The 144,179-nt window shown below is 39.9% G+C and overlaps 3 protein-coding genes across 8 annotated transcripts; 2 read left to right on the top strand and 1 right to left on the bottom strand.

The window, feature by feature from the left end:
* Positions 1-17,951: 17,951 nt before the first annotated feature.
* COL1A2 (collagen type I alpha 2 chain) lies at positions 17,952-56,942 on the top strand. Its single transcript, XM_061997153.1, has 52 exons — positions 17,952-18,142; positions 20,318-20,328; positions 20,950-20,967; positions 21,642-21,677; positions 23,285-23,368; positions 24,728-24,784; positions 26,997-27,041; positions 27,142-27,195; positions 27,485-27,538; positions 27,932-27,985; positions 28,460-28,513; positions 28,761-28,814; positions 29,689-29,733; positions 29,958-30,011; positions 30,112-30,156; positions 32,550-32,603; positions 33,792-33,890; positions 33,977-34,021; positions 34,127-34,225; positions 34,763-34,816; positions 34,918-35,025; positions 35,892-35,945; positions 36,026-36,124; positions 36,956-37,009; positions 37,373-37,471; positions 38,282-38,335; positions 39,224-39,277; positions 39,404-39,457; positions 39,555-39,608; positions 40,407-40,451; positions 42,526-42,624; positions 43,335-43,442; positions 43,819-43,872; positions 44,551-44,604; positions 45,170-45,223; positions 45,332-45,385; positions 45,484-45,591; positions 46,426-46,479; positions 46,573-46,626; positions 47,541-47,702; positions 48,824-48,931; positions 49,356-49,463; positions 50,919-50,972; positions 51,073-51,180; positions 51,929-51,982; positions 52,290-52,397; positions 53,072-53,125; positions 53,259-53,366; positions 53,761-54,007; positions 54,421-54,611; positions 55,702-55,944; positions 56,527-56,942. Exons 1-52 carry the CDS (start codon positions 18,073-18,075, stop codon positions 56,671-56,673), a joined length of 4,092 nt encoding a protein of 1,363 aa, XP_061853137.1. The 5' UTR covers positions 17,952-18,072; the 3' UTR covers positions 56,674-56,942.
* Positions 56,943-69,708: 12,766 nt separating this feature from the next.
* On the top strand, positions 69,709-103,569 carry CASD1 (CAS1 domain containing 1). 4 transcript variants are annotated; one of them, XM_061997080.1, is made up of 18 exons: positions 69,709-70,012; positions 78,323-78,419; positions 79,689-79,809; positions 81,310-81,354; positions 83,611-83,673; positions 84,993-85,037; positions 87,641-87,764; positions 90,386-90,600; positions 91,593-92,018; positions 92,550-92,639; positions 93,200-93,319; positions 94,510-94,666; positions 96,184-96,263; positions 97,117-97,218; positions 98,460-98,600; positions 99,142-99,219; positions 100,165-100,257; positions 101,284-103,569. In XM_061997080.1, exons 1-18 carry the CDS (start codon positions 69,880-69,882, stop codon positions 101,548-101,550), a joined length of 2,397 nt encoding a protein of 798 aa, XP_061853064.1. In that variant the 5' UTR covers positions 69,709-69,879; the 3' UTR covers positions 101,551-103,569. The 4 variants fall into 4 exon arrangements, with proteins under 4 accessions (XP_061853064.1, XP_061853063.1, XP_061853065.1 ...); XM_061997079.1 differs by having other exon boundaries at positions 92,550-92,666; XM_061997081.1 differs by lacking the exon at positions 92,550-92,639.
* A 718-nt stretch (positions 103,570-104,287) lies between these two features.
* Positions 104,288-142,467, bottom strand: SGCE (sarcoglycan epsilon). 3 transcript variants are annotated; one of them, XM_061996885.1, is made up of 12 exons: positions 142,306-142,467; positions 133,364-133,468; positions 129,022-129,144; positions 126,396-126,553; positions 122,961-123,033; positions 121,971-122,169; positions 119,129-119,291; positions 114,996-115,207; positions 114,228-114,254; positions 113,326-113,514; positions 109,441-109,484; positions 104,288-106,907 (listed from the first exon to the last, which is right to left on the bottom strand). In XM_061996885.1, the coding sequence occupies exons 1-12, from the start codon at positions 142,418-142,420 to the stop codon at positions 106,891-106,893; spliced, it is 1,425 nt and encodes a 474-aa protein (XP_061852869.1). In that variant the 5' UTR covers positions 142,421-142,467; the 3' UTR covers positions 104,288-106,890. The 3 variants fall into 3 exon arrangements, with proteins under 3 accessions (XP_061852869.1, XP_061852870.1, XP_061852871.1); XM_061996886.1 differs by lacking the exon at positions 129,022-129,144; XM_061996887.1 differs by lacking the exons at positions 129,022-129,144; positions 133,364-133,468.
* Between the last annotated feature and the right edge of the window lie 1,712 nt (positions 142,468-144,179).

Raw genomic sequence — 144,179 nt, 5'->3', positions numbered from 1 at the left:
GCATCTCATGCTACAGCATGAATAGTGGAAAAAACAATCTCTTAGTTTGCTTTAGCATTTTATCTCACAAGACTGAAATAGTTTTTGTAGATTTTCCTTGTGGTTTAGTGGTGTATTGCCCCCATGTCACATCCTTTTATTCACAGTTAAACTACACTTTTTTTTTTTAATTTTAAAAAAAATTGTTGAGGGACCTAGGACTTTCTGTGAGAAGGATATTTCAAACAGTGAGAATGTATGGAAAGATGGCCAACACAAGTATTCTATTATAGCCTAAATATATAGTCTCAATTTTGCACATTTATTTCCATGTTTTGAGTGGACAGTGAGCTGGATCGAGAGCTGACTGAATGACAGAGCCCAGAGGATGGTGATCAATGGCACAGAATCGAGTTGGAGGCCTGTGGCCAGTGGAGTTCCACAGGGATCGGTTCTGGGGCCAGTCTTGTTCAACATCTTCATCAACAACCTGGATGAGGGGACAGAGTGTACCCTCAGCAAGTTGGCTGATGACACCAAACTGGGAGGACTGTCTGATTCCCCAGAAGGCTGTGCTGCCATTCAGTGGGATCTGGACTGATTTGAGAGTTGGGCAGAGAGGAACCTCCTGAGGTTCAACAAGGACAAGTGCAGAGTCCTGCATCTGGGAAGGAACAACCCCACGTACCTGTACAGGTTGGGGGGCAAACTGCTGAAGAGCAGCTCTGCAGAGAGAGACCTGGGAGTCCTGACTGATAACAAGCTAAATATGAGCCAGCAATGTGCCCTGGTGGCCAAGAAGGCCAATGGCATCAAGAAGAATGTGGCCAGCAGGTTGAGGAGGTTCTGCTCCCTCTCTACTCTTCGCTGGTGAAGCCTCATCTGGAGTGCTGTGTCCAGGTCTGGGCTCCTCAGCTCAAGAGGGACAGAGAAGTGCTGGAGAGAGTCCAGCGCAGGGCCATCAAGATGATCAGGGGACTGGAACATCTTTCACACGAGGACAGGCTGTGGGAACTGGGGCTGGTTGGTCTGGAGAAGAGGAGATTGCGGGGTGATCTTATTAACATTTATAAATATCTAAAGGCTGGGTGTCAGGAGGTTGGGACATCCCTTTTTTCTGTAGTAGCTAGCAGCAGGACAAGGGGTAATGGGATGAAGCTGGAACACAAAAAGTTCCATTTAAACATAAGAAAAAACTATTTTACTGTGAGGGTGAGGGAGCCCTGGCACAGGCAGCCCAGAGGGGTTGTGGAAGCACCTTCCTTGGAGGTCTTCAAGACCCGCCTGGACATGTTCCTATGCGACCTGATCTAGGTGAACCTGCTTCTGCAGGGGGTTGGACTAGATGATCTCTAAAGGATCCTTCCAACCCCGACCATTCTATGATTCTATGATTTTACACAGCCTGAAATATTGTGAAACATAGCCTTCTACCTACGTTCCATAAAGTAATATCAAGTCACAAAACCAATTTTTCTAGGTCCCACAAGGCTTCACAACGATTATATTGAATTTATTATCACAGTATTGACCTGTTGATGTCTGCAAGGAATCCTTGAGGAGCTGAGGCACAGAGAAATTAAGTGGGAGAATCACCAACACTCTTCAAATTCAAACTAAGCACATATATCCTAGAGACACAGCAAAAACTCGCCTAGGTGAATAGTCACATGGACATCCTTTATGTTGCTATGTTTTCTCCAAAGAAAAGTAACTTAGGAGCCAGAGGTACAGCTATTGGACCTCTTGCACATTCAGTTAATGTAGAAGACTCAGTACCCACATTCTTGTAGGGTTTCACATGCATGCATACCTGTGCCCAACTGCCAGGTGGGACCAAATTAAAGAGGTTACATTAAGACCACTTTGTCTGCACAACCTGAACCAGTACTAGCTCAGTTCAAGGTACAGCACTCACTTCACTTAAACATACAAGAACTCACTCTGTGATAGGAGATCCTCAGCCATATCCTTGGTTCTGGTATATGCTTCAGAAAATGCTGATATATTTTGCATGCAAGAATGATTAAATGACACAAAAGATGACTAAAATGCTGCCATATAGAGAGCAGTTTTGACCTGGAAATCCTAGTTTCACATAGGCTCTTAATTAAATTGGAATGGAATGTGCTTACCTTTATAACAGAAGCAAGATTTGGGTCATATTTATACATCTTTTGTTTCCTAATAGTTCTCTGTAGTAACAGATACAAAGAGCAAGGTCTACTGTCTAGGTGTGGGAAAGAAGTACAACAGAGTTCATACCCATATGGCTAAGCTCTCTATACCTAAACCAAAATTAAGCCCTTCTGTTATTATTTGAGACAGACAATATGAGGTGAAGTGAAAGCACACTGCAACTGAGGCCAGTGGCAGCTGGCTCTTGCATAGAAGAGCTGCAGCTTCTGGGAGATGCTCTGGCCAGCAATATAAATGAAAGAGGTGTAGGTCACAGGAGCTCAGATATTTGTGGCTATACACCTAGTCAAGAAGACTGTACCAATGCAGGAATATGGCCAGCATCTCACTGGTTACCTAACTATAGCAAAATCCTTCCTTCTTCTTATATGTATTACCTAAATGACTAATCAAAGCAGACTGGAGGCTACTTAGAAAAACATAACATGGATTGTTTCTGATGGAATTCTGATAGCTTTTGCAGCTAGTTTAGACAAATATGTGAAAGGAACATTTTCTTAACCTAAATAGGGTGGGATTTATCTGAATAAATGAAGACCTCATGTAGCTGAGCTTACCACTCCCACAGTGACCCTCCTACCCTGTTCCCTTTACATTCCAGAACAAAAATGTATACTTTCATACTTTTCATTTTATCCAAAACTAAGAATCTGAAGTAGGTCAGATGATTTACACCTTTAGATCACCTGTTTTCTCAGTCTGAAGAGAGCTTGTAGGACTACTTTTAATATAGATATTTATACTGCAGATTTTTAAAGCTGGGCAATGTGAAGCTCAGACTTAGTTCTTGCCTTGTATCCTCAGCAGCATAAGTACCTGCAACTGTACAAAGTAGAATACTAGTAGAATATGTGTTCTATAATGATGCAATTCACATAGATAGTTATTTCCATAAGTTCGGGGAAGTTTTCAAACAAAAGTTGAGCTATGCTGTAGATGCACAATTCTATTTCATCAGCATAGTCTGAAGCCTTTATAGATTAATTTGTCAGCATCCCTGCTTAATCTAGTATCACATATATCTCATAGTACAATTATCAAATAATAATAGACCAAAGAGTAGGATAGATGTACTATAGAGAAAACAATACATGAGGATTCTTGTCTGCAATACAATCATAATTCTCTGTTTCAGCAATGGTTATTTTGCTATTTGGCAGTCATGTCATTTTCCAGCAAATAATGTATGAGCTATCTGCAGCAAACAAGCTCAGGGACTGCCTAGTCCCTGAACAACAGGAACACAGAAAAAAAAAAAAGAAAAAAAAATTTAAAAAAATCATTTACTTCTGTGCTTCCATTTTTACAGACCAGTACCTACCTGGTTAGGGAACTTTCATTTTAAATCCAACACAAGATAATGTATTTCATTGGCTGATCTGGGATCTTCTCTTTGTTTTTTGTTTCTTTGCTTGCAAGTTGCTTTCTATTTGTCTAGGAAGAAGGCAAAAGAAGGACTGAAAATCAGTGAGCACTGAGCAAGAGAAATTTTCAGATTACTTAGAATGGGGGAGAGATACTGTATTTGGAAAGAATGGAAAGGAAATATTCTCAATAACATATTTTTTCTTAATATATAGGACTTTTAATATACAGTATCTTAGGATAAGTTCAGTCCATCTGATGCAACTGTATCACAAGTAGGAACAACACTGGGTCCTTCAAAGTTTGTCTTTAAAATCCACTAAGCCTACCATACTTCACAGTGTAAATACACAGATGCAGATACCACATGAAAAGGGGCAGGATCACATGAAGAGAAGAATATGTAGGTACTACATAAACAGTAAGGCACTTTGTTTCTAGCCCAAGATTGACATTTGTTTCAACTGTTTCATTCATCCTCAGAAAAACTCTGTAAAGACTAGCTCACTAGAAGCAGTAAAGCTCATACATACGACTTACCCACATAGCTTACACAGGCACATTTCACCTACAGGTGAAAGCAGTAACATATTGTGTCAATTATTCCTGATGTCATCTGTAAATGAAATGACATTTGAAGAAAAAAATACTAAAAATCCTTTAAAGAAAGTTTAAGAACTTTAGATTTTAGTTGGTTTCATAACTTAAGATTTTTAATTTTGTCATGTGTAAAAGGTTTCTGCCATTTTTGCATTTTCTCAGAATCTTATAGTTGTGTGGATGCAGCTAAGTACAAAGAAACACATAACCATCAGTCATTAATTAACCAAATCAACCATTAATTAACCATTCACTAGAATGAGAGGAATGATATACTGGTTTTTTTAACCCAACCCTGCTAGACAAAATGATTTGTAGAGAAAAAAAAATTCTCTTCCTCTCTTTTGAAAAAATCTTAGGATGAGATTACTGCTGTACAAGGATCTCACCATTGTATGAACAATCAGCTCCTGCATACTTATGATACAGCTAGTTCAGTATGTATTAATTTAAAGGGTTTTACCCATCCTTAGCATAGAGAGAAATAACACATTTTGCACAGATATTTTTGTCTGTGTTTAGCTCATCTTTTATATACACAGATTAAAACACAGCCTTGCCTGTATATGTACATGACATGACAAAACATAGACTGGCTTTTCTCTGGCATCACCACTGCCCCACTACTCAGTTCCAAGGAGACAGCCATGGGAAGTTAAGTCCAAGATGTGATTTCAGTCCATGAATCCTACTACCACATGGAAGATGAAAAGAAAAAAAAGAAAGAAAATCAGGCAAGCTTTTGTCCAGCTTTTCCCCTATTAGCCAGAGCAGGAAACCCCTATTCATCATATGAACTGCCAATCTTCCCCAGAACCCAGCTATCCCCAGGCCCTGAGGGAAGGAAGTTCCCTCCCCAGGTCAAACACAGCCTCAGAGCTGGTTCTGTGCCTTCTAGGTATTGCATACACAGTATCATGACACTTACAGCTCAATATGCGGAGCAGTAGAGACTGCTTTCTGCTTAACACAACAGTCTCCCACTTGCTCAATGGGAACTGAGTGACTACTGCAAATATTTTGTGTTCAGACTAGAAGAGGAGAGGCAGAAGGAAGTTTTCCCCTTTTTTTCTTAAGACCTCATAATTTTAAGTCTAGATTCTGAGAGCTGCCCTTGGAGCCCAAAAGAAGAAACGTAATGATGAAGGAATCCTATTGCAGCAACAGCAGCACCGCCACCCAGCTAACTAGCTGGAACAAATCACCCTATCACTCTCCAGCTCTCTCCTTAAAACACAAGCAAACGTGGCTCAGCAGTAAGTTCTCTAACCAGGGCTCTGATTCTCAGATTGAGGAATTTCATGGAACTTTCAAGTCCTTTTAGGACTGGTAGGATTTCTTCTGAAAGTATTTCCTCATCTTCTTTTCTCCCCCATTTCTATGCTTCTAAATCTCTTTTCAGAGGGACTGTCTGCCAAAGCATGCTGAGATCATGCTGAAAGGAATCAGAACAATCTTTTTCAAAGCTTATTTTGCAGTATCTCTACCACCAGGTCCATGGGTCACAGATGGATGTTTCCAACTATGTTCTTCTTCAGAAGTTAGAAGTACTCTCACTATTTTTTCAGTCTGTTTGGTGGTAGTTACAAACTAATTGTATTTACTTCAGACTGATCAGAAGTGAAAAGGAAACCACATTATCTACTATGCAATGGAATAAAAAGAGGAGGCTGATTTAAGCACCTTTCCCAAGCAATTTCCAGCAATCGACATCTCAGCAACACACCTTCAGCTGTATTAAAAGCTAGTCTTCATGAAATAAAGCTAAGTCCAGCCTTATCAAAGTGCTGAACACAATTTTTCGGAGAATTAAGCATTTCTGATATTTCACTACATAAAATGTGTGGCATTTGTGTTTTTCTTCATATGCACAAGATGACTGAGGTGGTCAAAAATGTGATATATGCTTTTTTTAAAAAGAGTTTGTATCAACCAAAGTCATTTGGGCTATGCTCAACTGGTATACATCTTTCCAAGAAGCAGAAATGCTTGAAAGTTAAAAGAGTTGAAAAAAAAAAAGTCTTGAAACAATCTAGGAGTGACATGAGCCCAAGCTATAGGAACCAATTAGTATAAACTGCCAGTGAGTTCCAGTCAGCCTGATTGCTGCCAGTCAGCATGCACCGAGGCACTCTACCATGGCAGAATTTAATCCTGATTTAAAAACAAAAAAAGTTCCTTTAGTTGCAGGTCCTGGAATTAGGTGGAGTTAGGTGATTAAATGTCCAAGTGTTATTTACTCTAATTAAATTACCACTGAACGTTAAAATTAAAGTCTCACCACAGTGTATTTAAATAAGAGAACACTGGTAGATGCCACAGCTACATAGAGGCTATGGTTGAACCAGTCCTTCCCAGCTGCCTTTCAATATATCTCAGAGTAGCAGATATATTTAGTTCTTGAATATGTCTGGTTAAAAAACTGTGAATCATGTGGATTTTGCTGAAAGGTAAATGGTTATTATGCTGACCAAAGGGTGTGTCCCTTTCTGAGCTTTCAGCTTTGGGGTCCACGTTTATATGTTGTTAGCTAACTGCCTGTGAAATACTGCAGAGCACTGATGGGAATTAGAGGAGCAGGGAACAGAAAGGTTTTATTGTCAAAAGTAAATTCTAACAAAGCAGGTAACTCGCCTCTGTCCTATTTTAAACCTCCATTTCAGCTTAGCCAAAGCATCCTGCTAACAATTTCTGCTTAGACTTCCTCTGAGATTAACACTCATTCTCTGCTTCTGAAGGGATGCACGGAAACAAACAAAAAATAGTGGTTTAAATACAATTATTTGCAGTCAGCCTATCTCTCACTTTTTCATAACATCAGGAGGTTCATAGTGGCTTCTCTGCTCCTCCTCTCTTACTACACTTCAGAATAAAGAGAATACTCAGAATGATCTTTGTCTGAATACTGAAATCAAGGAGTTGCATGCAGTTTTAGTAAGAGGAAGGAGGGGGAAGTGGCTGCAGCTATAAAGAGTATTCAGAGCACTGGAGAGATACTGTACTTCCCAACAGCTGCACTGCATCAAGGCAAACCACAAAATAGTTTTGCAGCAGTTCCCTAGAGCACAGTGGAAACAAAAGCCAGACAAGGCTGCTTTGGGTAGTTCTTTCTTGGGTGTTTTTTTTAAATGGTGGAGGATAGGAGGAAGAAGGGGACAGAAAGACCAAAAAAAAAAGCCCCTGTGACAATGTACCACTGTGTATACACTGCTGTAAATGTTTAGGTAACTGGCAGTACTGCACCTCATCAGACATTACCCGTTTGCTGAGATATATGTGTTTAGTTTTTAGGGTAGAATTCATGGAGTAGTCAACTACAGTATTAATCTACTAATATAGACAGCAGCAATTTTTAAAGAATATATAAAGATACAGATTCGTTTTATTATCAAAGTAGTGGCACTCTGAAGATATTTAATTTTCTAGTTGCAACAGATTAAAACTAGTATAAATGAGAGAAGCTTTTCTGTCTTCTTCAGAAACCTGATGTCAGTTCTTGTCTTTGTTCTCCTCTGCTGACTCTCCACAAAAATAGAGACCTTGTTGTTGTTGTAAGAAAACAGCACATTGATTGCCTGCAGCACCACCTGTAGCTGTTCAAATACTTAACTGTAATGAGAGAGTTAAGACAAGTAACTCCTCCCCAGGATCTGAAAAACTTCAGCTGAAATTGTAAGAATGTCTGAACCGAAGTGCTGACTCCCTCCCCACCCCCATTCCTCAGGCTGCACTTTATTCGAATAAACAATTGGAGCTGGAAAACATTCCTTAGGTCTATTCTGACTCACGATTTCTCTGCCGCCTTAGAATCTTTAAAACACCAGGCAACTTGTCAAAAGTTTCACTCTGCCTAATCTGCTGCGGGGAAAAAAAAGAAGCTCCTCAGTTCCTTGAGCACAGAGAGCTCAGTCCAAAGTCACCATTTTGGGTGATGGCTGTTGCATGACACATGAGGAGGGAACATGGGCTCTTTCCTAAATTTCCTAATTACATTCTCAGAGGGACATGGACTGATGCAGCAGTGGCTATGAAGAACTCCTACTTTTGCATTCCATCTTTTTTTTGTACCTTCTTTAAAAACAGATTTTGGGATAAATTCATCTAAAAGTAGCCTTCAGCCAGTTCAGAAAAAAAAGGCTGACCACTCTATATAAACACCAACAGAAAACTTAAGGTGTAAGAGTAAGAGTTTTCCTGGTATTGATACCACAGCAAAATCATAATTTCTTTAAGATCATTGTGTGTTTACATACCAAACAGTTCCATGAAGTACAGATTTAGGTCTTCCCTCTTATAAAGTGCACAACAAACGGGTATAGACCCATACACACAGTCAAATTTGTGCAAATAATAGAATTTATCTTATCCTTGAAGGGAACTGAGATAAAGTAATCTCAATTTCTCATGTTTGTCACAGATTTCTTCATTTTAGCTCAGAGACACTAATTACAGCTCAGTTAGTGACAGATCATTTGCTCAACCACCTGTATGCAGTCATTCACAACTTTGTGCTTACATTGTATACAAAGACTTATGAAGACTGATAAGGCTTGTTTCTTTTGCCAGTTAGTGTGACTACATAGTATTTTATTCCAAGGAATGGTGTATGCTTCATCTGCCATCAAAGGGCACATGGTATGGTAAAGAAACTATTCTAATAACTTATAGCAGTAAAAAACAATAGCTTCTAGAAAAGAAAGTGAAGAATCTTCTCTACAGCCTGGAGTAACTCAATCCATTTAATGTCCAGCATCTGCAGCTGTTATTTGCTGTTTAGATCCAGTCATGTTACATAGCCCACAGAGAACCCAGAAATCAAGCAGAAAGTGATGCTCATTTCACTACAATGCTTGCACCCATTCCCTGCAAAGCCAGCTCTGCTACTATAGCCTCTCATCCTTGACATAGTCTTTCCCACACAGCATACACTGCTCCTACTTCTCTCACAGCTGGCACACAGCTGCAGCTCCCAGCCCATCAACAGAGAGGCAGATGCTCAGTGCTGGATGAACAGCCGCCCTTTCACAAAGCTCCTCACCTTCCCCTCATCTCTTTTCTATGCTAACCTGAGAGCTACCTGAATGAAGCTAGTTGCTTTCCCCACCACACAGCTCCCAGCTTATTTTACACTCACCGGTAGTGCAGAAACTATACAAGATCCCAGGTCAGCTCACTATGGGACAAGTCCTGGAACATTTATTAATTACGGGGCAAGTCTGGGAACCATAGACACTAATTTTAAAGTGCTGCTTTTCTTAAAAGTTGATAAAATGAGTAAGACTAAACCTTAAGGACAGATTATATCATTTATACATACATACAGGTATACTTGGAAGACACAGAGGTTACTTTAAGCCATCTCCTGTCTTTGGCCACGACCTCTCCATGACCCTCACTGCATCTTTTCCCTGTGCTTTATCTTCTCGGCCTGCCCTGAAATGCAAGATGTGTTTACATTCTCCCTACCGAAAAGACTTATGCAAATCTGGTCAGCATGATCATATAGCAAAATAGTTGCTAGCTGGCTCCCTGTAAACACACATATTGTTCAAATTAGGGCTTGAAAACAAGTGCTTCCTGTTTGCTCTGGTTCTTTTACAGCCTACTTGTTGGGTAAACTCTCTGAAGGGACATTATAATCCATTTCTGGCAAGCTCATTAAGAAATATATATAAGAAATTAAAAGAACAGCTAGAGCACAGCCACCTTGCTGTGTTTCAAAGCTGGTGACTCAGGCCCTCATAACCAGAATCAGTCACAAATTCCCTCCAAAATTTCTTTAACTAACATACTGGTCGTCATGACTAACATACTTCTGGTCACCAAGACAGCGGCTTCCAAGTGGCACTTTAAGGGCCAATCAGCCTCTCTAAACACCCTCCTAGTGACATTCTGACGTTCTGCTTGGTAGAAGTCTAAAAACTCGAGGATCCCATGCAATAGTAGTAAGCAGTCTAACGGAAGTGTATAGGTGATGACCGAAATACAGCTCTTGAAGTACTGATAGTATGTTGAAGTTACTTGGAGAGATGTAATACACAGGTATAGCTAGAGCTGACTGAATAGATGCAACGCTAAAGGTTCAGACCAGCAGTAGAGCTCAGCCACAGAGACTGCTTGTGCCAAAACATTAACATTACTCTGTCAGTTCAAATTAAGGCAGGGCTGACTAAAAAAAGAATATTTAGCACCACCATTGAACCTCATATCTTCAAAGACTTGTGCCAGCATGAAACTATTATCATGCATTACGCTCTGTAAGTCATGTAAATGAATGCTCTTAAATGCTTTATGCACAGGGAGAAACAAGGACCCAGAAGGTAAATTGACAGGGGTTAACTGGTAAATCATGGCTTTGGGTGATGATAAATGTTTGACTATTGGTCTTATGGCAAATATCATCATGCTGATTTTTTATATAACTTGCACGCAAATGCTCCATTTATTGCAGGAAATGAAGAAATTATCTGGAAGCTTAGTGGCCCCTTGAAATTACAAGATTCTAAACTCTTAAATTCACAAATAGGGGCTCTAACTAACCTGTTTGAGGTTGTTGGCAATATTAATGACCTGAAAACTGAATGTTGGTGTAGGCAACATGTTTATCATTAGTTAAATTTCTAAATGAAATTTTATTTAATTCGTAAACTGGGGCATGGGAAGAAAAACAGTAGAAGTTGAAAACTTTGAAACTTATACTGCAGGGAGTGAATGTAAAGGTACTCTTCATTTTTCTCAGAATAATTTTAGCAAGGATATTCAGAATGAGAGCCAAAGTGCTGTCATTTCTAGTAGTGTGATTCTTGCACCACTGAAGTTTTCTGATGTGCTGCCATAGATTCACCCCAGTGTCAATTATCACTATTTTGTTCTGCATCTTTAATAAGTGAGCCCATGCTCCTGCTCTGACCTTAGCGTAGTAATTAGTACTTTGATGGAGTAAGAACTGGGAAGCTGAAATCAATATAAAAACTGCTACAGTTTTCTTTTTAAATATTAATTTTGCAACTATCAAATGCAGTTCTGTATACAAACAAATAACCTAGAAGCTAGAGATTTGGGGTTTTTTTTTTAATTAGAGAAAACAGAACTGAGAAAATAAGATTAGTAGAAAGAAAAATGTAAGTGTAGGAAAAGAGGATAATTACAGGGGAACAATAAAAATATTAGGAGTAAACTTTATTGAACAAGAACAAAACAATATCGGTCTGGAGAAGGAAATTAGACTAGGATGTAGTTGGAGATTCTCATATATTCTTTTTTTTACCACAGATACTTGATAAGTCATTTTAGTGTCCTGATAGTTTTCATAGGTGAGCTAATGCCTGTCTGGCATCTTCAGTGTCAGTCCTGGAAGAAACGGTTTCCCACCTCATCATCTTTGAGATATTCCCATCAGTCAGACCAGGAACAAAGGCCAGCAATTACAAGACAGAATTGTACCCACTGAATGTGGGATATGCCTTGAAAGATGCTCTATTTTTTTACAACCTTTCAGTGATAAGAAGTTTGCTTTGAAGTTTTTGACACAGAACTCATCAGAACCTATGGTATTTGAGGCTAAAGTATACTTCACCCTTATTCTTGAGACACTATCTTGATAAAAATCTTAGTTGAAAGACAGAGAGCAAACTTAAATTTTCAGGACTGAAGTGTAACAGTGTAGGATTGAATTTACAACAGGTTTTCTTCTTTACCAAATGAAACCCTAAAATCTTCATACATCTCAGGCATTCTCCTGTATTTTGGGTTAGAATGAGAAATTCTTGCTGTGCAAATGACAGCTCTTCCATGGTAGTTACCAAGCAAGGTTTCCTTGTAAAAGCCTGAAGCATTACTCTCAAACTCCTCTATTTCCTTCAGTCCTCATTTCCCTAGTGGTTGTTGGAAGAAGCCAATCCAATGCACAAAGCTGCAGACAGATGCTCACAAGGGAAGGAAGACCCAAATTTATCTTTTGTAGCCCTGATTCCCATGAATGCACCAGCAGATTAGATACCTGATATGTAACTGATTTGTTACCTATATGTTACATAAAATCTTTCTATAATTCAGTATATTTTCTATGAGAAATGGTGTTGCTCTACATAGATCCACAAACACTAATCCAAAAATACCTCCTAGGATAAAATAATTATCTTTCTTTTAGTTAAATAAATTGGAGGGTTTTTTTCCTAATTGTGAGTTGTCTTCTATTGCTGTGGAACTCTCTGTATTTCCTCAAATGAGGATCAAAGGAAACTCTACACTATTCTTTAGGTTATCAGATTTTTAAGTCAGATTTTTGAGAACTTCTCATGCACCAAATTAACCCATAAGTAAACAGATCCTTGTTCCTCACGCAGAATGCCTCAATTTCCACACTGTTTTCCTATTGAATAAAAATAGAAGCAGGCCCACTCCTTCCCTATTGCTCTTTCAGGAAATCCTAAAATACTATGAGTTATATGACAAAACTCACTGTCCAAACACAGTCTTCCCAGTCAATGCTGCATAAACACCAAGAAACCTTTTAATACTGTTATTTGATCTCCACTTCAGCAATATGCTGATTAACAGTTGTACAAGCCTGGTATATACTTGAACTCACAGCCACATCAGACACCAACTTATTTAGAGTCTGCCTACATATATCCATTAATATTTTTGTCCACATAGACAAAGTTTTCTCCCCAGAATTAACTTGCTTTTACTAGAATTTACTGAGACTCCTGATCATTTTAGAAGGACCGCCTGCCATAATTTTAGCTTGCCTTCTGTTTTTGTTGAGAATCTTGCATGCCCCAAGTAAAAATTCTAACACTGGCAAAGTGTTAGACTCAAAAAACTAAAAATAATTTTAAAAAAACAAACAAAAAAAAAAGCCTAAAACCAGAAACTAAAGAAAGCAGCTACCATAGCTGTTTACATAAAACCTGGATTTTTTTCTCAGTAAAAATCAACTTGTTGGACTACTTCTCAAGAGCCACTTGAAATGATTCTACAAAATCTGGCTTAAAATGTCAAAGAAGTATTAGAAGTCAATATACATGAGCTGTTTACACAAATAACAATGTTCCTGCTTTGACACCATTTACTGTCACTCTATAAACTCCCTCTATGCAATGATCCATAGATCAGCCAAGTTTAACTCTCTTAACATACTGGGATCATGCTCTTAGATCACTGTATACCTTTAGTCCTATGTGGAAAGAGTGTCCTAACCACAGGAGTTTAGCATACCTGGCCTCTCAACACAGGCTGCAGAGGACTGGTGGGATTTCCTTGCACTGTCTCATCTTTCAGGATTTTCTTGTAACAATATAGCACAACTTTTTTGTTAGTTTTGTTAGTTTTTTTGACTAAACAGTCAGGAAAACCCCTAACATGAAACAACGGTGAGTGGGATGTACTGTTTCTGTATTTTCTCCACTGACAAAGTACTAGTCTCCTTGTTAATCAGAGCAGGATTCTGACTATAACCAAGCTAAGATGTGAAGTTCAGAATCATGAACAGTTTTACTAAAGCTAGCTTTAATCAAGCTGATATGTCTACACAACAGACATCAAGTAAAATCTATCCAGGGATCAGCTTAGTGTTGTATTAAATTCTATAGACCTTCATATACCTATGTATCCCACAAAAGAAAGACTAAAGCCAGATCTTGGTACTTAACCAGTCCCAATACTCACAGAGTGTCACAAGGAAACTACTTCCTTCGTACAGCTTTGTTGCCCATCCTTTACTGATATATAGTTGGGCATACATGCATTATCTGAACAAATGTGTGAAGCTTTGTGATGGAACAGATGTAAAGACATCAGTAACTGTTTGCAGCAGCCACAAATAGCTTGTCTCTCCCAGTCATATCAGTCTGAAAACTAGGATGTGAGAGCACACCAAACCTACATCCTAAAAAGACGCTAATCTTTCTCCAGACTCTGGCATTGCACTGTGTAATATGGTACTGGCCAGACAGTGTTAAATTCTGTGGCTGGATAATGGCTCAATGGCTGGCTGATAAGTTTTGAAAGAATACGCAGGGCAAATGTTTCCCAGTGTAGATATTAAAATAGCTACAGTTTTCTTAATTTTACATCTGCATTCTAATTAATTGTTCAAAATAACAAGAAATAAATCTGCTTTGACATCACCTGGAAACTCATGTCTTTCAAAGCTTAAACTAACAGCAAATTTTCAAGAGGTTATCAGTTTCAGTTTAAATTGTGCTATAGGCATTATTGGCTTCAGTGTGAAATAGTTCCTTTAAATAGACATGATCCAAAAGGAAAAATACTTTTTAGATATGTCCTTGTTAAGCTGGCTGATCAAATCACTGCTGGTATGCTAATAGCTCCAAAAGCCGTTATGTTACTTCTGTTAATCTAGAAGCCCCTGTACTAGTACAGATATTTGCATAAAAGCAACTATCTGCAATAACTGTATTTTAAGGAAAAAATATTTTCCAAGTTAACACTATAGAAACAAATTCACTAATTGCTCCCTTTTTTATAAAAGATTTTTAATTTTCTCCAAGTTTCTAAGACTACTTTTGCATACTTTGATAGACTAGATGAGCTATGTAGCTTACTTCACAACAGTGCTTTTATAATAAACATACTTTACAGGAAGATCAATTTAATAGGTCTTTATCATTTACTTAAAATCATTTGGTGTTTCTTGAATTAGTGCTGATGTTAGAGAGAAAAGAGATTCCTCTTTCTTTCCTTATCTTTCTTCAAAACATGGAGACTATGGATGAGTGTCAGTGAAGAAAACAGCAAGGGCTCCACAGGTTCCAAAGCCCAGGTACACATTTGAAACTGTTATGTCAAAGCTGCCAGTCCCTCAGCATGGTGGTTTGTTGAAAAGAGGCCCATAGACATGGTAGAGGACCCATACCAATGAATTATTATTCCGTATCTCTTTCTCTTTTTTTTTTTTTTAAACATCAATATGCACCAGTCCTCAAATAGCTGGAGTGTACCAAGAATGTACCTCTTTTGAAGCCTAGGAGTTCTAGCTTCCTAACAACAGCTTTTGTGTGAGCTTCTGACTACAGGTCTCCCTCAGCCATTTGCTTTAAGGTAGACATGGTAGCCAAAAATCTACATCTTTGAGAGAGGAGTTCCCTTCTTTGGAGTGGGGACTTGGTTTCTCTGTGTGAAACTTCATGTGTATGATGGAGGGGAAAGGGGGTTCAGTTTGGCTTGGTCTGGTGAGGAAACATGTGACCACATTCTTGCACTATCAGAGTATTCCATTAGTAGAAAAGGGCCATCATTTCTCAAAAACATGCACAAAGGTAGGCAAGCAATGGTTGTCTGGTACTATATACATGCAATTAGAACAGATTGTATCTCAAAAGATATAATCAGTCAAGAAATGTTCTGCTGATGCAGCAGAGTCAAAATTCATTTGATAAATTAAGAAGTCCGGCTATGGAGTCAGGTGATTGATTTCACGGGACAAGTTTGTTTTTAAAAAATCACTATTCGCTGGAAGTGGAGGTTTTCAGAAAATACTCAGACTTGAGCCTCTGTGCTTTGGGGGCTGAAATTAAGTGACCTTTAAGGTCCCTTCCAACCAAAACTATTCTATGATGATATGATTCTAATTATTATTTTAACATGTTTGAAGCTCACTGAGCTATTTTAGGTTTATGCTGGTATAAACTTTGAAGTAAACTTTGTTGTCCAGATTGATTTTAAATCCTACTTGATTTAAACTGATACCATTCACATGGAAGATAATAAGAAAGACTACTTCTGTACTGTTCATGCCATATACTTTTTTTACAATGTTTCAATCTGCCACCATCTGTTGGTTTCCTCTTTCGTGGTCAGATGTTTCTGGACCACCTTTTCCTAATGCTGGGTTTTCTTATCCAAACTGCAGGCTTAATTCCACCTGCAGTTTAATCCATGTGGTGTTGATCATGCACTTTATCTATCCAGTACATCAGCACTCTTGATAGTGAGGGAACATCCTGTACACGAAGGTGGCTTCAGGCAGGCTGCTCAGCTGGGTACGGATGGCTCTCCATGACACATGTGTAGCCCTGGCACAGGCCTGCTGCTTCCAGAGGTGCCCGATGCTGGCAGTACCCTTGGGTCACAACTCCCGCGGGAGTCCTCCCTCAGATGGACACCCATGTCCCATGCTTTCTCTACACGCCTGCCGGGAGGCAGCTCTCCCCAGAGGCAGCTCTTAGGCAAGCGCCGGAAACTCTCCCAGCATCGCCCCGAAGTTCGACTGCTGGACAGACGGCCGCCTGGGCTCAGGCCTGGGCAGAAGGCGGTGCGGCCCCTGCGGCGGCGCTGCTAGGAGCCCTCCCACCGCGCCGCCGAGGCTGCTGGAGGCCGGCGGTGACCCGCCGCTGTCACCGCAGGATCCGCCTGCTCTGCGACCCACACCCAGGGCTGGGGCGGGACGAGGACCTAGCGCTGCGTGCCACCCCGTCCTCCTCGTCCATCCCGCCACAGAGAGGCGGGGCTTCTGTTCGCCTTCGCCATTAGCTCGTGCCCGGGGCCCCCTTCAACGAGCAGTGAGCCCGGGAAGGGGCCGGCTTCCTGCCTTGGAAGAGCTCCCTGGGCGGGGAGGCCGTCTGGCCGCGGCTTGGCCCCACCACTGGGACCACGTCAGCTGTCCTCAGCCACCGCGGTCAGAGGCCAGCAGGGCCGAGGTGGGCGACCCCAAGTGACTGCAGCCCCCGACTCCAGTCTCTGAGGAAGCCCGGGGAGGAAGGGGAGTCATTGTCACCCCCTTCGGCCCGCCGGAGCGCCCTGGGGCGGTCAGCGGCCCCCCTTCCCCCCCGAGAGGGGAGCAGGCAGCTGCCGGACAGACGTGGCAAAGCAAACCCGTCAGCTTTCCCCTCAGCTGGGTGGGGGGTGGCCGTCCTTCCTGCACCGGAGAGCCGTCGTGGGGCTCTGTTTAACGGGCCGGGAGGCAGGGAGTGATCCGGACGGTCGGGACACCCCGGGCTCCTCCTGAACACATGCATTCTGCCCGAGCAGCCGCGAAGCCGGGACATGGAATTGGCGGCTCCCTGCCGGCGCCCTGGCCGGAGAGCTCCCCTTGGGTAGAGCAAACCACCGGGATGCGAAAGGTCTGCGGCGGCCGGCGGCGAGCGGGCCGACAGAGCTGTCGCTGTCCCCCTGCTCGCCGCGGGGAGCTGGGTACCCACGCCGGCTGGCCGCGAGGAAATGCGAGGGAGCGGGGTGACAGGCTGCCCGTACCCCGTGCTGGAAGGGCCGGGCGCCGAGGGGAAGCGAGGGGCAGCGTCGCCTTCTGCCTTCGGTTGCGCTGGGATCGGCGGGTCGAGCACAGGATTCAGCCTCCACCCGACTGCCCTGGCGCCTCCCCGCCGCGACCCGGGCGGGGCCGGAGGCTCCGCAGGCCCTGGACAGCTCCTGCTTTGAAAGCCCTCGGAGCGCCCCGCGGGCCCCTGCCAGGCTCCCGGCCGCACGGCCCAGAAACGCAGCGCGAGGGGCGGGGGACGTCTGAAAGGAAAAAAAAGAAAACCTCAGACGAGTCAGATTTTCCTTCCGAAAGCCTCAAAGTGTCCACGTCCTCAAAGCATGGAACCAATTTAACGACGCCGCCTCCCCGCTCCCCCCCCGCCCCCTCCCCCGCGACCCCGCGCAGCGCTGCCAAGGCTGCCGCGCCGGGCCGGAGACACGGGCACGTGACGGCCTGGGAGCCGCGCGGGCCCCGCGGCCGCCGCGCGCCCATTGGCTGCGCCGCCGCCGGTGACTCGCAGCCCCGGGGACCCTCCTGCGGTATAAATAGGGCGGAGTGGGGCTTGATTAATTTAGCATCCCGGGCGGCAGGTTTCTGCTAAGGTTGGAGTTACTCCGCAAGACTGTATGCCTGCGTCCCGTAGGTAATAGCTAACCACCGACCAGGGACTCTGCACCACAAGGAGTCTGCATGTCTTGCAACTAGACATGCTCAGCTTTGTGGATACGCGGATTTTGTTGCTGCTTGCAGTAACTTCATACCTAGCAACAGGCCAACGTAAGTGCTTTTAGCTTGTTTGTGGCATGGGTGGTGTCAGGGGGTGGCTGTCCTACTCTACGCTCTATCCAGACGTCTTCCCCACGGATGGAAATCTGCGGGGAGCTGCAGCTTCCCAAGCTATAGAGTTATCTCATAAAAGGGCCACCTCCGTCCAAGATCAGACTCTGGCTTCTTTTTTTTCCCTCAGAAATAGAAAAGGATGGCAAAAGGCCAACGACATTCCCCCCCCCCCCCACACACACACTCCGAAAAACAAAACAAAACAAAAGCTAGGGTCGTATGCAAAGGAGAATGCAAAAACCTGATTAGAACGCAGATGCCTAAGGGCTACGAAGAGAGTGTTGGCGGCGAGTGGAGGAACCCAGGCTGCACCCAGACCGCATTTTCGGGAGGCTTCGGGCTGGCGCTTCGCAGCTGGGGAGCCGGGAGGAGTGGGAGAGCGGGGGGCCCGTGCTTCCCGCGCGGGACGGGCCCTTGCTGCGGGACCCCATGCGCCGCCGTGCACGGCGGTGCCCCCTGGAGGCGAAGCGAGGCTGCTGTGGCGCGCCGTGCTGCGGGGCGTCTCGGGAGACATTCCAGCCGGGGAAAGGTAGCGGCGGCCCCCAGGGGTCTCTGGAGAGGGAAAGACCGTAGGAGGCAGGAGGGAGGCAGGGAAGGAATACTGCTTAGCTCTAGTGCGAACATGGAGCGGGATTCCCCGCGGGTGCAAAGCGGCTCCCCGCCACTCGGTGGGAAGAGGAGTTAGTCCCTCCTTCGCTGTAGGAGAAGCGCAGCTCCCCACACGCACACGCTGCGGTGGGAGAGAAACACGCCCCTCGCAGCTGGCAGGGGAGAGCGGAGCTTCTGCACCGTCCTGTGCGGTCTCCCCTGAGCCCCTCGCCGCCTTTGCTTTGCAGTGCTGGATTGGACCTGGGCTTTGCCGCCTTCCTAGACGGAGGAGGGAGGGAGCAACCGTGCGCTGCCCGCCCCTGGTGCTCGTAGCCCCCGGGAAGGTCTCTGTTGCGCCCCGCCCGCTGCCGGCCGCGCCCCGCCTCGCCTCTGCTAGCGGCCGGGGGCCGGCACGGGGGCTGTGGCCCGGCGGAGGCCGGAGGGCCCGCGGCGGGGCCCTTGTGGCGGGGCGGCATTCCCCTCCGGTGACGGGCAGCGGTAGCAGCGCCTTAGGGAAGGCTGAGGAGCGGCGCGGTTCGTGTGGGGATCCCGCCGTACCGGACGTCCCCGCCTTCCCCGAAATAAGATAGTGCAGTCGACAGCCAGTACCACCATCACCTGGGAGCAGTCATTGTTTAGTTTTACGTTGAGTTAGTATCGCCCATCGACGTTCTCCCGCGGTGTTTCAGTGCCTTGTAGTGTTCAGCACCTCAGTATTCTCAGCGTGTTGCTGGATTGTGAATCATCTGAGTTTAGTGCGGTCATACATTGCCGGAGTGACACTTTGTAGAAAAACACCCAACAACCTGTCAGTTCGTAATAATGTCAAATTAAAGCGTGACGCGAGGTCTTTTTATTCTGGTAATTTTCAGCCAGAATAGATCTAAAATTGCTTCAGATTCAGAAAACAGATTTTTGAAAGTTAGTATCTCCAACTAATTAACAAGTGTGTACTTGGTAGTAAGTAGCACGCCGAGATAAAATTATTTGCTGTTTGATGTTTAATAGCTTAAAAATGTTCCATGTTACAGACTATAACATTTTACAGGAAATTGTGGGAATAGATATGTTTGGGTAGAACCATTACCCATAAAAAGTGTTGATGGGGACATTTATACTAAAATTTAAGATTACTCCTACAATTTAATATCTTCACTTTTGTCAACTTGTCTAAGTTTATTAATCTGTTGGATGGACACATGAAAATATGTGCTTTTCTTTTCCTCTGGAGATATGTTTAAGTATATTTAGAACAGGATTATAGAAGATATCTGCCTTTTTATTTGATCAACCATATTGTTTTAATTTCATTAGCAAGTCTGTTTTGAGTTTGAAATGTATTTCAGTCTCACCTGTGAGTGAATCACCTTAAAAGTAAGAAATTGCAGTAAGAAAATGTTTTTTTTGCGTTCAGAAAATTAACTAAATGGTATTTTTATTTTAAAAGCATTGAAGTATAAAACTTTTGAAATAACTAAATCCATTCTAATTATATCAATTTTTTTATTTCCCTTCTTTTTCCAGATGTAAGACAGGTCAGTATGATTGTTTTTTTATCTAATCTATAACACTGAACGTGAATTAACAGTCTAGACTTCTTTTTCATGGCAGCATTATTTACTAACATTACTTCCCAAGATGGTCATGGAAATATACCAATTAAACCTCGAAGGGACTGCCTGGAAAGGTACCCACCCCAATTTCTCAAGTGGGACGGCCCTTTTAAGAGACTGCCTTCATAGGTGTAAAGACCATGGGGAGAAAGTAACGGAGCAGTGGTGTTTGGACATTATACCTGGCAGTTTGGATTGGCGATGACTCTACTTTAAAGCCAGTCCTACAGTCTAAATTTCCTTGCACAGAAGGATTATGAAAGAATTAAGATGGGACTTCTTTTATGGCATTTTTTAGACTGTAAAAGGTATAAATTTGTAAGTCTTCAACAGAATGTTCTAACATAGTTAGGTATGTCTTTGCTACATAACAAACTCCTAGTCTTCATAGTAATTTAAAACCATAGGTCATACTTAAATATACTGCACTGAGAAAAATTACAGTTATGTACGAAGATGAGTCTAAGTTTGTATGTTGTTTTAGTTTAAAATATTGGGGAAATTGTGTATTTTTTTTCTAATTCTCTTCTTTGTCTTTTCCAGACACAAGCAGGGCGGAAGGTAAGCTTTTTTTGGGGGGGGATATGTGTGTAAATAGAGATGATTTTGAATATTCTTATATTAATATTTTGTTGAATATTGGATGGAAGGAAAACTGACTATGTTTATTATTTCCAGTTTTCCCTGAGAATAGCAGTAGCACTGAAATGAGTAGGAAGTAAAAAGGAGGGAAGAATGAGTGCAACATCTTAACACCAGGTTAAATTCCAATATTTTATTTTAGCTGCTTTACCCAAGAGCAGAACCAAGAACTATACTGCATCAAAGTAGCATTCCCGTTCAATCAGAGTTTCTTTGGAAATACTCACGTGAATTGAGCAGTACGGCATTGTCCATATGGGTCTAAAAGACTAAATAGATTTTATTTTAGTTCTTAAAGTCACTACTGCTAAATTAGAGCCAGTTATTCAGTAGGGACTAAACCCAACTTTACAAGTAGTTCTGTAGACTCTGCAGTGATACTTTTAAGTGATATAGTAATGACAGTGACTAATCTATTTCCAGTAGCTTATTGTGGAAAAAGAATATGTTGTCTGTGGAAAATAGCTATCAGACCTGAATATGCAGTCTTCTTTCCCCTTTTCACATGCACCACGCATTTTTAATGTCAGTTTCCTTGTATCATCCTCAAAAATTTCCATGGTAACTCATTACATTTTATTTTCTCCTAACAGGGCCCTAGAGGAGACAAAGGGCCACAGGGAGAAAGGGTAAGGAGTTAGTCTGATATTAGTTTGTTTGTGATCTTTGAACAACAGTTGTTTCAGTAGGAAAAAAACCTTAAATTTAGGCATTGATGTGAGATTAAATGAATGTACCTGTAGAAGCCTGCATGTACAATTTCATCAAAAAGAAATCAAGTTACCAAATTCTGCCCAAGCAATACCTCATCAACCTAATTATGATCATTGAGCCTGAGTTCAGATGGCAGCTTAGCACTCCCAAGTGATGGTTTGAAAAATTTTTTTCCAGCTGTTCACAGTGGAAATAGTACGAGAAAATGCAGAAGGGAAAGATGTAGTCTTTGAACAATACAATATATGGATAAGCTCTCTACATCAAACCTGAATACACAAAGCTAACTTTAAGGATCATTTTGTATCTGTGCTTCCAAAGGTGGCTTGAAAAAGCTCTCTTCTTGGCATCCAGGCATTTATCATCTACCTTTTATTAATCAAAGCGAATATTGTACTGTTAGAGGTGACTGTAAAAGTAACCATAAATAAGGACAGTTGAAAAATTTAATGTTCATTCATATTGATAACTGTTTTTCTGATTTACTTCTGCATCACTGCTACTTTTTATGAAGTGGTATTCTGAAACTCATGTCCTTATCTGGGCAGTATGTAGTCATCATGTCTGCCTTGTATCTTCTGAATATGAAAATGCCATAGTATTGATAAGTAGCTCTTGAAGATTTCTTAGATCATAATATGCTGACAAACATAATGAGATCTATTGGGAAGAGTGTATCTGTATAGTCAACTGGATATTTGCTTTAGGCTCCCACTAACTAAATTTGTTTAATGAAATGAGGTATTTGCTTTGTCCCAAAGGAAGCAAGCCTAATCCTGCTCCTTTAGAAATCTGGAAGACTTTTCTTATGGATTTCATCTAGCACTGGACTGGGCACAAAATACAGAGACCAAGTGAAATATCTCACCTCCATTGCCACAATGGCAAAACCTGGTTAGCTTTGTGCATTGAGGATGAAAGAACAAGGGCAAATGTTCCTGCGCTGAATACATGTAATTTCAAGCTGTAGTAGGAGTTCCGACAGAGTGGCAATATCAAAACTCTGTAGAAAAGCACTGGTTCATTGTCACTGAATTTGCAATTATACCAGCAAATAGTGTAGACTGATTAAAAACTGGCCTTTGACTAAGTCTGGACCTATGTTAGTTTGTGCCAGTAGGACTGACCTCAGACAGTCCTCAGTTGGTCAAATTTTAGGCTCTCACTAACAGAATCTGACAGGCTGTGTGGGTCCACATGGGTCACTTGGTATTCATGGGTCCAAAATTTGGTTGTTTAAAATAAAACTTCCCAATTTGGAGATTTCACTTTTTTAGCATAGTTATAATGTTGCCCCCATAAAACTTCTTAAATGTGAGACTACAATAAATATCTGATTCGAGATGTGGCAAGGTGATATAAGTTTGGGCTGTGCTTGTTTTCTAAAGTTAGCCATTTATTGGAAGTGCATATATAGCACTGCTGTAGTGTATGCTGGGCCTGGTTGATAATGAATTTATCACTTCAGAGATTTCTTTAGCCACTTCTACTCTTCACTTTATAATACTCTTTTTCACTCTAGGGTCCACCAGGTGCACCAGGCAGAGATGGTGAAGATGGTCTACCAGGTCCTCCAGGTCCCCCTGGTCCTCCAGGTCTTGGCGGAGTAAGGCATCTGAACTTTCTGTTACTGAAACTAATAATCCGTGTTTCGTGCCTAAGACTAAGAGCAAATCTGCTGGAAAACACTGATGTTACATTGGAGAGTAGAGGAAACCTGCTCTTGTGATCTGCAAGAAACTGATGGTCCCAGTTCCAGTGAAACTCTCCTTGGAATCTGTGTTTTCCTTGGAAAATTTGGATTCTGTTTTCAACAAAGACTTATGCATAGGAGCAAATGAACCCTGTTAATTGCACTAAATTTATACAGCCATAACGTGAATGGATTAGAAACCAACTGAATGAAACCTGTGCTGTTAACCAGATAGGGAAAATAAACAGCACTTTGCAGTTAGGTTCAAGAAACAGCAACTGTATTGGAATAAGCTGAAGAAGACTGCTTTTAAGCTGAAAGTCTGTTCTTAAAAGTCCTTTAGAATGTCAGGATATTTTCCTTTAGAATTTTTACTTTCTATCTGTACTTGTGCTGCAGAATATGAGTGTGATGCACACGCACTTTCTGCAGAAGTGTTCATCATGTATTCTCTGTAGAATGTAGGCTTTAACTCTTTGCTTGACATTAGCTTGCACGGGGAGCAAGAAGACATTGACAGTGTCATGTTGATCAAGTTTAGTTAACCTTTCTGCATGGAAGAATACTCTTTTGTCTTGAGTATGAATAGCAATAATTTATTTTCCTATTAGCAAATCTCAAACTGCTTTAATTATTTTCTATTATTTTCACATGCTAATAAAACAAGCAAGAAATGGGTTTTCAATTGTGGTATGTAGAGCTTTTTTCCATTTTAGAGAAGAGGGAAAATGTAATCTACAAAAACATTTGCCTACAAAAATTATATTGATATAAGATGAAAAATCCAATGCAGCATTTCTGAGGCTGCATGCTCCTCATATCTTTTTGAAGCTAAAGGGCCCACCTCATCAGATAGTCAGGGCTGGTACATGGATTTTACTTAAGTTGTGGAAAAAATATGTGTAGCTTCCCTTATTGGAAATTAGGCAGAACGATTTTAAAGTTTCAAGAAAGTTTTAAATGTTACATAAGCACTGAGTTTACATTCTTAATTTTCAGTTCACACTGTTGCAATGTCTTTCTGTCACTACTGTGTAGATATTTGGGGCCATTGTGTGAAAAGGCCTTCATAGTAGAAGCAACTGGAAATAAGTGACTAGAAATGTATTTATAATAGGGCCTTGTTTACTGGGTTTTTTGTATGCTGCTTTAAAATACCGTACAGCAAGTATAGCAAGTCAGATGACAGTTAGATGTCAGAAGAATAATTATCACTACATTTTAAATCAGAATTTTTAGTAGTTTAATTTTGATTTTTTTTATCACCTACAGAACTTCGCTGCTCAATATGATCCATCTAAAGCAGCTGATTTTGGCCCAGGACCTATGGTAAATATGTGATTTAGCACTTGATAACTTGCATGAATAAAATGTTTACTATTTTCCTTTTAGTCTAATCTAGCTGTTTTAATGCAAAGCATGGTGTTAAAATTAGTGTTTTTATTATATATTGAGTCAGACTGTAGACTGGTCCTTTGGTGTTGGTCAAGTGAAGTGTTTGAAATACAGTCTTAGGACTTGAAATTAGTCTCGGGACTGTATATTTAACTTGAATATAGTACTGCTGGGTCCCATGCTTTAGTTCTGTCTGTTCGTCATGCTTTTACAAATCAATGAATCTCATAATCTGATGTCAGATGATGCATGTACTTTGATGTAGTATTACTTTACCCATATTGAGACAGAAGATTGTGTTTTAGGAATGAGATAGTTTGCTCTCTAAAGCAGACATAAGTCTAGAAAGTAGCTCAGTTTCTCAGCTCCAGTTGATGAACGTTTTTCTGCTGTGGCTGTGCAACCCTTTAGCTATCCTGGAATTGCACAGGTTTGGTAGGAGGTTGGCCACCATGTTTGGTTCTCAACGACTGAATGTTAGTACTTGCTACTACAAGGCTATTCTGAGGAGGAGTCTTTATTGGTTACTGTATACTGTGTCGAAATGGACGTTTAAGGAGCCTATTGCCCGTCTACATGAATTTCTAACCTTTCCTGATGGTAGCAGATATTTTCAGTGTACACAGATGGCAAAATGTGGTTTAAATTCACCACATATGCTGACATCCCAGACAATGCATCTGAGAAGCAAGCAACAGGATGAAGGCTGCCTAGGATTGTTCTGGATCAAGTGCTTATTTCCTTTCCTGAAAATAATGTAATATTAAATGCTTTTTTGAAAATATTCTGCCATCCATTTATATACTAAACATAGGAAAACAGGAATATCTTGAATTAAATTCTGCACTCAGTTTCTGACAATAAATCAGAAAATGTAGGTAGGAATTTATTTCGGGTGTCACAGTTTCTAAGTTCCAGTCGCTGAGTCAAAGTTTCTGACAGCAACAGCAGTAGAATCTACGTTCTGTGAGGATTTTTTAAGTTTCTTAAAGAATATGTGAGAGAGATAGAAAAAGGAGGATATAACAATTATGAAATATAATTTGTAAAAAGATTCACAGGGCTTATGCAGCACATGTGATTCAGACTGTCCAGAAAGAGTTTTTCTTCCTAGAATTAATGCATATTTTTATACCTGCAAGATTACTTTAGTTTCCATAGGTAAATGCCTGTATTTAATATGGATTTATTCCCCTTACTAAAAAGTATCCAGTCTTACAAGAAAGCAACATAAGCCTTTGAAAAGCTGGCCCGTTATTTTGATCTTGTGAAGAGAAAACCTAAAAGAGTTCCCAAGAAAGTTTTAAAATCAATTAAAACCATAAGGATTTCTGTTGAAAAATTGCATAAAACATTCATTTAAACAATAGAAACCTAAATTAAATTTCAGCTTAAAATTGTTTGATTGTAAAGACAACTGATAAGAAAGTGCAGCTATCTATGGAAGTTTCCTTTTAAAAAGTTCTTTTTTTTACCTTTTTTTTCAAGATATATGCAAATTCTAAATTCAGTTAAGAAGAGTATAATACTAGTAACTTATTTTTGAAGTGAAATGAAGAGAATTTAGTCAAAACCAGGAAACAATGAAATATTTAAGTAGAAGTTAATCCTTATTTGAAAGAGATCTATACACAAAACATATAAGAGTTGTTTGATTTCTTTCAAAAAATTATTTGTGAACCTCCCACTTCATGGTAATGCTGCCATTTATATACCTTTATTTTTCCTTTTTCCTCTTTACCATTGCAGTGATCTTTTCTTCCAGCATCATTCTTGAACATCATAAAATTGACAGGCAGACCCAAAAACACAGTCTTTCTTAATGTGTTGCTGTAAGCCTCATCTTTAAAATCTGTAAGTTCATGTACAAGAGGGGAGAGACTGCATTTGCTGACAAGCCGGAATAGGTGAAGAAGCTTAATCACAAGGTTCCCAGCCACAATGGTACATTCTTAATGATTTCACTGGATTCTGTCCTGGTTCATTGCCATTAGAAGACCTGTTTGCACTCAAGTCCATGCAAATTCAAGCACACTGAAAACTGTAATGCCTGCCCATGTTTTAGGTATAACAGGAACTGATGTTATATAGATGAGTTTATATAATGGTGATATTTTGAAAAATATTTGTAATTTTTGTCCTCTAGGGTTTAATGGGACCTAGGGGCCCACCTGGAGCATCTGGACCCCCTGTAAGTACAGTCTTATCTCTCCTACTGACTAACATTGACATACCTGTAAAATCACTAAATAGCTTGTTCAAACATTAATAAAATGTCCCTCCTCTTCTAGGGTCCTCCTGGTTTTCAAGGCGTTCCTGGTGAGCCTGGTGAACCTGGTCAAACAGTAAGTACAGGTTTCACATGCAGACGCTGTGAGCATTGGAAAGAGGACACCAAAATAGACCTGTCATGGTTAGGCCCATTTCTTCCATCTAAATGCATGTTCTTGAATGTTTGAATTGGATATTCCTGCTCGATGATCTTGAAGAAACAGAGCTGAACATTCAGATTCAGACTCCTTCAGATTGCAAAGTCAATTAGGCTCCAGCAATGCCCCAACTCAAGTCAGAAACCAGTGAAAAGACTTACCTGAAGAGTGATAGTTTGAGTAACCCTCACTCTATCTTTAACAGGGTCCCCAGGGTCCTCGCGGTCCCCCTGGTCCTCCAGGAAAGGCTGGTGAAGATGTAAGTGGTTATTAAACGTTTCTTATTTCTTTTGAGGTTGTGGTTCAAGTCTAACATAAGGTTATTGTTAAGCTAAGCATTCTATTGGATTGGCTATAATTTTTACATTGTTCTATAATACTGATTTGAAAAAAATAAACCCTTGAAATAATTATTTTACAGTAGAAGAGATGCTGTATGTTGGAAATGTACAGAAAAATTGATAACTTGATAACCTCTCCAAATAAATGTTTAGCATCCTGAAAACAGGGAGAAGGAAACTTGAAGGCTAAAAAACTCTTCAGTATTTAATGAGAGAAACTTTGCTAATGCCTTTTCTTTTCTTAATAGTTTATGTTGTGATTTGATAAAATGTGCTTGCTTTCTTAGTGCATTTCTACTGTGTTTTTTTAGGGTCACCCTGGCAAACCTGGAAGACCCGGTGAGAGAGGTGTTGCTGGCCCTCAGGTGTGTAGCTATCTACAGTATAGAATACAAAACAATTCTCTTACCAATGCAGCCTAACAACATTTCTGAATTATATTACATTATCAGTCTAGCAATATTCCCTGTATGGGTTAATCCTATTTCAGTCCTTACCTTCAGAGATACCATGTAGTTATGGGCATGTTTTGCGTTCTCCCCAGTGATTAGTAAAAGAAGGGATATAGTGATGAGTTACACAGGAGCAAATGATTAGACACGTTGGCACAGAAAGATAAAACAACTGTCACATCACATTAACGCATGAAATTTCTGACATCAAGAACTAGAAAATCAGATTGATTACTGTTAGCCTTAGAACAAGTCTGGTCCTGGGAAGTTAGGGAAAGGACTGTGTTCCTCACTTGGATGGCCCTGGTCCAAATCCATTCATTACTTTTATTGAAAAACTTTTTCTTTCTTGCTGTATATAACCATTCATGCACTGTGTGTCTTTAGGGTGCTCGTGGTTTCCCTGGAACTCCTGGTCTGCCTGGCTTTAAGGGAATTAGAGTGAGTATACACATATTTTTTTTCCTGAAAAGTTAACACCTGGAAATCTCCTCAAAGTTAAGAACACATGAACATCTTTGAAGCTTTGAATATCTCCTGGTATGAAAGATGGATTTAAAAAAAATCATAAGATTTTAGTGGGAAATTATTTTGTTTGGAAAGAAGGATTTACCTTACAAGGCTAAGAGTTTGTGTATAGCCATTTGTGGTAAAATATATACTAATTTTTTTTTTCTGCTGATTATAGGGACACAATGGTCTGGATGGTCAAAAGGGACAACCTGGTACTCCTGGCACCAAGGTAAAGATGAAATCTACAAATGTTGGATGCATTCATAAGTCTTTCTAGTGAAAGACATATAAAGGCCTCTCCAATTACTCTTCCATGTTGTCACTCAACATTACCCAGCTGCAATAATCTAGAAGTCAGTGGATCCACATAAGACAAATATGTACTCATTAACATGAGAATTCGTTCTTGGGGCTTTATTCTTGAGCCCTCAGTCAAGTTAGTGCTTTTAATGAGTAAGAGCTGCAGAACTGGGCTCCTGATGATTGACTATCCAGCAACACTTAAGACTGATTTTGCTATCTCTGCTTTTCCATGGGTTGTATTTTGCATTACAGTGGGTTATTTTAAAGCACACTAACATGAAAACGTCTTGGTTTTCTACAAAATTATACTGTGTAAGACACATGCTTTAATGTAAGGCTTTCCGATAAAAAAAAATAGATGCAGTGCTCTTCTGAGTTAAGACTATTTGATCTTCACAGTCTTTTTGCTTTTTACTCTCTTCAGTTTCATGCTCATTTGAACACTATCCTCAAAAAAAAAGTATATAAAATATTGTCTGGAAACATCCATAGCAAACTCTTCCCCTCTTAGTTTCTTCTCTCATTCCACTTCAGCCCCTAATAGCAGTGTTCTTGAAATAAACATATTGTATCACAAGAAATATTAATGCTACTGACTTATTCACATGTGGTAAGTATTCAAGAACTTTTAATATAACAATGAAAAGCTTGAATACTAATTCTCCTTCTTGCTTGTTTATAAGAGCTTAACACTACTTCCTTAAAGAGTTGTGAATTGAAACACAACATTCTCAAATATCACTACCAGTTGTCAATCTTCAGAAAAAGTAATTCAAGCCTGCAAACTTTCTTTTTCATAGGGAGAACCTGGTGCCCCTGGTGAAAATGGTACCCCAGGACAACCTGTAAGTATTTCTTGCTTCTGTGGAAAATGATAATATGATAGATGTTGTTTAGCCAACATTTTGATCAATTTTTGCCATCATTGACACTCCAGCTAGATAGCTACTCTAATGTAATTTAGGATAGAATTGCCTGGCTGCATCACACCTCATATAGAGACTTAACAGAAAAAAAAAATCTATAAATGGTCAGTGAGTAGATAAAAATGAGTCAATTTTTCTTTCAGGGTGCTCGTGGTCTCCCTGGTGAGAGAGGAAGAGTAGGTGCCCCTGGACCAGCTGTAAGTGGCTTCCCATTTGTCATCGTGACCAGCTTCTTAATGTGCCTTTCTCTGATCTTTGATTATCTTTTCAAACTATTACCATGTCCTGTCCTCACAGGGTGCTCGTGGAAGTGATGGCAGCACTGGCCCCACTGGACCTGCTGTAAGTTTTGGTCTTGACCTTTTGACAATCTGCTTCCAGTAGGCCTTGAGTCCCTTTTTCTGCTTATAGAGGGTTTCTGGGGCTTCTGAAAAGTTGATGTGTGAATGTTTTTAACACAGTTTTTTGTTGCTTATCAGATCATCACAAAAAGAACTAATAAAATATAAACCCATTGCAGACAATATCCTCAGAGCCTCAGGATTTATATTAAACACATCTATATCAAAGGAGTCAAATATTCTCTCTTTTGCACTGATGAGTTCATAGGGAAACACCCAATGAACAGAATTCTCATTTCCAACAACCTAACAGATTCTCATCCCCAAACTAAAGAGACTTTATACCTTTTAAGAGATACATACTGTACACATGTTGCAGATGACTGTAATTATATACATTCTGAAACTATTACATGCACTCCAGGATATAGCTTTGCACCTGCAACATTATCTTGTCTGACTAACAGGAGCTAAACTTTTTCATTCACCACAAATACCTGAGTTATGTGAGCTAGTGTGATAGACCAGTAAGATACAATTTTTCCTGATCTGACCAGTAAACAATAACTACTCTAGTAAGTGCTGATCTACTGCAGATTTATCCCTTTAAAAGAAGTTAGTGTTGCCGTAGCATACCACTAATTTTGGTAAGCCTCATTTGTTTCTGTGAAATAGGTGTGTATAGAAGGGTATGGTTTTGAAGCTGTAAAAATTTCAGGTATAGCCCAAAATTGGTTTTCCTTCCTGTCTTCAAAATTTGAGTCAGTGTTGATGATGTTCTTGTTCTGTTAATATTACTGAAGTTGATTTTAATACTCCTTGTCACTTGAAACATCTGTCTTTAACAGAGTAGAATGTTTGCATAGATTTCAGTTTCATTTCAATTTTCCTGTACGAGGTATTTAAAAAATATATGTGATTGGGCATTTCAATTGCAGGTAAATAGAGACCTTATACCTAAGATCTGATGGTATACTTCATGGTAGAACCAAAATATTTCAGCCATTTTGAAGGCAATTGGGTTACTGTAGGAAAAATAGTCCGGAGCTGCTGATGGCAGAGATGTTACCCTGAATGGACAGCAACAGAGTTGCATTGGATCCCAGTGTCTATGCCAAGCTAAAGTAATTTTACACATAATTAGGTTACAATGCTGTAAACATTCTGCATAGCACTTGTTAAGACTTAAAAACCTCAAGAATCACTGCAATGGAAATTCTTAGTGTATATGTTTTCATACATCTCTTAAAGGCCTTGATTTTTAATTTGTTATGCAAAACCAGGAATTCCTGGTTTATAATGAATACAGTAGGTGATAGAATCTTGGAAGCCAATTACTGTTTGCTCTACCAGCTGAGCCATCTTTATTCCTTGGATTTGTGAGGCAGTTTTATATTAAGTATTTATAATTGAAAGATGTTACCTGACAAAAAAAGTAGGTATCAGTCCCCAATAACTATCAATGAGTTTGAGATTTCATTCTTTTGTATTTATATTAAAGAATAACAAAGGCTATGAATTCATCTTGTGTTGTCTGGGTACTGTACATTAGGAAGCTTTTCCCATCGTACTTACAGATCTCACAGCAATAGCTAGATATAGTAGGATCAACAGAATGGCTGACATGCCATTGCCTTTGACATGAAGAAAGCCAGTTTAGTGACAGGGCAACGGGGCTGCACATGTTCATTTTTTCAAAATGTATACTTCAGATATGGATCAAGAGATTTTTTATCTATGCACATACTAGAATAAACTCCTGCCCTCAGCTGTTGTTAAGCCTGACCCAATTTCTAGGACATTCTTACTCACCCTGATTAAGTTCTGCCAAGCACTGGCATGTAAAGTGGTGCAGAGATCTTAGTAACCTTCTTCCCACATGTGGCGAAGCACAAATGCTGTCATCAACACAGGGCTCTTGAATGTGACCAGTAGTTTGGAAGAGCTGCTGATGTGAAAACATACACAAGTTAGCCCTGCACAGTAAATGTGTTGGGAGCAGCTATCTGAGGCTTGCATTTTTAGGATGTAGTGCTCCTCTCCATTCATTGTGGGACTGTACAGCAAGACATCTTGCCTTGCAGAGACTGTCTCTGCCCGTCCTCTGTTTATTCTTTCTCAGGTGTTTGGCCTCAAAACAAGATTTTACCAATCATGGCTTAATTCACCCTTCTTTAGCTACTCTTAGAATGCTTTCCAGCATTGATCTTGATGTTAACTGTAGTGAACCAAATCTGTCAGTTTGGAGTTGCAAAAGGCAGCTGATATTCTGGGATAGAAATGTGCAGAAGTGCGTAAGTAAATGTGCATTTTTAAAATCTGTTTACATCAGCAAGCAAATGTTTCTGTCACTACTGAATACCTTTACACAACTATTCCCCTTTTGTTTCCTAGGGCCCTATTGGTGCTGCAGGTCCTCCAGGCTTCCCAGGTGGTCCTGGTGCTAAGGTATGAATATCTGCTCCTGTTGGTACATCTGATAGTGAAAATTAAAAAGAGTAACTAGTATTGCTAGGCAATAAAAAACCACCCTCTCTGTAATGGGAGTGCTTTCTTATCAGTTACAGATCAGGATGAGGATGAATCCCTGCAGTGTTTGGGAAACATTACATATGAATGCTAATTTAAAGTATGGTAGTTATTTCACAGCTAAAGATTGATGCCAAGCAGATCCAGGAGGACCCATGACCTTTTTTTCTTTTTTTACTGCTTCCTATGTGATGCAGTTGTGTATACCTTTGAAGGGTGACATAGATGGTGATAAGTAAGCAAAGGAGCCGTTAACGTCATTTTACAGAAGTAGTGGAAGACCGAGAAGATGCAGTTAAGTATCAAGCTCCTTCCAACTTTGAAATTCTTGAAATTACAGTTGAGAAATTGCATTTAAACTTTCCAGGTTTAGGGCAGTACTTTTTTGCTCCTACAGACTATAACTTAAAAGATTCAATTTATTGCTCAGATCTTAGTATTTTTAGCTGGGCACGAGTCTCATTACTTTTAATTTTACTTTGTTCAAGGAAGGACATAAAATTTTGGGCAAAAGTGTTCTATATACTGCACTTAAAAATTTCACAGACCGTTTGCCAATTAGCTCAGAGTTGCATACACTTACATATAGTGCAATACAGTTTTTTACCCTTAACACAGTACAGAAACTCCATTTCACAACAGACAGAGCTTTTGATCCAATTTTAGAAGAAAAGAGACTATTGTTTGCCAGACCTCTAAATAATTTAGCTGCAGGGAAGTTAAGGAGAAATGGAGATTCTGGTTATTCCTGTCAAAAGGTAAGACTTTTGGAAACCATGAAGTCTTGTCTGACTAGAATCATAATTCTGATTTTCTAGATCAACTTTCTGTGTAATCCTTGGTGATAATGTAGCTTCTCAGATATGCTGAGCATCTGTTGTTCCCATGTTAGCCATCAGCTTTGATGGAGCCTGGCTAGACATTGCAGCTTCAGTCCTTTTAAAATCCAATAAAAGCTCTCAGCTCTTTTGATTTTCTGGCTTCTGAAGTGGAAATATGTAGATATAGATATGATTGCCTTCTTAATGTCAGGTTAATAGAGAATTGCTCCACTATCGCACTAACACTGGGTACACTGATAGAGGGCTCTGTTCTTCTCTCAAACAGGGTGAAATCGGGCCTGCTGGTAATGTTGGTCCTACTGGTCCTGCTGGTCCAAGAGGAGAAATTGGACTTCCTGGTTCTAGTGGTCCTGTTGGCCCTCCAGTGAGTAAGGTTCCCAGACTTTATTGTTGGATATTGTGCGCTTGAGACTCAGTGAACCAATATTGTATTTTTATCTTTCTTAATAGGGCAACCCTGGCGCTAATGGTCTTCCAGGGGCTAAGGGTGCAGCTGTAAGTACAGGCATACTCATATTTTGCCCTAAAAACCCCAATTCAGTTAGTGGAATAGAAAAGATAATGGGTTCATAATATCTTTTTTCCCCCTCTGTTGGACAGGGTCTTCCTGGTGTTGCTGGCGCTCCTGGTCTGCCTGGTCCCCGCGGTATTCCTGGTCCTCCTGGCCCTGCTGGTGCTAGTGGTGCCAGAGGACTTGTTGTAAGTGACCTTGTATACCGCATGACTTCATTTGAAAGTTGAACACAATGTCCACAGATGTAAAAGATTTCCTCTGGATATATTTTTGTATTTAAAGCAGACATTTTTTCTTGCTCCACTAAAATTAAACATTGTAGTTTCTGTATCTCACTGCTTGCTTCACATGCTGAGACTTAAGAGGTTCACTTTGCACTCCTTTTGAGTGCAAAGACAGTTAAGCTCTGGCCGTGTTGATAGTATCAAGAGAGATACGGCAGCAACCTCACAGTCAGGCCCTCGATGTGTATCTTTGGTAGAGGAGCCAGTCCTGAATGCATTGTAGTTCAGTTACTGCCATTTCTAAGCGTCTTTCACGTGTTTGATTTTGAACCTGTTAAGCCAAAAATGCAGTTATGTTCGCTGACCATTTATCACAATAGTCAGACATGGCATTGGATGATTAAAGAGTTTTTGGATTAATGAAAAAGCTGTCCAGGCAGAAGACAGATTTTCGGAATTATGCTTAATTCTATAAACTCTTTTTGTTTTGGACTCCAGGGTGAACCAGGCCCTGCTGGTGCCAAGGGAGAAAGTGGTAACAAGGGTGAACCTGTAAGTATGGAAGTATCTCAAAGGTTTTTTCACTGAAAAAGCCTGATAGTACCTGCAACACAGCATCTTATTTCTTGTTTTTCTCTGTTTGCCTGAAACAGGGTGCTGCTGGACCCCCTGGCCCTCCTGGTCCTAGTGGTGAGGAAGGCAAGAGAGGCAGCAATGGTGAACCCGGTTCTGCTGGTCCCCCAGGCCCTGCTGGTTTAAGAGTAGGTTTTCTCTTCATGTTCTGGGATTGGAAGCAAAAAGGAAAGAGGAAATAAACCTAGTTATAAAGGCAAATTAAGTAGTCATGAGTTATTAAATTTACATCAATGCTGCTAAACAAAGATCATTTGCAATTCTCAGCCTTTTGATTAGTTGGGACCAACACTATTTTTGCTTTGTATTAATGCTCTTTACTATCATATCTCTAATGTAATTACAGCTTTATGATTTATCCATTGTGTTAATGAATTATCTTTGATTACTTTTAAAGCTTTATGATAGAATTTAACTGCTTAAACCAGATAATTGTCTCACTCAGAATGTGAGGCAAAACATTTCAATTGAATGTCTTCAAGTGTGACTAATATGCTTTTCACTGGGTGAGGAAACCACTCAGTGAACTTCAGCAGGCATGTGGCTGCTACAGGAAAGAAATTGAAGGAAAATAATAGGAAAAAATGGCAGTGTTCCCTCTAGATTTTTTTTTAGAGCAATCAAGATTCAGTATTGCACCTTAGGTAAAGTGTATAGGGTCATAGAGAAGCCAGTAACATGCTACAGAGAAATGAAGGTGAAACTCTGTGTCAGGTTGTGGGATCTCAACTGCTGGCTAGAGCCGATATTAGATTACAATGCAAGGAACACTGAAAATGTTCTGATACAAGCAGATTAGAACTTAAAGAAATCTCAAAGAAGTGAGGGAGATTTTAACTATATACGTTTACACTGAGGTGTGTGTGCTTAGACCTGCACTTATCTCAAATTCAGCAACACTGCTTGGAAGGCTGAGATTTTTCAAGTACTATACACCTTACAGGAACAGATTTCTTTCTTTTCCTTTCTTGATTTGATTTGTGTTCACTTGCAGGGTGTTCCTGGATCTCGTGGTCTCCCTGGAGCTGATGGCAGAGCTGGAGTCATGGTAAGATTTTCTCATTTTCTCATATATACAGATGCATGATGCTTTTTGCTACCTCAGCCTGATTATATTTGTTTTGGTAGGGACCTGCTGGTAACCGTGGTCCTAGTGGTCCTGTTGGTGCTAAGGGTCCTAATGGTGATGGTGGCCGTCCTGGTGAGCCTGGTCTTATGGGTCCAAGAGTAAGTTTGAACTCTGTGGTGTAAGTTTGAACTGTGCAAAAAGAAAACGACTTTAGGGACAAAATTCTTCAGAAAACCAACTGCAGCAATGCAGCCTGTGCTAAACAAAATTAGGGCATTTCCACCATTCTATTGAAAAAACATTCATGAGGAAAGGATTAAGAAGCATCAAAACATTTATTGAAAATAGTTTCTTTTGTATATGGTAGCATTTGATTACCTTGTGGAGCAGTGCCCCCTTGTCCTGGATACTGCTTTGACTTCTGAGAGGAAGTTCCACTTGTGATTATTTACAGAATGTGATCATTAAGATAAAAGCTGAAGACTGTGTGTCTTCTTTCACTAACTAAAAGAAAAGCAAACCCTACTAAAATAATGTGAGATGATTGATCTCAATTATTTCAATTTATTTTGCAAATGATTTGACTGAACAAAGCAATCTACTTTTAGTGGTGCTGACTGCAGCCAGATTATGTCCATGTCATTGTCTTTTATCCTCTTTAAAGTATGCTCTTTTTCTTCCTACATCACCCCATAAAATGAAAGAGACATCTGCACACACTTAAGCAAATTGTCTTCTGAGATAGGGCCTAAATAAGTTTTATCTGACACAGGTACTTACCTATACTGATTTTCAACTGGCATGCGAGCACACACCAGCAAACTAAACTTCACTGTGTTTTAGATGAAAACTTAATAGGACATACAGTCCTGTTCTCATAGCATATACTGATAACTTGGCATCTCTGCATGTGTATGTAGAAAAAAAAAATGGTTAACTGTTGGGTGAGTTTATTTCCTTCTAAAACCATGAAATTTTTCCTTTCTCAGGGTCTCCCAGGTCAGCCTGGAAGCCCAGGTCCTGCTGGCAAGGAAGGCCCTGTTGTAAGTACCTTACTTTTCATTCTATTTCCCCATTGCCTTTGAAACATATACAGAAACAGAGAGTTTTAAAAAACAGAAATCTCAGCACAAGAGTTCTAACACAACTCTGGGTAAAACCAGCAATACTATAAGAAGATCAGTGAGAAAGTTTCCTTTCATTTCTGTGGGTCTCAGATCAGGCCTGTGTCTTGGAAAGGGGAGAAGAAATGTACCGTCCTACAAAAAGGAGAATAGAGCAACATGCAATGTATAAACAGTGTTTAAAAGTTAAATGCATTTGCTTCCTGTCAGTGCACATTTCATTGAAAACTGAACTTTAATTGAATTACCCCAGCCTTTCAATAGTATGATTTCTTCTTCTAGGGTTTCCCTGGAGCAGATGGTAGGGTTGGGCCAATCGGTCCAGCTGGTAATAGAGGTGAGCCTGGCAACATTGGATTCCCTGGACCAAAAGGTCCCACTGTAAGTACAGTACAGAGATTTTCTATTACTATGAAGGTATTTTCAGGCTAGTCTATAGGTCCCCCAACTCTAACAATCAAACACATCTCTCTGTGCCTTTCCGTTGGATGGCATCCACTTCCATTCAAGAGTTCTGTTTGAAATTATTTTCCAGTTATCTAAAATACAATTAAAGAAATGAAAAACAATTTCATGAGTTTAGGAATATTTGGACATCAAAGTGATCAGAATAATATATGTCTGTAAGTTCTGCATGTCCATTTTATCATTTCTGTATATACACTTCACTAAAGGTTCTGTAAAGGTTAGCCCCCAAGATTAAGTTGCAGTTCCAAGAGTATTGTATTTATGGAGCACAATCCAAAACTCTCAATTTAGAAGAAAAAGCTACCAGTGATTTCAGTGGGGTTCTTGACATGTCACACAGAGGCCACAGATAACAATAACCATCTCCTGGATTTGTGGTGTTGCTATACACACACACATGCAGACATATGTATGTAAATATATATATATATATATATATATACACACACACACAGAGTATTGCATAGGATAATATGCAGACTGTGGTGAAATGTGATCTCATAAAATAAAGGAATGGAATTTTGAAAAGTAAAGACATTCATTTTTAGCTATTCTTTCTAGGTGATTCAACAAGGCAGATGGAGGTTTAAAGGTGTTTTAATTAGGGTTAGAGAAAAGTAAGAATAAATCTGGCAAGGAGAATATCCATCTCTGTTTAGTAATTTAAACTGAATCTAATATGAAGTCTTGGTAAACTTCTTTGTCTTTTTCTTTCAACTCCAGGGTGAACCTGGCAAACCTGGTGAAAGAGGCAATGTTGGTCTTGCTGGCCCTCGGGTATGTGGATATGTGTTCTTTATCAATCTACAGAGAGAAAAATGTAGATTTTTAAAACCTCTATAACAAGATAGCATTGTCTTGTGCAAGAATGAATAGAGGATGAAATAGAAAAAACAACTTGGAAGTGCATACTGCCAAGAGAGCACTCCCTCAAGAGAGCCCCTCAAGGGAGCCTCAAGTCAGTGGGGACTGTTAGCTAAGGGATAAATGAAAACTACTCTTCTTGGGTATTAATTGGGTAATTATGGGGTATTAGATTCCTAAGAAGAGGAAAAAAACAGCACTTTCTGTGCAAGTTTTTGAGGACCGTGTATTATACTGTAAATTTATTAATTTATGCTGTAAATTTTCAACTTCTTCCTGATAGTTGAAACTTACTAATTCTTCTGTTTAAGGAATCAAATAATTTGTCTATTCTGGGAAAAATGCAATCAGCAATTAATCTGTAATTCCAAATGAAGTGAATATGCTGAAATAACTACAAATCTCCAGAATTTTAACATGTAAGCATCTTTAGTACACTTTGACAGTGAAACTCTTACAAGTAAATGATTAGGTTCAAAATATTTGGCCAGAGACCTTTGTTTTTGGCACAGAATCAATTTAGAGAGATCTTACTCATAACGAATCAAAAATTTGATAACAGCTTTCTACTTGGAGGTTCCAATGAAATACAAGGAAGAATTTCTTCACTGTAAGGGTGGTGGGGCACTGGAACAGGCTGCCTAGATGGATTGTTGAGTCTCCTCTGAGGACACTCAAAACCCACCTGGATGAGTTCTTGTGTGACCTACTCGAGGTGGTCCTGCTCTGGCAGGGGGGTTGGACTTGATAATCTCTCAAGGTCCCTTCCAACCCTTAAGACTCTGTGATTCTGTGATTTAGGGTGCTCCTGGTCCAGAGGGAAACAACGGTGCTCAGGGTCCTCCTGGAGTCACTGTAAGTAACAGCATCCACACAGATCCAAATTGTGGTTTACTCTTTATTAATGAGACTTCTCATTTTAAAATCCATTTTGCTGTATTTCTCCTTCCAAGTTAATCACTTGGTTTTCATTCCATCCAGGGCAACCAAGGTGGAAAAGGTGAACAAGGTCCCGCTGGCCCTCCTGGCTTCCAGGTAAGTAGCTGTGTGCCGCTCAATCTTATATTTGGTTTATAAACCATGAAGTGCTTATGCCGTAACTTAATTTGTATTCTTGTTTCTTTACACTTAGGGTCTGCCAGGTCCCTCGGGTCCAGCAGGTGAAGCTGGTAAACCAGGTGAAAGGGTGAGTGACAGATACGGTACTCCACAAATAGGGGCAGGCATTGCATAAGTGTTACGTTTACAATTGCACATGTGGTGAAGGATTCATTTGCCAAAACAAAACCTTCCATGCTATATGCAAAGTTTCATAGTCCCCTTTGTTAAAGCTAGCCACAAATTAATAAGGTCTGATAGGATTTCCAATATACTTATTTTTTTCAAGTTGTGATGTGAAACTGAGCAAAGCTTTACAAGCCTTAAGCAGCAGTAAAATATGCCCCCTTCCTCAAAAGAGAAGACGGTACATAACAAGTATTTTACTTCAAATCTCTTTTGAAATCTTCACTGTTCAATCTAACCTGCATTACTCCAGTTCTATGCTTTTGTATCTTAATTGATTTCTGTGAATTCACAGTGGCATACAACTGAGGTAGCTCAGTGGTGATTCAGACTCTAGGTTCCTGCTCAGTTAAAGTGTGTGACATAATCTGTATCCAATGTGTCATAAGCACATCTCTTGATGTCCGTGTAAAGGAGTTTACATTGCATGTACCTGAAAAATGAACTTGTACTTTAATAGCCAAATCTTTCTTTAGATGAGGAATTATTATCTCATGTGTGCTTTGAGATATTATTCAGCAATATGGAAAAGGTTGAAATCTGTATCTAAAAGACTGGGTGAAGATCTTAGTGTGAAGATCTTCAATACGCTGCTGCAGTTTGAGAAGCATTTCTGTATACTGCTTAGAAATAAAGCACAATTTAAGCTAAGAAGTTTACTTTAGAGGTAAACTTTACCAGCTCTTTTACTCTCTTCTAGGGTCTTCATGGTGAATTTGGTGTCCCTGGTCCTGCTGGCCCAAGAGTGAGTAACTCATTTGAAATCTAGTATAGACCATCTTAATTATGTATTTAATAATAGTTCCTATACATATCCAAGTTTTCTCAAGACAACAGCTATTTTCAGTTACAGAATACAGCTTATTGCAGGAGACTCCCAGAGTCAGGGAGAATTTTCTTTGCATGTGTCAGAGTACATGATTATATATCTCAATAGTTGCCAATGTTAGTAAACTTCTAGATAAGCAATATGAATATTACCCAAGTAACAATATCCCATATTACTGAACCTCACAACAAGAATGTGACTGACAAAAAGCTGATCCTATACCCTTACACTGAGGCCTGGTGCATGAGAATTTTCATCTCCACTGCCTGTGTGCAGACTTTTGTAGCCTGACCATTTCAGACGTACTGTCTCTTACTAGCCAACTCTAACCTCCCATGTGATGTCTTTGTGAGCAAATGGTGGACTGAATCCAGAGCCTGGAATAGTCATTAGAAGATAATGCCCTGCACTTCCCTTTATTTCTGCACCGTGAATAAACACTTGTAAAGAGCTTTGTGCAGAGGCCTTGCTGCATGGCAGAAAGGTCCCATTTATGAAGAGCAAGGAGTAGTTTATAAAATGCTTGATGAAGTATTTGCTTTCCAGATCCATCTTTAAAGAGGCTGATATTTAAACTACTTCTGTTGCTTCTTGTCACTTCTAGACTAAATGTATTCAGGACAGATATTCCCATTCACTCTTTATCAGTCATGTTAATCAGTTTAAACAGCACTTTTCCTCCCTATATTGAGTGCCCCAAGGCTGTATTAGTAGCCTTGACCTCTTTAAACTTTCATTTTACCGTTCTATCTAAGCTAAGTTCCCTTTATCATTGCCTATATATCTTGCACCTGGCCAGAGTGTATTTCATTTAATATTCCAAATTGCCTCTTGCAGATGCTTTGTTCAGCAAAAGTAACACTTCCTAAAAAATACCTCACTGCTTGTACCAGATCACATTTGCCTTTTTCATGTTCACATCGTATTGTTTGCTATTAGCTATCACCAGGCTAAACCCTCATTTACAGCACAACTTCTAATTTCTGGTGCTAAGTAAATGGCCAGCCATTCCTGAATTTTGTCTCACTTCTACTTTGACAGCCGTTTGGCAGGTTTTTTATTCCCTTCTTCATGTGTGTTATGCCAACACTTCTTCCTGTTGACAAGAGCTTCACCTTTGTGATATCTGCATATTTCATGAATATTTTTCTTCCTTCTCTGCCTCTCTGTCATTAACAAAATGTACAAAGAGATAATGAAAATATATATTAATTGGGGAATGTCACTACAATGTAAGTTAGCCTTCTGCATCGTTGGTGGTTTTTAGCAGTGTGCTGTCTCTCTTTGGGTCAGTCCTTTGACCACATTATACTTTTCATACAAACTCCCAGATTTTCCGGCATAACTAAAAATCTCCATTATGCTTTATCACATTATTCACTGATGTCCAGCTTGAGCACACTTGGATAATTTGAGCTATCTTTAGGAAAACTGCTATTCCTATCTTTCATAGATCTATTGTGCATTGAAGCCCTGTTTTACTCCTGGCTACTTCCAGTTCTCCAGGTGACCTCTGTTTCAGAATTTACCCTTACACATGTTATAATGTACAGCTCACATTAGTAGGCTGTAGATGTCACCTTTATTTTCTAATATTCACCAGGCATTTGAAACTGTAAAAATAATTGTTTCCCAAGTACTATGGCTCTGTTTTCACTAGAATCTGTTATCTGCCCTCAAATTGTTATCAGAAGCTTCATTTGATAATAGAATGCAAGACGCCATTACCAGAATGAGCACAATACAATCCATATTCAAGAAGTACTTGTATTTTGTCATCTGTTATCATTATGTAAGGTGTTCCCACTTCACTTTGCTATACTTGTGTCAAAAGCTAGAGCCAGTTCTGAACAGTTTAGTTCCAATACCATTCTTAATGGTTTGTTCATATAACAATGAATCATGTTGTCATTGTGACCAGTCAGTGCTTTTAAACCTTCATGTCACAGAGCAATTCAAGGCAACACTGAAAGCAGACTGTCTCATGCAGGGTGAACGTGGTCCTCCTGGTGAAAGCGGTGCTGTTGGTCCCGCCGGTCCCATTGGCAGCCGTGGTCCCGCTGGCCCACCAGGCCCTGATGGTAACAAGGTATGCCTTTTTCAGATCCCAGGGCCTTACTGTTGAGTTCCTGACCACAGCAATTCAAAACCCTCTTTCCTGAGAGCATAAGTGATTACTGGCAATAGGTGGTTACCTATATACCATGGGTCGTTTTTTAGAGTGGTGAAGCTTCATCCCAGCTAGTCGACACTAATAAAAAAGGGTTTATGTTTAGTACTATAGATGATGGGAGAGGAACTCCAGTTTGGAATACAGCTTGTCAACTGGTATACTATTAATTCTGTTTTGATATAGTGTCTGAGATTTTGGCCAAAATTCATTCTGGCTTGTATTTATTCTCTACTTAAACATGGGAAGTTCTTGTGTCTAATCAACATTTCCCCCAAAATGTTAGCACAGTAGTCAGTGGTCACCTACCAAAATAACATTGGCTTGATGCTAACTGAATATGGGTGTTAGTTTTCAAGATTTTTTTTGGGTAACCTTTCTACAGAAGTTTATCTTGGGGTATGGGACAGCCAAAAACCTTAGGAGCCCACAGAATCTGAGAGTGTCACTATCTGATGTCTTTACTAGCTGAAAAAGTAAAATAAGTACAATAGGTTAAGACAAAATACTACTACTCACACTGTTTACAAACAAGCAGATAGCAATTGGCAAGGCATTAATGCTAGAATTTTGTTCCAAATTATGTGAATGGTTTGAACCTGTGTTACATTGTATGCTGTTGCTGCTAGGGTGAGCCTGGCAATGTTGGTGCTGCTGGTGGTCCTGGTCCTGCTGGCCCTGGTGGAATCCCAGGAGAGAGAGGTGCTGCTGGTGTTCCAGGAGGCAAGGGTGAAAAGGTAAGGTGGACAGGTTTGGCAGATACTTGAACTTCATTAACTTAAAAAAACCTGAAGGTTACCCCAATGCAGCTTTTATTTACAGTGAAACCGTGTTACTTAGTAGTCAATAAGAAGAGGTTTTATTGGTCTAACAGACCAACAATCTTTTCTAAGGATTTTATTTTGATCTTTACTGAGCATTTGGAATTGGTTTAAGTAGCAGTTAGTTCTTCACAGGACTAGTTAACAATGAGCTTATCTCACCATGCATGATAAGCACCTAAGATGACATGCAAGTAATACATGGATACTCAGCAAACAGTTCAAGACAGTTCATACAAATGGTGGGGTTCATTATCAGTATAATGCTTTTTGTTTCCTCTGTCAATTCTAGGGTGCCCCAGGTCTGAGAGGTGATACTGGTTCAACAGGAAGAGATGGTGCTCGTGTAAGTATCTGTCAGTTCTGCTTGAGTTTCCCCTGCTACACCTCAGAACTTAAGTGACTAAATAGGATGTTCAGGACTTACATTTCCCACTGTATTGCCCTTCTGCTTATATCTGTGCATTTTTGATACAAACCAATCTGATTTTGTTGTCCCTTCTCTGAGGATATTTGAGTTTGAGAGGGTGAAAAGTGATCACTTCTCATGTTGGAAGGGACCTTTAGAGATCATCTAGTCCAACTCCCCTGCAGAAGCAGGTTCACCTAGATCAGGTCACACAGGAACGTGTCCAAGCAGGTCTTGAAGACCTCCAAGGAAGGAGACTCTACAACCCCTCTGGGCAGAGGGGTCATGTGCACAAGCAGAGAAATTACGTCAGCAGAGAAACTTATGTTGTGTGACATTATCCTCTTTAAACTCATGGGCCCAGCCCAGACAGCTAATTCTAAAGGCAGCCTGCACATCTCCACAAAATTATTATTAATTCAAGATTTCAGCTGACTGTCTTAGAGTTCATACTTTGGAAAGAAACCAACAGAATAGATTTTGTTTTATAAGACTGTGTGTCCTTTATATTGAAAAGCCACACACCTGTCTTCAGGAGGAAGGAGAAAAAGCAGTAAAAGTAGTTACTTCTGCTTACATTTTGTTAGAAATGATGTCCTGTATCTTGACTTACAGGGTCTCCCTGGTGCTATTGGTGCTCCTGGCCCTGCTGGTGGTGCTGGTGATCGAGTAAGTCTGCTCTTTGAATGAAAAGGGGTCTTGTTTCTATATACAATTTTTCCACACATGGATATATAAGATGAGAAGTTCGTAAGAACCAATTTAATCTGTCCAGTGTGCACAAGTTCTGAAAGTTTTTCAGATTTGGGAGGAAAGGGTAATTTGGGTTGTAGAACTATTCAATGAAGCTTGCCACCCTAAACGTTTTTCTAAAAGGGCAGGGAAAGGATGCACATCTATATGGCAGTGGTTTATATGGCTAGAAGATTCTGATTTAGGCTTTGTCTGAATTCTTCCTAGTTGAGGCTAATCTCCCCAATGTTCCTCACACTGTGAGAAGAGGTTTTGATACAGTGATGAACAATGACATAGTAGCTCAGAACAATTCTTTATTTTGTCTGAGTATCACTAGAAATTATTAGTACAGGATGAGTCAAAACAGAAGCATTTTCAGTAACACCCTCTGCATTGGAGACATAGGGAAACTTGCTATGTGCATCTATACCACAAGACTACCTGACTGCAGTGAGGCCTATTCCCACAGTGACACAGTGTTTTCTGTCATCTGTTTTAGGGTGAAGGAGGTCCTGCTGGTCCTGCTGGTCCTACTGGTGCCCGTGGTATCCCTGTAAGTAGCCCCTCCCATAACTATTCCCGTGTCCAAGATATGATGTTCAGGAAAAAGTCCTTTTAAAGCTCATTCCAACCAGTCATTTCTTCTTTGCCCTCTCTTTAGGGTGAGCGTGGTGAGCCTGGTCCCGTTGGTCCTAATGGATTTGCTGGACCTCCTGTGAGTATTGGTTTTTCCTCTTATTGATGCTACATCATTCCTCTGTTTCTTTTGCATGCATTTCCAACCCCTTTTTCTGTGTGGTTTTCTGCCCATAGGGTGCAGCTGGTCAGCCTGGTGCTAAAGGCGAGCGTGGGCCTAAAGGACCTAAGGGTGAAACTGGACCAACAGGTGCTATTGGCCCCGTTGGTGCTTCTGGAGCACCAGTAAGTGAACCGTGTCTTTGTAACATGCATAGTTCCTAAAATGTACTAGGCAAGCAATCCCCTAGCCCAAAGGCCTTGAATTTTGAACAGGTAGTTAAAAAAAGGAAAAAAACTTCACATTAGGCTGTGAGGAAAGTGGCCATACTAATTTTCACACATTATGTAACCCTTGTTAGTCTATCTGTGTGGGATCAGATCGTGAGTCTGGAAACAAAATTAAGACAAGAAAACCAAAGAATTTTCAACTTGCCCTGAAGATCCACAGAATCAGTCTATCTGACTATCTGGGTGATTGTGGGTAAGTTCTGAGCTGAGGGCATTGAGAGGACGACATCAAATATGGATTTACTGTCATGGTCTAAGTTTTTAGACTCAGTCATCCAGAAGCATATGTGCAAATTCATCCATGCACCCACTGGCACACAGGCTTTTCATGTGCCAACACTTTTATATCCCAGAGATATATACTGCTTCACACACATGCAGCCCGTTAGTGGGGAACTGGTTGAAATTATACAGCAAGTCAGGGCCTGATATTTAAAATACTGTAAAATGCTGCAGGATAACATTGCTTGGGCTTTTTACTGTATGCTTCTTGTAGAGCAAAACCAGGCCCTTGCACTAGGCAGCTGTGTTAGTCATATAGTGCAAATGGAGGAATTTACTACCCTAGTATCAGGACAGAAATTGTGGGTTTGGGCCCTGTCCTCTTCGTGCTAAAATAAAAAGCAAAATTGCTCTCAACTTTCCTGATAGTGAGGCTGAGCCATTAGCCTAAATGAGGAACATTAACAGTCTTTGCTTGATTCGTCTTTTTCAATCCTTCACACATAGGGTCCCGCTGGTGCTGCTGGTCCTGCTGGCCCTCGTGGTGATGCTGGTCCTCCTGTAAGTCTTCAGGCTGTTGGCACTGACATGATTCCTTTTTGTGAAGTCATTGTTTCCTTTAAACTAAGTCTTCCTTTTTACTTCTATTTTTAGGGTATGACTGGTTTCCCTGGTGCTGCTGGAAGAGTTGGTCCTCCTGGCCCTGCTGTGAGTAACTAATAAAGAAGCTATAGGGGCAGATAAGTCAGAAGTTGCATTCATTAGGGGTAATTCTCATTTTTGTTACATTAACACAAATTCTAATTGCACTAGAATCACCTCAGATCGTTGTAGGACTTACAGGAGTTAAGAAAAGATCTCTTGATTATTTAAACTCCCAGAGTGGGAGTTACACATTAAATTTGTGGGCTTTTTTTACAATCTCTGAAGAATCCCTCTGCATCTTGAGGTGCTTAATCATTTGTAAAACTCGGTGCATGTTTTGCTTTTTTGTTTTACTGTGAGTAATTGCATAGCCTTTGATTTTGAGTGGAATAAGTAGGTCATGTCCTATTTGAAAAAGAATGTTAAGGTTATCTTGTGTCCACACTTTCTAAAGTATCTACAGTTCCAGCCACTGTCACAAGCAGGACAACCTCTCATTGTGTTTAAGAATGTGAATTCCTGCTTCTTTATCTAATTTCAAATTTACTTTTGTAGTTTTTCTTTTCAAAAGTGTTTCCAACCTTTACCAAAAGGCACTTCTTTTACTAGATACTTTACATTTAAAGATATTGTAAATTCTAGTATCCAAAGCAAATAATCCGTTGAATTTGAAGAGATTTTTTCTTATAGATTTTATAGTTGCAGTGAATGTCTCCAGACCTAAATTGATATTTTCCCACAAAATTTTGCCACTTTCATCTGCACTGAGTTAAAGTAAATCTCTCAGATAAAAAATTCTACTGATTCCAGCTATCCACTGCTAACAAAAGCAATAGAAGTTGCTACTTCAGAGCAGTTGATAACCTGTTTATTGCAAAGTACAGTTTTTGTACGTGGACATGAAATGAAATTTATCTCTCATATTCCCAGTTAATAGGTGTATATTGTAATAGCATCATATTCATACTCAATCCTAGGGCATCAGTGGTCCCCCAGGTCCTCCTGGCCCAGCTGGCAAAGATGGTCCTAGAGGTCTACGTGGTGATGTTGGTCCAGTTGGCCGTACTGGTGAACAAGGTATTGCTGGCCCACCTGGTTTTGCTGGTGAGAAAGGTCCATCTGGAGAGGCTGGTGCTGCTGTAAGTTACTGAATATCACATCTCATTTAAAATGTTTCTCTTCATGTAAATGTTATAGCTTCTAAGATACTTTTGATATTTGTGAAGGCCATTTCTCTAGAAGCTCTGCTGAGACTCCAGAAATTGTTTATAGAAATGTTTGAAGACATACCATAAAAAAGGAAACTTCATCCCTGGGTCAGGTTTTTCTCTTTTTTTCTCTTGACGCAAGTTGCATCTTTCTGTGTAAGTAGACCAAATGAAAGTGACATTCTGCATCAAAACCCCTAATTTGTGGGTGTCACAAGATTAAAGTTGTCTAGCCCAGGTTTTCTTAGATTTATGCAAATAAATAAATTAATTTTGGATGGTTTTAGGCATGCACATCCAGAACTTCTGGCTTTGAAGAAGTCAGAAACATTTCTGTGTTAGGGAAGTGTGCACTTGTAGGTGACAATTGAAAATTTACCCTTTAATGTCCAGTATAAAGGAATATATTTTCTAATCTTTGTGTTCTAATATAATTTCAGTTATGAAAAACAATTGAACTAGTAGGCCTGACTATAAATTAGGATAATTTAAGGTAATATATCAGGTTGATTACTTACGCAGATTTTAGCACCACATATGCTCAAATTTCAAGGGAATGGAAAAGTCACTTAATTGAACAAACTTCACCTTTCAGATGGTCAGTAGAGAGCTTTAAGGGTTGTTTAGAGATGGCAGATATCAGCTAGATGGCTTCTAAGCCTGTCATGTTCAGTGTCAGATGATCAGTCTCTTTGGTATGGAATCCCCTCACATAGCCATCTTCTCCTACTGAATACTCCAGTTTTCATGCATCACTAACTGTTATTTAATGGGAAGGGAAAAAGTATATTTACAGTGCTGTTCAGAAACAGCATTTTCACTGGAAAACAGTTGTGAGGGGACTATAACCAACATCATATTCTTACAGACCTTTAGGTTTGAAGTTTAAAGTCTTACGGCTTGGTTGCAACTTCTTCCATGCAGAAACCAGCAGTGGCACACACTGAGACAGCAGTTGGTGCTGTTTTAGAGCAAAACAAATGAGAAATGTGGAAGGTCATAAAGAATTATTTTTCTCTATTAACATAAACAATATTCTTTTCATGCCATAGGGTCCTCCTGGTACCCCAGGTCCTCAGGGTATTCTTGGTGCTCCTGGTATCCTTGGTCTGCCTGGCTCTCGGGGAGAACGTGGTCTTCCAGGCATTTCTGGAGCAACAGTGAGTATTTGACTAGTTAACTGCCTTAAACAGATACATCTAAAGAATGAAGCTGAGGTGTCCTCATATGGGAAGCCAAGGAAAACAAGATGTAGATTCTGCTGTTCCCATTGCTGCTGCAGACAGAAGATATGGACCTAACTGACTTAGAGCAGTGGAAAAAATCACTGATTGCTGAAGACAAGGAAGACTTCTATCTGCAGATATTTTTGAATGACATCAGAGGTTTCTGATAGAAGAGGTAGAAAATTTAGAATCAAGATAATATTTTGTATAGTTAGATATGTTTCTGGTGTCCTAGTACTTTTTCACTTGCAGAATCGATTGCAAAGTAAGGTTTCACTTAGATATAGCCCAAAAGTTCTGTAAGACTGGTTCATGTTGTATTATAATGTCACATTTTTTACCACTGTTCCTGTATTAGGGTGAGCCTGGTCCCTTGGGTGTTTCTGGTCCTCCTGGTGCCCGTGGTCCTTCTGGTCCTGTGGGTTCCCCTGGTCCCAATGGTGCTCCTGGTGAAGCTGGTCGTGATGTAAGCTATATCTTATTTCCTCTTCAGGATTGCTTTTCTTTTATTCCGAGCCAAAGACAAATACACACATACACACACAAAAAAAGATGCAACTGGAGGCTGTTCTCTAGCAAAGTTGTACTTTCTGGTGCCTTTAGGGAAAATGATAGCAGGATTCTAATAGATATGGGTTCCCTTCCCCATCCCCAAATAGGTGACAAATTCTTCGAGACACGACTTCTGTCTGAAATACATCCTGGAGTCACGGTCAGAATCCTTTGACTTTTTAATTAATTTCTAAGGAAAAGATTACTTCATCGTTGGAGATGGGAAAAATAGTACATACCAGAGGGAAAAGGTTTTGGCTATAGAGAAGAATATATTAGGAAAGCTTGTTTTCAGCAAATTTTCTTGGTCATCACCTTAGACGCAATATCTTTCAGGAAAGTATAAAAATTACAGTCACTTTTACTTGAGAGATCTAGTGATTGTGGTATTAAACACAAAGTGTTTTTTAATGGAAGGTCCTTTCAGAAGGCATATGAAGCACATTGCACAAAATATGGGAATTCAATTAGTGGACTATGTGCAACACTCATCACTGTTTTGGAGTCCTAACAAAGCAGGTAGACTTTAACGTCATGGCTGAACTACACAGTGTTTCCCAATGTGCATTCCCTTACCACAAAATGTGAAGCTCCAGCATGTTTGTCAGGTACTGCTGAGCTGCAGAGATCAAGGTGGGTTAGGACACAATGGAGGGCCTGAGACCTATGTAGAAAGGGGAATGTGGGAACACCAGAGTGGAACAAATTACTCCCTTTAATGCCTTGCCTCATGGATGATTGCTTGAAGGACAGTGTCCCACTCCCAGCTCTTTCAGAGGGCAGCAAAATAAATGTATCCATCCGATTTAACCATCCAGCTTAGTAGTTCACCTCGAAGAAGAGTATTCATATAGTGGCTATACATGACTGAAACTAAGAGTGAAGGTAAAATATTAACACGTTGCCTTGTTGTTAGGGTAACTATATAAAGCTTTCTCTAAGTCTTATCAGGGAAGCTAATTTGATAACCGGAGTCATTGTTAATACGGAACTCCTGCAAGTCCTGAGACTGACAGGATGTCAAAGATTTGAGAGAGTAGTAATTAAAAATAAATAAATGTTCTGTTCCATGGGAATTTCTGTAGGAAAATGTTTGCCAGTGCACACAGTGAAACAGTTGAAGCAAAATTAACTTTCACAAAGAAAGTCCAAAACATCTAATTTTTCTGAGAATCACAGAATTGCAAAACATTAATATATTGAATGGATTTGAAAGTGGCATCTATAAGGAAAAGTTCGTTATTGTCAAGATGTATGCTGTCCCACCTCAATGTCTTCTTATTCTCATTGGGAGCAATTAGACTGACACACAGTTCTGTGTGAGATGAAGGTTGATGGAATTTAATATTTTTTTGTGATCTTTTAACAGGGCAATCCTGGAAATGATGGTCCTCCAGGCCGTGATGGTGCTCCTGGTTTCAAGGTAACTTTTTCTTTTCTTTCATAATCATGGAAGAAACATTCCAATATATATAAGTCAGTAGTAACACACCGTGTATCCTCCTGCGTTCCTTTGTTCCCAGGGTGAGCGTGGTGCTCCTGGTAGCCCTGGTCCCAGTGGTGCTCTGGGTGCTCCTGGTCCTCATGGCCAAGTTGGTCCCTCTGGAAAGCCTGGAAACCGTGGTGATCCTGTAAGTTGATGAGACCTTAATTTTTTTGATTAACTGTGGTAGTTTGAGCCTGGCTGGATGCCAGGTGCTCACCACACCTCTATCCCCACCTCCTCAGCAAGCCAGGGAAGGGGAGAAAATAAGATGGGAGTCTCGTGGGTTGAGATAAAAGCAGTTTAATAAAGAAGCAGCAAAGCCACGTGCACGGGAAGCAAAGCAAAAGCAGATAAAGCTGTTACTCTCTACCTCCCATCAGCAGCGATGTCCGGCCACCTCCCGAGAAGCAGGGCTGCAGTATGTGTAGCGGTTGCTTTGGGAAGGCCAGAAATGAATCTCGCCTCCCCTTCCTGCTCCTCTCCCCCAGTTTATATTCCTGGGCTGACGTCATATGGTATGGAATATCTCCTTGGTCAGCCTGGGTCAACTGTCCTGGCCATAGTCCCTCCCAAGATCATGCCCACCCACAGCTGTTGGTGAAGGTGGGGGAAGGAATGCTGGAGGGACAGCCCTGATGCTGTGCGAGCGGTAGTCATAATATTGATATCAACAGTAAGCACAGCACTGCAGGAGCTGCTGTGGAAAATCACTACCGTCCCAGACCCACTACATTGACACAGTACTAACATTTTCCCATTGTATATATATACATTCAACATCACATCTCTACAATATGTGAATAATGACTTTACTCTCCACAGAGATGTGTTGAGCATGGAATCTTCATTAGGTATAATATCCAGCAGTGACGTGTTTTCTGTTCCTGTTTCAGGGTCCTGCTGGCGCTGTCGGTCCTGCTGGTGCTTTTGGTCCAAGAGGTCTTGCTGTAAGTCTGGTTTCTAAATACATTACCTACCATACTGATGCAAGAAGAGAAAACATGTATCATTAGTAGGAGTAATGATTGTGCTCAAGAGGTGAGCTGAAAAAGTAATGCTTGAAAAACTGTAAATATTTATAGACCTAGAATCTTGATCAACATTCTCTTTGGGACCAATCCTGAAACTTTTGGGGTTGACACTCTTCCTAGATGTGTTAACCTATGGCATAATGTAGGCTTAGTTCTGGCTTTGACAGTAGTATATATTTGAAGCCCTCTCTTTTATTCCTCTGACACCTATATCCTTTTCTAGGGCCCACAAGGACCACGTGGTGAGAAAGGTGAACCTGGTGATAAGGGGCCGAGAGGTCTGCCTGGCCTGAAGGGACACAATGGATTGCAGGGTCTTCCTGGTCTTGCTGTGAGTAAATGGTTTTTCTGGGTTTTGAATATAAGGACCAAAAAATGGAAATCGGCTCACCCTAGTGTGGAATTACACATGCATAACCCAGCAGGTTGATCCCACTTACTCCACTCTGCATCATCTTTCAAAGGCCATAGGATTGTGTTTAACATGCAAGATTTGTCACATAAAATGGCAAATTTTGATATTGCCATTGAAAATTGGCTTTAGAGCTGTGAGTACCATTAGCTGTCCTGAAAATCAACTGCATTTGGCTAGCACAGCATTCAGAAAGCTTTGCCTTTGTCATAATATTATTTCTTATTTTGGCCATAAATCGTAAAGCCTTAGTATCACTGAGAAGCAAAAGTAATTTGCAGATTTTCTTCTCTTTAAATCCTGGTATCCTCTTTTAGGAATTCTGACTTTTAAGGCTTTCACTGAAAATCCGAAGTAACAATGAAGAGACTTTTATAGTTTATCCCCTTAAATACCTCTTTACACTTTCTCTCCTTCTTCCCCGAAACATGCATTTTATACCCCAACTCCACTAATAAATGGCATTGGTCCTAGTTTCCCATACTCTTAAGCCCAAATACACATGTTGATCATAGCTCCCTCCCAAATCATACAAATACAAATGTGTGCCACTGGATTTTTTTGAATGACTGTCCATGTCTCTTTCCCAACAGGGCCAACATGGTGATCAAGGTCCTCCTGGCAACAATGGCCCTGCTGGCCCAAGGGTATGTGAATTTAAGAGCATGTTCTAATAATCTTCCCATTCCTTTTGTGCGAGATATATATACACTTTCATTTGTATCATTCTCTATTTGTATTGTTTTCTACTGTCGTTAAACTGTTTGAATTTCCTTTTAGGGCCCACCTGGTCCTTCTGGTCCTCCTGGTAAAGATGGTCGCAATGGTCTCCCTGGACCTATTGGACCTGCTGGTGTGCGTGGCTCTCATGGTAGCCAAGGCCCTGCTGTGAGTATAACTTACTTTTTGTTGATTTAACCCATTTATGTCACAGTTACAAGAAAAAGCCTATCAGTTTAGGAAACTATGTGGGCTTATTTATTAAAAAAAAAAAAATCCAAATGTCTGTTGTTACTTAACAATGAACATTTCCCTAGTAGGCCTACACCTGAAGCCCTTGTTCATTTCTTATGGCAAGACAGCAAATATACAAAGAAAATATGGTAGTCCTAGACTGTACATCTTCTGCTTGAGCCTATAAGGCAAGTCCATATGTGCTACCTCAGATTAGAGTTAAGGGTGATAGGAGTTGACTAGCAGTGTGCATGTGTGGAAGCACTGAACTGACAGAATCATATATGTAATAGAACACTTCTTGTCTTTTGCTTCTGGAAAACTTCAGGGTCCTCCTGGTCCTCCTGGTCCCCCTGGTCCCCCTGGTCCCAATGGTGGTGGATATGAAGTTGGCTATGACGCAGAATACTTCCGGGCTGATCAGCCTTCTCTCAGGCCCAAGGATTATGAAGTTGACGCCACTCTGAAAACATTGAACAACCAAATTGAGACCCTGCTGACGCCAGAAGGCTCCAGAAAGAACCCAGCTCGCACTTGCCGTGACCTGAGACTTAGTCATCCAAAATGGAACAGCGGTATGTTAGTGCCAGGTGTTTGCCCTTTGTGGCTCAGGGAGTGCTTCCAGCTAATTAGCTTGCTTTTATGAATAGTATTCTTGGCCATCCAGTGAAAATTTTGAAGGACCAATGAAGACATTCCCTCAGCCTCTGCTGAAAATAGTACGAGGATATTCTAAAAAGCTCTTGATAGCTAATGTTGCTCAATTATTGCAATATTTTTTCAAAATAATACAAAAATATTTAACTCTAATGTTCAAATACAGTATATTATACATTAGCAGTCTAAAATATGTATTTATCCCAGTTATGACCTTACTATCATAAGCAGTTGTGATATTTGTGACCTGTTTCTGAATTGCTATATCAAACAAGTGAACGTAAGCTGGATGTGAGTGAAATACTGTTTGCATTTCTTTCCTCGCCGACAGGCTTCTACTGGATTGATCCTAACCAAGGGTGCTCTGCAGATGCCATTAGAGCATACTGTGATTTTGCCACTGGTGAGACTTGCATCTATGCCAACCCTGATAATATTCCCGCCAAGAACTGGTACATCAGCAAGAATCCCAAGGACAAGAAGCACGTGTGGTTCGGAGAAACTATCAATGGTGGCACCCAGGTAAGTGATGTATGGGAGGGTCATTATTTCCTACAGCGCTGTCTGAAGAATTCCCAATTCACTGACTCTCAGCAAGCAAACACATAAATTAAACTTTCTTAGGGGAGAAGTATCTCAAGGGAACAGTTCTGTCTCTGGTTTGGATCACAATTTACTGAAGGGATTTCTCAGTATTGGTCTAATTTTTCTTGCTATCTGCAAATGATATACTGAGCATGACTAATGGCTATTGCTAAGGAAGGCCTGGACTGGAATATGGTACATCAGTATAAAGACAATCCAGATACTGTCTGAAAAAGTAAGAAAAACAGCTTTGTCTATTCTTTCAATTGAAATTTATTACATAAGATACTATTCCTGGAAAGATATTTATATTGTACGTAACAGATCCTGAGTATATGCCACCATCACATTTGAAATTACCAGTGAAAACAAAAAGTAGGTCTACTTGCACGTTAGACACTGTACCGGGCAATTGCAAAGAAATCACTTTTATACAGCTAGGGAGGTCTAATTACATAATTTTTCAATGAAATTGAATTGATCTTGTGATGAAATTGCAATGTCCAAGATGTTCAAGAATGTAAGATTGATCATACTGGGTCAGAACAGTTTAGAGCCCTGCTTCTTGCCACGTCTCAAAGTAGAATATAAGAATGAGCTAAACATTTATAATATCCATAGATGCTATTCTATGAGCCAAAAATAATTTCAGGCTTCTTTTGAGACAGGCATTGTTTCTGTATATCTGTGGAAACAATAGATTTCTCTTCCTTGAACTGACCTGATCTTGTCTTTGAATCCACATCTTGAACTGACCTGATCTTGTCTTTAAATCCACATAAACTGTTAACAGCCTATCTTGGAAGAGAGTTCAATAGTTTTACTACATCCAGTTATGTCTGGTTTTCAACCCACCTCCTACTAGTTTTATTTGATTCTCTTCAGCTCTGGAGTTGCAATAGACAAGTGATTGCAGATTTATGTGATTATTTTTTTAATATTCTTAGAGGAAATACAGCATACTTCTGTTACAAACATCCACTTTTCTCCAGCACTAGAGTTGACTGGGTTCCTTTCTGGTTTTCAGTTTGAATACAACAGCGAAGGAGTGTCCTCAAAGGATATGGCCACCCAACTTGCCTTCATGCGCCTGCTGGCCAACCATGCCTCCCAGAACATCACCTACCACTGCAAGAACAGCATTGCCTACATGGATGAGGAAACAGGCAACCTTAAAAAGGCTGTCATACTGCAGGGATCCAACGACGTTGAGCTACGGGCAGAAGGCAACAGCAGATTCACTTTCAGCGTTCTTGAGGATGGCTGCTCTGTAAGTAGACATAGATACCGTGGGCACCATGATTGCCTGTGCTTAAGCACGTGATTAGGGACAGAGTTTTGCTTTGATTCAGAATTAGATTATTGGTCAGACCAATAATCTAAATTTTTCCCTGTGAAGATAAATGGCCTACAAAACCAACTATGCCAGATCTTTAACAAGTGCAAAGCACTAGAGTACAAACAAATCCTCCCTTGCACTGTGCAGCGTGGCAAAATTGAAGAAGCTTTTCAGAGGGATAAGACCCAAAGTCTGTGTAACCAGAAGACTGATGAGAAAACGATCCATAAGCTGTAAGAAGGGCAGGATCTTTTGAGTCCTGAAAATCTCAGGCAAGGATCTCTGAAGATTTAACATCTGTGAAAAATATGATAGTTTCTGTAGTGCATCACACATTCAACTTCAGTCAATACTTTCTATGTCTTAGAGATCTAACTAGTTGGATATGGGTATCTGATTTGGAAACAACAGCAGAAAAAATAATAAATTCTTTCAGAAGTGATCTGGTCGGGTGAAACAACTCTCAGTACTATGAACAATGCAATAACAATTATAATGAATCTTCTCTTGCAGAGAAAGAGCAATGAATGGAGCAAAACGATCATTGAATACAGAACAAATAAGCCATCTCGCTTGCCCATCCTTGACATTGCACCTTTGGATATTGGCGGCGCTAACCAAGAATTCGGTTTGGACATTGGCCCAGTCTGTTTCAAATGAATGAACTAAAATTAACTTAAAGCCTCTCCCAAATTATTCTCTTGTCATTTCTTTTTGTAATGAAAGCTGACTCCTTCCATTTCTTCTGTTCATCTACTTGCTTAAACTCCGGGCAAAAGAGAAGGAGAAGAATTGATTGGAGCATTGTGCAATGAAATTTAATACAGCCCCAAAAGGACTTGGAAGTCTTTCAAGATTTAACACCTTGTCTTGGGAAATGTCAGCCTTTGTAAAGAAAAAACCAAAATAAAAAATCATGAAAGTTTGCACCACTTGTGGCCTTTGAATATCTTCCACAGAGGAAGTTTAAAACCATGACTTCCAAAGGTTTAAACTACCTCATACACTACATCGAGTGTGATCCACATCTCTTGCTGGTGCTTCTCCATATGATCAGAGATACTATCAGTTCCACTCAAAATGCAGCGGTGCTAATTGCATTATTACAGAGCATCTTTCCAATACTTGAACTTTGATGGTGCTAACAGCAATTAAAATATCACTTCTCTGTTTCTTGGAAGTCTGTCTCAAAACTTAGAATATCCTGTCTCACCCACAGCTTAAGCATGTGGATCATTTTCCCTCATCTTTGTCCTCTTCCTCCAAAATGAGATGCTCCTGCTTTCAAATCTCATTTCCATCTTCTACCATGGGTAAAAAAAAAATCAAAAGTCATCATTTCTCAAAAAAAAGAAAATGTATTTTGTATATGTGAGATGTTTAAATAAATTGTGAAAAAAAATTAAATAAAGCATGTCCAATGTTCCAAAAGAAACTATTTAATGAGTTAAGTTACTTGCTTAGATGCATTGGCAGAACTTCCAATACATTTGCATTACTGCAACTGTCTTGGCCTGTTGCTGTAAAATATTTCCTTGGAGCAGACTGCCTACAACTGTCTTAAGGGTGTGATTGTCTACTTGACTCTTTGTTTCAAATCAGCTTTTGAAAAGTCCACAAAAAATTCAGTAAATCTGAATATGAGAAGTTCAGAAGCAGTAATAATTCCTTTTTTTTTCCAGATGCTAAATAGGATTAATGGCTGAAAGAACAATTATCTTCTCACTTAAAGGCAGAAGGAAAGTTAACCTTCTGTCTTACACTTGAAGACAGAAATCTCCTTAGTGTTGAGATGTGCTGGCTGACACCATGCTGTAAATCAGCAGAACTCTGCACCTGTGGTTTTCAAATGGTGTGTGGAAGTCTGTGCAAGGAATCTCTAAATCTAGTAGCCTTGTCAGAAAGGTCAGGGTGTGTTAGGCCCTTACAATTCATTGTGTTTTGCACGAGACACAGGACTATCTGCTGTTGCTAACATTAATATACTGTCACAAAAAGAAACACCCAGAGAAGCAAAGACTATTCTTATCTGAGGCCTTTCAAGAGACTGCTGTCACACAGCTTTTCTGAAAACCCTAAATGAACTACAATTCCAACAGCCGTGGATTTGGAATTGGAAAGGCACTTGGCAGAACGTACAAAGGATCATGAAGACCACTGCAAAAGCAGGTAAGGGAAGAGATGAGACAGGCTTAGACAGTGGGAGTCCCCAAAGAGCAGCATGAAGAAAATAGCCAGAAGCTGGTCCGTGTAACTTGAAGAAAGCACCATTCGAAAGGTAAGCAGCTGAGAGGCTGAAGGTGCAAGGACAAATAAGCACTAAAATGTGTTCCTAAAGAAAGTTCTTCATTGTCACTTGCAAATAACTAAGGAAAAAAGGTCAAATATCAAAACATGGGCATAAGTGCAGCTGCTATGAGCCCACAACTGTGTGCTGAATTAGTAAAAGGAGACTTTGCCATGATAAAATACAGCCCATTTTTTTTCTTGAGTGAAACATTGCAGGTAAATACTTGCATTTGTTCATTAGACTATGAGGATTCTTACTATTTCAAAATAGAATTGTTGTTGTTGTAAAAAATAATGAAATGCTTTAAATTGGTGAGAAATTCTTATGTAGGTATCTAGGATAGATAAAACTAAATCCCTGGGTACAGCAACAAGGAGCCACTGACATGCTGTGCTCACTTGGGATAGAACCATGTCAATGAAAATACTGCAGCATTCAGACCATCTTCCTCCTTGGAATCTGTGGGACTGATCACCCACTTGTGGGATCAAAAGGTGTATCTTGTCCAACAGTTCCCTACACCATCTCCTAGAGAAATGAACAGAGATTAAAACTCCTGTCAAGTGGTGCTTTGAATTGCATCTCAGCTGAAGCCTGAAGTCTCCAGTGTAAGTGTTCCTTATTGTAGCCATAAATCTCCCTAAAAAGTCTTCAGAAGTGTTTAAAGCACTCCTGCATGTTTGAACTGTGTTTGCCACGTAGTTCTCTTGATGCCTGAATTTTACTAGTTGTGATGGGCAACAGCTCTTGAGGCTGGTTTGTACTTTACATTCATTTATTTGCATGAGCACAACTCCCTGCAGGTCAGCCTGTGACCCCAACATGCAAGGGAATCATTCAGATAAACAAGATTCTTGTTTATCATTCAGATAAACAAGAATTCAGATAAACAAGAGGTGATGAGGATACAGTAAATTCAAGCAAGGCAGAGCAAAAAGAAACTTCTAGCTTGGAAAGCTGTTGTAGAAGGGACAGCTGCAACTGAGCAGGCTGCTTTACCGGGAAGAGAATCATGAGCCATTGACAACTTACAAATCTCTGTTCAGCAGTTTCAAACCTTAATACTGTGCCAAAGACTATGAACAGACACATTTCATTTAATACCTTAAGGGACAAAACCAGATTAACAGATCTACACATGCACCACAAAATTTGCATCTTTTGATATGACTTCTGTTTAGTTTTGTGATAGTGCTTAGTGGTTTCAGACAAGGATCTCCTAGAAGCTGTTTTTCTATCACCCACTTGATGCAGTGTTTTACAGTTTAAGAATAATGTATACCAATTTCAAACAAGGAGACAATAGCAAGTTCAAATTAAGAAATTCTTATATATGCTACCAGAAGTAATATGTAATTCATCTATGTTTACTTTGGCTTCATTCCAAGCTCATTAAAATACTACTTATTTTCTGTATTACTCCTCCATAAATCTCAGATACAAAATGAATGCAATCTATTGTGCATGAAGGCCTTCCACAAAAAAAGGACTGTATTTCCATAATCTTATTCTGGAGCATATTTGTCTTTTCCTGAGAAAGCTGGTGGTAGAATACAGGTGTTATATAAGCAAAATTTCCTAATCATGATTCCATGCTTTAGCATACCTTCCAACTACTCATGCAATGGTGTTTCTCACTAAGCCAAGCATAAGTATAAAAAAAACCCCCATCTTTTAATGCCACTTTCAACATAAGCATTTGAATATATAATGAATTCCAATAATTATTGCCAACATCATCTTAAAAACACATACATATTGTATTTTCTCCTACAGCTTTCAAGCTACGGAAATCACTTATTTGGGTGAAATAAGTTTTCCCAGATGCCAGTTCTTTAGACCCTTAGTGAAACACCAAGAGCAGTTCCCCACCATTTCCACATGCATATTGCACCACCTATTGATTTAGACACTGAAGAATATTTCTTTAGGGGTTTTTTTTTTTTTTTCCTGAATTCACTGTCATGGTTATTATCCAAATCTTCTGAGCTGCCTGTGGCCAAGAATATCTCAAAGGCTATTTCTGCAAAATATCAGCATCACAGCTCATCCTAAAAACAGATTACCTTTTCCAAAGAATGGTATCCAAACCAGGAAAGCTCCTGGCAGCAAAATGCAGCCTCACATGGGGTAAAGAAGACTCAAAACAATAATAGCTTAATCTCTTAGTTGTCAGATTCCATGAATCTGAGACAGCAGATGCAAATTCATCTGGTTAACAGCTTCCCAATGAAGCAAATGGTGGTTAATATGCTTAATAGACTGATAGGCCCATAACTTGCCTATCAGTCTCCTGCAACCATCTGTGCAAAGATACTGCTGTTAAGTGGACTCCTGTCATTTTACATATGTACTACACTTGGTGGTGAACTGGAACAGATCAGAGCAAAAAGCATTTCATTTGCAGAGGAACTGCAGAACTGGGTTCCTTTGGTTCCACAATACTGCTGTGAGGTTTATAAGGATACAGGTGGCAGAAAGGAAATTCAAGATGGCATATCATAGACATTTCTTTCTTTTTCTCCCTAACACTCTGCTAGATGCTTACTCAGCTCTTACAATCACAGCCTGTGTTTCTCTGGCACCGTATACAATGATATTACCATCTCTGCAGCCTTTAGTTTTCTGTATATCAGGATCTCATAGATAGTTTCTTTGTAATAAGACTTGGATATCCATTTCAGGTATGACCACTGTTATTAAGATTATGGACCAAGGACTGACCTTTGGATTAATTGAGTCTCTCATCTGCTTTCCAGGTCCTTATCAATGTTCTTGTCTTCTTCTTATTCTCTGTTCTAGAGGCTTAGTCTATAAACCTGTTTTCTCTGCTAATTCTGCATAAGTACAGAGGGAAGTTCATAGTGTCATAGAATGATTTGAGTTGGAAAGTACCTTAAAGATCATCTTGTTCCAAGCCCCTGCCATAGGCAGGGACACTTTCCACAGGCTGCTCAAAGCCCCATTCAACCTGGCCTTGAACCCTTCCAGTGATGGGGGCATCCAGAGTCTCTCAGCCAGCTGTTCTAGTTTCTTAGCATGGTCACAAAGTTTAAAACATGCTTCAGTTAAACCGATAGCCTTTTACTATCTGAAGCTCTGAAGTTTGTGATAGCATAATCTTCTGAAAAAAAAAAAAATTAAATTGGTTATCTGATATGATCTGGATCTAAGGTGTTGAAAAACTGGGGTTTCTTTTCCTTTTTCAAGTTGGTTTGCACTCTTCTGCCACCTTGAGGGCATAGACACATCTGAAAACCAGAAGGTGTTTTTAAGTCTGGTGTCTTATTTGTAGAGTAGAAGTACTCTGTCAAAGCCAACAGACAAGACCGAAAACAACTTCGGGTTTTATTAGCTGCTCTTTTGCATCCAGATCAAGGCCAGTATTTTTTTCATGGCTATTATCTCACCTCTTTACCAGCTAATTGTCTGATTGCTAATTGCTCTGAGTTGATAGTATGGTACAGCTTTTCCCCTCAGGTTTGAAACCAGACCTCTTTTCCTAGTATTTAGATCCTTATGCTCCAGCACTATAGAAAGGAAAACATCTCAAAAATATTGAATTCTTGCATATATCATGAAAACAGCCAGATGGGCAGCAGAGGGAGAGCCCTATCAGTTTCCCTGTGAGTGTAAGGCTGACATAAAATGGTAACAAAAGAGAGCTGCTCAACTGTATGCGCTTCAATGCTTTTACTGCACATGGGTTTGTTCTGGTTTTAGAAAAAATTAGTTAGTTAAGCCCTAGCAAGAGTGTTTTTAAAGCCTAAGCAAATGCACCACATCAAAGAATTAGATCCATATGCTTGTCATTAGAGCAATTATTAATGTGTGCCAAGCATAGACTAGAGAAGCAAACTCTAACAGCTGACCTGGCGATTTGAACTCACCATGCTTTTACACAAAATTTCTGTAAGTGGCACAGCTTCTTAGCTATCTGTTAAGTCCTAGATGACAAATCTTTGCTAAGCCTGAGGTGCACAGAAGCCTCTGTTGATATTTTGTGTGTATATACCTGTTTACATTTCAACATCAAAAAAATTATAGACCCATTGGAGCTCACAGTGACACAACAGAGCATCACGTGGGCAAACAGATACAATAGAACAATGTGAACCTGAACACTCTGTAGTATTATGCTTAAATTAAACTATTTCTATGCCATTTCATCTTTAAATAACAACCCATGGAAATATTTTAATCTGTTAATCTACTGGTAATACTTCAGCAAACTAGTGTTTCAAGGAGCCTGAGGCTAACAGAGAATTTGTTTTCCAAAACCATAGAATGGTTTGGGTAGGAAGGAGCCTTAAAGGTCATCTAGTTGCAACCCCTCTGCCATGGAGGAAAGGTGGAATCTGTCCTTGGGTGGGCTTGAACCACCAACATTTCAGTTAAGAGTCAAACACACTAACCAGCTGTGCCACAGAGGCTCCTGAGCTACAGTTATCTTTGTAATAAAAAAAATATTTTTTACCTAAAATAAAATTACCTTCCTAAAAAGTTTGACTCCAAGTAGCAGCAAAACGCACTAAACCTTACTGCATGCTAGGATCTTCAAAGCTGAAAAAAGCCTTTACCATTGTGTTGCATTGCAGTCAATTATTTCACACAAGATCTAAGTAATTCAGGGTTTAAATGCAAAACCTTCTCAAGACCACACTGCAAATCCCGGTAAGTGGTTACAACGGAAAAGAAATAATATTGTTCTTATTGGAGAAAATATATTAGGTGGCAGGTTCTCCCTATTGGTAGTGAGGAAAGAGCCCTCCTCCAAAGGTTTGATGTTTCACTACTAAAATCAGCAGATAGGGACATTTTCCTACCTGATTTCAGTCAAGCATGCCCAGTTCCCCTAAATTTCAAGCTCATTTAAAAAAACTGGGGAAATTAGCATAACTTGAAAGGTCCAGAATAGTGTCAAGCTCAGTAAGAAATTACCTTCTGGACACGTCTTTATAAAAACTGGTTTATTCCACTTCTAATACAGCTTGTTTTTCACTCCTAAAAAAATGTTACAGAAGCAAGTGTATAAATATCAGCTGCTTGGAAAAATCAGAGCTGACAAGACATTTAATAATTATTTTAAGTGTATTTTTGCACTAGCATCCATAATATTCAATTACAGTTTTCATTCACAAATAAAGTTTCTCATACTTTGACCTTTCCATTTTACCTTTTGTCCCCTAAACTAGTGGCACCCTCCTATTTTTATATTTGCTTTTAAGTTATAAATTCCATAGCTTGTTCATAGCTGGTTCTGCAGTGAAATACATGCCACTTTAAAAATTGACCAGTTTCACTGCCTGAAATATTGCTGGATAAGCAACAGCAGGTGAGAACAGGAAGAGAAAGTTGCTGAATGAGGACGGCTTAGCTCTATATTGATTGCTGACCTCATTACAGACTCCAGGCGCTGAAAACGGAACAGTATCAACAGGCACAAGTCCTGAGAAGCTCTAAGAGTAGATGCTGTGCAAGTATGGGGTAAAAAGATTCCTCCTACAGTAGAAACAACAGTGAGAGTAGAAAAAACAGTAAGGCCTACCAAAGCAGTACTAGTGGTCAAGTAGCCATGTGAAAAGTCTTTTAAAGTGCTTTTGATAGGACTTCTAACATCTTATGAAATATATTTAAGAGACTACATCTTTAGGCTTAAGTTATATAGAAATGGTATAACTGAAAACTGAAACAAAGCAGAAGGGAATTTGCGTGCACACACACATACACACATTAAAAACAAGAAAAGAACAGATTTGTTTCAGTAGCCCAAAGGATGAAAATTAAGCTAAAAGACAGATCTAGTTGGTCCAGAGGCATGATGAAAAGTCAGATTTGTGATTTGTGGTAATGCAGGTTTATACTAGAGATTAGATATTAACCCCTAGAATAGATGTGCACTCAGGCATCGCTCTTCTGGGATGAATCCCATGTTCATTCAGATGTTTGCACATTGAGATGCACTGGATTTTTAATCTTCAACATCTGAATCTTGATTGGGCAAGACCTAGGCTTAACAGTTGGACCACCTACTAGTATTTTTTTAACATTTCTTTAGCTAAAACACCAAAGCACCAAACTAGGAGGACTGGCTGATTCCCCAGAAGGCTGTGCTGCCATTCAGCGGGATCCCAACCAGCTTGAGAGTTGGGCAGAGAGGAACCTCATGAGGTTCAGCAAGGACAAGTGCAGAGTCCTGCAACTGGGAAGGAACAACCCCATGTACCAGTACAGGCTGGGGGTTGAACTGCTGAAGAGCAGCTCTGCAGAGAGAGACCTGGGAGTCCTGATTGATAATAAACTCAACATGAGCCAGCAATGTGCCCTTGTGGCCAAGTAGGCCAATGGCATCCTGGGATGCATCAAGAAAAGTGTGGCCAGCAGGTCAAGGGAGGTTCTTCTCCCTCTCTACTCTGCCCTGGTGAGGCCTCATCTGGAGTCCCGTGTCCAGTTCTGAGCTCCTCAGCTCAAGAGGGACAGGGAAGTGCTGGAAAGAGGCCAGCATAGGGCCACCAATATGATCAGGGGACTGGAGCCATCTTCCTTATGAGGAAAGGTTGTGGAAACTGGGGCTGTTTAGTCTAGAGAAGAGGAGACTGAGGGGAGATCTTATTAACATTTACAAATATCTACATAGTAGGTGTCAGGAGGTTGGGACAGCCCTTTCTTCTATAGTAGCTAGGAATAGGACAAGGGATAATGGGATGAAGCTGGAATACAAAAAGTTCCACTTAAACATAAGAAAAAACTATTTCACTGTGAGGGTGATGGAGCAGTGGCACAGGCTGCCCAGAGGGGTTGTGGAGTCTCCTTCCTTGGAGGTCTTCAAGACCCACCTGGACATGTTCCTATGTGACCTGATCTAGGTGAACCTGCTTCTGCAGGGATGTTGGACTAGATGATCTCTAAAGGTCCCTTCCAACCCCTACCATTCTATGATTCTATAATTCTAATGTTCTTTAACATTTTTAAATGCAGAAATAATCAATACTAAGTTTTTTACCTTCTGTTAGCTGTATTAAAACTATTCTGCCTATTTATTGCTTCCATGCAACCTTTTATTACATTGCTTTAGTTCATTTGCTATATTCCCTAATCAATACCTTTTGTAAAGTTCTTCCTGGAACTTTCTTGCCTCTCAGCTTCATGTCAGGGTAATCAATAAATGAAAACCAATTCTCACTCACACAGGCATCTGGCCTTTTTATCAGAGTACACCTACCCAACAGCTGTGACAAAGGCGACTGTTGAAGCAGGATATGTTTTAGCTGCACACTAAGCATAAGCTGCCTGAGACTTTGATGTAGAACTTTTCGAGCTCAAGGCTAAGTATTTTTTTAATGGACACAGAGTACTAATGTATTGCACAGAATGTTAATGATGATTAGCGTTAATGATTTTTACTAGATAACACACTGATAGAAGTGGAAATTATGTTCTCTCTCTATGTGGTTAAAGAGAACATAGTAATTACAGGATGGTGTCTGTATTGCTGGCAGCCAGAAGAAAAGGCTTCTAATGCTCCACAAATGCCTGTGTAGGCTTCCAAGCACTGCACCATAAATATAAAGAATCTTTCAATTTAAAGAGCAAAAGGCAAAGAAGGAAGATAAACATGAACAATGTGAAAATGAAATGCTGATGAAAAATGAATAACTTAGTTTGACAAGTAGCTAACAGTGACTGTCATTTTCCCTCCACCAGGAGTCGAGAAAAGACAAGGGGAAAACAGAAAAGAAAGAACAGTACCTGCACACCATCTAAACAGAAAATTCTTAACCCATTACATTGATAAATATGGAGCTTTAAGGATAAGAATCCAAGCAGCTGAAAGAAAAACATATTTGCATTAATGAGCCATGCAAAGCCCAGATCAGACTGAAGACTGCACAGCTGCAGTGACAGCCACAACTTGCCACACAGTAAGGTGCAGCCTCTTGATTGCCCTTCATGAAAGGGGATGGATGGCTTGAACATTTGCAATCTGCCTATTTTCCTTCCCCGTCTCCACTCCACCTTTACTTCAGATTTATATTTCTGAATATGAAAACACTATTAAGCCTCATGTTATAAAACCACAGATTTATCTCTTAGTGATAAAGCTAAATAGAGCCTTTGTACATGTGATTTCAAAACTATTTCACTTAATATCAGCTTGATTTTAGTACAGACAAATGAGGAACCATTTTTATAACTTTTACAAAAATTGAAATCTGTAAAAGCCCTAATTTGTGACAGAATTTCCAAGATCTTACAGGTTTGGTAGCATATTTATTCTGTATTTGGCTGAGACAGTATTTAGGGTATGGTGCTTGACTGCACAAGTCCACTGAGAAAAAAACCTTCTTACTCTCTGTACTTCCTTTTCATTAACATGATCAAATATTTGCAATAGATGGCTACCATCCATGCCCACGCCATGTGGAAGCTTGATGCTTACAGAAAGATTGATTGCTTTTATGAGGCTGAAAACTCAGCAAGTAAAAGGTCTGATGCTGTCATTTGGCAAGTACACAAAAGCTGCTGAAGCAAAAACTACACTACTGAAAATATTATGCTGCCCAGGAATCTGTTGGAGGTATGTCGGAGAGTATTGGGCTGCAGGCAGCTTTAACCTTGAGACATAGCTCTTCCCTTGAAGCACTGAGATAAGCAGCTCTGAGAAAGAAGTGGTAAGACAGAAGAACTGAAGCATAAAACCAGGATGCGAGCATGCCAAAGAAGCAGCAAGAGCAGTGCGTGAACAATATAGAGTGACCAATCATTATGTTAGCATAGGTGTGTGCTTTGACACTGTTACCCAATTAATACAGAATAAACTGTGTGTTATCAGGGGATAAGGGTATATTAGGGGGAAGCTTTGGCAATAAAGTGTCTGCTTCACCATGAATTGAACTTGTCTCAACGAGTGATTATTGGAGAGATACAACTTTATTTCCAGAATTATTATATGACCAGAGCACTCTGACAATGCTGCACATATTACGATATGGTGATACGGTTTGGGGTATGGCAGATCCTACTGATTCGTTATTCAACACTTAACCTGTAAGACAATGTAGGGAATATTCCAGTTAGTGTATAACAAGCAGTATGCTCCCTGTGAGCACACAAACGTTTGAATATGCTCCTTATGAGCATATAAGCATTTCCATATGAAACTTACAGGTTAGAGGTAAGTCGTAATTTTTCTTCCGGCTCTGGTGCCTTTATTTCTTTCTATATATGCTTGTGAAAAGTTAACTCCACTCTTTTAAGCATATAAAAACTCTAAAGCAAAAACTTCATGTGGGAGTGCCCCAGTATTCCTCTGACTGAGAATGTTTAAATATCAGCTCTCTGTAATAGCTGGCTTTATACTATAGTAGCCACTTTATTCTCCCATGCTTAAAAAGGCACTGGATTGCCCAGTGCCTTTGACTCAAGACAGCAGATCTAACCCCTGAAACTACATGTGTCTGTAACACTGAAAGCAGGAAAATCAAGAGAAAGAGATCTACTGTGAACTAAGCTTTTCAGCAAACTCATATGAACAGGCCAGATTTGAACCATGGCACAAAAGTTGTCCTTCCACTTGCGCTAAGCCTGCCAAACAAAGTCAGGAAGCATTAAAGGAAGAATTCTCTCACCAAAATTACACCTGTGTAAAATGACACCTGACTAATTTAAACTTATTATCTAAATTCAACAAAGAGCTGTCTTTCTCGATGCTAAGTCTTATTCTAACTTACAAGTAAATTACCAGCACCTTACTTGCACCAGTTCTAGAGAGAGAGGTCGATGATTAGTTTAAAAGACTGTAACTGAGTGGAGCTAGGTAAGGTGAACCCCATCTTTCCTGGTTGCTTCATTATATTGACACACAGAGTGCAGCTGAAAATCACATTAATATCTTAAGCTTCTGTCATTAGGCACCATACATAACACTGCAGTCTCTTACAAAAATAATGAATGCAGTTAAACCAAGGCTACATCCATAGAAATATGAAACCTCTCCTGTGGCTTTTCACTCCTAACATTCATAGGTGTTACCATATACACAATGTAGTGTCACATCTCCTCTGCTTCTCTAAGGAACCACTTCACTGTCTGATGGGTGAACCTCTCTGCTCACTTCTCTGCAGCTGCTCTAGGTGTTTTGCTCCCACTGATGGTCTTTGGTGCTTTCAGCAGAGCAGGCAGAAAGCCAAAGCAAAGCTTTAGCATTTGCAATCCAAAAGCTGAGGTCGGACTAAATAGAAGAGCTAGCAGACCTCTAGTTTGTTTCCAGCACACCAAGTTTATCAGCAATCAGGCAAATTAAGCAGGTACACAAAAATTTACAAACCTACTTCTAGCTAATAATAGTTCCCATCTGGAGTTGGTATCATATGGTACTTAGCAATCCCTAATCAGCATTTTATATCAGGTCTTTCATATGTAGTGGTTTTGTGTGAATTACATAGATATATGTAATGATGCCAAATTCAATTATCTTGCGAAAAACAAGGAGGTACCTCTAAGAAGCAAGATCCATGCATGCAAACCACCTCCTAACTTGTGGCATTTCAGTCAAAAGTTTCTGACAGAAGATCTCTCTTGTCAAGCACCTAACCAATGTCCCCAAGGTAGCAATTACTCACATCCACTTAAGATATTTGATATACACAGGTGGATTGTCTTAATATATTCAACCTGAAATAGTATCAGTACAATCTTAAAATTACAGGGCTGTAATCTACCCACAGGGTTTTCAGGCATGAAAACCAGGGATTTTCAGTGCCCAGGGATTTCCAGCAGCAGGCAGCAGATCTCGGAGCCCTCAAAAGGCAGTGGGACAGAGCTGCTATTTCTGGGTGCGGTCATTTTCAATATGTCAGTAAACAAAACTATGGTTGCTTTAATAATTTCCACAGTTCTTTTGTAGGAAGAAGGTGATTTCACTGAAGAGCCCTGAAATTATCCAAATTCTCTTGCAGTAGGGAGAGAACGTTGAGAGAAGAAGTTAAATTTCCCTGCTCAAGCACTGCAGCCACCCTACCTGAGAGGCTGAGTCAGCACTCCGGCGGCTTCGGTTGAACTCCGTGCTTTCTGTATCTACATTCCTATAGTAACAGCGTTAATGAGGGTGCTGTTGAGGAACTACACTCACGGTCATAAATTTACCTTGCAGACTTGCAACACAGACAGTAAACAACACAGTTACATTGCAGAATGAAGTACATATGTTTTGGTTGGAAGGTCCCCGACTCGCCGCCACGCCCTCAGCCGCTGGCCGCGGAACGAGCTCGGGGAAGTGCGCACTGCACCGCCAAGCCCGCCGCGAAGTCCCGTCACGCCGCGCCGCGCCGGGGGGCCACGGGGCGGGGACACGCGGACTGGGCCGCCGGCTGGCGGCTGAGGGGGAGCGGTGGCGCCAGGGGGAGGGGCCGCGGCTCCGCCCCGGCAGCGGCGGGCCAGCGCCTCTCCGCCGCGCCGGTGGAGACGGTGGAGGCTGGCAGCGGCGGCGGGGTCTTTCTTCGCCGCCAGCGGGAACCCAGTGCTGCCCCGCTGCGCCCGCCCGCTCCATCGCACGCTGTTGTCATGGAGGAGCCAAGATGGCGGTCTTGGCCTACACCGGGAGCAAGCGGGAGATCAACTATTACTTCAGCGTGAGGAGCGCCAAGGCGCTGGCGCTGGGCGCTGTCCTGCTCCTCACAGCCTGCCACGCCGCCTCCCGCCGCTACCGAGGTGAGGGGGCGGCCGCGGGCGTTCCGCGGGGGGCCGCGGCTGGCGGGCAGCGAGAGGCGAAGCCCCGGGACCACGGCCGCACAAGGAGGGCGCCAGGCCGCCAGGTCGGGGCTGCCGCGGCGGGGGCGACTCGCGTAGCGCTGCCCCGGCGGGCTGGGGCGGTGAGGGTAGCGCAGCGCGGCGCGGCAGGTCGCTGGTTGCTGCGGCAGGAGAGCCTGAGGGCGGCGGCGGGAGCAGCGAGGCGTCTCCACCGCGGAGCCCGGCCTCGGGGTCGCCCCAGGGTTCCGGGCGAGGCCCTGCGGCTCGGGCGGCCGTGACAGCGGGGTCTGTGAACGCTGTCCAACTCTTGAGGGCCTTGCCTGACCTGTGTGTAGAACCCGAACGGCTGCCGGTGAAGTTGCAGGGGTAGAGGGGTGACATCTTCCCTGTCACTTGTTCCCCTGCAGGATTTTTAACCACCTTTACCTGGCAATAGGTGGTTATAGATTAAAATCTTAATTGGTCTAAGACTTAGTATACGTTCTTTTACTGTTTGAACTATTGCCTCAAGTATAACAAAATCCAGCCGTTTTGGTTGATGAAGCAACATAAGGAATTGTTTGATTTTAAATGTTGCTGGTTGCTGCAGACAGGCTGGTAACCAAGACCTAAGGTCCGAAGGGCTGCACAGGGGTGCACGTTGGTTACAGGTGTGCTGGGGCCTTTGTTGATGCCTCTGCTTTCAAGTTGTTTTGGCGCTGGAGCTGTGAATCTTGGCATAGTCCTAAAATGCTAATGAAAAGGCTAGAGGAAATATTTTCTTGTTTCTGATTCACGCTGAAAATGTAGTATGTTTTTGTGAGTAAGTAAAAAAGTTGATCCAAAGAGATATCACCGCGGTTGTTTGTTGTGTGACAACTGGTGCTGTATTCTAGCCCTTCTTGTCAGCGTTTGCAGAAGACAAGGCTGAGGCATTTTATTGTGGAAATGGGAAAGGGGGGTAGGGATCTTTAGGGATACAGTTCCCTAAATTCACCTTCTGTCTGACATGTCAGTAAGTGTGATAAGTTGCAAGATGCTGAAGCATTTACTAAATTGTAGAGGAGTGCAAGCATGAAGTAACTGAACTTGCCTGGTGTGCTGTGTTCCTTAGGAGACAAATCAGTAACAAAACTAGACAGAATGAGGGTGGCAAATGTGATTTTTTTTTAAAGAGGGATTGTAATACTGATCTACGAAAATGGAGACTGATATACCAAGCAGATTATAAGGAAATTGGAATATGCATAAATACAATGTATTATGGGAGTGTTAATGAGAGGAGGAAGTTACAGATTGCAAAATGGTGACAATCTGAAGGCCATCATGTAAGTCGATATTGCCTGTATTGATCTTCACAAGGCTTTCAAGAAGTTCCTTTGTCTGAGCCTTTTAGTTTCTTAAAGCTATGATGGGCTAAGAGAGAGGTTTTCCGGTATCTGTTTAAAAGATAGGGTGTAGAGTGAGAGTGAATACAAAGTTACCAGATGGGGCTCCTTTGAACAAATAGCATTCAGAAGGTACAAATGGTTTAGAAAAGGAGGGTGGAGCATTTATAGCAGACAAAAATTTTCAGGATAGGTAAAAGCAGAGGTGCTCGACAGATCAGTCTGCAGCCAGTCATTGATCCCAAACGTCTTAAATTCAGAAAACGTCAGGATGATTTTGGCAATTAAAGAAGAAAACCAGAAGATTTCGCTCTGATGCTGCAGAACTAAAGCTAACTGGCACCTTGTGTATTGTCAGTCATGTCAGTCACCTCCTCTTAGTAATGGTATAGTAGAGCTTGGAAAATGTGTATAAAAGAGGAATGCAAATGACAGAGAAATAAAACAGCTTCTGTACAATAAAGAATGGAATAGACTAAGATTCTGTAGCCTGGATAGAAAATTAGTAACTTGATCATGGTCTCAAGTGATGACATCATGGTTGTGGTGTCAAATATTATGGATTACTGGGGGAAGGTAAATTCTTTGTGATTGTGTCATAACACAAAAAAAACCAACTGAAAAATTAAATTAGCAAATTTGTATTTGGTCTTTGAGTATCTGTCCTTAGCAGCTCTTGGGAAGAGGAGAGCAGACAAACTCTTTCATGTGAACAAATGTTTTGCTACAGTGGGCCAAACGGGAAATTTAATGATGAATTAACCACCCATGTGAATGTCTCTCTTTCTTAGAGGTCCAGAATTATAGGAGAATAGAAAGAGAGCTGCATACAGACAAATAGTAGCAAAATCTGTTTCGTGTGAGGTGTCTGTCATCGTGTCTTGTATTGTGTGTGTGTGTCCAACCCCACCATTATATCTGAAGAAATTGATAAAGTACAGTTTGCATTAGTTGAAACAGCAATTGCTGAGAAAATGAGATTGAAATTAGACATGTCATTTATGGAGTTAGATCATATGTACGAGATCCTGGTGTCCCATAGAGCATAAAAAACATGGCAGAGACTGCAGTTGTCTCTGAAGAAAAAATATGTGTTAAGTCAAAGTACTTTGTTATTTCCGTATCCTGTATTATTTACAAAATCAGACTTATACCACAGAAGCACACTGACAACACTGACAGTGTTGAGACTTCTACCCTGTCCTGCTGCAGTTTTCCCCTCATTCAATTCAGCTGGAGGGGAAAAAAGCCACCAAGAAAAGGTATATAACCAGACAGAGTGGTACATGTGATGAAGGTTCATCAGTGAATCCTCCCTTCTATGAGACTAGCATCAATATACAAAGACTCTTTGCGAGAGAAGTTATTTTTTTTTTCTTTTTTGAGGAAGACAAACTAAAAGTGATACAAGCACAAGCTGCTTGTTTCATACCTTTTCTTTTTTCTTACTACCCCTGGGTAAGAGTGAACATGTTAATATATAGATATTCTATTTTTCCAATGTGACTGTAGTTAGAAGATTTAAAATGAGGGGCAATTGAATGCTTTAACTTTTTGGTGGTTAGCCTAGAATATCTCACTCAATTTAGAAACCCAGCTTGTGCAGATTGTCATCTCTTTTTCTTGTCCTGTTGAAATATTGAAAAGTTAACAAAGCATCAAATAAAGTTAAGAATGTGCATATGTTTTATAAAGCATTTATATAACCTGTAAGCATATCAACCTTTGTAAAGGTTGTTTTTGTCTTGTCTTCCTTTGGGAGCTTTTGGACAATTGAGATTTTAGTTAGAACATATTTTTTTTGTCTGATTGTCTTTGCCTGGAAAGATTTCAGCTGGTTTTGTCCTTAGTCATGCAAATACGTATTATAGATGGGAGCAGCCCAGTGCAATTCCCAGTAAAACTTGCCTCTGTAAACATTACTTGTATGAAAAAAAATGCTGGACTGAGGTTGTGGAAGGTCAAATTCGTGTTCAGGGAGACTGTCATATTTAGGAGTTGCCTACATTTTTTTGCAAAATTTAAAGTGAATTAAGAGAAGTTAAGGACCATTTCTTAACTTGTATACAGCTTCTGCAAAAAGTTAAGAGGACTAAATGTTTACGATATGGTACAGTGAAGTTAGTGCTGTGCGTTTTTTCAATTATTATATTTCAAAGATAAAGCCCTAAACCTTGGCGGAAAAAAAATTGTTTTAAAATTTTGCATTCTTAAAATCAGCACTGATAGATGTTGTTTAAAGCTACATTTTTATTTTGAATCATAGAGAACAATTGTTTTTCACTTTCTTTGAAATAGTGTACCTTTTAGAGAGAGCATTGTGAAACATAGTTGTTCTGGCGCTGAGTGTAGACTTCAAGGTTTCATAAATTCAATGGAAAAAACCCATTATTTTGAGGAATGATAAATTAGAACAACAAGCCTAATAAAATTACAAGAAATTTTACTCCTTGTGTAACTATACCATTATATATCCAAGTGCAACATTTGATGAAAATAAAAGGTAATATGGTGGAAGGATGACTTCTGCAAAGCACAAAGAAAGAGCTTAAAAGGAATTGTCTGTGTTTTGTGTATAGAATGGTGCTTAGAGTACTTCCTCTTGCCTTTTAGGTTGCACTTTTTGTTTTGTTTGTTTTAAGAATTAGTTAATGGTTAAGAAGATATATTAAAATCAGAGTGGATCTTTGGCTGCTGTGTATTTCATCTCCTTGGGCATTTCTGGAGGCATCATCTTGTCTGTAACTTGCAGTTTACACTCTTGGCTGCTGTTCGGGTTTTGGTTTTTTCTCCTCCCTCATCTTCCCTGCAAAACTTACGGTATTATATTTGAAGAATAATGTTCACTGCCTAGAGTCAGGAAAGAAGGCATAACTTCTTGGCTTAAAATATTATCTCTACGCTTAAAGTGTATACAGTGTGTGATGTTTGGAATGTCATTTCAATAAATGTGCTGTACGATGGAGGATTTTTTTATTTGTGGGTGATTATGATGGGAGTGCCACACAGTACAGAGCTGCAAAGCCTGGGTCGTGAACTCAAGGTATGGAACAGACTTTCCTGTGAAGAATTAGTAAACTAAGATTGTTCAATCTTGAAAACTTGATTGAGGAAGGATTGATAGTAGTCTACAGATCATGATAGACATGAGTGCAAACTGTCTGTTATTACGGAAGAAATAGGGAGTGCCAAGTAAATCTAGTAGAAACCATGTTTGAAATAAATGCAGGTGATTCTTCAAGCAGCAGCTGTGGGTGTGGAAAACTCTTGTAGAAGCATACTGTGGATGCTAAAAAGTTGGAGTGAAGACTGCATGACTTTGTCAGAAATCTGTGGAAGATTCTACAAAATATGTTGAAAACATGTCCAGCTCAGAAAGTCCTTGGACTGAACATAGTTGGAAGAGTATTAGACAAGAACATAATGTTTACTTATCCTCTTCTTATTCGTTCCTGAGCATCTGCTTATGGCTCCTGTTGAAGGCAGAATACCAGACCAGCCTGACTGTTGGTCATTGCAGTGAATAACTGTCCTTATTTTCCTATGTATCTTCCTCAGCAAATTAATTTGTTTCGGAGAGAGTCTGAATAGTGCCGTTTTCTTTTACATAGTTCTCTCTTGTATCACTCTATCACCTGATTCTCACCATCTGCAAAGTGGAAGGTTTTGTAGCAGTAGCTGTAATAACTGTAAGTCAACTATTCTCATAATCTAATCATGAACAAGTGAGCTTAATAATGTTTTTTGTTGTTTCTGACAGGTTCATTTTTATGCAATGTACTCAAAATGATTATTTGCCTAAGTATGAACATTTGAAATTATATTGCTTAAAAACCAAAGTATAGAAACATAATTTTATTTGAAGCGATTAAGAAAAACTGAAACTTCAGTGAATTTGTTTTTATGGTTTCTGCTAGAAAGATATGTGTCCAGCAAATCTGAGCTATGCCAACACAGGTTAAAAGTAGATAAAGATTCAGCTTTCCGTGTCATCTGCTGTGTTCTGAGAAATTTTGGTAGCAGGATCAGCAGCTGTCTTACAAGTAGCCATAGCTGAAAGAGGAACAGAAAGGCATTGATAAACTGCTTCTGGAAAATATTTTCCTTTAATATCTTCAGAAATAGTACTATATTGAGAAATGAAACAGGCACAGATTGGGGAAAAAAAGATTATGTTCCTGACCTGGAGTGACATGTACTGGTTGAAAAAGAGGGGAATTATGGAGACTGTCTTTCTGGAAGCCTCTTGAGTTCGGCCTACATCTGTGATCTCAGCACAGATTCATGAGAGCTTCTTTAAATGTTCAGAAGCATGTGGCACTCTGCGTTCAGCCATTTGCCACATCCCATTGCTGCTGTGCGGTAATTAATCAGCTTGACAAGGACAGTGTGATTGCGTTGCAATTAGGAAGGGTCAATTTGATTTCAAGGATTTGCTTAAGATATTATTGGTCAATTTGAGGGAATTCCTGAACTACCCTGAAGTGAATAACAGACTCTTATTGACAATAAAAATAGGAGCTTATCACCATATGTATAGAATTTATTTGCATTTTTAGCACTTTTTTCTTCTATGCATCGAAATCTGCTTGACCAAGAGCTCCCAAAACTGTGAGATAGGCAGTAATGAATGACAGTTTTAACAAAGCCAGTTTATCTTGGTGTTAGGATGCCTTGTGGCTGCACACAGAGAACCAACCCAAACCCAGAGCCATGACCCTGAGCTGTTCTATCTTCACGTTTTTCAAGACTTACAATTATTCATATTATTCCACCTCTTTTGGTAGTCATGATCCAATAACAGTGTTAAGTAATTAAAGTTCCAGGGGAGAAAATAAGTCTGATTGTTAGAGCTAAATTTTGAAGTGAGGAGCCTTAGATAACTACTGGATAACACTACTTGATTGTGTTACTGCTGCTGGATTTGGTTGGATGAATGAGCCAAGGAGCAACACTTACAATATGGTCTGTTCTGCATTGCCTTTTCCTGATTTTTGTGAAAATAAGAATTTCAGGGAGGAAAGTCGGGATAAAAGATGTCTTAACTGGTACTTCTTCCTTCAAGCTAATTTTACATTATTTTGCAAGAAGCAGGATATATGAGCAGTGTTGTCTGTAGTTCTGTATCTGAAATGTTCTTCATGCCTCCCAAGCAGGAGAGAGATAGAGTTCTGAAGTAAGAGAGAACTAAGGAGTTTTGGGTCTCAGCTATACTTTAAACACATGTTTTGTTTAATGCTTTTTGTAACGTTTTACCAGTCTTACATGGGAGTCTTACCTTTTGCTTTTTCTGGATGGATTGTCAAGGAGCAGATATCTGAGTATCAGCTCACAAACTAGAGCAGTAACATTATTGCCAATACTAATGCAAGAATTATCTGGAAAGACCTGTGATCATTCAAGATTATAAAGATCCTAGTTCCGTATTTGTTGTAAATAGAAATATGTTTCCATCATCCAAGTAATTATTAATGTTTTCTAAAGTTTATTACCCATAAGTCTAAAATGTTTATAGAAAAAATGTTTCAGTATAGATACTGTTGTATCTATTGCGGCCAAAATCAGGACAGACCCGTAACTTTGAGTATGTTTTCTTATCAGAATATTAACACAAACTCTTTCTTTATCCAGTATACCTTTTTTGTTATTTTATTTTTTTGTCATTGATAGGACTATGGTCTTGTGGAAACCTTTGTTTAAGTGCAAGGGAAGTGATACCATGACTCTGTCTGTTTTTCCTAAAGGCTTTACTATAATATTGATCTTTGAGGACTGTGAGCTTGAGTCTCATCATTGGAACTTTGTAAATTCTGTTTCCTACAGACCTCACACTACTTGCATCTCTTTCTACTTACCTAATCTAATTTGCAGTTCTAGATAAAGCTTCAGTTTTTCTGTTAATAATTGAAGCAAAAAGTCTGTCTCATAATGTGTAACTCTCAGCAGCCCTGAAAAGAAGTAGATCGAAGAGGCCCTATTCTTTAGGTGGAGTGAAAGAGCAGTGCTTGATTGAGTCCAATGAAGTCATGGTTCCACAGAAAGTATATGTGATGTGGTACAGTTTCTGCACAAGCTAGTACAGGTACTTGCCATTTCATTCACTACTGTTTCCCTTTTCGAAATGCCAAGTATGACAAAAGTGTGGGAGCATCACTTTTCTTGCAGTGAATGCTGCTCGATTGTCTTCAGTTATAAGGCAGCAGAATCTGAGAAGGAGTTTGCTGGAAGATAACAGTTGCTGGTTTTCATAACTGAGGTGTTTTAGTTACATGAACTTAAAAGTGACTTGAAACATCACCACCTGTAAAGTGATTAGCTTTAGTTAGTGTAAAACTTCCTGACTGGAAAAGGAACCTGCAGTTCAGAATGATCAGCAAATTCTGGAGGGTTTTCTTTTTGCCTATTAACCCCACATGTAATTTCACCTATTCTAAAGTGACTACTGTCTATTAAGTAAAAAGATATAACAGACTTTCTTGCAAATGTCACGCTGAGATTCATGTTCTATACAACATGCTGTTCATGGTGATTCTGTGTAGATTATTATATAAAAATGTTCTATACTTTCATATTAATGTATTCTAGATAGTAGATAGCACAATGGATTGGCATACTTTTGGTGGAAATGCCATTATAGGTCACAACGACTTTCTGACAGCAGAAATGGGATCACTGACATTTTATGGACAGAGGAGTCATTTACAGATAAGCATTGTGTATATGTAGTGGGAAGGCAATTCCAGAAACTTATGCAAGATGTTTTTCAATAAATGAAATTTGTTTACTGCCATTGATTGTTTCAATTTGTGTGTTTCACATATTGTCAGATTGTTTCTTTACTATCAGTGGGGTTATTTTTAACTTTCCTGTGTCTGAATTCTAATCTTAATATAACATTTTAAAGGTGGTGATACTTGTGAGTATCTTCTGTCCAGCGGGAGATTTCTTGGAGAAAAAGTATGGCAACCCCACAGTTGTATGATGCATAAGTATAAAAATAGGTAAGGAAACTCGCATCTCCTGTTCATCTGCCTGGAAAGAAGAGTCCTTGTTGTTTGACTGTAGCTGTAGTAATTGCAGTGTCATCTACTTTTCTCTTTATAGCTGATTCTCTAGGCTTTCAAAAATATGCAACAATTATTAGAGGAAGTATTTTCCTAGAACATTATCTGTTTATCTACAGTGTTTACCATTGGAGTATTTATATATAGAAACACAAATAAGTGTTAATATAGTAGTACAGGTACCTGTTATGGAGAGGCTCAAGATACTGAAAGAGATGTCACAGCTTCATATGTTGCTGTCAGATTGCTGAAAGGGAAATCGTAGAATCATCATAGAATCATAGAATGGTAGGGGTTGGAAGGGACCTTTAGAGATCATCTAGTCCAACCCCCCTGCAGAAGCAGGTTCACCTAGATCAGGTTGCACAGGAACGTGTCCAGGAAGACCTCGAAGGAAGGAGACTCCACAACCTCCCTAGGCAACCTGTGCCAGGGCTCCGTCACCCTCACAGTAAAATAGTTTTTTCTTATGTTTAAATGGAACTTTTTGTGTTCCAGCTTCATCCCATTACCCCTTGCTCTGTTGCTAGATACAACAGAAAAAAGGATGTCCCAACCTCCTGACATCCACCATTTATATACTTGTAAATATTAATGAAATCCCCCCTCAGTCTCCTCTTCTCTAGAATAAACAGCTCCAGTTCCCACAACCTTTCCTCATAAGGAACGTGTTCCAGTCCCTTGATCATCTTGGTGCCCCTGTGCTGGACTCTTTTCAGACGTTCTCTGTGCCTCTTAAGCGGGGGAGCCCAGAACTGGATACAAGACTCCAGATGATGCCTCACCATGGCAGAGTAGAGGGGGATCAGAACCTCCCTCTACCTGCTGACCTTATGTGTAGAATCTGAAGCAAAAAATCCCACATAAAATGGCCAATCACTTTTTTCACCTACTAGTAAGACAACTTTAATTTTTAGAATTACGCTGTATATGACCACTTTGAAACTACTGTGCTTGTAGCACCACAGAACAGGAAAGCATGCTTGATTGTATGCCTAATCATATTGGCAGGAGAGTTCATTTTAATTTCTATGCAGATTACCCTAAACTTTTCATTAATTCAGCATGTTTTAGCAAAAGATTTAGCATTCCTTAGAGCTGAATATAATGCTTAGAATTATCTGTATTGCTCTCTAGATTTTTCTGAGGACTTTTTTCTAAAATGCAAGTTTCCTGTAACATGAATGTTACTGTTTTGTTTTACAGTGAAGCAAAAAATTGTCTGATAGATAAACATATCGTGTTTATAGGAGATTCTAGAATTCGACAGCTCTTCTATTCATTTATAAAACTCATAAATCCTCAAGTCAAAGAAGAAGGAAATAAGGTGAGATAGTTTATTTTGGTCAAATGTTTGTTTCTTTCTTCCTAATTTAACTCATAACTCTAAATGTCAAAAAAGCAAGAAATTACACAATGTGCTGGCCTAGCCATTATGAGGAAGAACCAAAGAAAAGCTTTTTGGAGAAGATAAAGATTGGACCAATATAATTGGGTACAGATTAGATGATTGGGAATCTGAGATGTGAACTAGGAAGCTCAAGAGAAAACTTGCATCAATCTGGGAATAAATGAATAAAGCTGACTTGTCCCATAGGAACTTATACTTCATGTTTGGTTTCCTGATGAGAAAATTATTGCTCCTTTGTGTGTTTTTAAATAGTAGTAATTTGTGACTTACAATTTGTCATTTTAAATGTCAGTTAAGTACCTGATCTAATCTGTTCATAAAAGTCCTTGAGGCAATGACAGATTTCCAGATCTAACTTGAAGCTGAAACTAAAAATAGCTTCTGGTCTTACCTTCCTTTCAATTGCTGCTGAAGAGCTGTCTGAGTTTGGTAAGGTGGAAATTGTAAACTGCAGCTTGCTGGGTGGAAGCAGGTAAGAAAGGATATGGCATTTGTTAAAGAGAATACTGATTTCTTTTGCTACATTGTGCTTCTTGGGCATACTCCTTTGTGGATGTATGTACATCCTTGTGTGAGGGAGAAGACATATTTCCCTTTCAATTGTACATCAGATTTGTTAATTATTTAGTCATGCTGTCATTTAGAAGTGCAAGCTGGCAGCTTGTCCAGCAGGCAGCATGCAGTCACTTTATCTTGTCAAAACAAGATATTTGATTGACCAAATAACTGGTTTCCTGGCTGTTGATTAGATCACAGTTGCTGTCCAAAGTGAGATTGTAGAGTGCTATAAGTGATTTTGAGCTGAGAGATGTCTTTTGTCAAGTATTTATGAAGTCAAGATCTCAGTTTGTGGGAGAGAAATACACTTGTTCTTTTGGACCAGGACTGAAAGGAATATTGTACTTAGTAACATTTCAAAGGAGGATTATATATGTGGTGTCTGACTTCTTCCTTTATGATTTTTTATAATCTCCCTCAGCAAATTAATAATGCATTCCAGACCATATTTCTTATTGAGATTATTTTCTGTTATTTTTTAATTAAAACTATGTCAGTTGTTTTGTGCAATCAAGATGGATGGATGAAAAGGAAGCCTAAGGGAAAGGAAGTATAAGAAAAGGGAAGAAGTAAGTTTCTGGGAGAAAATTTAAGAAAATATTTTTTATACCTTTGTAACAGAGTGAACAGAAAGCATTGCAGACTGTTAGATTTCTAGGAAAAATAACCCTTAATGAGAGTAGTTGGTTTTAGCAAGAAGGTAACATAAACATTTTGTAGGAGTATACTAACAAGTTCATACAAGAAAATTCTTTCTGCTGAAGATAAACCTTTGGGTGAGAGCAAATTAACATAGGAATGTAAATTTTTTTTCATTAGGAAAGTTTACCTTACTTTGTTTTTACTGTTTTTTGACAGCATGGAAATATCCCATTTGAAGATAAGTCTGCTTCAATTAAAGTGGTAAGTGTTAATCTAGCAATAAATTGCAAGGCATAGTCATCTTACTGTTTCATACAATGTGATCCAAATTATAGTCAGAAATAGAGTTTTTAAATTTCCACAAGTGCTGTAAAATTCAAAAGTAGCTTTAGACCATCAACATTCTTTATAATTTTTCCACAAAAGAAATGGGAATGTATCTTAACATGTTTTGAATGAGATTCTTTGAGATATTTTGGCTTTGAGTAATTGTATTCTGTGTTAACTTTGGGTATAAGCTCTAGAAGGATGTATAATTTTTCTTTGTTAGACCTTATAATTTGGCCTTCCCAAGAATAGCTTTTGCCAGGAGAGTATGTAACTGGGGCTAACTTATTTAAGAGTTGTAATTGTCATAATTGCCATTGAGCTCTCTATGATATCCCAATGATTATTCCTTCCACTGGTTTTGCTTGGAGAAATAACCACAATGTTGATTATAATGTGGATATTTTAAAAAAAAAACACAAAAGAAGTACTTGAGGGAGGTTTTATAAAGGACTCTCTTCTCCTCTGCTCTGGCAATGGAAATGGTGTTCTCAATAGCTTTCTTTGCTTCCCATGACAACTGTCAGCAGCTCTGAAATCCTGTTAGTCGTGTATTTGTTTATGCCCTAGAGAAAACTCATTCTCTGTTCATGAAAACCAAAGCAGCTATGTATTTGCTGAATTGTTTGCAATCAAGTTTTCAGTGTCTGTGTACATGGTTAAGATTTAGAGTACAGAATAACATTTTAGGGTGTGAGTCCATGGCAATTCAAACATATGCCACTGACCCACTCTGCTGCCTTTCACAGTATGTTCCTGTGTTTGTACCAGGGCTATTTACATCCAGCTGTGGAGTGGACTGTTTTAGTATCAATTCAGCCAAAAAACTTACTTTGTAGGATTCCTTTTTGGTCAAGTCTGATGTGGTTCATCGTATGGTTATCTGAAAGGAGGGGGCAGAACACAGGGCAGGACAAAAGGGCCAATGCAATATTATTTATGTTGGCATAACCTGACACAGAACTACATCTTCAAAACTCCTAAGCCTTGGTAGGTGTCCGGCCACCAACATTGGCAAGTTTAGGCTTTTGAGAGGCGTCTGGATAATTAGGAATGTATTCCTAGTCTGCTGCTTCCTGTTTTGATGCCATATTGTTGTTGACATTATTGGCATGGTGGCTAAATTTTCATGTTCAAAATGGCCGTGACCCAGTAATGTACATACGGAAAACGCTTAACCAACAAAAGAGAAAAATCACTGGGAACAAGGAGAGAGTTTAATTTTGCTCTTTCTTGTCATCATATTGACCCTTGTGTCCCTCAGCCACTGCAGAGATTACTCACGGATTCCTGGCAAACAGTAAATTGGCAGTACTCTAGTGAACTACCAAAATCTTTAGGTACCACATATCTAAAGTGGAAGATAGATTTCCTCTCTGCTGGTAGTGTTTCTGCATTATGCATTATGAGATTTCTTCTCAGCAGTTTCTGCATGTGCAATTCCTGCCATTTCACTTCAATATGGATTTATAGTCCATTCCGTAGTTCTGCACCTGAGGAGTAACTAGATGTTAGGGAAGTTGTGGATTTACCTGGGAGATGCACCAAAGTCGAGACTGTCATTCTGCATGAGGGTTCGGCACTAGTCCTGACATCTAAAAAAATGCCTTTAGTGGCTGTGGCACTATTTGATTTAAACAGCAGATAATTTATGAAGCTATGAAGTTGTAAAGTTTTTTGTTTTTCTTTTTTGTTTCAAAATTATTATTTCGTACTATCAATTATATTCAGTTCTGGAACAAAGAAATATGAATAAAAATTGTGGGAAATTGAACAAAAAGCAAATTTTACTAAGTTATAGATATAACCTGGTTTTATACCTGGTGGCATTGGAAGGACACAAGGACATTCCATTTGGCAAAAGCTAAAAAAAAGCCTTCTTGGTGAAATCCTCATTCCTGAACTACAATTGAAAATTTCTTCTTTTTACATGGGGGCAGTTTTTTGGATTGGGTTGTTGGTTTGGGCTTTTTTTGAGTGGGGATGGAGGGGAGCAGCATGATGTCTTTTCCTTACTGTATTTCATACCAGACCAAGATATGAGTCTAACTATAAAGGAAATCTCACTTTGGGCTAAGTCTTTCCTTCACAGTTGAATTGATGGCAATTAACTTGATTTTACAAAAAAAATTGTTATCAATCTACTACTTGTCTTTGGGGTTACAGAGTAAACCTGCATTTATTTTACAGGATTTCCTATGGTACCCAGAAGTTAATGGCTCTATGAGGCAACGTATCAAAACTTGGACTGAGGTTTGCCCAAAAAAAAAATTTGTATTTTAGGAAAATATATCAACTGACTGAGGATTACTGCCTTTCTTTTTTTTTTTTTTCACACACATAACAGTAGTTAATAGGAGTCCGACAACTGCAGCATGTTGTGTATATTCAGTCAGTTACATACCAGAGATCTGAAATTTGGCATCAAAATAATGAAAGGAGAATGTTTACTGGCATATATATTTCTGGGCATCTCCTGGTCTCCCAAGGATGACTTCACCTGGACCAGAAAACCCTACTTCCTAGCAACGGTGAAGCAAGAGCTGAAAGAGTTTTACTTCGATTGGCGTTTCACTTCCTCTGTGTCTGTGATGACTTTGCTTTTATGTGACCAAACATTTCTCATCCTTATGAATCCTAACTTGAGATATCTTATTATTCTATTATTTTATGTTTATGTTAATTTGAGTGTTCCAAAGTGAAAGACAAAAGCAATTTGCAAAGTCAAGAATGCCTTGATTACTTTTGTTTTAAATACTTGCTTCAAATTACTGATTATTTTCATGTTTTAGTTATGAAGCAGGTTGTCATTTGGGATGAAATAATGTATGTAATTCTGGTAACAAGTAATATGTTTACAGATTGACAACTAAACTGTGCTTGTTTCTTCATTTGTTGACCTCTAAATAGTCTGGAGTTTTTTTAGTAATGGCCCTCGGTGATTCTTTTACTGCTGTTGGTCATTCTCACGTGCCTTCCATCAAGGTTGATGAAGTTATAATTTCTTTTTCTGTGATTACTACAAAAAACCGAGAGCTGCTAAATGCTCACTGTGCCAAAGCAAAACTCGTACTGAGGTGATCAGCATTGTTTATTCCTTCTACTTTTTCATTTGAGTACATATTTTGTTCCTTGTCCTAGACAACTTTCAGACCTCTGGAGCAACAATTATCTATTCTGGTTTTGCGATGGGTTTATAGTCACCTCAGTCAGTACAACAGCTGAAACAGATGTTTGGCATCTGGGAGGCACCAAGAAAAAAAAGTACTTCATCTACTTGACCTTAGGAGAAGCTATTTAGATATCTTTTAAAGAGAGCTTTTGCTCCTAAATTGATATTGATTCTAAGTGCTTATAATTTGTGCTTTTGGAGATTCTGTTACTTGAAAATATTGGTGTATTGCAAATTGATGTCCTCTGTAATATATCTGCAACTCATTCTTTTGTAACCATTAACTGATGGACAGGTTGAGTCACACAGTTAAATAAGATATGAGTCTTAATTAACTTGCTTACTAGAATAATAATTTGCAAATATTTTAAAACTAATTTAATTTTCCTTTATGTCTTAGGGTTCTGTGGCAAAACCTCATATAATTGTAGCAGGAGCTGCCACGGTAAGTTATACATATATGGGGCATTTTATTAAAGAAGGAGAGTCACGTAGGATAACTTTTATGCTCTCGAGTTGGTTACATGATGGAATTGTTAAACCCAATTCATAATAAAAAATATACTCTCAATTTTCTGTTATCACATGTAGTTCTAAAGTATCAGATATATTTTAGTATAGCTGTGCAACATAAATACTTGCTTTTTGGTAGCAATACTGCTGATAAGCATTGGTTAGCTTGAACCTAGCTAATAAAGTAGCTTATTCAAAAGCAGATTATGCATTTAAAAAGGTAAATAAAAGTACCTGCATATTTACCAAGATGCATTTTCAATAAACTCTTCTCAGTCCCCAAATACTGCTTTTGACCATGGCCCAATCTGGAATGCTCTTTTTGAGCGCACACATATTTCACCTAGACTTCTATGGGCAAAAACCTGAATTTTACATGAAAAGTGAGATTGCACTTCCGGAATCTTGTTGCACTGCAAGTTTCCACCACTGCTATGGGCTGCAGCGCCACAGAAAACAGGGTCAACAATGACCTGAAGAGCTCTCCTAACCCAGCAGTTAGCCACAAGGCAAGATCAGTTATACCCATGTTGTGCTTGACAAGTCAACCAGTTCTTTAAAACTTCCAGGGATGGAATTTAACAGCCCCCGCAATGTAGTTTGTTCTAGTAGTTGGCTGTGCTGGGAGACAAGAGTTGCACAGCTGCTCATCTTATTAATTCCACATTTTAATGTCCCTTAATTCCAAATATTTCAGAACTGTAATTTATAAGGAATTAGCTATTACAATTTCATACCAGCTCAAATGTAGAGGGGGAACATTGTGTTCCATTTTAAATGAAATCTTTTGAAAACAAGTTGGCGTGGAGACACTTCAGGCATTCTACCGTTCTGGAAGCTCCCAGGCATTCCAGTCTAGAGTGAATTCCTCTAGTTTTAGGGGAAGGTCATATATGTATGCGGACCTCTATGCATTTCTTGAGGGATCAGAAATTCTCTGTTTCGTTACAAATGAACCCCCTAATTCTCTTCCTTTGTAGAAGCCACATAAATCTTTGAGCTTTATGAACCTTAGTAAGCCTGCAATATCTCCACACAGTCTGAGAATCTACATAGGATGATTTCTAGTAAATCACCATCAATCATTTCCCACAGAAAATGCCATTATATATGGATAGTGTTCCAGCATGCAGATCAGATTGCAAAACTACAGGACTCTTAGCTAAAGAACTCCTTTTATTCATACATATACCATAGCCTTACCTTGTTGTCTTTTGCCAGCAGTTGGAGATGCAAACCAACAATATGCACATGATGCTGAGTTCTTTATAAGACCAGTATATTCACACATTAATGTGGTATCTAAAGTTGGCCAAAGATAAACATCACCTGCTTTAAGAGACTTGCAGAAAAATAAAGTGCTTCAAAAATCTGGTGCATTGGCAAGATTACCATGGCTAGCACTAGTGTGGTATCCTGCTTCTAGACTAAACTGGTGTGTGCCCTTGGACTTGCCAGCATTTTGAATCCTACCTGTATGTTTCACTTAGCTGTCCATTTGGTTTGGATATGTCTGTTTTAAGATGTCAACTGCATAAGAGTTCATAAATAGAAGCAAATTGTTACACCTGGAAAAGCTCCAGCTAGTACAAAAGTCAATCTTCTGCTTATTTTGGGAAAAAGAGATGCTCTGAAAGTGTCACTACAGTGTTCTGCTGCTTAGTTCATGACTTCCTGTTGAACAGACTATGCTTTTTAAAATGCCCATTTAAGTACTGTAGGTATTTCACAAGGAAAGACTTAGCTACTGAGAGAAACTGCTTTTTTTTCTTTCCATTGTGTGGATTCTCAAAGCAGCTGCATGTTATTTGGTTTCATGAAATATTCATTTCTGTTATCACAAAGTTGATTGATCAGGGTGCTTGGTTTACATCAAAATTTTTATGTAGATATTTGTAAATAACTGGAGTTCTGTACATTCAGACTTTTTTTTTTTTTTACAGATTTTGACTAAATCCATATAGATACATTAATAGCTAAATCTAATTTTCCTACAGTGTGGGAAATTCTTTTCAGAAGTTAGGAGCAAGTTTCGTGTGGCCATAGTGTTCTCCCAGTCTTTTCACATAGAAGACTGAATCAGAAATTAAAATGTCCCTTTTCTTTATTTTTTCCTTTGCTCATATCTGCAAAACAGATGGGAATATTGGAACTAAATTCCACTGCAAGTTTTGCTTGCACACATCTCTTCTTATGGTCGGTTTTCCCAGAGTAAAATCAACAGCATTGGCTATGATTTTTACATAATTTGACTGTCTTTGCTACTTCAGCATTGTTCAAAGTCAAGGGGCTTTTAATGAAAACATTTTACATCTTTTAATTTATGAAAAATCAAATACATGTTAAGTTGAATATTATATACTCTGCTTTTAAATGATCTGTTTGAATGTTGTTATTTGTCTAGACAGCTACGTGCTCCAAAATAGATTTAAAAGCACTTTAAAAGTGAAATATAGCTACTAACAGAGCAATGGACTTAGGTAATTAAAAGTCCTCAGACATCCAGATTCTAAATCTCTTTCTTTATTTCTCCAGTGGTCTATCAAGATTCACAATGGCAGCAATGAAGCCCTCACACAGTACAAAATCAATATCACTTCAATTGCACCCCTTCTGGAAAAATTAGCAAAAAGTAGTGATGTTTACTGGGTCTTACAAGGTAAAGTAATGAAGAGTAGGTAACAATTTGTACTGTCAGTGTCTATGGAATCATTATCTTGTAGCATATAGAAAACTTAGTACATACTGCTTGCTTGCTGAGTGGAAAGGATGTTGGTTAAATTCTTGTCTGGCCTTTCTTGTAGCCTTAAATAGCTGACACCTAACTAGCTGTTACTAATGATGGAGATTTAAAAGCTCCATCAGGAAAATCTTTTCCCTCCTGAACTCAATTCTTTGTCCGCTTACTCTCAGACTCAGTATGCCAGGTCTGTTCTTCCTGTGCTGTGCTCCAAACATGCCTCCTGGAAGTCAAGAACACAGTGCATAAAACAATTGTACTCTGTGTTTCTATTAAATTTCCAGGTTACATAAATACTAGGAGAGGTTCAACAAGTGCATTCACTCTGTGTGTCTAGAATGAATAGACATGTTTTAGGGAATGTAGAGGATTTAAGTCCCTGAGGTGAAACTTGCTTCTGTACACTTAACACTGAGGAGTTAGAATGAGCAACCAGAAATCACAGTTCATAAGGAGTCTGTGAGATTTTTATTATGGCACTAAGCTTACGCTCTTTTGCCTTTCTTCAGTAATATCTGTGACACTGAACAGTGAGCTCAGAGGTAGAATCCGTTCCTGGTTTGTCCGCAATAGGATGTATCACATCACATTAGTTAGAAACTGAGGCAGAATTTGATCCCTGATAAGAATATACCCAGTCACATCCAAGCTCCTGTCAAATACAGTTCTAGAGCTTAACCCTTCAACATCTTCATCAACAGCCTGGATGAGGGAACAGAGTGTACCCTCAGCAAGTTGGCTGATCACACCAAACTGGGAGGACTGGCTGATTCTCCAGAAGGCTGTGCTGCCATTTCAGTGGGATCTCGACCAGCTTGAGAGGTGGTCAGAGAGGAACTTCATGAGGTTCAACAAGGACAAGTGCAGAGTCCTGCACCTGGGGAGGAACAACCCCATGCACCAGTACAGGCTGGGGATTGACCTGCTGGAGAGCAGCTCTGCAGAGAGAGACCTGGGAGTCCTGGTTGATAGTAAACTAACCATGAGCCAGCAGTGTGCCCTGGTGTCCAAGAAGGCCAGTGGCATCCTGGGATGCATCAAGAAGAGTGTGGCCAGCAGGTTGAGGGAGGTTCTTCTCCCCCTCTACTCTGCCCTGGTAAGGCCTCATCTGGAGTACTGTGTCCATTTCTGGACTCCCCAGCTCAAGAGGGACAGGGAAGTGCTGGAGAGAGTCCAGCCACCAAGATGGTCAGGGGACTGGAACATCTTCCTTATGAGGAAAGGCTGCGGGAACTGGGGCTGTTTAGCCTAGAGAAGAAGAGACTGAGAGGGGATCTCGTTAATATTTACAAGTATATAAATGGTGGGTGTCAGGAAATTGGGACATCCCTTTTTTTGATGATATCTAGCAACAGGACAAGGGATAATGGGATGAAGCTGGAACACAAAAAGTTCCATTTAAACACAAGAAAAAACTATTTCACTGTGAGGGAGCACAGGTTGCCCAGGGGGGTTGTGGAATCGCCGTCCTTGGAAGTCTTCAAAACCCGCCTGGACAGATTCCTGTGCAACCTGCTCTAGGTGGATCTGCTTCTGCAGGCGAATTGGACTAGATGATCTCTAAAGGTCCCTTGCAACCCCTACCTTTCTCTGATTCTATGAACTCAAATCAACAGATTTGCCTTCTCATGCCTTTCAAAACCATGTTTATCTAAACAGAAGCAATTAGCTATGAGACACATCCCACCGTTCTGTTCATAAAGATCCAGTCCATTTAAGTCATCTCTGAGCTCTTCAATGGGGCAAATCAGAGGAGCAGCAGTCTGTATACACAGAGTTGTCTAGACATCGATTATCCAAAAGCAGGCATGAGGTAGCTAAAGTGAGGTGATTTACAGCTCATAGAGTGTGTTTCACCAGAGTTACAAACATCAGCAGCTTTTCATAGCAGCTTACTTATATCCAGCTGACCTTTTTTTTGATCTAGAAGCCTGTATAGCTTTGTGTTAAGCTCTACGTAGTTTCTAAAGCCTGCAGGCAATTAAGTGGTCTTCCATTCTTCTGAAAAACAGATTCTGCCATCAGTTGAACTGGAATCAGCATGAGCAAGAATAATATGCTATGGACTATGACTTAGAAAAATGAGAAGCTGGTTTCTTCTGCAGTAATTAGAGGGTGTGAGAGATTTTATATTTTTTTTCCACGTGTCTATTCTGCTGCCTGTCTTTGGTCTTCTTGGCTTTGGAATCTTTCCTTGGGGGATTCCATTACTGATAGAAGGCATAAGCAGCTCTGCACTTCAGCATTATATGCTTTTCATGGGTTTGGGGAAATTAAACTGGCATTCATGTCTTGCCAAAGCTTTCAAGTCTATAAGTACATATGCATGACTAGGGAATGGTGATAAGAACATTTCATCATAAAGAACTATTTACTACTCTAGTTACTGTAACAGTCACTCATTCCTCGCTGTACACTTTTTCTGTACCATTAAACAATTATGACTACCTAAATGAAAGCAGGCTTTGTAACTTGTGCCGACCAAATGTATTTATCAAGTAGAACATTAATGTGCTTGTCCTTTGTCCTTTCAAATTCAGATCCCGTTTATGAAGATATGCTGAGTGAAAGTCGGAAAATGATCACTAATGAGAAAATAGATGCTTATAATGAAGCAGCTGTTCATATTCTGAACAGCAGCTCCCGAAATTCCAAAGCTAAAGTTAAAGTGTTCAGTGTATCAAAACTGATAGCACAAGAAACTATCATGAAGTCTGCCGATGGCCTGCATCTCCCTGAATCAAGCAGAGATACGGTTAGTGTTTTTATTACTGCTCAACCATAAAAAGTAAGACTTAAAGTGAGTGTTCTGAAATGGCAGACAATCTGAATGTAATGATGACCTGCATGTTCTTCAGGAAAATTTGTTCAGAAGATCTCAATAGGTGGGAGGGCAGCCAGTTATATAGGATGTTTAAAAACCACATAGCAAACACATTAGTGCATAGCTATTTTAAATCGGCTGTTAATCCACTAGATCTTTTAGATCCTGAGTGCGAACTTTGTGCCTCCATCCGCCATTGAATTAGTTAGGGTAATAATGAATTACAAAGCAGTGCTTAGAAGTAAGTCTTAGAATTTTCCCTTATATGCCTATATAATTGGGTTTAGTGAGCATGAAAGGGTAAGAAAACACACAATATACACCTTCCTGATTACATGGAGTGCCACTGACTTTATTTCTTAATTTATTTTTGACCTAGCAATATAGATATGCATGCAGTGAGCGTCTCAGAGCTTTGTTGGTTTGCTCCTCTTGTGAAAGAGCTCTCCCACTGTGTCACTTTTATTTCTACTGCATTGCAGCTTTCAGTTGCTTTCAAATACTGCATGAACTGAAAACCATCTCAATACAAGTTTAAATCTCACTGTCATGTTTTAGAGACTTTCATTGCTGTGCCTCTTCACGACCCACGTTTGTTGAGCTGTTTTTCATTTATAGTCATGTTTAGCTCTTAATAGCTCCTTTTGCAGTTATTTGAGAGAACCTTTCTGTTGTAAGGGTTAAAATTGGGTCTTTTGGTTTACCTCAAGAAGCTCAAAGGTTTCTTATTCAGAAGAGATATTTTGACTCTACTGTTAAATGCAACTAGGTGTATGGGGGTACTGTGAAATTGTGTCTATGTAATGTCGATGGAATTGCATGTGTTTTATGTCAATGCATGATCTAGAAGAAAATTTCTTAGGATGAAAATGTTAACTTTTTTATTAGAGATTAATTGGCAAAACTTCTTATTTCTTTGACAGAATGCAATGATTCTTATGAATGTCTACTGCAATAAGATAACAAAACCTATTGATGGCTCCTGCTGCCAGCCTCAGCCTCCTCTCACTCTGATACAGAAGTTAGCATTCTGTTTCTTTACTTTGTCCATGATTGGATATTTAATTATCAACTTAATTCATCGGAGTAATTATCGGAAGAGCAAGTCCTGCACTGATTTGGAAAGTGGAGAGGAGAAGAAACCTGCTGTCAGCACTCCTTATGTTTCTACTTTAGAGATGCTTTTACACTCCTTCTGCAAACTTGGTCTAATCATGATATATTTTTATCTATGCGACCGAGCAAATCTATTCATGAAGGAAAATAAATTTTATACACATTCATCTTTCTTCATCCCGATCGTCTATATCTTGGTCTTGGGGGTATTTTATACAGAGAATACCAAAGAGGTAATGATCATGTTGACATCTAGCTTGCAATGTTTCCCAGTTTGAGTGTAAATAACTACTTGCTAAATGTTGAAAATTAATTTTTCAAAGCCAGTATCACTCATTTGCCAAAGATGCACTCACAAGCAGTATAACATTTGCATGGATTTAGGCACAACAGCTTTTGGAAAACACAGGGATACGAGCGCTTACAGCTATTGTTACTCAAATTGGAAGTGAGCACAGCTCAGGTACAACAGAGTGTCAAGCTAAAATCTGGTAGATCTATGTCCATTAGACAGAAGGCTTTTACAATTGAGATGTCTTGAAGACCCGCCTGGACATGTTCCTATGCAACCTGATCTAGGTGAACCTGCTTCTGCAGGGAGGTTGGACTAGATGATCTCTAAAGGTCCCTTCCGACCCCTACCATTCTATGATTCTATGTGTTTACCCAGAAAGTGGTTTATTGTTTTGAACACTTTCTCCTCATTTTGTAGACGTTTGTTGTACTGTTTGGAATAGCAACACTCTTGTTTTGTTTTGCATTAGACTAAAGTGTTAAATAGAGAGCAGACTGATGAATGGAAGGGCTGGATGCAACTTGTTATTTTGATTTATCATATCTCTGGAGCAAGCACTGTAAGTGACTGGAATTTCATACTTTTTGTAAGTGAGAATGCAGTTTGGGTATGTTACTTCAAAAGAAAAGTAATGCAAATGTATATTAGAATTGAATAGAATCAATAACTTTTGTTCCTATAGTTCTAAAAATGGTATTAGCAGAATTAGTTTTTTCTCTCTAAGGGTAGATTTCATTGATAAGAGCATTTTATGCATTACTTGACCAGGAGAAAAATATACTTATTTCCTCCATGTAGAATATTATGTTAATTTATTTTTAATTGCTAGCAACACTTTTATTTTCTGAACTTGAAACTACCCATTTTAACTCTCTCAGCTGGTAATAGAATATGGCAAGTGTAGACCAATAAATAGAAGAAATTTATTTTAATGTCAGGGAGGTTAAGACACCAGAAAAGCTTAGTAAGGAACAGAAAATTATGTATCGTAATGTTTCTTTTCTTAGTTAAACCTGATTTACTACAATGCAGAAAAAGCATAAAATAAGGGGGGAAAACGGGAAAGCCAAAAAGCATTTACATGGCCATTTCTAAAAGTTACTTTACTTTTCTCAACAGTTTTTACCAGTGTATATGCACATTCGTGTTCTGGTCGCTGCGTATCTGTTCCAAACAGGTTATGGGCACTTCTCATATTTTTGGATAAAAGGAGACTTTGGTGTGTACAGATTGTGTCAGGTAACAACATCTACTTACTGTTTTTATAAAGGAATTTGTTCAGAGAAAAAACATCCTAGTGTATCTGTGCTCCCTAAATAATGTGACACCGGGTTGCTTAACCAAGGTTTGCACATTGCAAATGGCTGTTGTTTCTATGGAATCTGTCCCGTTGAATTGGTGGTGTGGTGGTGTGTATCTAATACAGACATATAGCAGATACATAATACTTAACAATGTAAAAAATTGAAGTGTGTAGGCTTTAAATTATCAAGACAAATATTTTCCAATATACAATGATGGAATATTCATTACCAATGGGATGAAACCAGAGCACAAAAAGCTCTATTTAAACATACGGAAAAACTATTTTAGTGTGAGGGTGAGGGAACGCTGGCACAGGCTGCCCAGGGAGGATGTGGAGTCTCCTTCCCTGGAGATCTTCAAAACCCACCTGGACACATTCCTGTGTGACCTGATCTAGGTGGACCTGCTTTTGCAGGGAAACTGGACTAGATGATCTCTGACGGTCCCTTCCAGCCCTACTATTCTGTGATTCGATGGTTGTAGTAGCAATTTACAATGCATAGCAATATCCAGGCAGGCTTCCAAAGATACTGTATTGGAGCTTACATTTGTTAATAAAGATGGAGAATTTTGACACCATAACCATACTGGAGAACATACCTATTTTTGTCGTTTCCTTCCTAGGTTTTGCAGTACAGGTAGAATTTAAAAAAAAAAAAAATCTTTTATTGCTGTTATGTGTTCTGTTGTCATGTAACTCAGGTCCTTGTGTTCATTAGTCTACAGCCTAATTGCAGCACTGATAATGACATTACCCTAGCTTTAAGTGAGTGAGCCCAGGTAGCTGTGGGACTGAAAGCAGAGAGGTATTAACAGCACTCAGCAGCTGGAATACTCTGTCCCAGCCTGAGTAGTGGTCAGTTCTGCTTTATGCTGTTTTCATGGCTAACTCTACCCAAGCAGGCAGCAAAGGGAAGGTCCAGTATCACAGAATCAGCCAGCACACTTACGTTGCATTTTTTGTGTTCCTTGAAGTACTTAGGCATGTTTCCACTGAAATATAATGAGCATGTGAAGCATAAAATATGCAGATACTTTTTATAGAGTGCTAAAGCACAGTGTCCCCCATCTTTCAGTTTTGCCTCCCAGTTTGTATATCTTTTGTCTTCTCTGACACCCTCCAGGTTTTATTTCGTCTCAATTTCTTGGTTGTGGTACTGTGCATAGTGATGGACCGACCTTACCAGTTCTACTACTTTGTGCCATTAGTCACTGTCTGGTTTATGATCATTTATGCCACCTTAGCTATATGGCCTCAGATAGTTCAGAAGAAAGCAAATGGTAAGATTTATTTTTTTTCTTTCTCCTATAAAACATTTCCATGTTACTACAACAATATCCATACAGAAAATTCTACTGTTAGTAGTTCTCAGTCTCTTTGTTACATAGTCAAAATATGTTAAACAGCTGTTAACAGAAATACAGTTTGAGGTAGGTTAATTACATGTCAGTTGAAAAAATGTAACAGCTCATAGCTAGACTGTCTCTGGTTACAGTCATATTTTAATAGACTGGTCAGAAATGTGTTCTATCAAGAGTTTTAACACTGCTGAATGCAAACTGAAATCCTGGGTTGCACTGGCTGTGCTGGCTGAGGTGGGGGCTGCGATGTCCCAGCACGTATGGTGTGAAGAGCGTGTGTTTAGGCTTCCCCACTCTGCATTGCCAATATGGCTCATCCATCTTCAGCACCAGTTCTGCCAAATAACAATGTGGGATTTGTTATCTTCGGATCTTAAATGAACTGTTAGAAGTACATCTCATCATACAGATATTTTAAATACAAATTGAAGGGAAATCCCATTTTATTTCATGCATTGTTCATTGAAAAGTTGTCATCATGAGGTAAATGCTTATTTTTTAATTCAGCTAAATTAGGACTAAAACCTTAAGAGTCTTACATCCTCCTACCCTACTGATGGATTAATTCCCAAACTTTATAATCTGCAGATATGAAAGTGAAGTATACAAAATGCACATTAGGAACAGATGTTGCAAAAATATAATTAGAAAATAGTTTTACAAGATATCTTGAAGGCAAACAGCTCCAATATTTTTTTTTTTCAACAAAGGCATTTCTGTTCCAGATACAGAGTAATTACTGTTGTGCGCTTCAGAGCAATGGTGTACTGTGCAACTACAGCTTTCACTTGTGTATGTCCCTGTTTTCAGCTGCCAATTTATATGGTGAGAGAGGGAGACAATCTCTGTTCCAGTGCTGAGAGGGAGACAATCTTTGTTGCAATGCTGACTCTTGGGTAGAGCTTAATATCAGTTGACAGCTTTAAGAAGCAGTTTTTCAGGCTTCTCTTAATGAGATACTTGTCCTTAATGACCTGCATTTGAGCTTTGGAAGTCAACTGGTACTTCAGACTTTAATAATACATATTCTACTTATTTCACATGACAAAAGCTGTTGAGCATTTTATTTATGTGTTTACATTCACTTAGAAATAAGCACTGCCTGTGCAGAGCGTTTGGAAAAGTAGAGGCTTTAAAGTAGTGTTTCTGTTGGAACATCTAAATTCTCTTCTTTCTGGATGCATGTTGTCCCTAGTTTAAATATGAGGCTTAATTTAGGAATAATAGGTTATTAATTGCTGTGAATTTTTATTTTAATTGCTTAAAGTAAAATTTAATATGTAAATGCAGATAGTGTAGACAGAACATTTCTTTATTGTTGTATCTATTACAAAACACAGCGACACTAAATATTTGGCAGTCATTATTTAATGTGCCCTGTGTTTTGCTATTGAAAATTTGATGACTATATACTGATTAATTTCTTTCTTTCTTAGGGAACTGCTTATGGCACTTTGGTTTGCTGCTGAAATTCATTTGCTTACTGACATGTATATATTTTCTGTCTTATTCTCAGGTTTGTAAATTTTGCCTATTTTTATCCTTAATGACCTAAGCGTATATTACCTAGCTCTCCTTTTTAATGTGTTCATAACTCATGTATTTATCCTGTAATAGGAACACAGAAGAACAAAAATGGAACAAAACTCCAAAATTTTCATATTTGAATTGATGTGGATGCTGGAAAAAACCCACGATTCTGTATCTTAATTATCTGGTTTTAGTGCTTGACTTGTTTTCAGTATAGTGCTACAAATAGAAGGAATACAAAGGTCTATGCTTTGGGGGTGGGTTGGGGTTTTTTATGTGCTTGAAGTTACTGGGTTTTGCTAGCATATGGTGATTTTGTAATGCTAAGATCTGTGTCTCTCAGAGACCTGCTGTTGGCTGTGATACTTCATGAGAAGATTGACTCTAATGCTCAATTAGCAACTTACAGCATGCTGTAAGTGTACATGATAGAAATAAGGGCAGAGTTTGTCACTCCATGATTTCACAGTGGGGCTTAGTGTGGTGTTTAATCCCTCACTGATTTCAAGCCTGTTGAACTGTAGGCTGCCTTCATAGACTATGCATTTGTTACCCCATCACCTCAGTAGATCTCTCCCTTTAAGCCTGCAGTACAAAAGGAAAAGCATGCCAATACCTTTATGGGAAGCAAAATGGAAACCCTCTGTCATCTGAAGAAATCTTTTTTTGGGTTTTTTTGCCCTCTGGGGGCGCTTCTAAGGAAGCCTGTTATTTTGCTGGTGTCACATAGCTAGTGAAACAAGGACGCAATAATATTAAAAGACAGCACATTGTTTTCTGTTTAGTGAATAGAGTTGACATCAGTGTTAATGCTTTTGCTGTGTTTATTTTTTTTACAGGATGTGTTTGAGAAGATATTTTCCTTTTGGCCACTGTCCAAGTGCTTTGAACTGAATGGGAATGTCTATGAATGGTGGTTTAGGTGGAAGCTGGATCGCTACGTACGTAACGTTTCAATAAATTTATACTGGTCTTTTAAGTGCGTTTTTTACTTTGGGGAGTAGGGAGGGTTGTCTTTCTTCCTCCAGACAAAGCACAAGTTTGTCCCAGTGGATTGTTTAATAGAAGACTAAGCTACACCCACCTTACTTCTGCAAACATCTATCAAAGCCTTGCTTAAAAGATTGTTGTTGATGTATTTGCTGCTGTATCCTGCCTAGTTTGCTTTCATAAAGTGACCTAGATATGTCTTTTCGCAAAAATTTTACTGCAAAAATGTTAACACTTCTGTCACTTCAGGTTATTAAAATACAAGGCAAATGATTATGGTGGCTTTCTTCATAATTAACTTAAAAAAATATTAAGAATATATTGCTTTAAAATGAGAGTCTTGATGCACATAGTTTTAAAATGGTTTTCCAGTAGGAAAGTCCTTTATTTTTAGTTACTCACCCTACTAAGTGAGGAATAGAGCAGGAGCCACTTGTCTTTTTACTTGTCTTCTTGGTGAGTTTCTATGATGGGAGCATATATCTGCTAACCTTATCCCCAACGGGGTCACTCGCACACTTCTCCCTCTGGCGGTCTTCAGTAACTGAAGCTTACAGAGCACACAGTGGTCAGTCCTGGGCTGCTCCCATCAGCAGCACACACTGTGCAGCCACATTTCAGACTTGGAGCTTTGCTGATTGTGAACAGTATGTGTTCTGTGATGCTGCTGAGGAAGAAGTCCCCAAATAAAGACAGGGGACAAGCACCGCATGGGCCTGAAACAGTATCATGTTGCTAGCTAATGAGAACCTGGCATAAGACCATAAAACACTGTTGAGGAATTGTGTCTGTGAGAGAGGGAAGCACTTTGTGATGCTTCTTCAATGTTTTCACCTGCCAGCTTGGGAGAAGGCCAGGGCTTCATGGGTTTTCCACCAGAGAAAACCCTTTTCAATGCTGGCATAGATTGCAGAGGGGATAGTAGGTACTCGAAAGCTTCTTGCAATTTCACTGTCTTGTTTTTAATGGTCTGTGAAGCATTAGCAAGAGTACTTTGAGTTAAAAATGTCTCTTATGACAACCTAGTGTAGAAGGCTTTTGTTTGTTTCAGTAAATCTGGGAAAAGACCATTTGACACATAAGCTTTGGTTTTACAAATACAATTATTATGTATCATTTCTGTTCAGAGTTTGTACCTGGAGTACTTGTAAAAGCCATGAAATGTTCATTGCGTTCTATTTGTCTTTTCCAGGTGGTTTTTCATGGAATGCTGTTTGCTTTTATTTATCTGGCATTGCAGAAACATCAGATGATATCGGAAGGAAAGGGAGATCCTCTTTTCTCTGGGAGAGTTTCCAATGTTTTATTATTTATTTCAATTGTATCTTTTTTGGTATGTACCTAGTATAAGTAGTATCAAGTCTGTAAATCTCTAAAGGATAAATTTTCTGAAGTTTTGTTTACAAAACATATGGATTTAAAAAATCATCTCTTGATCTGGAGATATTTCAGTTGTGTTTTTGTGTGCAGCCCCTAACCTGTCTCCTCACCAAAGTATTTTTCCTTTCAGTCAACTGTAGATGAAAACATCCTCACTTTCAGTTCATTGCAAAGGTTACATGAAAATGGGAACATAAAAATAATGTGGTAGATAATGCAGCTGTTCCCTCAGCTCTTGATTTCTTATCTATTTGTGATGAAAAAAATTGTCACCAGTATATGAGTATCTTAGTGAGAAGTATGGTATTCATCAGTTACAAAGAAGAATTTGAGAGAAACACAAAACTAAGCACAATATAGGGGTTTTTTTCCCAATACTGTTACACATCTTAGTGCACTGGCTTCTGCTGAAGCACTTCAGAATAGTTTACCTTGTGTTTCATTTATACATGTTACATGGAATTCCTACGCAGACTGCTTTCTGTGTCTTTTAGACCTACTCTATTTGGGCTAGCAGCTGTAAAAACAAGACCGAGTGCAATGAACTACATCCGTCTGTTTCTGTGGTGCAGGTAATTACAATCCTCTTCCTTGCAGTGACAGAATCTGCTCTCGTTTGGGCTTTTTTTTAAAAAAAGAGTTTTAAAATATATCTTTGCTTTAGCATGGAACGTCAGATATTGAGCTTCATTCTCAGGTCTGCAAGTGAAAAAGGGTTTAGCTCTATTTCTTGCTGTTTTCATTGCCCTTAAGCCCTGAAATCGCATGCTGTGATATGCTTTTGGTTAACCTTGGTGTCTTTGGTGTAGACTTCATACGCATTGTTCAAGTCCAGACTCAACTTTTGACTAATTGCGTAGCAGTGGAAGAAAAGAAAGCAGTAGGGAAGCATAAATGTTTGAGAGCTATTAGGGAAGGAAGCAACCTATGGGACCCTGTAGTCACTTTTAGCAGAGAAGTGGGACACGGGCATGCGTGTGGCTCTCTTTAGATTTTCCTTTTACAGTGTCACCTGCCCTGCTCTACTCTAGCTGTCTGAGTCTGTTCCCTCTTGATTTTCTCTTTTCTTTAAAAGTTTGTCCTGCTGTCTTGAAGAACAGTACGTGTGACTCAATCATTTAGTGTCAATTTGTCCACCTTGACATCATCCCTTTAAAAATTGAGGGTTCACTCAGATTTGTGGCAACCTTCATTTTAGGCCAGTATGGTATAACATGGTTTGGGATCATGCCTAGTTGTTGTACAGTACTGTCTAACAGCACCAAGGCCATGCTTCTACTGAAGGTGTACACGGCTATGCTAGAAGAATGTGTGTAAGTGATTTGAATTTCAAGAACTACTTTGTGAAGTATAAATCCCATGGATTTTTGTTTGGTTTGTGCATTTATTAGATCTTAGTGAAAATGTAACACACCATGCACTTTAACTTGGAGAGTGAAAATTAATAACCTTGTGTGTTGTGTGCAATCTGCTCATCATCCATGGTCACTATTTCCTTTTTCCTTTTCTTTTAAAAGATTTTAGCTTTTGTCCTCATCAGGAACATTCCTGGGTATGTCAGATCTGTGTATAGCTCCTTCTTTGCCTGGTTCGGCAAGATCTCTCTAGAGGTGAGTAGAATGATCAGAAGTACAGTGAATTGAAATTGGAAATGTAAGGTGGTTTTATTATCTAAATGGTAGCATAACATATAAATAGTCAAAACGTGTATTGGCTTATTTAATACCAGGCTGTTATGTTTGACCTCTTTTAGCATTGCAACTTCCTTCTGTCTACATGTAAAAATCATAGTTGAAGTTGCGGTCTCACTGTAGCAAACTCCTTACACTGGTCTGGGTGAAAACTTAGGGTTCTGGCAGCGGGGAATTAATGCTGGAGTAAGCTGTGGTGTATACACAGGTGGAAGATAAAAATGTAATCCAAGTAAAGAATCAGTATGAATTATACTGACTAGCCTACTTAGAACACTTAAAAAGTGTTTTCCCTAGAAAGCCTTCTGCATTGATAAACTAATGGAATGTTACAAACAAAACCCCTCTTGGTGCAAGTGTTATCTTGTGCCATTAAATGTCTGGTTTGAAACAGTAGGAATTGCCTTGCTTTGCATTTTATTTGTTGATTTCTAATATTAAATGTTTAGTTTTATTGTATTACTAAAATCTGTTTTACAAAGGGAAACGGAACTTAGAGAAACTCACTGCAGTACAACACTCTGTATGTAGGAGATGTTTTAAACTTTTTTTTTACGGATCATTGTTCTGATTCCTGGTGAGCTTTAACGTGCTGGACAACTCCAGGGTCCTTTACATTCATCTTGCAGCTGAAGCATCATCTTTTACTTGCAGGCATGTCAGTGCAGCCCCTCACCCCATCTGTTCTGATGTTGTGTAACCGATGCTCCCCTGTGCTGTGTTTGTTTAAGGGCTGAGCAAACCCATTGTACTGCATACTGTAATAGACTAATGGTTTTGTCTTAAAGCAAAGATATGTGGAAAAAAGCTCTCAAACTGTTATTTAAAGTCTGACTTAAGCAGAAGTACAGCGTGTCCATTGATGCAACAGTAATAATTACATGTTTTTCTAGAAGGAAAAATATTTTTCTGCTAGTTTATTAAAGGCACTCTCTTTTCTTTCAGCTTTTCATTTGCCAATACCATATTTGGCTGGCTGCAGACACAAAGGGGATCTTGGTGCTCATTCCTGGATATCCTATGTTTAACGTTCTTGTCAGCACTTTCATATTTGTGTGTGTGGCACATGAAATTTCTCAGATCACTAATGACCTAGCACAGATTGTGGTTCCTAAAGATAACTCAACTCTGCTGAAAAGGCTGCTATGCATAGCTGGATTTTTTTCTGGACTACTTCTCTTCTCAGCATTGCAAGATCAGTCAAGGCATTAAGTTGAAAAGATTCTTGGAAACTTTCTTCTGGTTTACTTTTGTGTCTGCCTGAATGAAAATTCTCAACTGGAGGTACAAGAGGACATTTAAATGAAGTGTGAAAAATGTATATAGTACAAATGCACATATTTTCTGTGGAAATAGCCTTCTCAATCTGAGAAACAAGAATGCACTGTACAGAGTTGCATGTGAAAATGACAGTTTTCTACTGGAGATATGTTTCTGTTTACATATCTGTTTGAAAGTGACAGGAGGAAGTGAAGTTCAGTGGTTTCAATAGCGTGTGCGCAGGGCGGCGTTCCCCCTCCGCGGGGCAGCGCCGGGACCTGACACCTGCCGCCATCGCTCCCTCCAGGGGACAGCAGCGAGCACACCGCTGGTCCCGCGGGCGCGGCCGCCCTTAGCTGATGAGAAACATGAAGTTACTGGTAAACCAGGGCATTTTTTTTCTGAACAAAATCGGAACTTTTTTGTTGTTGTTGTTTAGAAATGAGTATTTTGGGTGGAGGTAGTTTGTTATATGAAACCCTTTATTAGAGAAAGTAAGGTCATCACCAGTTCAGTGACTTAAGCTTACATACAAGTTTACGTAATATTTTGTGGTTTGTTTTTTTTAATTTGTGTTCAGCAAATGCAGCTAATTCTGACAATTTTTTATGAAAAAAAAAATTTTTTTCCTAAGATTGTTTGCTTTTTCATATATGTTCCACTAATTCATTCAGCTGTGTGCAGTTCTCTCTGCAATCCCAGTGAGCAAACAGCTGAATAATTTTCAGAGACTCTGTTCAAGATGGAGATTTTTCCAGCCTTTTCCAGTCAGATGAAATCCCATCATCTCCACTCCATCAGAGCTTCAGGAAACAGGAGGGTGGCAGAGTGGCCATCTTCAAACCTCTCTCGCAGTGTGTAGGTGACCTTGAAGTAGGTCTCATTAGGGAACCAGTGCCATATTCTGTAATTATATTTTCATTTAAAAGGATGTGAGCTGAGGACACAAGTCACTCTTGATATCATGGGGAAGAGGGATTGAGTTGCATGCAGATGGTCGAGTCTCAGAATTACAAATTAAAGGAAGTAGGAGCTGTTTGTAGGAACCTTTTTTCCCTTTTTTTGCAATACCCATCTTATTAACTCTTTCCTTTAGCATAAAAAGTAAAATTGAAAGAACCAGCCCTTCACTGTGGCAGTGACAAGCTGGAATTTACCTTCCTCATACTCACTTCTTTCCTGTTTGTGGTTTTGCTTCAAGTGATAGTTTGACCTCCAGTTGCTTTCTTACCTTGTTCTTCTGCTGATTACTTGTTAGCAGTCAGAAACATGAGCACAATATTATTTTCTGAGCATATGTGCAATTACATATGACTATAAACAATATGAATCCTAACTTGTACTGTATATACTGTCACATGCATGGTTTTGATCTTATTTATCCCAGTTAAGAAACTGAATTCAAACTTGCAGACACAACTGAGTGCAAAAACAGTTAAAAGAATGGCATCGTGTTTTTTCAGTTTTGGTGAAGAGTTTCTCTTAAAGAATGACCAGTCACTCATCCTAAGAAAAGACAAAAATAAACCATTCACTTCCCCCCCAACCCAGCAGTTTTACTGTCAGCTCTGTTGAAGCTATTGGAAAGACTCTCAGCTATTTGTTCCTTCTTTGCATTCCTTCGAATGTTTGGAAAGTTAACCTCCTTCATCCGTGCTTTGGAATGGCTGAAAGAAACAGTGTGGGTGAACACTGTAGTGGGGGACGGGTTGCATAACCTTCCTTTATGCCAGTATTAGGAGCAACGGGGAACTGTGAGTTTGAGGGATGATGTTTGTTTTGTTCTTCACAACTTCAGTATTGTAGATATAATTTTATTTATCTGTTGTACAGATTTGGTTAAAAGATTTATTTTTAACGTTTGAAATAATGCAATTGTTTACTATTACTGTATGTGGGATAAATATATTTTCAGGTTACGTAAAAATATGAAGTAATTTAAACATTAAATAAATGTGCTGTGGATGCTTATTTTTGTAATGGGAGCAGCATCAATTAAGTAAAAACTTTTTATTGCTTGACTCTAGCCAGGCTAGAGTTCACTGTTACACCTGTCTGAAAATACAGGACAGTATTGCAGCTTCTCCAAAGTGAGGTTCTGGATGCCATTGCTTCAAGTGAAACGCAGACACTTACTTGTATCACAGATTTCTGATGCAACACAGGAAGGAAGATCCTTCTGTAGTAAATAGCACAGTCCCAGGTCTGATGAAACTACAGCTCCCAGCAGCCCAAAGCAGCTCTGGAGCTCACGGGGGTCCTGGGCAGAACTCTGCAGTGGACGCCTCACATACTTCTTCCCCTGGGTCACAAGCTCTTGTGACCCTTGCGGGTGAGCTCTGTGGAAAAGCAAAGCAACACAACTGACTGGGCTCTTCTACAGGCAACATCAAGAAGCCCATTCTTAAGGTTTGTTCAGGTTTAGGCTTCAGAGAAGGGGCTCCATGGTGATAACTCCTCTGCCCAAAGCTCCTTGCAAAATGAAGATGAGATCCAAGACAGGCATCTGAGCCTGGCGGTGTGCATCCAGCCCTCCTTCCCAGCCCCGTTCAGCATCTCCCCCACCAGCACGCAGCAGCCCCTGCGCCTCCGCTTCAGCTCCACTTTGGGGCCACTTGTAGCCACTGTACTGTGACACAAAGCTGCCTGGGCAGCATCATGTAAAATAATGAGGCATCAATGGCACTGCTTCACATTTTCCTGTTTATTAGGTTTTACATTTCATATATTTACAGAGACATCCCTAGTGCTTGTTCGCTAATTTGGTTGCAACTGTCACTTGATCAATACAATTTCATACTGTCATCATACATCATTAAGAGGCTGTGAACAGACGGTTCAGCTATCAGCACCTTTAGCTCATTTTTTAGCTATTAAGTGTCTTTAGCCAGCTTTATAAATCTGTGCTTCCATAGTAATCATTTTAGTAAGTAAAAATAAATAATCTGTTATTAAATTTACGTCACATAACTGAAGCTTTCACTCATAAAAGTGTGCTTAATATCCATCATCTGCATCCTTGGCTTCCTTTCAGAACAAGTAGAGCATCCACTGGTACAAACTGATTATGCAGAACAGAATATCCTTAAATGTATTGGTGCTGGTATTAATACAAACAAGATGGGAGCAGCTCAACTGGTAGTTAATTGATTGTCGTGTCATCCTCAAGTTATTAGAAATTGTTATGATCCAAACCCAATGCTATTTACAAAGTTTAGTCTTATGTTGCGCTAAAAATCACTATTTAAAATCTGTTCCATTCATCTCTGTTTCAAAGCACTGTCAGCTCATAAACTTGACAATAGGAGTAGAAACTAATAGAAACAAGTAGAAACCGAATGCTGAGCGTACTCAGATTTTTCAAGCTTGGGTAAGAAAGGCACAGTATTAATTTAGTTAACTAAAATCTCAGGGTGCAGTTTTCTAATTCACTTTTCACCAATAACCATCCCAGCTGCAGGAAAAATGAGGGGTCTCTTAGGAGGCTGATTGGTGGATGACATCTCTCTGGCACCTTTTGGCGGAGGTAGGCATGCCACTGAAGGTGAGGAGGAAGGGCTCTGTTAACCTAGTCTGTTGGCTGTGCTCAGTATTTTGGGCAGCCCTGCAAACTCCAACATTTAAAGCTTAATAATATCCAAGTAAGTACAATGTACTGAGCACTGATCATGTACTCCACTGCAATAGTCAGCATACCAGGGGCACAAAAGGTGCCTAATAAGCAGCTCAGGACTTAACTGTCTGCCAAGGAGTTGCACTCAGGTCTTATGCAGATCAACACAGCACTGTGTTCTTAAAAATGTACCTAAAAAAATGTTTGTGTTTTGAAGGAACAAGGTTGTAACTGTGAAAAGACGAAAAAAAAAGGCCAGTGACTACTTTGGTAGTCAATAAACTTCTTTTACAGTTTCTTTTCAGCCTCAGTCTTAAATTCCTAAATTACTCAAAATTTATCCTAGTAGACATCTCCGAACCTCAGCTAAGGAAAGGTAGCCAGCATTTACAATGTTAAAGCAGCCACAGCTTTCTGCTTACAGTGCAATGACCCCATGGACATGCAGCTTCTGAAAGAGAAAAGATTACAGGAAAGAGACAAAGCATGTCAGCTTAAGCTAATCTAGTGCTTTGAGGTACAAGCCCAAGAACCATTGGTGTGAGCTGCTACAGCTGGAAACCCTCAAGTCTTGTGTTCTGCTGTATTTAAGGATTTAAAGCAGCATTAGAAAAACATCACTATCACCATCTATTGAAAAATAAAGAAACCTCAGTTCTGAGCCTTTTAACAAAATTCATATTATTAAGCTTTCAGCTGCGCAGACAAAAGCCTCTGAAAGTAGCCACTGCTCAGAAAAGTACCTATTTAATTAACTCCTTTTTAAGGTGCTAGAAAATAATCTGTGGTTTACTCCATAGATAATTCTCTCTCTTCTGCTTCAAAAAGAACAAAGAATGCAGAGGGTACAAAAACCAACCTGCACTGGGGCACCAGGAATGTCACCAAAACAGTGTAAAGAATATTTTTAAAAAGACCCCTGTATACTGTAACAAAACTTACCCTTGCTTACTTGCAGAGATTAATTTCTACCTACAGTTGTTTGTAAGTTTCTTCTACCACAACCAGAGAAGTGGACAGTTTTTAAATTGTTATTGCTTACAAGATGTCAAATAGGTTAAATAGCTGGTAAAGGAACAGAAATGCAATTTTCAACAAGAACAGTTTTAGGTTTTTGGTTGGGTTTGGGGTTTTTTTCATCAAAAAATAACTTTGCTCATTACATGTCTATAATCTCTACAAAAGTACTGCTTAATAAATGTGGAATACCATTTCTGAGCCTCATATTGCACAAGTTCACATGCTTATACACAACTGCTTCTGGTGCACAAACGTAAGGCAATTAATGACATCATCCCATCCAACAGGGCCTGACACCCTTTGAACCTCGAGCTTAGTTTGAAGTTTTGATTTCCCTGTTAAAACTTTCAGGAGAAATCCCAAGACAGGATAAAGTTTGATATTTATTAGTACATATATTTGAAAGATTATTTTCTGAATGTAACAAATATAAAAAGTTATCAGTGTTTAGAAATTGTCAAAAAATGTCTGAAGTACAAAAGGATACAGTACATTAGTTACATGGAAGTGGTTGTACTCTCTGGCACTGAAGTCATCTAAATACTGTGGGCATGCACAACATATACCAGAAAAACTCATGCATCAGTCACTACAAATCAGTAACACAGCTTGCTGCTTTCTCTGATTACAAATTCATTGCTTCTGTCAGTTTTCTTTCCTCAGGAATACCATTTACCTGCAAATAGATGAGAATTTCTATAATCCATCGGGGGCAGATGATGCTTCGAGTGGTAGCACAGCACTTAAATACTATTTATTAGTTTTCTATAAACAACCACATTGGAGAAATACAAGTACAATCATAACCAAAAGGTAACATACAGGTGAAAAGGCTTTGCTTGCTTTTTTCTGAGAAAGGACAGACCTGGGAAATGATTGTTTAACTCAGAATTTCTCTCTCTGCTTGGGACCTAACATAGGGAGACTGGGAAGCTCAGAATGGAAAATGCAGTATACAGTGTACGTGTGCTATTTAGTCTTTTGCATCATAGGAATATCTTAAATATATTTTCATCTAAGCACCTTAAAATGGTCCTCATGAATTTTGCCAATTGACAGAGGAACAATTATAAAACTTAACATGATTTTTCATGGTGGGGATCAGTAATAATTTTTAGTGGGGTAATACAAACATTAGATGTGAGTTGTTGCCTTTCATACTTTCCCTAGATTTTGACTTTGTGAAGTAGTGAGCATTATGTCAGCTGGTAAGGCTGCATTTTTGTATCAGGTTAATAAAATAATAACTGTTTCTTATTGGGGATTCATAGTTCATGAAGTGGGAACTGGTTATTAGACATGATCTGCTCTTCAATTTACAGAGTGTGGTCTACTAGAGACTAGATTCTTAAAATAGAATTATCTATCTCCTTATTTATGCTGGTGACTGATAGTTTGCTAATAAACCTGGGAATGTGATTAGGAATTCACTGCAGGAAAGGAAGAAAATTAAATTCACTATGATTTTTTTTTTGGCCTCGAGTGTTTTGGTTCTGTAAATTTCTCATTTGAACAGATGGATAAAATGGATTGCTAAGTTTGTACTGACACTACTGAAAATCTTAAGAACACCTGAATTTGGTTTTAAATTGGAGCTATCTAAAAATCCAACCTACTAACAATACAAGTCACAGATATCCTTTAACAGATTAACTGCAAGAGGTACGTGCCATGCTGTCATGGAAGTGCTTGCAGTGTCACCTGCCCATCACAGTTTGGCAGGAGGATGTCATTGTAAACTAAGAGAAGGAAACATTGTCTCTCCCAAATATATTTTCTTTCCCCCTGATTTCTGAGAACTTCTCACAGGCAGCACCTAGCACGAATATGAAAGAACAGGTGTATTCTACCATATAATGTACTACAGAAAATACAGACATAGGAGGATTTTTAACATCTACTTTATTGCAGTTCTTCAGTGTGACCTACAAGCCACAAAGCCATGCCAGCTGCTATTTCATACCGTCTGCAGAATTTCTCACTGCTGTCAACAGACAGTACTACCAGGTGATTTTGCATCTGTTTTACTGCAAGTCAGACTGGAATTTTTGTAACAAAACAGTAGTAACAGAAGAGCTGAACTATGGGATGTTCTTGTTCTGCCTTCTAAATGCCTGCGGTAGTGAGTGTTAAGAGCTGGGCTGAATGTCGACCCAAACCAGTGCTGGGGACATGCTGGGGGCTTTGACGGCCAGGGTCACTCGTCATTTCCAGTACATGTATAACACCACAGACAAACAGCAAAGCTAGCAGAGCTCCAGTCTTGTGGGTTTTTTTTTAATATACAAATGTGAGTTTAATTTCCAGGTAACAAAAAGACCGCCACCACATTGGCAGAAGTGTCTATTATATACTTGCCTCAAATCTTTGAAATGTTGTCATACGAAATTCTCCTTTAATCCCCGAAAGCAGTAATGAAGAAGAAGGATTTTGAATGAAAAGAAAGAGTTGCTTATATAACTCCTAAGTTAAAACAAGTCTTCCTCTTGAAGCTGTAGTTCCCATATTATTTTCAACTGACAGAGTTGTGCCTGAATTCCTCATTGAATATTCCAAAATTACACTGTGGCCTCCACATGTTCCTTGTATGATCCTTATCCCCTTTCACATGGCTATGGCTGTAGCTCTCTCTCAGACCTGATATGCTAACCAGAGAAAACAATTGGCCTTAACCAGCATTATCTAATGAGATTCTTCATGCCCTCAGCCAGTACCTAAGGATTGGTGGAAATCATGTCAGAGGGATGACTAGACATAGAAAACCTGCAGCATGGATATGTGCCTCACCACAGATTCCCCCGTATCAACTCTGTGTTCAGTAACAGCAATGAAGAGCTCCTTCACAGCTTAACTAGTATTGCTGGGATTTCAAAATTTGGCTGTCCTCTCAAGTTTCAGAGAACTGGAACAGTGTAACCATGTTTGGGGATCTGTAGCTTCATGATGTAATACAAAATTAAGTTATATAAGGAGGTTTCCAACTCAGCATACCCAGTTCCAGCGTCTCACGCTGAGACCTAACGTAGCATTTCTCCTGCTTGTTCAATCCATCACAAAATTTTCACTCATACATCAAAAAACATTTCTGCAATGATAACACTGTAATACTTTGCTAGATTTGAAAATGGTTTTTACTGTTCACGTGTATTTTGAGTAGTGATTCCTCCTTACTGGTCACTTAATAATTACACTATTTTCTCAGTACTCACCTGCACTCTGCTGCTGTGGAATCTGAGTCTGATGTGAAAGGTTCCTGCAAAAAACAATATCTTTAATGTTTCCATACAAAGTCAGAAGTACATTATGCATGGGAGTTCAGCATTTACACTTTCTTTTCTTACAAAGCAATAATCCATCTTCACTATGCAAATACACTTGGCAAATGGTTAGCCAAGTCACAGAATCACAGAATCTTAAGTGTTGGAAGGGACCTTGAAAAATCATTGTATTGGGTCTGACGTCGTGGTGATTTTCCAGAGCAGCACTTGTAGTGCTGTGCCTTCTGTTGGTAGCCAAAAACGTGTATTGATAGCACATCACTGTCTTGGCTACTGCTCGCTCAGCATCAGGGCTGTCCCTCCAGCATTCCTTCCCCCAACTTCACCAGCAGCTGTGGGTGGGCAGGATCCTGGAAGGGGCCATGGCCAGGGCAGCTGACCCAGGCTGACCAAGGAGATATTCCGTACCATATGACGTCAGCTCAGCGATATAAACTCGGGGAGAGGAGCAGAAAGGGGGAGGCATTTGTGATTCACTTTTGCCTTCCAAAGCAGCTGCTACGCGTACCACAGCCCTGATTCTCAGGAAGTGGCCAGACATTGCTGATGATGGGAAGTAGAGAGTAATAGCTTTATTTGCTTTGCTTCGCTTCTCACACACGTGGCTGTGGGTACCAATGTGACTTGGACCAGCCAGATACTTCCTCAGTTTGAATAAAGATGGTAGGGACAAGTTAATGCAGCTGGCAAGCTGCTTTCAATTATCAGAAACAGATGCTGCAGGTTTATCAGTCAAGCCCTGGGTGGTCTACATGGGCAGAAGTAGCATTTAAGGACATAGCTAGCAAAGGAAGCCTGACTTGGAGTCAACCTTGCTGGTTACTATGTTGCCTGTGTGCATCTTTGTATGTGCATTTCCTAGCATCTCTACATCTTTGGATGAGCATTACTTGTGCCATTACAACATGTGGCTTTGCTATTTCTTTATTAAACCGCTTTTGTGTCAACACACGAGGCTTCCATCTTATTTTCTCCCCTCCCTGCCTTTCAGAGGAAGGGGGTGATAGAGCAGTGTGGTGGGCACCTGGCATCCAGCCAGGGTCAAACCACCACAATCATCTAGTCCAACTCCCCCTGCCAGAGCAGGACCATCTAGAGTAGGTCACACAGGAGCTCATCCAGGTAGGTTTTGAATGTCTCCAGAGACAACTACATAAAGGGTGGGTGTCAGGAAGCGTAAGCCGGGCTGTTCTCAGTGATGCCCAATGACAGGACAAGAGGCAATGGGTATAAGATAGAACATGAGAGGTTCCAAAGAAATACAAGGAAAAATTTCTTCACTGTGAGAGTGACAGAGCACTGGAATGGGATGCCCAGGTGGGCTGTCAATAAAAGAAAGCAAATGAGCGTTAAGGGGTAGTTCCTACTATTTCCCTCATTAACTAGGTTCAAAGGCCCAGACATAGTGAAACGCTGTCATGGTTTTGTGTGGAGCCATTTCTGGTAAGGGGGAAGGGGCTGTAAAGATGGCTCCTGTAAGAAGTTTCTTGACACTCTCCCCAGCTCTGAGTCAGACCCACTTCTGGGGCTGAACCAATCAGCCACCTCCACAATCACTTTTTAAGAAGCAGCCCAAAGAGGAAGATTCTTCCTCTTTCTGTTCTTCTTTTCAAACTGGCAGTGGTGGGCAGAGTTGGAGGAAAAAGAAGCAACCATGTGGACCCTAAGGTCAGGGAGAGAAGAGAGCAAGAGCAGAGACCGCCCCCACCCTGCATCCTGTGGGGAAATGGCAACAGTCCTGCATCCTGTGCAGAGGAGTGGTAAAGCTGAGAGTTGTTGGTAGTTCATAATGGATCTCACAACACGAGTAGTGACCATGTCTGGAGGAGGCCATGAATTCATGGGAGAATGGCATTGCAGCAGAAGGTGCCCAGAATGCTGCAGGCCACAGAGGAGTCTCAAGCTGGAGGAGTTTGTGAGCAGAAGCCGCAGCTGCTGGGAAGGACTCACACCAGAGAAGTGCATCAAGGACTGTATACTGTGGGAGGGATCCCATATTGGAACAGGGGAAGAATGCAAGGAGTTTTCTTCTGAGCAGAGAGAAGTGGCAGAGACCACCTGTGAGAGACTGACCCCTGCCCCTCTGAGCCATTGAGGAGGGAGGAGGTAGAGATATTGGGAGCAGTGAGCTGGACCCAGGAAGAATGTAGAGATGGGGGAGGGAGATCTTAAAGTGCTGGTTATATTTTTCTCATCATCCTGCTCTGGTTTTGCTTTTTGTTCTGTTCTGTTTCTTGTAGGTAGTAGAATAAACTTTCCTTACTTTTCTCTCTAAGTCCAGTACTGGAGCCTATTTTGCCTGGAACTGTAATTGTCAGTGAGCCCTCGCTGCCTTTGTCTTAATCCACAACAACCTTGCTTATCTTTTTTTTCCACTCCTATCTCGCTGAAGCCTCTGCCATCCTAAGGAGTGTGGGCATGGATACGGGGCAGTGAGCAACATAATGTTTTACTTCATACTGTTGCCAGCTGGGACTATACCACAACAAATGCCAGAGGTGCCAGAGGTAAGAAGAGTCACTGCAGGCTTCTGATGTTAAGCAAAGTTTGGTTCCCAGAAGTGATGAATAGAGAAAAGAGGACAGTCTTTGCAACTGAATTATTGACCATGGAATGAATGAATGAATGGCCAACTAGTTTGACATATCAGACTAGTTCACTTATCAAGGGCTTATGTCTTTGTGTCCTGCTTAAGTGTCTATTTTAACAGCTACCAGGTTTTAAAGCCGCTATTACAGAACAGAATTAGGGGTTGGAATGCAAGTGAAGCAGGTAAATTCTCTACGTACAATGCAAGGAAGTCTTTTGTACAGGCTTTGGCACCCCAGAAATAAAAAACTGCTATTCTGAATAGAGAAGAAACGGTAAATAACAGGGTAGAGCACTTTCCAGCAGTTGTACAAGGTATAATTTATATGGCCATACATTCTGGAGAATTTATCTTCGGGACAGGGAGAAAACACTCTTCTAGCACATGTCTACATGACAAAGAGAATGCAGGGCAAGCATCTGTAAACTGGGGCCAAGTTAGTGCTGGCAGGGGAGCAACACCACTGGGGCTACACAGGCTTGCCAGCCGAGGAGCTACCAACTGGAGCTGGTGTTTCAGCAAAGCACCCTGAAAATATGCCAGCCACTGCCAGGGATCTGCTCAGCTCCAGACCCCTCTGCCAAAGCTCTCTGGAAAAGCCTTTGTTCTACAGCACTACTGACTTGTCTGAATTACAACACGTGCAAAGCAGTAGTTGGCCTGTCACGATAGTGTTGTTAAGCTACCAACAACTTTAAGGAACAGATCTTTTTCTGGTTTCCGTCTGGCAGGGAGGCTGAGACCTCTGAATGTCTTCACTGGCAAGTCTGTATTCATTGTCTGTGTCACAGAATATGCTCTTCTGTTTGACGTTAACATTTCAGACACAAACCGCATATGACAGGTACACGACTAAACACGAAGTCTGGATTTTCTGGAAGGTACCAGAACTCCAAAGACATGGATTAAGAGGTAAAGTGTTCAAAATAGAACAGTTTTAATGGATTCCTCTGTCAAAAGCAGTTTTTATCAAAATATGCAGAAAATACGTAGCTGTTCCACACAAAGCTTCTTGCCAAGTCTGCAGGCTGAAACCCAGCCGTTCAATCTCATAACAGAAGGCCTTTCTGTCTGCTTGAAATGCCACCATCAGCACACTCCTCAGTGACAGAGCGGCTGCCCCACACCTCCACCATACAGACATTTCACGTGACAAGCACCGGAATCCACACGCCGACGGTGCAACGCTGCGAGTATGACAGAAGAGCCCCAACCCAACTACTTACTGCTGCGTTTGCATCAGCGGCATGCTGGTGTTGTCATAGGCGTCGCCATGCAGGGGCGGCACGATCTCCCCGCTGACAGGGTGGAACACGGGCAGCGTCGACAGAGGCCACGCGATCTCTCTGTTTTTAGACATGTCACGAAGCTCTTTGGTTGATTTCTGTATAGCACTGTGGTGGACCAACTGGATGCTGTGTTGGGGGGAAATAAAATGGCAAATACGTATTTTAAATACTCTGTCAAAATGGATAGACATTTGCAATTATTATTTTCCTTAAAAATACAAGGAATTTGCTGCATGCTACAGAGTCTTAGTGCAGCAATTACAGTGGGCCTGGGCCTTCCCATAGGTAATTTAATCAACACTGGATTTATTCCATTTTGAAGGCAGTAATTATTCTGTTAGATTTTGCCATCTGCATAGGTATTTTTCGTAGGATCCAAGACTGTGAGATTTACTTCTAATCTTCCATTTATTTGCTGCAGTTAAAAGTTTTTATTAACTCCTGATTCTTGTGGTAAATTCATAAAAACTCACAGATTTATTTTAAAACACTCCATAGTGTAGGCACTGGAAACCTTCCAAGATACTTTTTTCCCCTGTCCACTGTCTTTAAGAAATCGGCTGAGAAGTTGTATAAGCAGGAGTATAAATTACATATTAACATATTTATTCTAAATTCACTATTTTATTTTGAATTGGCTGGCGTTAATTTCAAACCCTTTTTATTCTGGTCTTCTACCCTTGCCAAGACTGATTTAAAAGCAGCTTTCACATTTATGGATTAAACCATGGATTAGAGAGAATGAAAGAAGATTGTGACACATGTGTATGAAGCATGACAAGCTACTGAGAATGAAAATTAAATGGTAAAAGAAAAATAACAGGAAAGAAGACACTTACTCTGGTGTTTGCATGTTTCTCTTTTCCCTAAAAACAAAACAAAATTTATGAATTAAATAATAGCATTGATAGTTGGAACATTAAATCTGATGATGAAAATTGTACATGATGTAAAAATGCTGACAAGGTTATTGCTAAAGGCAACTTGGCAGCATTTGCGGCTGGGTTTATGATGAATGCACGTATAGAGATGTGGTACTGATGACTGACACACACACACACAGACGCACAGAGAGATGAAAATGCAAGTTAAGGAACAAGCTTCTGGCTAAAATAAATTCTATGACAAAATGAAATTGTAGTTTGTGTAAGAAATGGCAGAAATTCCGTTACTTGCTGCTTTCCTTTTGCATGTTTTTCTTTTACAGTTTGTCTAAATTCCGTTCATATCCTCAACCAATTTATTTTATAGACATTAGCACTTTAGGAATTACTTAATGTCTCCCTGAATCAACGAACTTTTATTAGTGTTTTATTTGTTTGGGGTATTTTGAAGAGTTGTGCATATGTGGAGATTTTGTCGCGTTTTGTGCATACGTAGAGATTTTTAACCCTTTCAACTAGAACCATTAGAGGCCCTACATCCATTCTCTTGTAAACTACTGTATGTGCTTAGAAGAGAAACAGATTAATATCTCAAGCAGGTATCTTTTGGCCTGTTTAAGATGTTTTTAATGAACTGAATGAAATTCTTCTAACAAATAGCCTTCTACTCATTATAATCTTAGAAAAATCTGCAATTACTTATTAGTGTGTTAGAGTACTCACACTCCTTCCCGTCGGCAGCACATGATATAGGCAAGTATTAGAAAAAGCACCAGTGCTATTGCCGAGGGCACTGCCAGTGTAATTAGGAAATCCGAGTAATAGTCTCTGCTTTTCAGCGTGTCAGAAGGTGGCTTGTACTCTCCACCGTCGGGCAAGATCCCCTCGCCACGAATCACTTCCTGAAAGGTGGAAACTTGTTTTGTATTGTCAACCTGATAGCCAGGAAAGAAGACAAAAAAGAAGAGACAATTAGAAGACAAAGTAAGGGCATAAAAAAACAGGCAGTATTAACCAGGCATCACTGAGAAAAGGATCTGTATTACACATTTGGCAAATTTAATCCAACTTCATCCAATCGCTGTTTTTTAACCAATAAAACCTTACGTTTTGTTAAAAGCTGCTGATCAATGTCATCAGTACTATCACTTTATTTATCACATTATTACTTTATTTTGTGCCTACTAGGGATAATATGACTTACAGGTTGATTTTAGTGATATCTCACAAATAGTATTTGAGTAAAAATTCAGTAACCATTTCTATTGCAAACTAGTTATTTGATTAATTAATCCATTACTCTTCCTAAATAACAATATTGCCCTCTCTTGTAAGAAGGTGGTAGGGATGAAAGGAGGATTTTCCTCCTCCTCCTTCCCAAAAGCCTGTGAAGGAAGGGAGCTGCTGAGGGTGAGCAGCTCTGCCGCCCTTTCCACCCACCCACCCGCTGCAGGCTGCAGCCCAACAGCAGATGTGCATTCAGCTCAGCAGAGGAAGAGCTCCAAGGGTTTTCTACCTCCTAATTCAACTAACCTCCAGAAGGCTGCATTCCTGGTCCAAAGTAATCTTTCATTTGTTTTTTAATGTCTGTATCTAATCTCCCTAGAAATACACCCTTTTTTTTTGCTAGTGGATCTCCCATTGCCTTTAACTGACTGCCTTTCCCACGGGACTTTTCAATTTTCTGACTCCATTTTCTTGCTATCTTCAACTAGATATTATTGTTGAGTTTGATCACTGTTAGTTTCAAAACCCTCTGTGGTCATTAATGAAAATAATTACATTTCCCTTCTGCCTGACTGCTCATTGAGAAATCTCACACCTGATGGTCATTTCTTTTGTTTACATTTTAAGTCATAAAATGCTGTACTGAAACTCATGCAGGGGATGAACAGGTTTTCACAGAACACTACAAATAACGTTACATTGAGCTTCAGATGCATGTGTGTGTGTGTGTGCGTATATTAAGTGCAAGACAGTTTGACAAAGATATGTCTTATTCACTGATTAAATCCTGTAGTGTATTTTATGTTTTGAATTCTACGTGGCTACTTGGCTGAATTTCAAGCCCTAAGCAGATGCACAAGAGATGTATCCAGGTAGTGCGACTGAGGGATGCCCACACACAGGTTGAGATGAGCTACTCAAAAGCAGTTTCAAGATGAGACATTGAGTTGCCTCTCTTTGCAGTATTTGAGATCCACAAGCTTCAATCTACTCTTTGATTTAGGTGCTAATTACTACCAACACCTTGTAAAAAGTGTGAGGAAGAGGTGACAGTTGTACTTTCACTCACTGCTCTCTCTTTGTGGTTGTGGGAGACAGAGCTCAAGTCCCTCCCAGCCCATGGATCTCGGTGGACCTCTTGCCCCTTGACTTGCTGTATGAAAAGCAGACTGTGATTAAACAGAGGGAAGCTTGGCTCCGTTCTCCCTTTGATCCACTACATTACACCACGCAGCAGCAATGCTGTTGGCAACAGTAAACCCCCAAAAGACTGTTTAAGTTCAGTTATCATGGCATGCTGCCAAAACAAGTGCCAAGTTCAGTAAGGTTGGGTTATAGGCTGCTGTGGAAGATTACGCTTCTCTTTGCGAGCCTGTTCCTGTTACATGATTCTGCTTTTCTCAAGACACCATGACAACACTGCTTCATTATTAGTTTATGAGACACTGTTCCTACCAGACCTTTTTTTTCTGAAGAAGCACTCCCCACCAGCTGCTCCTCATTCTGTATGGTACTGCTGATTCTTCTTTTATTAGCATGCTATTTCTCTGCTGCTCCTTTTAAAATTCATCCTGTTTTCTAAGGCTGTTTCTCCAGTTTCTCAAGATCTTTCTGAATTCTATCCTGTCCTTCAATGCACCTGCAGATCTTTTCAGTTTCATGGGGGGTTACAAATTTAATTTAATAAGCACTTTGCATCATCCATCCTTCTAATGAATAACAGCAAGGAGCTATTGATAATTCTGCTATGATTATGGCAGTGATTACCCAACCAGTTCTCCACTAGGTACTAGCTTCATCTAGGCCACATTCCTGACTTGCTTATAAGACAGTACCAAAACAATGTTACCAAAAAACCCAACATATGCTATTACACCTCTGTTCTACTTCTTCCTTGTAGAAGGAAATCAAAGACTTGACATAGTTTGTTCTTGTCAAAGGCAGATTGCCTTCTGAATCACAGAATGGTAGGGGTTGGAAGGGACCTTTAAATATCATCTAGTCCAACCCCCCTGCTAAAGCAGGTCCACCTAGATCAGGTCACATCCAGGCGGGTTTTGAAAAGCTCCAGAGAAGGAGACTCCATACCTTCCCTGGGCGGCCTGTGCCAGGGTCCTCTCACCCTCACAGTAAAGAAGTTTTTTGTGGAACTTCTTGTGTTGCGGCTTTTGCCCATTACCCTTAGTCCTATCACTGGACACTACAGAAAAAAAAGGCTGCCCAATCCCCTTGACATACACCTTTTACCCGTCAGTCTCCTCCAGGCTGAACGGTCCCAGTTCCCACAGCCTTTCCTCATAAGGAAGATGCTTCAGTCCCCTGATCATCTTAGTGGCCCTGCGCTGGACTCTCTCCAGAAGTTCCCTGTCCCTCTTGAGCTGGGGAGCCCAGAACTGGACACAGGACTCCAGATGAGGCCTCACCAGCACAGAGGAGAGGGGCAGCAGAACCTCCCTCAACCATTCTTGGCCACGAGGGCATACTGCTGGCTCATGGTTAGTTTATTATCAACCAGCACTCCCAGGTCTCTCTCTGCAGAGCTGCTCTCCAGCAGGTCAATCCCCAGCCTGTACTGGTGCATGGGGTTGTTCCTCCCAAGGCTGCCTAGTATTTTTCAGGTACTGGTGATTATTGTTGCATAAGTATGTAACTTGGCAATTTTTGAACAGAAAGCAAATAAACAGTAAATAATCTGTATATTGTTTTGAAACAAGTGCATTCCAGCTTTCCAATAGCTTTTCCAATTTATAGTGTATAGAAAGAAAAGGTTAAAAGTTATCAAACTGATTTTGTGTATTGATTTCCCATACTACATTTTCACATTGTAGAGAAGCCTTTCGATCTCCCTTTCAGCTTTCTCTTGGGTAATGTCTGGAGGAGCTCAACAGTCATCTAAGTTTATGTACCTTCGCCATCTTTGTTTGAACATATTTGCAACGTTCTCCCCAAATATAGTATCACTTCTTGCTTCTCCTTACCAGAACTAAACAAAAATAACCTTAAAAAGCCTCTTGGGAAAATATACTCCTTCCATAGCAAATGGTCTTGTGTTTGGTTATTTTTGTTGCATTTGACTGTGAAGAATGTTCCCTTTTTTTTAATTTCATTAGTCAACACTATTTTCTTTTCCTTTCCTTTCTCACTTTCAACAAGAAACATGCTTTAGATAATATTCAGAAAGATTTTTTTAACATCATAGAAATATTATTTAACTAGTCAGTGCCATAGACTCAAATTTGAGGCAATATGTATATACACACATTTTATGAAAGCAACTGTAACTAGCAGTATTAGCACATGGAATTAATGAACTACACCTACTTAAATAATTCTCTCATTAATTCTAGTTCTGCAAGCCCTAGACTTCTCTGCCCATTTATATAAATCACTGCTACTGAAAATTGATAATGTTGGTTTCACTGGTGCTGAACTCCAACAGATTTCATCCCACACAGCAAAATCCTTTCACAATCTGAAGAGCACCTGCTTGATGGAAAACAATGTCCATCAGTCATGATAAAGTGGAATTCGACAGAGCTGTCTGGCCAGGCTTGCAAAACTCTGACATGTCTGGCATAAAATATTGTACTTCTACAAACATCATTTTATGCAATAATAAAACAACTCACCAGAGAGATTTTACACCAGTCAATATGGAATTGAGTACGAAATTTTTTATCACAGGTTATTACAGGCTCCATTTCTTGACTGCACCTCAGTTGATTTTGTGGGTTTTCCACTTCTCGTAAGCAGGAAGAGAACGGAACATCTGCCCCAACCATAACATAGACACTGCAGAAAGAAATGAGTGCCCAACTGTCAGAATGCCTCTCACAGATCCCCAAAGGACAGTGACACGCTCTTCTGAACATTAGTACTGTTCATGGTAACATCCAGTAGTGCTTTAAAGTCTAAAATTACTTTCTGAAATTGTTTTCCTTGCTAGCATACTTCATGTGACCATGCGAATAACAGACCAAAATCAAAAAGAATTTCCTAGCTACTTATTATAAGTTACTGTGTTTTGCTGCATAATGTAAATGTTTGCTCACCATTTCTGTGAAGTCTTAGAGCTCCAAGTTCTTCATGTCAGTGAATCTGTACCACTCACATTGAAATAGTCTAATTTTATCTTAAGGAAATTTTCAGTCTTGCTCAACACAGTATTCTTTAAAGAAGTCCTCTTTGTTTTCAAATAAAATTCATGAGGACTAGTTATTTCTGAATCCAACACTAATATGAAGCTGCCAAAGCCCCCAGCTTCTCCTAAAAGATTCCATACTGTAGCTATATACAGCCCACAAACATTGCACAATACTGAATGTCATGGTTACCAGAAAAGTAAGGGGGAAGGGGCTGTAAAGATGGCTCTTGTAAGAAGCTGCTCGAAACTCTCCCCAGCTGTGAGCCAGACCCACTTCTGAGGCTGAGCCAATTAGATGCCTTCACAATTGCTTTTTAAGAAGAAGCAGGAAGAGGATGGTTCTTCCTGTTTCTTGCTTCTTCTGCCCCTTACTTCTTCCAGCTGGTGGTGGTGCAAGGAGTAGGAAGAGTGAGAGAAGCAACTATGTGGACTCCAAGGTCAGTGATGCAAGAGAGGAGGAGGTGTGCTGGAGCAGAGACTCCCCTGCATTCTACGCAGAGGACTGGTGAAGCTGAGATTTATTTGCATTTCTTTAAAGACCCCGCATCAAGGGCAGAGACTTATTTTGCTAGGAACCCCGAGCCAGGAGCAGAGATTCACTTCATTAATGGCCCCAAGCCAGGGGCAGTGATTCTCTTCATTAAAACTATGGCTGGAAGAGGCTGTGTCCTGAGGGAGGGACCCTTTATCACTATGGCCAGAGAAGGCTGTGTCCCATGGAAGGGAACCCATGTTCACAGCTGTAACTGTGGCGAAGAACCTACGCCAGAGATATTCACCAAGGACTACATCCCGTGTGAGGGACCCCGTATTGGAGCAGGGGAGAATGCCAGGAGTCATCCTCATCTGAGAAGACAGAAGCGGCAGAGCCCATCTGTGAGAGACTGACCACATCCCCCATTCCCTGCCCCACTGAGCCATTGAGGGGGGAGGAGGTAGAGATATCGGGAGCAGTGAGCTAGGCCCAGGAAGAAAGGAGGGATGGGGGAGGGAGATCTTAAAGTGCTGGTTGTAATTTTTTCATCATCCTACTCCCTTTTGGCTTTTATTCTGTTCTGTTTCTTGTAGAATAAACTTTCCTACTTTCCTCTCTGAGTCGAGTACTGGAGTCTGTTTTGCCCGGAACTGTAAGTGGTAATGAGCCCTCCCTGCCCTTGTCTTAATCCACAACAACTTTGGTTATATTTTTCCTCCGATTTTGCTGGGGCATCCGCCATCCTAACAAGGGTGGGAGTGAATGGGGGCATTGAGCAAGAGACTGTTGTGGTGCTGCTGTGCTAGCTGGGCCAAACCACGACACTGAAACACTTCATTTAGCAGCACACAGAATAAGACCTACTGTGCTAATTGTATTATTCACTTTCATATTCAAAGATGTAGAATGCTGCTGGAAAATACAGTCTGCTGCACCAGGTAACAATGTATCAACAGATCCTCAAATATAGGTTGAAGTTTGATACATAAAGCTAATAGATACATCTGACTAAATGTTTGAAATACAGCAGCTTGTGTTAAGTGGTTCTGCTATTTCTCTGGCTAGCACAGAAGTCGTTGCCCTTCTTTGGATGTGCTCAGAGACACCAGATTCTTAAAAGAGCTCTGAAACAACAATCTTTCCTGCACACACCCTCAGCCCTTTCATACATATTATTGAACCCTAAAAAAACCTGACACTTATTTTTGCCACGGAAAAACACTATGATAATTATATTTTGCAAAGACTGAATCCTTATTAGTTTCTAAGTATCATACTTCAGAACAGAAGTTATGGTTAAGAATCACAGCTGGAAACAGTGCAGCAGTTTACACTCAGTAACTCAAAGTCTCCAGATAACTCAGCTTATCCCTTTCATATAAAAGTCCACAGTGCTCTTGAGGTAGGTAACTAAATTTTACTGAGTACAGCTACAAGTAACACTTGCACTAAATGCTCTTAGATTTATAAGTGTCTTTGTAACCTATGCTCCAGCACATCTTGTTTCACAATTACCAGTTTTGTGAACTGGGAACTATCACACTTGAAAAGCATGCCAAATGACTGCTCAGAGGTAACACTGGAATTATAAATAAGCATATTTCCTACCAACTGCAATTTGTTAGCATTCCTTGGACTGCAAAATCAATACATAAGAACCGCTGCCTGTTGAATGGTATCTGACAGGACAAACCCATGACAGAACAGTGGCTCTGAACATCACTAAACTTCTAATATCTTTGCAAAATAGAACACTTTAATCTCAAAGTTTCCAGAAAACCTGAAAAAACGTTAGACTTTTTAGTAAGAGAAAAACCCACATCACAAAACCAATCCTGACACGTATGCTTACCCCTCTTTCATGTCATTGATGGGAAGTGGAACTCTCCCTCCCCTGTCGAGGGCTGAAGTAATGTTTATAGCATTCAGACGTTCTGGCTGCCAAACATTTTTCACAGCTCCAAGAAAGTCGCCCAGAACCTCACTTGCCAACATTTCTTCTACGTTCATGTTTCTTATGAAGAACTCCGCTTGATAGGGTAAGGGAAAATCTAGTTGTGGTGAAAAAGGAAGAGTTATATCTTCACCAAAGGTTCCGTAACAAAAACTTGAAGTAATGATTAAGGTAACACCGCTTTAAGATTGACACACCTTTGCAAATATCTTGTACCTGAACGAGCTCATTTTGAACCCAATGTGACTATGTTGAATTAAATAGTACCATTAGCTGTCACTCAAACTGAAAGCCATTGGCTATTTATAAAGCAACTGGGAGATGAAGGAGTAGACTAGTGAAAGAAAGTCTCAGCTGGCAAATCTTGATTAAATAGCTCAGATGACATTCATTCTATTTTGTGGGTCAAAACTGATCTGCAGCGAGAATGGATTCCAACCTGCCATACTGTAAATATGATGAAGAGAACTAATTTTAAGGACACAAATAGCCATATACACCATAATCTGTTGTTTTCTTAATCTGCCTATACAACCTTTCTCAGCATAAAGAACATGCAGATCTGAGAAAAAAAACCATGTAGAAAGACAGTAAAATCTTTCATGTAAGGTCTATTTGAAAAGAAAAATTTAAACAAATTTTTAAAAAAAGAAAAAGTCAGACTTTTTTAACAAATGATGAATAACAGTCCCACCTGACAGCTATAATCTGGATAAAAATAACAGATTGAAGCAAAACTGGGAAAATTCTCTTACTTCTACTTTATGCCCCTGCATTTGGCTTGAAAACCAGACAATTATTTTACTGCATTTTTAATCTTACAAAGAACAGGAGCCCGTGTTTTTTCTTACACAGTTCAAAACACAACAAGCTATTTTCTGTACATACCTTCTGCTGACATTATATTAATGATCAAATTATGTCGTGCTGTCTCAAAGGTACGCCTGTTATACGCCGTGATCTAGAGAGAGAAACATGATTGCAAAACAATCCAGGAACATGAAATGAAAATTGAAATGTCAATTAAAATGAAATTGTTAGTTTAGAAACACTTATCACCTTTTAAATGCTTTCTCTCCTTCTGAAATGATGAACATTCATCCATCAACAAAAAACTTGAAAGGTAAGGTCAATTTATTTGATGCAGTACTACCTTTAAGTCAAGAGTATTGGAATTTTCTCAATCAGTCTATAGCCAAATATAATTATCCAAGGGACATATGTGAAAATAATACGTTGTGGTCCCAATACCAGTGTTTTGCCATACATGTACATTCTTTCTTTTCTGCTGTCTTTCATTTAAGAGCAACCATAAGCAAAGACCCATTTCTCCACTTCTCGACCCGCCCTCCAATCCCCCTCCATCCATACAGTAAGGTCTGCATTCACTGACAGCTCCCAGGGAATTAGACCAGATGGAGGAAAGCTTGTTGAGTTCTCATCTTTGGGACTAGGATTGGTGTTTAGTTGTAGCTCTAGCCTCAGTGAAATCATACTCAGTGAAATCATACTCCATGAATAGATTCACAAGCATTGCTACAACATAAGAATTTTTTTCAAAAGTCCTGGAATCATTAACTGTAGGGGAACTGAAAACTAGTAGGTAACATCCACAACTTCTTTTTGGAAGCTTACACCTTCACGATCAAAGTACATAAGGATACCAATTTTATAGTTTAAAAACTCTCATCGTTTAAAAGCCTGAAATTCTCACAAGTGGTTACTCCTCACTGGTGACTATAGTACGAAGTTGTTTTATGATTAACTGTTCACAAGAAACACAGCTAATAAGTCTGGATATCAGTATAATTATTTATCCTTTTTTTTTTTCTGAAAGGTGATAAAACTTTCCAGAAACAAACTGAAAAATACTAACTTTATTCCTAATTTTAGTTCATTCATTTCAGGGACAAAGGAGAGGCAGAGGAGTGGCAATTGTGACAGAACTGGTTGACAATAAACTAAACATGAGCCAGCAATGTGTCCTCACAGCTAAGAAGGCCAATGGCATCCTGGGATACATCAAGAGTGTAGCCAGCAGGTTGAGGGAGGTTCTGCTCCTCCTGACAACCACCATTTACTTATTTGTAAACATTAATGAGATCCCTCCTCAGTCTCCTCTTCCCTAGATTAAACAGCCCCAGTTCCTGCAGCCTTTCCTCATAAGGAAGATGTTCAAGTCCCCTGATCATCTTAGTGGCCCTGCACTGGACTCTCTCCAGAAGTTCTCTGAGCTGGGGAGCCCAGAGCTCGACACAGGACTCCAGATGAGGCCTCACCAGGACACAGGAGAGGAGGAGCAGAATCTCCCTCAACCTGCTGGCCACTCTTTTTGATGCATCCCAGGATGCCATTGGCCTTCTTGGCCACAAGGGCACATTGCTGGCTCATGTTTAGTTTATTATCTATCAGGACTCCCAGGTCCTCTGCAGAACTGCTCTCCAGAGAGTCTCATCTGGAGTCCTGTGCCCTGGGGCTGTTTAGTCTACAGAAGAGGAGACTGAGGGAGGATCTCATTGGATGTCAGGAGGTTGGGACTTCCCTTTTTTTCTATGGTAATATTTTCTGCAGGTTGACTTCAGTGTAGAGGGAAAAGCCTAAATGACACAATTACATCTTATGTAATGTTATGATAAATTCCAATAAATTTTTCCAATCCTAGATTCTGTTAATTTTTCAACAGGTTGTTTCAGCAGCAGTGTAAACATTAGAACACCTAATTCTATGGCTGTACAAGCTCTGCACAGGAACAGGATCATGCCCACCTTGAGCCTGCACTCCCACAGCAAGAGCTGCCCACACGGGCCATGCCCCTGTGCCAAATAACAGTGGTGCAGTAGCAGAGGTTGCCCCGGGACAGAAGGTTTGCTCAGACACAAAATATCTCTGCGCTACTTTGAACAGAGCTCAGGAACGTTATCCACTCTAATGCAGTGCTGTGCGCAATATCGGGCTCTCCTGAGATCTCCTCCAATTGATTGGCCTGGCCAGGACATTGTGTCAGGAATTATGACATGATGGAAGTTACGTTCAGGCCAGGAACACACAACCACTCCTCTCAGAAGGCACCAGGGAGTAGAACAAATGTAATATGCCCTCCTCACTTACTATAGAATTAACTCAAAAGCCACATCTGAGTGGGACTGCAAGGATTAATTTGTACGCTAGGCAAGATTTAGTTCCGATATAGGCTTGGGGCCATGCCTGGAATTGAGGTCTTGATATAGATCCTAGAATCTAAAAGTGCATGCTATTTAAAAAAAGATAACTTTAAATAATGCTTTCCTCTACAGTAAGCTAAGTGGAGTCTGCAAGTACATCTGCACGTGATTAATTTTACATATAAACCACATAAAATTACATAGAAAATTAAGCATAGGTGAAATTATCTACAGTATACCTTAACACTGAGGTGCCATCCTTGAGGAAGAAAAACTGTATCAAATGCAATCAGGAAAAAAACAAACCCACAGCAACTCATCACAGGTTTAAGACAAATGTACTGCTGAGACAGCAAAATGGCTGGTGCAAGTTAATAAGCAAATTTCTCCTTAACACTGTGAACCATATTGTGCCTGTTTTAGTCTGCTGCTTATAATATACATGATGGAGAATATAGTCCTTTTCCCTTTTCAATTGCTGCTCAGTGAATAATTAGCACTTTTAAACCTTTGGATAGCTAACAGTCAAAAATAAAATCGTAGGTTTTGTCATTAAATACATGTAATCACTAATTAAAATCAAATCTATCAATAAACATAACAAATAAACGAAGGAATATTTGATGAAAAATAATTTCATTTAAAAAACAAACAAACAAATGCTGCAAAACCCTGTTTATTGAATGAACACTATATTTTCCACCAAGAAAATGTCTGGTTTACATTTAGGGATGATTGCTACAAAGTTCCAAAATCAGTTACTCTTCAAGTACAGTTGTTTACAAAGTTCTTTTGCCCTGTATTTTGAATAAAACTTTAGTATATTCATCATTTACTGAAATGAAATGCGTCTCAGAAAGATGAAGGGCAAGAATCAAAAGGTACTGCATCTAGGAATGTTAAGTCTAACTGGTTATTACTATTTACTAGTTATATCTTAAGAGTTAAACATGAAATGTCATACAACTTGTCTTTCTCTCAGAACAGGATATAATGGTACCTAAGAGAAAATGTTCATGTCACAAGTTCCTGTCCCTGCTTTACAACCATTTTTTAAAATTGTCATTAACTTTTCCAAAATAAGAGTCAATACTTGTTGACAGTTCTGAATCTTAATACTCTAAACCAAAATACATCTTTTTGGACTTTTGAAAGAAAATACCTCAATGATGGTTGGTTTGCCCACATTTTCTACAGTTGGTGAGCCATACAGCACTCCATCACTGTATGGTGTCCTTTGTATATAGCGTAGCCATCCAGGTCTGTCAGGGTAACCCATTAAATTGGTATTGAATGTTATAGGATCATTACTTACTTCACCTAGATAAGAAAAACTACATTAGAATATTTACCAGAAAATGGTATATGCTTTGATTTTTATGTTTCCACTAGAACGTTTTATTGTGACTTATGTTTTCTAAATCTTCCCGAAAAGAAGGAAAAAAAAAAAGCTAACTTTTACACATCAAAAATACATGAACTTAGTACTTGTAAATAGGAAGAAATTTGTATCTGAAAAATGTAACCAACTGTAGCGATGAATGTACTGGTACTTCCTAGAGTCCTGGTGCTTATTAACCAGTAGCTATGATGTTTACAGAGCTCAGTTCCACCTAGAAGTGAAGCATCTAAACTGCTGACTGACAAAAACACAAAGGTCTCAGTCTTTTAATTTCCAGGGAAAAAAAAAAAAAAGTTTTAATAATGGCTCTAGAGATCCAATGTACCTGGGCAGGCTTTATATAAAGAGTCATCATCGATGTTTGAAAGCTTCTGTTAGCATCAGGATATACATACAGGTCTTCAGCATCAACAGCTTGGCAGTAGTTTTTCTTTACAGAACAAATTCAAAAAAGGACCATGTTCCTGCAAAATGGGTCCACTGATGGCTACTATATACAATGGTCCAGATGCAATCTCTAAAAGCCCCTAAAGTAAAACCAGTACAATGGTTCTCATGGTTCTTACTGATACTCTTACAAATGGCCAGATTTGACTTCTGTTTATTTTAGCTTTTGCAAGCGCTACCAGACTCTCCCCGTGGAGGTGTGAGCACCTTACAGCTGAGGCACACAGGTAGGGCACAGCCACCCTGACCCTGCAGACACTTCCGCACTGCAGCCCTCCAATATGGCTTGGAAATGGCAGCAGAAGCAACTGCAGGGCAAATGACGACAGGCAGGGTGGCACAGAAGGGAGAAACTGAGCCTAGCCAAGAAAGAACAGCTGTCATCTCCTCCAGAGAGGAATAAAGAGGCCAAGACAAGTTGCCAAAGAGTAACCAGTTTTCAGGTACGCATTGACATATCTGTCTGTGGATAAAAAGGATCTGAACCACCAAACCAGCACCAAAATGAAACTAACCTTCTTCACAGTTCTCTTGAGATGTCCCAGTACTGTAGGCCACTGTATTCATAACAAAATCCCTAACACCAGAAATGACTGGGGGAAAAGGTGAAAGCCACCCGTGATGCATTCTACTTTGCCCTTCATAAAGGTATGCCATGCCACTGGATCCAGCACAGCAGACAAACATAAAAGGATAGTGGCAAAAGCTGGCCTTAGTGAATTTCTGACATGGTCACAATCATCTATGGGTACAACAATTTCAGCAGTATCTGAAATCACATTCATGCTGCCTTTGAATGACATAAATGTCAAGACAGGCTGGGGCTGTATCTGAAAGACAGTTCACCTTTAGTAAAATTTCCACGTTCCACTTATGTGCAAAAACTGTGAGAAAACAGACAGAGGGAAACTTCACTGTGACACAAATGAAGACCCAGGTATATATGTCAGGAAAATTATCAATTTTTCAAGGAGAGGACATTGTTTATATATTTGGTTTTATTAATTGCAAAATTTAACTAATGCTAACAGAAGCATACTTCTTCTTTAAAGTGAGTTTTGAAAATAGTACTCTCAAATCAATTCCAAAGCTTATTAGTGAAGCAGGTGTTGATTATGTGTATACTGCAAATTTACTAAAAGTTTTTCCTATTTTTATAAGAAAACAAGATAGTTATATTTATAATTTATATTTATATATATAAAAAACTAAATATATTTATCTATTTCTTAGTCCTTCTCATTGTTGATAAGCAAGTGGGGCAGAATGGTCTATCCTTCTCTTTTTCCCCCCTAGACTGTTTATACATCTTCTAACCTACCAACGAACAGTCCTTCAGGTTTGCCTCAAGTGTACATCTAAACACCATACTTGGGAAATCACAGCTTTCTAGCATTAAACTGTTCCTAAATAAAGAAGGAAGGCCAAATCCAAAGAAGCAATTGCATTAAATGAAAGAAACATCACTATATAGTCTGATAATTGATTTAATCTATTTTTTCTCAAGTTTACTATATGCTTTCAAGTACTCCTTCATACAGCCTGATACGTACTATGCCTCAAACAGCAATCAGATAAATGGTATTTTTAACAGATCTAATTATGAAGCTTCCACAATTTCACATTTAATGTGAAAGCGAGGAAAAGTTATACTTCCTAATCTCAGATGCATAGTGTGTTCTTAGGCCTTCCCCAATTACTAAGCACATTTGTCATAATGCACAGTTATATGCATCTTTTCACTGATGGTGATCACAAACCAGAACATTTTAAGCTTTTAGAACCCCATATTTTCTTTAATTTAAAGATATTTCAACAGAAACTAAAAATTGTCCTTTGAATGTTATATGCTGAACTGTAAGGTACACTAATCAGATGTTAATATTCTTATTTATTTGCTACATTTTTACATAATATGGAAGATCTTAACAACCCATACCAGGCTTTGGGTAAGGAGGAAATTCCCCCTTAAAGTACTCTCTCTCCAAAACATGAACAAAAAGAACTCCAGCAGAGGGGTATACATTCCGATCAGAGTGCACCTTAGACAGAATCGTGTACACTGAAAAGCAGAAGGAAAGACAAGAAATAGAAAAAAGCAAAAATGAGACATGCTCTACTTAATACAGCATGCATTTCAACAGCAGTGTGAGCAATCTGGGAAAAGGAAAGCAACAAATATTAGATACCTGTTAATGAGGTTTTAAAAAGGTTGCACAGACTTAAGAACAGAACACAGAGTAAATCCTCTCTTTGCCCAACAGGATCCCTTCCAACATTGCCATATGCAAACCCAGATGTGTTAGGATTTCAGAAATTGCACAAGCTCTTTATTTTTATTCCAAAAAGAAATTGACGGAGGCTATTGTAATTTTATAGTTGGTTTATTTGTAATATCACATGAGTATAAATACATTAACGATACAATGTCTTTTCTAGATATATTACATAAAAATAAGGAATATGGGAAATATGGAGAAACCTCACCAGTCAATGGAAACAGTAGATTTTTCAGGTTTTGTACAGAAAAGGACAAAACAATTCACTTTAAGATTTCTGTGAGTTCCTAAAACTAGACTTTCTTACAAGTTCAGATAACATACATCTAAAGATATAGTTAGAGAGCTCACTACTGAAGATGTTATGCTTGTATTGAAGGATAAAACAGAAAGACACAGAAGGCAATTATAAGCCAGTCAGGTGTCAGTGATTGCAAACCAAAAATGAAGCCAAATTTTACAGGACTCGGAATTGAAAACCCAAAGGAAATTTAATTCAGAACAAACAGCACATGTAAAAGCAATATGCTATTTTTTTACGTAGTTACAAATTAAGTTCACAAAAGCAAATCTTATTAGGTGTAACACATTTGACACAGTCCTGTATACACATTCGAATGAGGCAGGAGAATTAAAAAATTAATACAATACATTAAATGGACAAGAAATCACTTTATCAACAAGTTTCAAAATTTAATTATAAAGGCCAAATAGTGATCTAATAGGTACTTCTCAGAGTGTCTCAGCAGGACTGACTGTAAGCCATAATACTATTCAATTTTAAGTCAACATCCTGAAGGAATCAATAATTGCTAATAATTGTTGTCAATGAGATGAGCACTACCCAAGTGGCAAACAAAGCAAGTTGCAGACACAAAGACACAGAGCTACCTGCCTTGCTTGCTAAATTGAAAGAAACTTGATGGGAAGTCATATCTCTGAACAAAGAATATAGAACATACAGCACAGTGAAGCTGTCATAGGGAAAAGCAACTCAGAAAGTGACTTCAGAGTAATTGTAAAAAACTCATAGGAGCAACTTCACACCTCCTAGAAGATAAAAAGGGGTAATTTCAACACTTGGATCAATAAGCAAGATACATTCAAAAAGTTGATCGAGCTTCTGTAATTTTTCTAATCCTGGTATAATTTTTCCAGCCTTATCATTACACCAACCTTCTTCTTTGAGATCTGTTTAAAAAGGCACTGCTAATTAGGCATTAATCACAGTTATTCCATCCCTCACACCACGTACTCTGTCTGGAATCCATCTCACCTAATTTTAGATTCCTATAGAAACAACATTCACCACTGTGGTAGTCAGGCTCCTTTTATAGTCAACAGAGAAGAAACAGACGCTCCTAGGGGTTGATTAATTTGATTTCTCCTCTAAAATGAGATGAATCATGTCCCAGATCCCTGGCTCCCCTGCCTAGATCTCCACTGACAGCTGAAAGGAGATGCAGACATCTGTACTGTCGACCTTTAAGTTACATACATCCCACTCTTTGAGCTTGATATTGCAGGATGTAATAGTCTTAAGCAGAATTAATAGTTTTAAGCACTGGATATACGATTCAACAGCAGTTGCTTTCCAAAAACAGTAGTTTTTGGAAACTGCTTCTTTTAACACAGTACTGAAAAGAGCTGGAAGGGAACTCGAAAGATCATCTAGTCCAACCCCTCTGCCAGAGCAGGACCACCTACAAAATGATGCCATGCAAAAGGAAACTACTGGAACAAACCTTGGTCTTCCGGAGCACAGTGCAGGACTGCCAATCCCAGATTATTTTTTAAAAAGCTAAACAAATCTTTCTTGTCCTCATTTCTGCACAGTTCCCTCATCTCCCCTGCAAAAAAACCCACCATGACATTTAAAAACTGTGATGTTCTTATTTTTTAAAATCACCTCATTTACTGAACTCTTCGGGCATATGTCTTCTGATTTTTATTTTCTCGACAACAGGAGCTCTGGAACTTTACTTATATTTTTCTTCTTTTAAAATGAATTACTTAACTCCAGAAATTGCAATTTAGGGTGATCTGTGGGCACTGTCCCTGTTTCAGCAGTAGACTGAAAGCAAGGAAACCAGTCTCTGTGGAGGAAACCAAGGAGCTCTCCTCTCTCCTCACCCCACTGCTCAGTAAGCAGTGGGCTTCACTTTCCACTCATTAGTAGGGAATGAGGCCTCGGATGCTTGTCTCAGCATTCAGAGGGACTTCACATTCCATGGAATACAAGAATTACACTGGAGTTAAAATGTTAGATGATATCTAAGACTATAGGAACAGAAAGAGCCTCAGCATCTTCCCATCCCTGGTATGCAGGCGCTATCCAACCTGAACAGTTTAGTTTCACCTTAAAAGCAGTCTGGAAATTTAGTGTAGGTCAGAAAGACATGTTTTCAAGAAAACATGAAAAAGTAATTTGTAACATTAATAAAGTAAAAAAGATGAAAAAAAGTACGATGGTTGGCTGAAAATGCATCACATATCTAGAAAAAAAATACATCTTTCTATTTCTGATGCTACAATGAAAACCCATTTCAAACAGGAAGAACCGTGTAAAAGTAATATATATTTTTTCCATAAGCAATAGTTAGAGAAGGGAAGGATAATAGCATCAACAGTTACTGAAAAAAAAACCCATATATTTCTTTTGTCTGTTAGAGTAAATCTATGGCCACCACTAGTGCCTGCCCATTCCTAGTAATTAAGAGTTCAAAAGTTCTCACTCTCCTTGTCAGGGAAGCCTTCATCTTTTTATCCTATGAAGTTTCTTCAAAATCAGTAGGAAAATGATGAGTCTTCAGCCCACTACAGCAATCATTGCTTTTCAATAATGAAACAAATGAAATGCAATTTTCTTCAGAAGCTTTTAAAACCCACAATTACTTTCATGAGACTGCCTGAGACTGGAGATGAATGTGCAATCATCTTAAGTATATTGAGTTTCATCCCTAGATCACCATACAACTTCTAGATACTAATCTAATACAGCAGACTGACAGATATGAATTGCCAGGGCAAATAAAAATTTCAGAGACTGTAAAAAGCTTCCGTAAAACTAACCATGGGAAGTTAAAAGTCTTCACTACAAAGGATCACAACAGGTCCCTGACAGAAAAAAAGAAGACAGTATCAGCTACCTCATCAGCACAGTTTCCTTCTTTCTTGGAGGACTTTGTGTAGATCCCAAGATATATCTGGGACCAGGAAAGAAGGAAACTGAAGGTTGGAAAACATGTATTACTTTTTGAAACATGTACAGAAACTGTCCCATTTGTTTTTCTTGTAGGTCCTGAACATGAGCAGAGACGGGAATTCAGCTAGGATTATATCAGCCTCCAGCCCAGACCCTGTTATCAGACACAGATGACGCCAGTATCCAGAAATTTCAGATGATTTACCATTTTGGTTGAAGCCTGCATGTCGATGATGATCAAAAAAAAACCAACCTGACTTTTTTTCTGGGAATTTCAATGGGTCCTGTCCCCACTGAATTTTAGCAGATGAAGCACAATCCCTGACTGGGATTGGGGGACTGCCTGCCTGGATGGGCAATTGGTATGAAGATTTTTCTCAGGTAGTGTACACTAGCTCAAATCTTCTATGTGCACTTGCCTAAATGACAGTAAAATAGCCTTTTTCTATATGTATAGGAAAAGATTTTTTTACAGTGCTACAGACAAGTTATTGTATTAAGTAAACTGCAGAGGTATCTCTAAGCCATCAGCCGTGAGAAGAAAATGTGCAATATTAAGTATACATACAGCCATTGTTTCAAGCAAAGCTATAGGAACAGGAAAAGGTGGGGAAGACTCAAAGACACACAGGTATATGAATGTTTAAAAGACTGAAGAAATGTAAAATTTTCCAAATTACTTACCTTGAAATAGTGTCTTATTCCTAAAACAAAAACATGACTGAAAAAGCAAGAGTAATATTAAAAGCAGATTTGACTAAACCAACATGGGATTTAAATTTACAACCTAAACTCACCATTTTTCTCAACAGCCTTTACTCTGCTGATAATATAACTGTGGGCTTGCTTTGTCGTCCAGTTAACTGTTCCATTATTGCCTTCAGCACAGCTTAATAAAAAAGCTTTTCAGAATAAAACAAATGCAAAAAAAATTAGTCAGACCAACAGACTCCCACAAACCAAGTATCAGATGGAATCAGATGCCCTCTAAACAACATTTTGGTTTTAGTCAGAGTTTAGGGACCTTACGTTAAAAAAAAATGGTAGCATTTGACTTGAATATATATACTACCTTTCTGACAGTCACCTTTTTAACACTCATTCTTCTATGTCAGCTAAGTTTACAATAAATGCTTAAATCTCTGCAGACACTTTTGTTGATGTAATCTTCATCCCATGCAGCCAGAACACAACTTGAAAACAGCTGGTTTGGTATAGCTGAAAGTGCAAGAAGGTTTTTATGTGGTAAGGAGCAAGGGATTACTGAGAAAGCAGCTGTGGAGCTCACAGAAAGACTTAATTCCACCAGAAGCAGAACTGCCTGAGAAAGCTCCTTCCTCACCTCTCATTTCTTTTGTTCCTTTTCTCCAGTGATGAATAATAGATATATTAGCTGCTTGCCTAGTTATCTGCCAGCTGAAAGGGTAGAGGGAAAGAACTGTGGTCAGATGCTAGGAAGGTGAAAGTGGCCATAATAGATAGTCTTTTTAAAAAAAATAGTTGGGGAGTGATATCTCACAGTAAACCCCAGTTAAAAGACGTTGCTGGATTAGCATCTTCTTTGTAAAAATAGCAGTATAAGAAACAAACAAGTAGCAGTACTTGCATTCATACACACCAGTTTGCAGGAAGAAATCAAAACCTGTTGGCAAACACTCAAAGTATAAAAGTATCATTTACACTATAAGCTTAAACGTCTGTGGAAACTTCTGCTGACATAGTTGGCACCAGTCAGGTATTACATTACTGATACCATATTTTCTGAAGAGAATTTAGAAGGCAGATCAGATCTGGATAAAACAATCATCACAATACACAAATACTCAATATATACATGTGAGCGAGGTATTTATTAACAATAATTTACTAACATCTAAAATTTTATTGAGAACAAAATGTAACAAAAAAAATACATGCTCAAATTACCATACCAAGAAAATGATGTTTCCACGTTACAAATTTGTTACGTTTCTTTAGGCTTTCAATATACACAAAGGATCTGATTGAATAAAAAGGTTTTATTTACATCCACTGTTTTACATTTGTCTTGCAAGATGGAAAACTTTCTCCCTGCTGAATTGATCTGTATACATTGCAAGTCTTAATATATTAATACTGTCCTAGGGGTTATCCAACTCAGTACTGAGTATGACCTTCAGTGTAAATTTTCTGTAATTCTTGGAATACTCCAAAAATTCCAAAAGGTAAAATAAAGCTGTTCCAATATTTCAACAGGATGAGCTTGGCAATCAGACGCAGTCAGCTACAAACCATCACCAAGCAAAACAGTTAATACAAGATTTGATTACTGAATTATTAAATGGAGAACTGTTATATTTAGCACAGTCAGCAAGGACTTAAATCCGTCTTTTCTGACACTCTTAATGAGCCCACAAGTTTTTTTTCTGATAAATATCACAAGAATGACACTACCCTTGGATATACAGTGCATCACCCGGCACTTTGAGAAACTAGATACAAAATTTAAAAGGAAGAAAAAGAGAAAGACAGGTTCTAAGACAATTTTTAAAATATAAATGATCAATCAGTGTCTTTGATTTGGGTTCACACATTAGGCTAGGTATAGCTGTCCACCTCTCCACCCTACACTGAGTTTTGCAGGAGACCTGGAAATGCAACCTGTGTGCCTGTTTTCAGATCTTAGTGTTTACAGTGTGATGTTTTAATAGAAATACATATCACCATCTATTTGATTTCAAATTTCAACTGTGAAACGAAAGAATTTGGGAGGGCACTGCCCATTCAACATCTCTCCCAGAGGAAGAGTAGTCTCAAGCAATAGAGATTGAGCTACTGCATAGTTAATTTGTTATGATTTTTAGTGAGCCTCACAAGCCTCTGGCACTGGCCTTATGCAATTTGACTTTATACATATATATACACAAAACGACCTGGATGTACAATATATACTAATAAAATTTTCAGGTAAAAACAACGGCAGGGAGGCAAATAAATAATTGAGATGATATGCCGTTAATGCAGCAGTCTACATTGTTTGACAAAAAGATGATCAGTGATGTGCACTTCAACAGCATAAAATGTGAATGCACGCCAAGGAACAAAGGTGGTGTGTCTTATGCACACTGTAGAGCACGTACTTCAGGGATGCTGCACTTGGATAAAAACCAAGGACACACGTCAGGTAACAACTGGTAGAACAGAAGTTTTCAACAGAAGGCTGGGTAGAACTGCTGGTATGCAACAACATCATCAAAGAGGAACAGAGAGATCTTCTTTTTGTCCTTGACACAGATACAATCACTGTTCAAATGCTGTGTCTAGTACTTACATAGAGCCTTCAGGAAGCATAGTGACAACATGAAGAAAGCTCGAGGAAGATCTGTGAATGTGACTAAAGGATGACAAAAGAGGCCTTATACTGCAGAATGCGGGGATTCAAACTACACGTTTTATCAGAAACAGTTTAGAATTAATTTTATCAGCCTTGCACTCAACTGTGAACAAAACGTTAATAGTGTCAGGCTCTTCAGTTTGTTACATGTTGTCATCATTAGCACTCACCTCAGGAGCAACTCTCAGTTCTGTGCGTGGGTCTTGAACATGCCCATGTGAGTTACATTTGTAGTGCTTCTCATTTTGTTTTCCTTCTTTCCTATATTTTTCTTTAATAATCTGTTAACTTTATTTTCCTTAATCCTTTTAATTTTCCTTTAATTTTCTTCAATTATATTTGTATTCTTTTATAAATATAAATTCTATTATTTTAAACTATTTTTCCTTTTCTTTAATTAAATTTGCATAGGTTTTATGTAAAGGTTTTAAATATTAAATATTAATATTTAACAGCAAAGATATCCACAACAATTTCTGGCCACCTTGCAATTAGAAAAGGACCAAAGTATCAGGGATCAACTTCACTTTCCCCATTCCTTTACTACAGTTGAACACTCACACACCATCCTGCACACACCATCTTCACTGCTTCTTTGAAATAGGATCTCAAGCCTATCTCTTCCATTACTAATGTATCACAGTGCCAAGCCTCTCAGAATCCAGCATTTCTCCTGTCTCTCACATATCCACATGTGACCCTGACCTAACTAAGTGCTCAATACCTCCATGCCTCAGATGAGGACCCTGGGTCATGCTTTCACTACCCTTTACTCTCTTACCACACAACCCTGCTCCAAAAACTACCTTCACACTCCTCCATCACACATCTCGGAGGCCTCTCCTGCATCCTGAGCTGGAAGCACAGGTCCACGCACAGCACAAATTTTTGACAGGTTGCTGAGAACTATGGAGTGGAACAGTCAGAAACTGACAGCGAGTTACAACAAAATACTCATCAAGCAACCATCTGCATCAAGGTCCTTAGCCCACTGCTCAAGTCGAGATTGTACCTAGGCAGTCACTGAGGACTCACCAAATCTGCACAGAGATGTCTGTCCTATGGGTCCCATTGCTCGCTAGCAGGGGCAGAGACTGCACTAACACCTACTGTCCCCCTTGTCCAACCTCTGCACCATTTCTTCCTACCTAATATACAGTACATAAGCAATCATCACTATAGAAATTTAATTAAAGGGGATCCTCACAGTGGAAATTCACATTGAGATTGGCTATTTTCTAACAGATCCTCTTCAAAGACAGTTTATTAAGTAATAAGAATTAATTTGTGTGCTTGTTCAGGTCCCTCTGTACTCCCTTTGTTATAACCATGTAAAAGTTCAAATCATGCCCAGAACTGTTTTTAAGCTCTATACTTAATTCAGCTTAGTTCAGTAGGTAATGGTTTTCTACCAGTGCCTGTGCCATCCATCGATAACTGTAACACCTGCGTATTTCTCCAAGATCATTTGAGAAAAGTAACCGAATAAGGAATTTTGTCAGTCTTGCTGCAAAACTTTGGCATTTGCATTCTTGGGAATGATGCAAATTAAGTACTGGGAGAAGAAAAACCTCACACTTAATTAATAGTAACATTTAACCACCAACACTCTCCTTCCTAATGCAGGCCTGGCAAGAGAACCAAATTAGATCAGCTTTTCCACAAAGGTGAGAAAAATAATGCGTATTTCTGCAGTCCAGCCTCAGGACCGTGTTGTAACCAAGAGGTATCACCAGGTCAGCCTGTAAGCCTGTTATTCCAGGATGCCTTCTTCATTTCTGTCATCTCTTGGGATGAATTATCAGACTATCCCTGAATTTTCATTCCAAGTTTCTGAGGTTGCAATCGATCTTAAAGACTAAAGGAATTCAGAAGAGTCACAGATTTCAAGAAACTGAGATTTCTGCCAGATCACTAGATTGTTCTTTCTCACCTATCCTCATGTCTTGGACTCCTACTAAAAATAATCTAAATTTAAAAGATATTTTGGTTGTTTGCATTACAATTTTAAAAACATTTAGACACAGTTTATGTAAACAAATTGTGTTGATATTACATAATGAGCACCATAACAATGCTGTTAACAAAACAATGTATACTTTCAACCTACGTAACATGTCGATGTCAATTCCAACACAGCAATATCTATCAGCACACACTTCAGCCCATACCTTCAGCTCTCAGTCTGTAGCAGCCTGTCTCGCATTGAGAATGTAATGTAAAAACTCTGCTCGAATTAGAGCACCTTCTGGTTATACTACTACTTGCTACTACTTGCTTGAAAAGCACGTCAGCCAGTTAGGAGGAAAACTAATACGTGTTCTCTGGTTTCTTGGCTCCTCTCTTGTTTCTTTCAAATTCCTATGGAAGTAATCAAAACTAGCAACTCCTTTCTTCTAGAGTTTTGCCAAAAGAAGGCCCACACTGGGAGTGTCTGCTGTAAATTGATCAATATCTATTCAAGAAGAGACTAAAATAAATATTTTTATCTAAATTTGAAATTACTTAGTCTGATTGGAAATACTCTTTCTTCTAAATAAAGGATTGTACTTTGGTGACACTGACTTTTGAAGTACTTTCATCAACTTCTAACCAAATTTGAAAGCATTCAGGAGCAAAAATAAGCCCCTCTCTACACAATGAAAGGTAGGTCTAGAAGATGATCTCTTGCTATAAAGACAACTTTTCATTGTTTAGCTTCACAGCCTCTAAGATGTCTCCTGATAAGCTAGACTATCTATAAATTATGTGCTTCTGTAATGAAAAGCATGCTAAAGGAATGGCTATCTTTTCCCTCCTACAATTGCTTACATAAGCAACTACTTATAGATTTTCTTTATTGATCTGGGTCAGATTAGTACAAAGTAGAGGCCACATGCAGAGATTCCAAGCCCTGTATGAAGAAAACTTGTTTCTTTGTCCTGATGATTGCACCCACAAAAGAAAAAAAGGCAGATATGCTATGGTATTAGTTTGAAAACACCAGATCATCTGTGAAATATTCTTCCTGCCTCTGCAGGGTGCGGCTGAGAAGCAGAGTGTTGCCAATGGCACTTCTGCTGTGAACAGCAGGACAAGTGCAGGGATCTAGTTCAGCCTCCCAACTACCCGTCCCAGCCTGTAATTTCACAGTTGTTTTAAACTAGCCTATGTTTGCAGCCCTGTGAAAGGGAAGATTCCCAGCACATATCAGTATGATCCTATACCAGTCCTGGTCAGTAAATTGATTTCGATGAAAAAATTCTGTTTGTGGGTGTATTAGTTTTCAGCTAAATGATCCAATTCACAGTATCACTGTACATGTTATTCATCACCCACAAGAGAAGTGGTGAGAATCATTTAGCTGTGGAAGGGCAGGAGAATGTTTTCTGGCAGCAAAGTAGCTTTTAAATACAGCTTCCTAAGCGAGGACTAATGAGCTCCCTCCCTATGAAAGGGTCTGGAGCACAAGTCTTATGAGGAGGAACTGAGGTTATTTAATCTGGAAAGAGAAGGCTGAGGGTAGACATGATCACTCTCTACAACTACTTGAAAGAAGACTGCCGTGAGGTGGGGGTTGGTCTCTTGTCCCCATTAATGAATGACAGAACAAGAGGAAACAGACTCAAGTTGCACCAATGAAGGTTTAAATTGGAGATTACGAAGAACTTTTTCATTGAGACGGTTATTAAGCATTGGATTGTCCGCCCATGGAGGTGGTACAGTCACCGCCCCTGGAGATATGCAAAAGATGCATAGATGAGGTGCTGGTTTAGTGATGGGCTTGGCAGTGCAAGGTTAGTTGTTGAAGATCTTAAAGGTCTTTTCTAACCAAAATGATTATGTGATTTCTCCCCCTTTATAGGGAGGGAGGAATACAACTCCATTGCTCTACAACACATTACTCCTGGGATAAAATAGGAGTTCCAGGAACAACACTAGCACTGATAACTTATTCTTTAAGTGTGGAAATACAGGGCAACAGCTATAAAATGGCCACAATCATTCAAAAATTTTGATGACTACTGTCTGTAGAAGCAGAACATGGGGGCAATTCATTGCTCTGCCAAACTAATACGGCAGACATCTCTACTAATTTAATCTAGTAAACTTCTACCACAGCTGTTACCACGAAACCAGAGTCAAAGAACAATTACTTAGTTTGTATTAGAAATGCTTAATCCTAAATGGCATTTATCATAGCAATACCCCATTCTTTTCTAGCAGTGGAGAAAATGTTTGAGAGTCAGTACCTTTGCACACTGTTAGATCCCTAGGAACAAGTGTTGAACTTCTGAAATCACTCTTACGCCCTTTAAATTCTTAAATCTCTTGAAAACCCTGAATTTTAAGTTAACGTTTTGCCACTGGAAGGGTAAGACAATCTGGGCTTTTGGTAGCAGCCAGCCTTCTCCAAAATGCCTGTATGTTTCATACATCTTTAAGAAGCAAAAAAAGCACAAGTCAAGTTTCTTCTGTAGATGAAGTGCTACATTAGAAAGGGGAAAAAAAAATATCATCTCTATTAGTAGAGAAAAACTCAAATAGATCTATTTATAGATCTTGTGCTACTTCTCATGTTACATTTTTTAAGATGTCTTTTCCCTGGTTAAGTAATGCTTCAACACTGCAAAGTCTACTTAAGAATAGTATTCAAAAGAAAGGATTTTCATATAGGGCTGTCACACATCTCAGAGCCAGCAGACAAGGCTGGAAGTTCTTTTACATGCTCACAGTTGAAACAACAAGCATGAAAACAATGGATTGTTTTGGGATGTGTTTCAGGTTCTTCTTTTGCTTAAGGGGAATGGGGAAGTGTTCAGGTAAGCTTATAGGACAGTTTGCATCATTCAACTTCTACGAGCTGTTTTGTATTGTACCTGAATTCAGACCAGCAACATACTACCACCTTGATGAAAAATAAAATTTATACAGATCCCTGTTTAAAAATACTTAACTGAATTTAAGTTTATGCTTCCTTTTTTGCATCAGTTTCAAACTGTGTATTCTGCCATTTTAACTAAGGAAATCTAACAGAACCAAGTTTAAAAAGGTCAGAATTTGAGGTGGAAAAGTTAACACTAAAAAGCCTTAAGACCTCTCCCCTTACTATGAAGCCTGGAAGAGACTTGTGGATTAAGATCACAGCTCAGCTTCTAGAAGTTCATTTCAGTTGAACTTTTTTAAACTTAATATATTAGTTGATACTGCAAGCTTATCCTAAGACTGCCCTAGTTCTTTTTCAGTTGTTATCCCACAATTGGTCTTGGGAGAAGAAGGCAGAAGAGGCAGGAAGAATTTCCACATAAGGAGAAAGCATCTATCTAACATCTAACAAATGCAAAGTTTTACCTCCACATTGAACAACTTAACACTTAAGTCCTAACTTCGTCTTTAACATATCCAATGCCTCCTGGCACTTCTGCTGCCAGTATTCTATGACAGGTATAGCGATATTCTTAAGGAAGTATTAGAAGTGTACCTACATACTATTCAAGAAGACAGTGAGCAGATTATTAGCTTCCAAGTGACACATCACCACCACCTCAGACCACAACATAACCAAAAGAATATATTTCTTGCTTTTAACTTGGTCTTATGGTAACAATGGTCTCACAAAGACATTCCCATAGCTGGGCTGCTGTTAAAAGTGTTATCCGTTTAAAGTATTTCACTGTGAAGAACCTTGTAAGTGTGAAAACTGCCAAACGCATGACAGCTATTACTTACATGCATTAGGGAGCTGGTTTAAGACCTCTTCTGCAGTCTTAATTCTGAGACAATTGGATTAAGTACTCAAGATGGAAAATAACTGGAGTGGGGGGAAAATTAGGTAGTGCGGAGATATGTCTGTTCTCAAAATCACCCAGACCACAGACCCAGGACCCAGCCGTGTTAGGTGGAGGGAGGGGAGGAGAGCAGCGGGCGGTGCCGCCCCCGCCAGCCAGCGCCTCTCCGCCGGTCCTCGCTCCCGCATCTTGTCGGAAAATCCACTCCCACCCCTCCGGGCCTCGGCCCCCGACCCAGCCAGGCTCCGTAACTCGGGGCCCCGCCGGACTGGGGGCGCTCCCTGCCGAGACGCCGCGCTGGGAGGGGCAGACTACGGCAGCCCGCTCCGCAAAAGGAGAGACGAATCGCAGGCAGGCCGCCATCCCTGTGCCGCTTTAGCAGTGTCCTTCGCCGCGCCGCGAAGGCGCTAGAGCCGCGGCCTGGGAGATGCCGGGGCGTCACGGAGCGGGGGGAAACCAAGGCCGAGCAAGGCGCAGCCTGAGGGCAACACGGGAGGGGCGCGGCGCCGCCAGGAGGGGACGCGAAGCGCTCAGGGGAGGGGGGCACGGCGGCGAGGCCCGCGCCCACTTGCCGCCGCGAAACGGCGCCGTGACCGACCTGTCAGCAGCAGAGTGGTGAGGGCACCCCCGCCGTGAGGCCAGGGCCCTGCCGCGCAGTACCGCATCGCTCCCCGCTCCTCCGCCGCCTGCTGCAGCCGCCACCGCCGCCGCATCCTCCGCCGTGCCGCGCCGTGCCCTGTCGCGCCGCCGCCTCGCCCCGCAGCATCCTCCCCGCCCCGCCCCGCCGGCAGTCTCCAGGCAGCGCCGCTGCCCCGCGAGGCATGCCGGGAGGAGCCGTTCGCCGCGGACGGGGAGTGGGTGATATGTTGTCGTGGGGATGGGTGAGCGGGAGGGAAGTTGCGGTGCCCACCGTGGAGTTCTTGGGGAGCAGAGTCCGCAGAACCCGTTCCCTTGATGGCGTAGGCAGGCTGGCTTGCAAGCCCGTGTTAGAGCCCAGTGTCTGTTGTGCCGGAGTTCCGGCGCCATCCCAGTGGAGAGACGGGCGCAGCCTGCGGCGCGCACAGCCGCTCCGCCCCCCAGGGCCGCTGTGCGTGTTTGGCGGGAAGGAGGCCCCGGGGAAGCGAGGCGCGAAGAGAGGACGGTAGTTGTGGCATCTGACGACTTGCCTTCTACAGCCCCGCAGCCTCCCTTGAAGCCAGGCCACAAGCAGTAGGAACAGAGGACAGGAACACCTTAGGTGTGCTATGCGCTGCTTTGTGTGGGAGGATGGCATAGCCGAAGACCTTGGCAACATCCTATTTCTAAACATCTTACCACTTTTGAAATCTGTATCCCTGTGAAACGTGTTCCCCAGATTCGTGTCAATGTGGATCAATGAATATGGATGGTAATTTTTGGTAGCTTTATTTGTTCTTATATAACTTGTTCTTGCTTTTCGTAACGGCAGCTTGACAGGTGTCTCAGAAGACCAGCTTGAACCAGGTTTTTATAAGGAGGGTGTTTCTGCTTCTTGTAACAGCAGCTTGGCAGGTGTTTTGGTAAGATTAGCTTGAACCAGTTTTGCGGAGATATACACACGGAGGTTGCCTGGAGGACACCATGAGGAAGACTACTGACTTCCTCCAATGAACACCTAAAGAGGGTGAGAAAGACCCCCAAGGTGGAACAAAGCATGCGCCAGAAGGAGACAACCCCTTCCCAGAAATGATTAACATTTTCCAGTCCCTTCACGAAAAAGTTGTGAATACATATAAGGCCTACCCTACTTAATGCGAACTCGGGATGTGACAGGTGTGTGTCCTGATAGAGCAGAGGCTCTGTAGTGGGTCTGGGGTGGTAGTGATTTCCCACGGCAGCTCCTGCAGTGCTGTGCTTACTGTTGATATCAATATTATGACTACCGCTCGCACAGCATCAGGGCTGTCCCTCCAGCATTCCTTCCCCCACCTTCACCAATAGCTGTGGGTGGGCATGATCTTGGGAGGGACTATGGCCAGGACAGCTGACCCAGGCTGACCAAGGAGATACTCCATACCATATGACGTCAGCTCAGTAATATAAACTGGGGGAAAGGAGCAGGAAGGGGAGGCGAGATTCATTTCTGGCCTTCCCAAAGCAGCCGCTACGCGTACTGAAGCCCTGCTTCTCGGGAGGTGGCCGGACATCGCTGCTGATGGGAAGTAGAGAGTAACAGCTTTATCTGCTTTTGCTTTGCTTCCCGTGCGCGCGGCTTTGCTGCTTATTTATTAAACTGCTTTTATCTCAACCCACGAGACTCCCATCTTATTTTCTCCCCTTCCCTGGCTTGCTGAGGAGGTGGGGGATAGAGCGGTGTGGTGGGCACCTGGCATCCAGCCAGGCTCAAACTACCACAGGCTCTCAGCGCACCCAGCGCTGTTTGCTTGCTCTTATTCATTCAATAAATTCCAAAATTTAATTGGAATCCTGTCCAGGGATACATCATTTATCACA

This window comes from Colius striatus, chromosome 5, assembly GCF_028858725.1.
Source record: "Colius striatus isolate bColStr4 chromosome 5, bColStr4.1.hap1, whole genome shotgun sequence".
In the NCBI taxonomy this organism is placed as follows: domain Eukaryota; kingdom Metazoa; phylum Chordata; class Aves; order Coliiformes; family Coliidae; genus Colius; species Colius striatus.
The sequence above is the reverse complement of the archived record's forward strand: the minus strand, read 5'-3'. Positions and strand labels throughout refer to the sequence as shown.

Coding starts and splice junctions, on each gene's coding strand:
- COL1A2 (XM_061997153.1), top strand. CDS start 18,073: ATGCTCAGCTTTGTGGATACGCGGATTTTGTTGCTGCTTGCAGTAACT. Junction 46,480..46,572: donor GTGGTGATGCTGGTCCTCCT/GTAAGTCTTCAG, acceptor TTCTATTTTTAG/GGTATGACTGGTTTCCCTGG. Junction 48,932..49,355: donor CAGGCATTTCTGGAGCAACA/GTGAGTATTTGA, acceptor TTCCTGTATTAG/GGTGAGCCTGGTCCCTTGGG.
- CASD1 (XM_061997079.1), top strand. CDS start 69,880: ATGGCGGTCTTGGCCTACACCGGGAGCAAGCGGGAGATCAACTATTAC. Junction 87,765..90,385: donor TGTTTACTGGGTCTTACAAG/GTAAAGTAATGA, acceptor TTTCAAATTCAG/ATCCCGTTTATGAAGATATG. Junction 97,219..98,459: donor GGTGGAAGCTGGATCGCTAC/GTACGTAACGTT, acceptor TGTCTTTTCCAG/GTGGTTTTTCATGGAATGCT.
- SGCE (XM_061996885.1), bottom strand. CDS start 142,420: ATGCGGCGGCGGTGGCGGCTGCAGCAGGCGGCGGAGGAGCGGGGAGCG. Junction 122,170..122,960: donor TAATATAATGTCAGCAGAAG/GTATGTACAGAA, acceptor CACCACAACTAG/ATTTTCCCTTACCCTATCAA. Junction 115,208..119,128: donor ACTGGTGTAAAATCTCTCTG/GTGAGTTGTTTT, acceptor CCTGGCTATCAG/GTTGACAATACAAAACAAGT.